Below are 104,727 nucleotides of genomic sequence, written 5' to 3'. Positions count from 1 at the left end.
TGGGATATGTGTCACTCTAAATAAAGTGCTTACACCGCTCAGATAACTAAAAGATAGAATGGCTTAATGATTTGTTTTTTTTTGTTGCAGAACTCAGTGGTATATTAGAAATATCTTCTAATATTGCTACCTGTGCTGGAAAACTGTGTAATGCAGCCACGTTCTAGTATTTATTTCAACAATAAATGAAATTAGTCCTTATTTACTCCTTAAATTATATCAACCAGAAGCCATCAGGTACTTTAGTGATTTTTGAAGCCTCTGCTCCACTGAGGAATAATAACAACTTAGGTCATTTAAATGTTATTACCTCACCAGAAACATAAAATCAAGTGTAATTTGGAGTATAATTTATGCTTTCTGTGCTCAATTTGCTGGTATTGACTGGAAAAAATGAGTTGCAAGATAAGAAAATAAAAACTGCCATTATATATCAATCAGATAGTCTCTAATGAGGACATGTTACTCTTAGTATTACAATGTTCTGCAGATGTCATATTACAATACAATTAAATATCACTATAGTCATTTATTAAATTCTATTGTTGTCACAGAGACAAAGAGTTATCAAATCAATCAAAGTGGAAACTATGTGACAAAGAATTTGGCAGCATTAAGTTGTGTTTTGTCTTCTAACAATGTTTGTTTATCATGAATATATTGGCAAAATCATAAGAAGTGAATGTTCATTTACAACACCACAGTAATTTACCCCAAAATCAAGCCAGGGAGGCATTTAGGTGTTCAGTTTTTCAAAGTAAAATCAGCATTGCAGATTACTCTGCCCACAGTATAATCAGTAAAAGTTGTTTTGAAATGAACAGTGAATAGCAGATGCAAACATGTGGGATTGCTGAGAGTACAAGCTTACAAAGATTTTATTTGAGCCAATTTTAGGATTGTGATTATGAGTAAATGTTGCTGTTGTCATTGCATATTATGCCTTTCATCAGTCTGAGTGTGTTATTGCAAACAGTGCACACTATCTAACTGTTCTGCATGTGTCTTCACTTCATTTGACATCATTCAGCTGCACAGGGAAGGTGTTTAAAGTCTAATCGATGTCATAGTCTGATGAGGGTGTGCAGAGACCGAAACATTAGATTCACTCATGTAATGTCTTCAATGCAGCAGCAGAGTGAATGCAAAGAAAAGGTATTGATATACCAGAAAAAAGTGCATTTTAGTGTAGGCCAAACCAACAAAAACAAAAACAATGTAGCACCAAATCATTTGAACTGCCTTTGAATCAACTGTCATCCGCTGTCAAATCCAGGCGACGAAGGATGAAAGCAGATAAGCTGTCCTTTCTCACTTCACTTATCTCACACTGTCACACCCCGACCTCTCTCATTTTTTTCTCCTCTCCCCATTAATATTTATCTGAAGTAGTTTCAGTCTAGACAAGCCTCTGACGGGTTGTTCTAAGGCCATTATGCCATAGGCCCCAACCAGAAATCTACAGAACAGTAGGCTGTAAGTGGTCTTTCTTTCTCTTTTCTTTGTCTTTCTCGCGCCGTCTCTCATTCTGCCTCCCTCGTCTTTACACCAAACAAGGCCGCCATTGACAGGACCATTGAGATGAGTTCCTTTCTTTCACGCCTCACAATCTTCAGCTGAGATTCTGATTCAGAATCTACTTTTTGAGCTAATTAGGACAAGGGCTGCTTCTTTCAGGTAGTAATGGTCCTACTCTGTATTAACAGAGCCCACCTACTCCCTCCCACTCCAGCTCACCAAACACCAGTGCTTCACTCTGCATTGATTAAAATGGGAATGTCAGATTTCCCCCCATGAGCTTTGCCAACACGGCATTGATGCAGCACAATGAGCCTTTTCTGGGTCCTCTTGCATGCTTTGTCATCAACCTGGACGGGGTGCAGACAGAACGCAGGATATTAAGAACTGAGTAAGACAGGGAGAGAATGTGCAGAGCAGAAGGGGAAAAACAAAAGATGGACAGAAGAAGGGAGGAAATGAAGGGTGCAAGAACATGTTAGCATCGACATTAACTGAACATTAGAGGCAGAGAGATACACTGTTTCATTTTCAGTGGGAAAATTCCTTCTCTGCTTCCTTTCTTGGCACTTACAAGCCATAAATGACTCAAGAGTTAGAAAATAGCACATTTAAATCAAGTAAAAGGTTGAATAATAATTTGCACTTATTACTCAGATTTGTGTTATCATTATGAAAAAAACTGTTAGATAATGTCCTTGAAAAGTGTCACATTTGGTTTCCTCTTTGTGCCAAAATGTCATTAAAATGAAATTTGTCAGTAAAAGTTGGAGGCTCACCACACACACACACACACACACACACACACACACACACACACACACACACACACACACACACACACACACACACACTTGCTCTTCTTGTTTCGTATTAAATGCATGAATACATTTTTTATTTATCTTCATCACTGAGTGTGTAAATGCACTTTAAATGAGGTAAAAATAAGTGTCTGTTGTTTGACATTCAATATCCCTGCTTGATGCTCTCAATTGCAGCGCAGCGCCAGTGCACCATAGTGTCATTGTCCTCCAAAAGAAAAACCATTTGCCCAGTCACCCTCTAAGCCCATGTGCCACCGTTGTCTTAGTTTCTATGGATACGCTTTCGTCCAGACCAAGCATGCAGAGGGCACCCCTCCAGCGGAAGGAGGTGGAATAACATTGTGGTAAGGCAATCATACACCAAGCTCATTTACATGTCCAAACATGAACCATGGACCGTAGCATACAGTGTTTGTTCACTAAACATTTCACAGTGGTTGAATAAACCCAGCTTGAAATGGAAGTCATAGGATGACTATTTTATAGCAACAGAAAACTTTAGCAGATTCTCAAATTGTGTGAATAAAAGCGAGCCGAAGAAAGCTGACAAGAGAAAGTTGCAGTGTAAAGCAATGCTGTTGTCTGACTGTAGAAATTCTTTTGCTCTACCTTCAACATCCTGACCAGCATTGTTCCCTTTGTAGTTTGTACAGTACAAGCATTAAAGTCTGAGGCGCTCATAACTCGGCACCTCCAGATGAGGGCACTGTTCTCTCTGTCTGTCAGTCAGTCTGTGGTGTTTTCTTACCTATTCAGGAGACGCTCCATGTGTCAGATGGAGTTGAGTGTCTCTGACCTTGAAGAAGATGAAAGACAGCCGCCTCTGAGGACACTGTACTGAACATTTAAATACACAAACCTCACACACTCACAACTGTAGTCCTTGTGGCCTACAAGGACACAGACAATGTTGGGGGAAAAGCAATGTCATCCCAGATTTTTCTTTTTATTTCGAGCCACACTGTAACTGCTGTGATTTCTATCCCACTTTCTTAATCTGCTCTGCTTAAACGACACTTTTTAGGTCGTTCTCCTGCAAAAACTGACACGGTTATATGAAGTCTAACAGAACAGTAAAACAGAAAACAAGACAGTTGTCTGACTCAAATAATCCTGAAATAGAATGGCTACTGATTGATAGGTCAAATGACAGACTGGTGACCTGTCCAGGGTGTCCCCTGCCTTCGCCCGAGTCAGCTGGGATAGGCTCCAGCACCCCCCGCGACCCTAGTGAGGATAAAGCGGTGTATAGAGAATGGATGGATGGATGGATGGATGATAGGTCAAATAATAACAGAGCCAGAGAAACGGAATTACATTAACATATTTTACTGGGGCAGTAATTGTGGCAGTGACTGACTGCCACACAGTCTCATTGATCGCTGAATATAATCCAACGATGAATCTCAAACAACAGGACCCACCAGTGTAGGGGTGACAGAAATGAAAATGAAATGCTATTTTCCAACTCTTTAACTTGGTCAAAAGAACATATAATCATAAACAAAGAGAGGCAAATGACACATAAAATACCTACTCGTGATGGCGCATGCATCATGCTGGCATATGAACACTTTGTCATCCTTGCACCACAGAGTGACTAATGAACCTTTTAATGAAATCATCAATATACATTTCTTTAAAATGCGCCACTCCTTAAAGAAAAACACACAATTTACTCTCATGTTCACTACTGACTAGCTACTTTTGCTTATAATGTCTAAGCAATAATTGTAATCTATCACTAAGGACTAAGTATTTGTTCCTAATGAATGGTGCTAATGAGTGATAAGTAGGTTATCATCATTAGGCAGCCCACATAAATGAGTCTTTAGCTCACAGAGAGAAGCCGGAGAGCCCCTGTTATTACATTTAAACTATTCATTTTACTTTTAGTTTGGTTCTGCTCGAGGTCTCTAATATTAATTTAGCCTCTTTTAGTGCCGTGAAATTGGTAAAATAAATGCGCATATACATTATGCAAAGCTAAACCAGATAATGTATCTTTACGTGAAATATTCAACTTGGGCTTTGTAATTAGGACCAATTGAATTTTATTTCATTTGTTGCACTTTCACTTTTTATTCAAGTCACATGCTTCATTAATTCTTTATCAACTGTGTATTTACAGTATAATTCAGAATATACTATACATATTTTTCTTCTTCTGCCTAATTGGCTATTAGTAATGGTGTCATTAAAATAAAGTCAACGTGCATGACAGTAATCACATTAAAAGCAGATTGCAGTTTTTTGTCATTTAATCTGAGAATAGTGTTGAGAGAATGTAGGTGCACTGGGGGGAAAAAACACATTTAATGTTATTATGTGCAGACATTTTCTGGAGTGCAGAGTTGCTCAGCTCCTCAATAACTAATTACAATATTGTTTGTAGTAGAAAAAATTGAATTTGTCTTCAAAGAAAAACAGCAAAGACAAACTACATCGTACAGCCAAGTGAAACTACTAAAAATCTCTTGCCTGACTCAAGCCAGACAAGTTTACTCTCCTAATTGGTCTCAGTGGGCAAAGCATCAAATGCGCAAATAATTTTCGCAGCAATTGGCCTGCTCTGTCTTTGACTGTTTTGTCTCCTTTTATTGTGAAGAGAAAGTTGTGCCTGTTGGACAAAAAAAATGTTCTGTAATAATTGTTGTCATCTTGTACAGAACTACTGAAATATGTTAATCAGAGGACAATGTTCAATCACAGAGCCACCAGCCTCATAATAGAAATGAGCCACAGTGCATGGCCAGCAATGTCTGTCAAAAGTAACAAATAGCTGATGGTGCTTCAACTGTTGCTGCAGCATTTCAGTTGGTTTGTGGGAGCCAAGTTACTAATAATGAAAAACATGACTTGAAGCAGGTCTGTACATAAAACTTAGCATCATCTAATTATGTTCTGCTGTGCACAGGTGCACTGCTTTTATTTCTTAAGACTTCCAATAGAGCACATGCAGCACACATACTACCACAGTATGACAGATGGAGGCACACAGCCAAAAACTACCCAAAAATGTGCGAGCAGTTGTTAGTTTGTGTTCATTATTTTACGGCAGCTGGGGAGGAAAAAGGAGAGGCAGGGAAATTGCAGCTTGACCACAATCACGGAGGACACAGCCGTGCTATTAGTTTTCCAATGCAATCACATAATCTGATGGCCCAGGCATTTGCTTTAATCAGACACCTGGGAAATGCATCCATCCCATTTCATTTCATCAGCTCAAATCAATCTCCCATCAGTATTAAATGAATACACTGAGACCAGAATTCTGGCTAGACAAGATATTATTACCACAGGGAACTCCTCCATTACAGCCTTTTATGATTGCTTGTCTTCTTCTCACTATTATATGTAATAAAAACCCTTTCTCCCCCTGCGTGCTGTAGATTCATTTAAAAAAAAAAGTCTCACTTTAAAAGCATACATTGTGGACGAGAGGCGAGATGACCTCATAATAATCTGCAGTGGGCTTTCTTTTATCTCAATAAGTAAATCCATGAGTAGTGTGGGTGTCACATGAAAAGGTCTACGTGGCTCTGTGGAACTTCAAAGAAACAATGCCTTGCTCGTTACGGTGTAACAAGTAGCAGCTCTGATGTGCATGCAGACTGCTGCAGCATCAATCAGGTGAAAGTCTCTGGCTTTCATGTGTGCTTTTCCCCCCTTCTCCATCCTGCACGTCTCTGGTGAATGTGGGGATGCTGCTGGTATCAGTGATGCTGAGAGCGCTGCACGAGGCGAGTCTTTGTCTGCTCTGGGAAGGCTGGGCTCCAGCTGGCTCCTTCTGTGTGTTTGCATGCAAAAGTCAGTGGGTCCCTCAGCACTCAGGAGCAGGAGGCGAGCTGGTTGATTGATTGGGATGCACACCACCAATGCCCCACTACCCCACCCACCCATGCCCACCTCCTCCTCCTCTTGCCTGTTCTTGCTCAGGGACCACATGTGCCTCTGCTGCTCTCCATTTTTTTCCCTTTCACTCAGACTTGCACACAGGCATCCATATAGCCACTAACAAAGGTGCATGCTCACTCAAACAAACAAGATCTACAAAGACACACTGAGTTAATTGCATGAATTGCTGAGGCTGCTGCATGATTCAAAAGATCATGTCTGATGTGTGCATGTGTTAGCGCTCATAAACAGCAGCAGCGTCTCCAACATTGGGTTCATTCAGGGCAACGCATTAGCAGTCATTACAGATAACCACTTAGCAGGACCATTCTCCACACTTCGTTTTGCTCGAGCAGAGACTGAAGCGTCGCCCTAACGAATTCATCATTCCAGACAGACAGAGAGGGCGCCTGAGGTAAAAAAGAAAAAGAAAAAAGGAAGAAAAGAAAAACATAAATATTTGGACACATTTTTGTTGCTTTCTGCGTAAACCGATCCTCCCAAGTGCTGGTGGAAAGCGTAGAGTTCAACACACAGAAAAGGAAGAAGGGGTGTGTTAGAATCACCGACAGCTTTTCAGTACTCCAGCGACGACCAGCCAGCCAGTGTCTAATGAACGGGCGTGTGCGCGCATGTGTATGTGCGCGCGCGTGTTTCGGTGTGTGTGGACCAGCAGCCAACACACACTTAACATTCGTTCGCAACATGGCGTTGAAGCGCCGAGAGACACGACGGCTCTCCCCCAAATAATGCGAGCGCATTGTTAGGAGCAGCCAGGGGAGAGTGAACCAAAGAGGGGCGAAACATTCACGGAGACTCCTTTACGCACCGCCGGAGACAATAGCGGATTCCAACATATGCATGTCGCTATAACGGTATAGCGGGTTGTATAGACGCACGCTGCTACCCCACTGGTGGAAATCAAAGGCTGTACATGGCGGTGGAGAGTACTATTTTGCTGTTCTGTCTTCTTTCGCTGTCCTGTGGTCCATCCAAGCAAGGTAAAACAGAGGGGAAAGCGCTCACTTTAACCCTCTTGCATGTTCTTTCTTTCTTTCTTTCTTTCGGTGGGGTGCATGCGTGAGGCTCCGGAGCGCTCAGATTACACTGAAGTGCAGTTGCTCCGAACATAAGTAGGCTGTGATAACAGATAGGAGAAGAGCTACCGGCTGGATTTGCACCTTGCACGATCCGTGCCGCGTCTCCTCCAGTGTTCACCTCATGTGGCCTCTCCTCCGGTGCTCTGGATTTTCGGGGCATATTGCTACTTCCATGGGTGCCTCTTCAGGACAGCCCTGGGGAAAGGCTTGTGGCGTTGTGAAGTTGCAGCACATTTGCCCCCCTAAAGGAGCAGTTCCCCCCCTTTGAATGTTGCCACAGGAACGGCCAGAGGGCTGCGGGCCGGCCGGGTGGAAGATTAGACATCCAGACTGGGGAAATGCGGCTCACAATGAAGACATGTGGGCTCGACTTTGCTGTTCAGGAAGCGGAGAGCGACCTAGAAGGAGCCCAGTCTGAGATGTGTTGTATTTGTTGTCCAATTTAGGAAATAAAATGCCAACTTTTCCTCTCACAGTTTACAAACGAATGTGAGCGCGCACGGGACTTCTGCTTTCAGCCACCGGTTTGTGTCATCAAAGCCACGTTTATAAACTTGCATGTGTTATGGAGCTGAGAGTGAAAGATGCTCAGCACACAGCACACTTCTTTTAATTGCTCCTGAGAGTGGAAGCTTGGTTTGAGGGAAAAGTCTGCCCACACAGGCGACGACGAGTCGGCGTTAAGATTTACATGACAAAAGACCTGTGCAGAATATCAGAGGCAGGTTACACAGTTAAGTGCTCTTCTGGGGCAGAGAACCACGACGCAACACGGAACAAGGGAACCTGCCAGGCTTGTCTTATCTTTTTTTAAAAGTTCTCATTAAGGAGCCTGATGTCTAGTCTCATGGAATGACGTGTGGGAAACAGTGAGGCAGGCTACAGGTGAGGAGGGGACTGAAGGAACTGTGATGGAGTGAAGCAAAACAGTCAAAATGTGTATAATCCATCCATTATTATCCATGAAGTATTATTTTTGTGCAGAGATAGGTTGACATAGAACCAGATGCAAAGTCCCATCCAGTAGCTGCAGATTAGTGTTTATTAACCACCTGTCATGGCCAGAAAAGTGAGACTATGTGTAGCTGTGTGCCTGCTGGATCAATGGTTTGTTTGATTCTATTATAAAATGACTCCACTATCATTTTTTTTATAACCGGTCAGTTATTTCAGGCATTTTTCAAGTGAAAATGAACAAAAACATCAGCTTCCAGCCCCTAGGATGTAAAAATATTTTGTTTTTTGTTTGTTTTTTTTACTTCAGTTCAATTCTTTGCATGTCCTGAGGAATCTTCAACTTGTTGTGCTGAATACCTCTGAAGTCCACAATCAACTGACTGCTTGATCAGCCCACGAGCTGCACTACACAAAGCTATCATTTTGCACTGGAAACTCATGTGGATGCCCCGCTCGATTTCAGAAAACCACATCCCTTCCATCATCTTAGTCTCATTCAACTGCCAGTGTAGTTTTATCCTCCTCTTGTGACAAGAGGTACTGTAGCTATGCTGCCGCTGCTGCCGCTCTAGTGTATCAGGCTCTGCAGTGATTATTACCAACAGTGATGAGAAATAAAGCAATACTGAGCACAAGGACCGGAGTGGAAAGTCAGGCCTGATGGAATGAATGTATCAGAGACATACGCATGTCCACATAGACATCACCTCCATCTGAGATGCTGTAACTTTAACACATAAGTTCTATTATTCATTGTTCATTACGCATATAAAAGCCTTAAACGGGAGGCGATGAGAAGTGCACCTCCTTGACTTCCATCTGATATAGTGGTGGAAGGTCAGAGGATGCAATTTATATAGAGTTAGATTACCATGCCCCGCAGACTCCAGCAGAGACAGATTAAGGAATTACTCTCCTTGAGATCTTCCTGACAGGAGAATGAGTGCCACACTGAGGGCGATCACATCCACATGATGAAATCTCTTGCAAGTTAATGCTGATTGGTGTGGAGGTTGTCTGTGATGAGTGTGAGGAGGAGTTGATGCATTTGCATTTGCATCGTGGGATTTATCATTGAAAGGTTTCCGTTTTGACATTTGCTCGCTATCTTGAAAGCTTTTTTGGTATGGTAAAATATCACATTGGTAAAAGATTTGAAGATATGCTGGGATGTTTCGGATTTGTCAACAAAAACTGTTTTGCATCAGGGCAAAATAAAACCCCGCATTTTTATTCATGAGCTCAGGTTGCAGTAGCACCATGCTTTATGAGCAAATGAGCAGATTAGTTTGCATCATGTATTATCACTAAATAACTTCACTGTATCATCATCAAGGCCAGTAAACAATACAGGCATGTGTCTGCGTGTGTGTGTGTGTGTGTGTGTGGGTTCAGAAAGTAGAGCAAGCATGAATGTGGTGGGTGTTGGTGGTTGTGGGAAACAGACAGTGGATGGTGAGAGGGGGCTGGGGGTGATTGTGGGATGGGGATGAATTGGTGTTTGCTGGTGGGGCAAATTTGAGGGCAAGGGCCATTACTACATGCACAAAGACCTTGTTTTGTGAGTTCTGAAGATCAAATGAAACTATTTCAGCCTCACTTAGCACATCACAGGCAAATACATCAAACAAAATGCCTGAGTGTCTTTGTGTTCACAGTCATGCAATACTGTAAAGTCATTTTATTTATAACAGCATCCACTGCAAAATATCTATTGCCTTTGATCTTCTTATATGTTTTATATGCACATGAAAAATGTAAAGATAGCATAATGAAGCATCAATACTGCTTGAAGACGTCGTTGGAGTTGATTTGAAGGGACAACGTCATTTATTGATTCGTATTAAATGTCTCCTCCAAATCGTCATTCTTTCTATGAGCAAGAGTTCTGCTGCTTTTCTGTTCTTTCCACCTCATAACTCTCACAGTAAACATAGCTGGGAGATACCCAGTGGGATTGCAGCTTCCTGCAATTCCACAGGAGCTGCAGAACGTGATGGGGCTCGGTTAGGCTTAGAAGTACTCTGTGTTAATTTCTTACTCTGTACTTGGTATCATCCATTCTCAGAACTGCTTATCCTGCACGTCTGTGGGAGGAAACAAGTGTTCCTGCAGGAAAAAAGCCAGCAGTCGGAGCGAGAACATGCTAACAACACAGAAAAGGCACTGAATGCATGCACATTCATTCAAACTAATTGGTATCCTACATTAAACACCTTCAAACCGAGATTTGTTCAGAGCAGTTTGTCTACCCAATGTTTCCAAGCTGCTGGATTCAAAGGTGGACTCCTTGAGCGTTTCACATGCATTGATTGTGAGTTAGACTCATTCAAAGAGAAAACAATAGACAAAACATAGGGCTTTTATTTACAAGTGCTTGCTTGCATGTAGCTTTCATGAAAATGAAAACTAAAACCAGAATGACTAACCTGAAGAAGCTGTGAACACACCAGATTAATATATTGTCACCTAATGTTTTGAAATCGTTAATACACATCTAGTAATTATGGAGCAACGTTATCATTCATTTGAAGCAGTGTTTCTGACCATCTGGTGTATTTAAGTACAATACTCACTCTCATAGCCTGGGCTTTAGTCTCCACCGAGTCCTAAGGGAAATATCCTGTTCTCTATACACTAAAAGCACTGCTACACACACCAGCGATTCAGGAAAGGTGTGTGTATGCTGTTTGGTGCCGAGCAGGTTGTGGAATTTTAGTGCTTTCTTGCTGAAAAGAGCTGCCTTCTGCAGCCGAAAACGACACTATGAGAGCAGCGAGGTCGAACCGAAACAATACATTTGTGGACTGGACGCTGCAACTCACCATAAAGAAACATAAATCTGAGCAGCAGAATCTGGTGAACATTTACATTCTCTTTAATCAACGCTTTTGTTATTGTTACACTGCTGAGATTTTACATTGTTAAAATATGGATGTATGTGTGTTTCTATCAAACACATTGTATCAAGCTACAATGACATTACGAAGTAATTAGTGTTTTGAGTCCATGATTGCAGTTTTTGATTTGGTTTGTTCTCATTTTATGTAGTTAAACTGAGTGAACTCAAAGAGCCTTTGTCATTTAGGACTCAGTAAATTAGAAGAAATATGTACCCCGATGCCAGGTAGCCACTGATTTGAAGTTTACACTAAAACCCTGCAGAGTTTTGGCCTTGTTGTGCTCGCCTGCTTCTCTTCTCTTCTCAGCGTCTGCCAGAAGCGACACTAATTAATGTGTCTCTGATTGCGTCAAGTGTTTATGACACCTTCATTAATGTTATCTATACAGACAAACCTGTACCCATGTAGAACAGGAAATATGCTGCTCTGGACACTTTGCATTACTTTATAAATAAAAGGCAGTCAAATAATTTAGAATCTCTGGTTCACTTCCCAGTTTAGAGAATCTCTTTCAAATTAAAGGTATTCAAATGAGCAGCAGTTGCGCAGATACTCATGACCTGCTTGAAGGCTGTGAGCCCTCAACATCACTGCATTGTTGATATTTTTAGCATGCTTTAATATCACCTGTGTGTGATCAGTCCTAGCAAGGATCTTTTATTGTGCAACAGAGGCTGGATAGCTGGATATGTGTAGGATTTAGCATGCAAACTCTTGAGTTTCAGTTCTAGGCAAAGAGCCCCCACTTCTATTCCTCCAATATTCACAGGTCAGACGGGGTCATCTCAGCAGCTGGTTTCATACTGAAATATTTTCACGGACCACCCGAGGAAAATTTGAGTGTAAAAGTCTTATTGTTGAAGTGACCCTGTGCAATGTTAGACATGGTGGTGGGAGGGAGATGTTTTTTTGAGTCAACCATTTATTCCACACATTGCACCAGGGAGCAGAGTCCATTCTCTAGCTTAAATATCACGTCGATGTAAAGTTACACAGAAGGGAAACATTTTCGGCTTGGCAATGTGTCAAATTAGCGGCTTTTGAAGCTGGCCGAGCACAGGCGTATACGTTTTTCATGAAATCTCAACAGGGTTATTTTTTGAAATCTAAAGTTCAAGTTGTACTCTAAAATGCTCGTATCACAAATTTCGCTTTGCAGCGCACAGAAGCCATAGTTTTCACTGTCACAAAAGTTGCACCAGTGACTGTGATAGAGTTGAATGACATTCTGCATGTTAATCCTACTAGCGTGAGATGTCACAATAGTTTCTTCTCGACTCTCGTTTTAAAATGTAAGAATGTTTTTCATAAATTTTCCTCTGCTCTCGTGTTTGCTGGCATTATGTTGTCTCTCAGCTTGAGGTGTCAAAACACCAGAGCAATGTCAGGGAATCAGACCTCAGTTGTTCATAAATAATAAAAAAAAGTAAACACAAACCTTGGAGAGGAAACTCTCACATTTGTGCAATAGACATTTTGTGCTTTTGTAGTAGAAACTTGGTGAAAAATGCAACAATCAGTCTTTGTGTAGATAAAGTACCATAGATCTCTTGCTCGATCGCTTTTGCGTTTACTTTTCACATTGCATTTTGAATGTCATGTTCTCGTATCTGGTTGACCGTGGTTTGAGTGTAAGGGTCTTTGTCTTGGTAGATTTTTCGTTCTCTTCTCCAGCATTCATGTCATCACTCATCACACCAGGCTGGTAGCAAACAAACAGATTGTGTTGGGCGCAAAGAGTGACACACAGAGCCAGGAGGGCTTTGAAAGTCTGAAGGAGGTTTCCTTTAAAGCACGGGTTTCTTTCTGACACTGATTTCCTACCAGCTGAATGCTTCTGTACGATAATCTGATTCTGTTAGTGCATTGGCACACAAGTATTCCAGAGATGCAGTGACATTTTTGGAGGTTATTCTTTATTCTGCAGTTTTATAGTGGTATCAGACCTGGAAGTAGAACAAATTTCAGTTGGACTTGTGGTTCACATACAACAAACGCTAACAGCTTTTGGAAAGCCTCTCCGCTTTCTGTCCATCCACCTTCAGGTCTCGTAAGAGTTGTCAACCGTGACTCCTCCTGAACTCTGCCATCATCTTTAATGCTTGGAGTGTGTTCAGCCCCAGTTTGTTGGGTCTACATCAGAGGGACAGCTGTTCAACGTACCGTATAGTGGCAACTACAGAATATTAAACATTGCTTTTGTAAAGGGATTCATGTAGAACGACTTGCTTTGGCCTTTTTGTTTCTCCTTGTGAGTGTGGAACCGCTCCTCTGACATCAGAAAAAAGTATTTGTGTGAGTATTGTGTTTATACTTTTTACTCTGCGTAGACGCAAAATTGTAAAAAAGAAAGAAAAAAGAGAAAGAAAAATAAATTCTATGTATTTTCTGCCCTCACCTTTCCTTCTTCTCCTCTTTCTGAACACATCAAACATGGCTTCATGTACATGCATTCCTAATTTAATTTTAAATGATGCAATTCCTACTTTTAATTACTTATTGTCCCTTTGCCGGTGCCGATTGAACTTTGGGACCCAAACTTATTGAGCTCTGTCCGTATATCTGTGAACATACATACACAGATCTCTTGAGGCTTACAAACCGGAGCCTGTTGGACAGCAGTGCCTGTTGAGACTAGCTAATTACATATTAGCGGTAAATTAGGTGTCTGCATGTGTGTGTTTGCAGAGGTACATACAGTACACCCGGTGTGTCTGCTTGCTTGTGTGTAAGCGTGGGTGTGCCAGCTGCGATTTGTGAGTGCATCTTGATCCCCTCCCCAGAGAGTCCATGCTAAATTAGGATGCATATTATTTAAAGATGCCCTGGGCTGGGTTTCAGCTGGGTATATTTGCGCAGTGAATATGTTGATTTTTATGGTGCCCTGTGTGTGCCTATTCACACTGCCAGGGAAGCAATCTTAAGCACAGAAGTGTTTGCATGAAAGGAGAGGAAGCCTTGAGCTCGATTTTTGTCTGCTATGAATTCAAATGATTTGCTCTCTTGAGCTGTTCAAAGTGTTGTGGTGAATGTATTTTGTGCTGTTTCTCAGATGTAAATAGCCATGGTCCCTTAAAAATATCTGAAAACACAGTCAGACCTTGTGAGCTAATGAGAGTTTAATTTCAGGAAGCATATGTGTATTTCTGTTTAGCCTGGGTCAAATCCTTGAAAAAAGAACCATTTATATACCAAATAAAACTCTTGTTTTCTCCATCCTACACTGGCATCAAACATCATAATACAGTTATAAAATATTTGTGTTTTTTTCAAATGACAAATCATTAATGTCTATTTTTTTCATTTTCACTCATATATTGTCTTACAATATAGTATAATTTATATAGATGTGACATTGGTTTATGGAATATTTCTGGGCTTTTGTCTCACCATTTGAATGAAAACAATTTTTTCAAACTCTAGTCACGTTGAAAATACTGAAATGTTACAACATGGTCCTTTTTAGATGATGCCAAAATGTAAGATATACCTCAAAGGGCCAAAAGTAATTTTCTGCTATACCAGGTTTTGCACTGAGTTGCACCTCAATTGCATACAGAGATCAAATATAAGTGAGTGAGGCTGTTTCCAAGTTGCGTTTTGGTAATGCTGCTATCTGTTAATACTTTGATCCCTGGAGCACAAAGAGATATTACTACTGCAATGATGCAACTCCGATGGATTGTATTAATTCATCCCGTTGGCTTACTAGGTCACCGAGGTTTTCCACATAGTGTAATAGATACACATGATGGGATTTCAGCTGTTGCCGGGCTGCACTGAAAGTGGTGTACAGTATAAAGTTGGAGCCATGACCAGCACTAACCTCAGTCCATGGCCAAATCATAACCACATCGTAATGAAAGCCTTTTTCAGACATGTGATCTGTAACATTGCTGGCTTCCTTCATCTGTCAAACTGATGGCATTGTGTCATTCAGACATAGGTCACTTTAACGTTAGGCCACAGTTTCTCAATGCTTCCTTTAGACCTAACTTCAGCAGTGAAGCAGATAGCAAGATATGGTTTGGGCAGTATATATGTTATATGTTAAATAAGAGCAAATCCTGCCTCCATGTTGCAGATTATTTGAGTAGATTAGAGACAGAGTGGTCTAATCCACAAAAAACCCAAACTGAGTTCTGGATATTTTCTTTAATATTTTAAGGCTTAGATTTTAGTGGCAAAGTGATCTAACCTACAGCCCAAATATAGTGTAGTAGTGGAGCTTTGAATGTTGTTCTTGAAAACACAAAACTTTGAACCCATTTTCTCAAAAACTACAGACAGTGGGTTAGACCACTCTGCTTCCAAGCCCATCATTTATAATTCCAAATGATAAAGTTATTGTGTCGTGCATAAATGTGTTGGAGAGTTGGAGACAATTATATGGCTGCTGTTTGATGCTGCAGGAGTTTTATGAACTCAGAGGAAACACTCCTACAAACAGCTGGGAGCAACAAACTGAACTTCAGCTGCTCTTTTAATGTTCGGTTAAAAACCTGGGTTGTATTCATAATTGGCGAGTCTCATTAATCTGAACTGTTCATCTCTGTCTGCACAGCAGTAATGTCTAATGGACGGTTCAGTTTGTAATAGATGTGAAATTGTAGGGCAAACTCAGTGAGAAAGGTGTTTTGTGATTTTGGCACACAAACAGTGTCTTCTGCACTCTCCGTGTGCCAGTATTTGAGGTGGAATGTGGAAAAATTGTTCCTCAAATTGCTTCACACAACTCAGAGACGCTTCCGTGTGTCTATCTGTTATTGTGACAGCATGCAGTTCAGACATGTGCCGTGTTAAAAGTGCCCGACCTAGTCATATTGCTGTCACGACTTTCACAGAAAAGAACCATGTGACAGGGTGTTCATTCAGACATGAATCCGACACGTTCAGATGCCATCAGATTCACAAAAAGGAGTGCTTGTCTGAAAGGGACTTATGGCTGTAGGCAAATGTATCACACTGGTTTACTTTGCTTTTATTATACCAGTGTAGTACCATTTGCTTATGTATGTATGTATGTGCATGCTTTTGTGAGAGTATCAGTGGAATGCCTGCACTCATTTGGTCAACCAACCTGCGTACACATTCCTTCCATTCCTCTCACTGTCTGCTTTGGCCACATGAGAGTGGAGGAGTTACACCAAGAGTGGCTGTGTAGGTGGGAAGATGTGGATTATCTATACGATTTTATTGACGGGTACATGCTGCAGTGTGAAATGCAGGTCTAGCAATTCAAGTGAAAGTAGGGCTGCAGTTTCATTCCTACATCACTGATACTAATGTTCTGCGATCCCACAATAGCGAGCACACATTTCTGAATCTCTCTAACAACCATCTGTGCATTCATACTGAATACACACTTTAGTTCTCATTCAAATGCACTATATTATTCAAAGATCACAGCACATCTCTCACATCTGTGATGGAAAATTCATTACTTAGAATCCTGGTGTGAGCATAATATGTGAAGCTTGCTCAGTGCCCTTCCTCAGTGCTTGTACCAGGTAGTGTCACATATCAGTCTCATTCATCATCCCTACATTGTGCGAGATGATCAACCCTGATCCTTGTGCACGAACATTATAATGTACATGTGCCTCACTTTCAAAAGCAGCCATGCGGAAAAGGGGAGTGTGTTATCTTCTGTCTTTTTTTTTATATATATTTATAAAATCAGCCTGTTTCCTACCATCCAGTTATTCAAAAAATGTCATTTCATACACTGGTGTCACTGGCACTTTCCTGTAAATTCATTGTGCTGCTGTGCGAAGAAACAGATTCTGATTTGGATCTCCCCTGTTACTCCCATGTTGGTTTTATTGCTAGCTTTGTTGACTCATGCAAGTGGGTCTGGCACTTGACATGGCCATGTGGAGGCCCCATGCTGCTGGGAGGCCCTGCATGGAGGAAAGCTCAGCTGTGATTGGAGGAGGCCAAACTGGGATGAATGAGCACTGTACATAGAGCAGGAGGCATGAGGGACTGCACTGATACGCCCCCTCTCTCACTCTCTATCCCTTCTTCTCTTTTCTGCTCCCATGTTTGTCTCACCACATCCCCTCATTTTTGTTCTTTTTTTCTTCCACTGTTCACTTTCGAGCCATTTGTTACACTGGCTGTGAGAAGAGGGTCCCTGTTTTGTCTTGTGGAAAAAGTGCAAGTTTGTAGTACATTATTTTAAGACAAAACGTCAACTTTAAGCCTCTGTTTTGCACGTAAAAGTACAGCATGTCAAGTGCAAAGGCTGGTTGACAAATGCAGAAAGATGGACTTTTACAAGTTTGGGAACTAAAACAATTAGGGTTTATTTCATTTAGTCAGTTGACAAAACATAGTAAACAGCAAAAAGGGTTGCAGGATCGTGGAAAACATTTTGATATTTAGTTTTTCTGCAAAATATATTACAATATGACAAAAATGATAGGGTCTTTCACCAGATGACTTCAATAATTTTTGAGAAAGAATGAATCATTCGACATTGACTTGGATGATTTTGTAGCGTTTTTCTTGAAATTAAAGCTGTGTGAAATTTTTCTGATATGGTGCAACACTGTCAAAGGAATCTGAATAGTTTCTTGCTTTGAAAGGCATTCAGATCTGTGTTTGCACTCACATTACAAAGTTCTGTGGTGCTGATATAGATGGTCAGAAAAATTAGCAGCCTCGTGTAGCGACAATAATTGCAAGACGCTACTGACAAAGTCTTTGTTTTTGATCAACATAATCCTTTGTGCAGCGGAAATATTTACATACAAATGATCTGCTGTTTCTTTTTGCAGCTAAATCTCCCTGTCCTGTGTTTCTCTCCTGTTCTTTGCTCATTTTGCTGTTTGCATGTGGGGCCTGCATGTCAACAAAGGAATAAATATGGAGTAAATTATGTCATTATAGACAGCGTTTTCTTGTAGATTAGTCTCGGGAAATTAGTCTTCTTTCTATGTTAAGCAGCAGAAAATATTGTGGGATGATGTGTTTGAGTTAATTTGCCTTCCTTCATGTTGCTGCTATGATGTGACTATTGTGAACATGGCAGTGATGATGCTGAAATGATATATTGTGCTCGACTAGCTCTGCTATTCACATTTTTCCAAGCAAAAATTCTTTTGTTTCAGATTTTCAATTGTGATGTTTTGCTTTTATTTTTCTTTTCGTTATCTGTGGTAATGAATTTAACATGCTGCGATTTTTTTCAGGATATTTTCTTTTCTTTTTTTTTTGCAGAGCAAACAACTAATTGATTACTTACTAAGATAATAATGAAAGATTAGTGAAAATAATGACTTTCTTGCTTCTTGAAATGTCAGTCATGTGCTTCTGGGAGATAATTAGATGGTAATTGGTTTTGAGATAAAGTAAATAATTATACAATGCAAATTACTGTGGAATCCAGGCGTTCACAGAGCAGTGACAAAATAAACTTAAGTCAGAAAGATGTGCAAACTTTTACTGAAATGTTTGAATCATTGTATTAGCTTTCTGACAGCGAATGCGACCATGAGCACATGAGTGAGTGTGAGAAGAGCCGTGGTGTATCGTTGTGGGAGGACGCACAGCTGGAATGTTTAACACTTGACACGGCAGCTGTTCACATTGTTGAGTGACTCGTAGCCTCACTGTGGGTTCAGTGAATTGTGGAGCCCTCTGTATGTACCACTACTTAACCAGTAAACACTTTTAATTTGCCACCCAGGTAATGTAACACTCTCAAACAGGGGTGAATATATAGGCGAGCATGCCGGAATCCTGACAGTGCTTTATTTTTTCACAGAGAGAATTTCAGCGCAATATTTGAGATGACACTGCGCAAGATGGAAACCTAAATATTTGGACAGTAGTAAGGTGCACCTGTCAGTGAGATTTCGTGTTTCTTGTTGTTGCACAGGCATTTCCACTTGCATAGTGAAACCTGAGAATCTCAGCCTGCTGCTTGTCTGCTCAGACGATCACAATTGTGGCTTCAAAATATTGATTTATTCACATGCTGGGTAGTTTTTGGCCACAAGTATATGCAAGCGGTGGGGCTATTTTATTTTTTACCTTGTTGCTATTGATGTGAGGTAATTGAATTGGCAAAAAAAGGCACCACTGAAACAAAACAGTTGCAGAAGAGAAAGTGAGCTATTTGAGCTTGGTTTGAGGTTTGGCATCCAGACCTACCACACAATCACACACATATGCACAGTTTTCCTGTTGTAAGCTCCTCAGTGTTATCAGTTAGGCCGTTTTTCCTCGTCTACTCAGTCTGTATTTGTGTTTCAGTGCATGGCAATGGCTTACAACCCAGGTTTTCCAAGACAAGTGCTACCTACATGCATAATACAATATGCTGCTAACATCATTCAGGGACAAATCATAGCAATTATCTACTGCTGCCGTGTCAATTTAGCAGATAAGGCAATCTGGTTATCACTGCTTTTGTTTTCGTTAGAGGTCCCTCTCCACAAAAGCATCTTTAATCACATTTCGCAGCTCTCTTTCAGTTGAGTCTCAAGGCTGCCCTAATCTTATCAGCACTGCTTCAGTCGTCTTATTTCTTTCTGAAATTCTCTGTCTCTTTCTTTGTCTCACATTCTCTCATTCCATGTCTTCCCTCCAAAAATAATAGTGAAATTTCAATTGTGTGTAACTTTTGCTCACAGCTATAGCTCAGATAATGTAGATTATGTAGAAAGTTGAAATAATTTTAGAAAGTTAATGCCCTTATTAAAAGTCGCATGTTTGAGCATCCATCCATCCATCCATTCTCGATACGCCGCTTTATCCTCACTAGGGTCGCGGGGGGTGCTGGAGCCTATCTCAGCTGACTCGGGCGAAGGCAGGGGACACCCTGGACAGGTCGCCAGTCTGTCGCAGGGCTGTTTGAGCATACATTAACAAAAATATTAACAATACAGAAATCAGCAAGTGTTTTTTTTCTAACCCATATGTAGTTGTGTGTCAAAATACAAACAAAACTTTTAGAATAATTTTTATTATGAAATACTTCAACATAAAATGTTATTTTTTTGAAGTGATTTTTGTTTAAGTTTCGTAGCTGCAGGTAAGACAAGTTGGACTTGTCTTCCCTCGTCTTCTCAACCTTTTTAAATGCGTGACCTTTTTTTAGCCGGCTTGGCACTTCAGTATGTGAATATTGCACTATAGCAGAGATGTTATAAGGGAGTGACTCGGATATTGAACAGAGATCTTCAGGGAAAACTACCGTAATGCTAAAGATGTCCACTTCTCCCCACAAAAAGTCAATCATCAAACATCCAGCCAATTGCTGTTGTACTGAGTCAAGTGCTGTGTCACAAAATCTTTGGACATACATTGTAGAAGCATAACCTATGAAGAAAGCATACTTTAAATCTTAGTTTGGAGCAAAATCACCAAACATTTTGAATGTGTTACTTTAGTGATGATTCTATTGGTGCAGTTTTCATGTACTGGTCAACATTTAGAGCTGTTATGGCTCTCTTTCCATTTATTTAGATAGAGGCATGGTTTTGATAGCCCAAAATAACTGCCCCGGAGTGTTACATGATGCCTGCCAAATCCCAAGACTTGCCCATGAAGACTTTGATCATATACCAACTATTAGTTATGCTAGCAGTACAGCATTATGGATGGCAGTCTAATGTGTTGCTCTATCCACCACTTTGGTACTGACTGAAATATCTGAAATACTGTGCGATAGATTGCCAAGAAATTACTGCAATGTTCCAACATCCATACTTCCATACTGTATAGTATGCCATTAAAAGATTTAATATGCCCCATTATACAGGATTTCAATAGCAGATTCTCCTACTACATCTGGTTGGATTTAACAGCATAAAAGCCAGCATGCTCATCTTCTTGTGAAGATTGTGAAGTTGCTACTCCATTAATAATCTGTGAGTCCGTATAGTTTCTCTTAGGTTCTCAGTCCACACTTTGTTCATCTCTTCCGGTTCCAAAAGATTAAGAGAGCGACATCCAAAATGCGAAACTTGAGGCTTGAAAACGGCAGCCCAAAAAACCATTGAGGAATGTCACCATCAGTTTATGTTTTACATACGGTCTATGAGCACAGCTGAGTTTTAAACCTGTTCACTTATTGTCTCTCAATAGTGCTTAAAGTCAGTATTTTCTGTTGTGTTACTGTCTTGATTAATGCAGTTAAACACATCATGTCTAATATCATATGACATAATGTGTGGTAGTACAGCTGCAACAACTGTTAAATCACAATCTAATCTCTAATAACGTCTAGGTATTATAGCAGCAACTACACGACAACTATTCCGTAACAACAGCAACAAACTTCAGCATATTATTCTGGATTGTCAGCATTCTGAATTTATTATGTGAAGCACTCGTTTTTGGACTCTGGTTTCTTTGTTGGTATCTCCAGGTTCTGAAAGGCCTGGGGTATTGTGTAGCTTCACTTTAGAAGCTGTGGAAACCTGAGCTGTGGCCTCAGGGTCATTGGGTGTCCAGTCTCTGTTGACATTGAGCTGGACTGGGTGAAATATTCCCTGTGTTGGGTCACTCTCCTCCTCCCACTCCTCCTCTTTCTCCTTCCGTTCTCCCAAACATTTTGTGAATAGGTAAACCATTAACAGAAGCGGACGAGTGGCATAAGTGTTGATGGTATCGAGAGCACTGCCCTCCTAACGTCTCCATTTCCCCTGCCTTCTATCTCCTCTTGTCTCACTGAATCACAGAAACAGTCTGTTTCTTTGTCAGTACGAATTTTGTTTCCTCTCTGTCTCTTTCCTGTGCATTTGATTTTGAATTGCATAACAAATCAGCCTTTAGTCTATTCATTTGTCTCCTTTCACCCATGGCAGAAGTATAGAAGCAGCAGTAAGTATAGTTCAAACCATTGTTACTGTTTTACCATTACTATTATTAGTGCAATTAGAAAGCTTTTATAAATCTAGACAATGTGTCTAAAATGTCAAAGGGGCACTGTATTTATGGGTGATATGTTTGCTTTTTTATTTCTTTTTTCAGTGTTTGATTGTCTCTCGGTGACTGTCGGTCTCCGTTTCATCCTCTCTCCCTTTTGTAAACCACTGTTCTCTCTCTACTTAGAGTAAGCTATGAACCTCTTGGCTGAGTGCCATCACAATCCATTCACTACAGCTCAGCGAGATCGCACAGCCGCTACTATATCCCAGAGTGCACCCTGTCCTTTCCAGCAGCTCCCACTTGTACAGTAAAATAGCAAAATGGCCACTTCACAGATTCCCCCTCTTCACCGCATTGTGTCCTCATGAGATACTGACAGTTACTGTGTGGGCATGCATCTGTCTGCGCGCGCGTGTGTGCGTGTGTGTGGGGGATGGATGTGCTAGAGTGTGAATATATGTTTGTATATTTGTGTGCGTGTGTGTGTGTGTGTGTGTGTGTGTGTGCTACACGTGGCCAGAAATCTAGGGCATGTCCAGGTTTCTGGCGCAAATGTGTGTGTGAATATCAAGTGTTTTATTCCCGGATGAAATATCCACTACTGAAATATGCAATATACACTCACCCTACCTACTATTAGATAAGAAGCCATGCTAAACATTAGTTCTGAAAATGTTAGGAGTTTTTCAAGGTTGCACACCTCTGCTTTTATTTCTTCATATTATATAATTAGTTTTACACGGGTTAACCTTTCGAAAAGGAAATGTTTGTCTTCACGCTTTTTTTGTGTTTTTTTTTCTGTTTTGCTTGTTTCTCATCACATCTCTGCTCCAGGTTTGTGAGGGGGTAATGGGTTCCATATCCAGCACAGAATCATGCCCACCTCTCATCAAGTGAAACCATTGGCAGTGAGCTGGGAAATGGCTGCTAACGTTTTAATGACTTAATGAGACCTAATTAGTTGAAATGGGAGATGGGGAAGCGAGGAGCCGTGGAGGTGATTTGTGTCTGTGTGTGTTGACTCGCACTTACAATTGTGTTCATGTTTTTAGTGTTCGTAACATGCGGTGCCTGTTTGCATGAGTTTCGGGTGCTTGTGTGTGCGTGCATGTTTATGTTGTCTCCATGGCAGATGTGTGTGTGTGTGTGTGTGTGTGTGTGTGTGTGTGTGTGTGTGTGTGTGTGTGTGTGTGTGTGTGTGTGCCAGTGTGTTGTGCAGCAGCCTTTCTCAGCATTACCCAGCCTCTTCATCAGGAAGTGATGGTGGGGGGTCAGGCCTCATTTAATCAAGGAAAAAATTCCATCTCCCATTAACTTAATTAATCCAACGGCAGAGAAAGACAAGCTGAAAGAAACCTGCCTGTGTGTGTGTGTGTGTGTGTGTGTGTGTGTGTGTGTGTGTGTGTGTGTGTGTGTGTGTGTGTGTGTGTGTGTGTGTGGGTCTCTGTGAGAAGCGTTTTTTAAGCTGAATTCACAAAGAAGCCTGTCAAGTGAACTGTAGAAGGGAAATCTAAATTATATGACTTGCACAGGTACACATGAGATCATGTGCTGACTTTATGAGAAAGACATTTGAAGTGACATGACCTTCATTTATAGTATTTAAACTAGGAGAGATTCCAATGCGAGGAACGTTTATAAAGTAATTAAATGCCTTGATTTGACAAAATGTGGAGTCTTGACACTGGTAATGGTGAAGATCTTAATGGATGTGATGTGAGGCAGGACTGACTGAGGGCAAGGACTTGTGGAAGGAGGTGGAGGTGGAAATGACAGCTGACAGTGTCACAGGTTTTACGGTTTGACAGCAGCAAAATCACTGGCTTACAGAGGTTGTCGCAAAATCTGACTGATGTACCAGCACAAGGGAGAGCATGGAGACAGTGTTCTTGATTGAACTGTTCCTATCATTTAGCTCTGTTTGTCACCTATAGACAAATCTGGGTTGTAGGGAGAAAAGAATCTGCCAAGGAGCTAATTGTGCACAACCTATCACACCTGTTTCTTGCTACTTCATACATGTCTTGGCCAATATTCTAATCTTGAGTGATTCTCTTTTATTTTTATTGTTCAATGCAAGAAACTATAGAGTAAATTCTAAAGCACAAACTAGCTGTTTTGCTCTTATAAGTTACTCCATATAGTGGTTTTACATGAAGGGTAGACATAAGTGGCGCTTTAATGTTTTTTTCCTCCAAAGACTTTGTCAAAACTAGTTCCAAACTTGCACTCGCATGCACACACATATACCTCAGTCTGTCAGAGGGGGTGACTGCCGACAACCAAAGCCTTTCACTGTTACTGAATGTGCTCAGTAGTAATAGCCACTGAGCTGGAGAGCACTACACATAAATCAACTGTCAGGTTAGTCGATAGTGGAGGTCAGACAGTCTTAGCGCTTTCAGGAAAACAAACCAAAAATGAAAAAAAGCATTTGCCAAGCACTTAGACTGTATGTTACTTCATGCACCTGCGAGCTTTGTGACACTTGTGTGAAATTGCGTCTGTCAAGTGATGTTAAACGTGAAAAATGGTATTGAAGTAATATGAGCAGTGGCGTATCCAGGACTTTTTTACCAGGGTGGCCTTGATGGGACACAAAGCTAGTGTGGGGTGGCTATGGCATAGCGGAGTTTAATGCCATGTACGCAGCCGACCACAGTTCAAATCCCAGTACTTTGCTGCATGTGACATCCCCTCTTTCTCCCATGTTTTCCTGTCTCATAAGTGTTAAATAAAGGTGTCTATTCTAGTTTATTTTTAAATTCCATTTCCCATTATTACATGGGCGTAACCACCATCTCAGAAGTGAGGGGGACAAATTTTTCAGAGCGATTTAATTACATTTAATTGCACCGTCCTCAGTGGCTAAAGAACCACATAATCCCTAACAGCCACAGTACAATACCAGGGGACCAACTAGGCTAGTTCTTTAAACTATAAAGTATAAAACTTTAAACTATAAAATCTAAAGTTTTAGTGGCCAAACTCTAGTTGAGTTGATAACAATGTCCCTTGAACATCTACTGGACGAGTAGCCAAAGGTGCCAAACACTGAACATGAAATGATCAGTACTGCCTGGTTTCTCCCTGCAATAGATATCTTATTTTCAGGAAGTTATAATCTCTCCTTACCTGTAAAGACCCTACATCCTTGTCCCTGCTGCTGGCCTCTGATCCATCTCCTCCCTGACTCTGCTCTTTCTGTTATGGCAATAAACATAAAAAATGTGGTAAGAAAAATTCTGAAATAGCATTAGGAAGAGTAAAAATTGCAGTAGAATTTAACCTCAAAATCACTTTAACCCATGGATACATATTTTTTTCTCAGCCACTTATATATTTTTTCATCTCTGCAGACCCTGCATGGTCAACATTACTGCTGGCCGCAGCCTCTGGTCCATCTCCTGCCTGACTCTGCTCTTTGTTATGGAAATAATCATTAAAAAATCTGAAAATCAAAATTCTGAGATAGAATTTGAAAGAGAAGCAGTAAAAATAGTGGTAAATTTAACCACTTTTATACCATAGATAGCCTATTTTTTTTTCTCCTCCCTGACTCTCCTCTTTTGGGACCAAAAGACTTAAATACATGGAGAGCAATTGTGAGCACATCTTCTGCCCAGAAATTAAAGAGGACTGGGTTTATTCCAAGAATAAACTAATTAGCAGTAATGTAACAGAGGCAACCACATTTAAATTATTGTTGACTAGCTTAACATATTGATATATTGCCACGTTTTACCTTGTCATCATTTAGCTAACAAGTCTAACATTGTTTGCATCCAACAAGGTCACACAACTTACATGGTTTGTTTGGAAAGAACTGTGTAAAGTTTTTTGCTTCTTGCTGGCTCTGGCTGGTTTGCTAAACATTACTCCAGACGCACGTTCAGCACTGCTCAGCACAGCAGCACGTCTCCTGTGGAACACCTGCGTTAGCATGCGCTCATGGTGCATTCAAAGACGGCTCGGGAAAACACGTTACTGGATGCTAATAACGGGTTTAGCTGTTGTAACGGCTGAAAAAAGTGCGGGGGACAGAGGGGACAGATGTGGAAAGTGCGGGGGACATGTCCCACGCGTACCCCGCGTCCGTTACGCCCATGTGATCAACTACCTATCAGATCTGGGGTGGCTGCAGGGGTGGCCAATAAGATTTCAGGGGTGGCCCCGGCCACCCCAGGCCACCCCCTAAAATCGCCATTGAATATGAGGCTTCTCATTCCAAAGCTCCAATGCTGCCAAATTGCCTATGCCAATGTGAAAGTCCTTCAGGCAACAAGCTAAATCTAAATAATTTATTTTTTTCCCAAGGAAAGAATCGTGACTGTGTCTGATACAGGAGCACCTACGAGTATCAATTACCCAACACAGATGCAGCAGTGTTTACAGTGTGTGTGTGTGTTCCCTTTCTGACTTCCTTTTGTAGTTTAGAGATGGTCAGGACAAGCAAAAACCAAAACTTAGAACATGTTGTTGAAATTGGAGAATTTTTCTTATGAGTCCCACTGCGAAAGTTTCAGTTACTTCAATGAATGTTCTGCATTTCTGCCTTGAAGATATATTGTGCACTTAGCTGCTTCATGTATCTGACCTCCTGAGCCTCATTCCTTGATTTGCCCTTCTTCTGTTCTAAAATGCAAGCACAAAATACTTTTTCACATCCATTAAGTTCTGTTTTACACTTCTTTTCTACTACTTTGCTCTGATATACAGTAGTGGCTAGTGAAGCTTTACTGTCCACTTACAAGGAAAAGAATTTTCCCTGGTCTCATATTACAGAGCAGATGTTAATGCATAATGTATGAAGAAATACCTACACATTAGAAGCACTAACAATAGATCATGCATAGGATAATTTGTGCAGTCTAATGGAAGCAGTACAATGGAGCCGCTATTGACCCTCACTTTCTCGAGTTGTGTCTGTATGTTTCTAATGCTGTTCAGCTTCCTCATGAATGATAATTGACATGTCATTTATGGTCTGAAGTCTTCAGTTCTTTTTATCTCCCATCTCCAATTTTCTCTTGATCTCCCCCTCTTCAGATTTCATTAAAATTCTTTTCTCTTAAGATCTCGAGTATTTTCCTCCCTTTCTGTCTCCATGTTGTAAGTCATTAAAATTCCTTTCCAAACCAACTTACTGTGGTAAAATAGAAGAGGGAAATGTACAAATGCTACCTCATAATAACTGTGTCGGTGAGATACAGTAAAATGAAGATACCCAATAAAGTAAACCAGTTGGATGCTCTTTGCAGGAGGAAAAACACATTCTACTCTTCTCACCGCAGCAAGTGTATTCATTTACAATTATCTGCAGCTTTCTTTTAGTAATATTTAACATTACACATTGAATCATTGAAAATAAGCCTTGAGTAAAATTTGGCATCGTACAACTGCCATCACTGAACAATGACCGCTCCCTTGACTTATTGAGCGTTCTGCAGCTCACCTCACACCAGCTCATCAGTCTCTCACTCCAGGACTTCCCTTCTCTCACTGACTTTAATGTCCTGCTGCTGACATACAAATCCCTTCATGCCTCTGCACCCATTTCATTTACAGAACTCCTCCTCCTCCTCTTCTGGCCTCCTCTCTGTCCCCGAAACACCCTACCCCTGGAATGCACTACCCCCATCCATCTGCGCTGCCAGTGCTATTGACATTATGCTGTGAAATGACAAATTGGCTGAAACTGATAAAGTATACAAAAATAGCAAATGTGACAAATGACACACACATACGAAAGTGACAATGCTCAGATCAATGTGGGGAAGAAGGTGCGATATTTATTTTATAGTTGCACTGTGTTCACAGAGTAAGAAGAGGTTGCTGCAGCGGGTTGCAGCAAAAACACAGGGACACGGCTCAGTCTTGTGGGTACAGAGCGTAGTTAACCAGCATTTTTTCTTCTGTTCTACACAGAAAAGCCTGTTTCGGTGGAGCTGAGCTGTGGTGCTGGGCCCAGCCATGTAGTGTTGGAGCCAGGTTTGCCCCTCTTGCTGGACTGCAACCTGGGGGCCAGCGACATACCTTTTAACATCACCTGGCACAAGGATGGCCAGCCGCTGCCTCTGGAGGGGGGTGACTACCTGCAGTATTTGGCCAATGGATCCCTCCTGCTGTTGCCCACCTCTAAGGACGGCGAGGCTGCTCCGGGCGTGGAGGGCGGATACAGCTGTGTGAGTGCCAGCGCCCTCGGAGCACTGACCAGCCGGACTGTAAACGTGCTCCTAGCAAGTAGGTGTCCAGCAACACCCAGAACACTGGTTTGTTTGGAGAGCGCTGATGAAGTGCATGTGCATTCAGGCTCAGAGTTCTCTGTAGGGATAATGTAAGTGAAGCTATTTATCTGCATCTGCTAGCTTTGTGGAAAGTTCATGGATAGTTAAAGAATGCTGTTTGAGAAACAGAAATATATAAAAAGAATGAATGAATAGCTCAATAATTGATCAGTTGTTTACCTGAAAATGTAGTTGTCTGAATTTATTGTTTAAATAAAAAAATGTGACAATTATCAATAGTTTCAGAAGTAACATGTGAATATACAAAAGTAATAGTCATGTTCCTAATTTTTGACTGAACCAAACAGTTTATATTATCCTAAAGAAAAAATTGACGTTTTGGAAAATGCTGCAGTTGCTCTCATCTTGAGAAAACTAGTACAACCCTCATTTATTTAAAGTAATTGCAAATGTACTAAATATGTAGTTGTCATTTGTGCAGGTAAGTTTTTGTTTGGGATAATTAAATAACATTATATATCAATCAGTGAACTTTAGTGGCACCATTAAGGAGAGCCTGCCTTAACGCTATGTTAAGTTAGTCTGTTGCCTGCTGCAGCTTCATTTTTCAGCATTAATTTTATAAAACATAATTATTTATTTATTATTTATAATTTTGAGACGGTTATAATTATCTGTTAAGTTTATTGTTAGAAACATTCCATACGATGGTGTGTGTCTGTAAGGGTCTGGGTGGTTAAGAGTACTGGTTTGATAAATTCTTCCATTTAAAGCAGTCCCTCGGTTTTGTCGGGGGAATTTCCTTGCATAGATGGAGATGAACATTTTCTGCCTCAAATAGGACCAAACAAGTATCCTGGGATCAGGTCCACTCTTAAACAACACAGAAAGAATGAGGGCGAATGGATGAAAATGAAAAAATGAACAGGAGGATGGGTTTATGAAGGATGAGAGGACAGGCTGTAGTTTTTAATCGCCCCTCCGAGGAGGCCTCTTTTCTCTCACACTCCTAAGTGGTAGTCTTTATTTAGTCATTAGCTTTGTGTAAAATGAGACAGTATCCTCTGTGGATGCCCCTTCTTTTGTCAGCTGTCACATGCCTATTTATGAGGATCTCTTGTTTGAGGGACAATAAGGACTAAAGGGTAGGGAGGGGGGATGTTGAATGAATGGTGGGAAGGCGGAAGAGGCAGAAGAGAGTTTGTGGTGATGGTGAAAAGGAAAGGCTTCCAAGACCATTAAGAATGACCTTCAGTTTGCGTGTGTGTATAGGTGCATGTGTGTGTGTGTTTTTTGAATTAAATAGGTGGTGGGAGGCTATGAGATAGCCGTGACCAGTGTGAACGAGGCCGAAGCCGAACTGCCTCAACACTGACATTGAGCGGACATTCTCATTTCCCACTGTGTCTTCACGAGACTGAAGAGGGAACGTAGCAGAGATCACATCTGTGAAAACACATTACGAAAGCCACCTGCTCTAGTTTCCCTGTCGCAATATATGATGCATGTGGCCTCGTCAAAAAAACATGTGCATGTGTTGGAGAGGCAGAGAGACGGTGTAGCACATTCTCTCTCTCTCTTTAAATACAGATACAAATAGAAGAACTGCTCTACAGTCTGCCAGTCTCCAGCTCACTGCTCTATTTGAGAGCGCACATTACATTTTTCAAATGCATTCACTGGTAAATGAGGATGATGGTTAAAAAAAACAGCTTTTAATGTTAATTACACTAATTAACCTTTCTCATTATGAGGCAGCTGAGGTGAATGTCAATATTTCCTAACTACTACTAGCTTTCACAAAGCATTTCAATCAAACAGCTGATGTCATAAACCACTCTCCTCCACACAAACTGTTCCAGCTTGCATTTTTTATTTCAAGCTTTAGAAATGAATATTTTTCATTATTTTTTTGCTGTTTATTTCTTCTGCTTAACATGAGAGCTGCATGATTGTTAGTCTGTATCTTGAAGCAACCTAACAATAATGCATACAAACAATATCATCTTTTCTCCTTACAAATTTGTGGCTAATAAAGAGATCTGACGACAGCGAGGAGAAATTCAAGATTTAAAAAATGCTAATTTAAGTACATCTAACATTATAGAAAAAATTCCCTCACAGAAACCTTTTTACATAGTGAAAAGGCATTGCAGAATTATCATAAATGGCTTCCTTTTGTCAGCGTTGTGAAGGGCATTCACACATGCATGTCTAAACTGATGGAAGTGCACATATTTTTCAGTCGCTATTACACATATCAGACTGGGGGCATGCTTGATGAGTTTCCACAGTGTTGCTCAGCCTGAGAAATGGGTAGCAAAGAGGTCATGGATAGAATTATCTGCTTGCAAAAGGGGAGGGGAAAAACCCTGCAATCTGATAGCTGTGGGGCCAAAGAGTGGGGCATAGATCCAGGGACAGACAAAGACAGAAAGAGTTGGGGTAAAGTCAAGGGCAGGGAAGAAAGAGAGAAGCACTAAAAAAATAGACACGGGGCAACGAAAAAAACAAGATGGACACTTTCCATGCTGCATGCTGAAGAGGTAAAGTTTGCATATAGAAGTGCCCAAGGAGCTTCCTGAAAATGCTCCTTACATATGAAGACCTGTGTTGCTAGGAAACAATTTTGACCCTGTGGCTTGGTATGCCACCTTTAGCTGGGAGTGTTGCAATGAAAAATTGCCCAGGGTATCATCACAAGCCCGGGCAGAACAGTGTCAGTTCTGCAACATCTGAATGTGTGATCTGCATGGTGCCGGATGGATCTGCCATGGAATTTCATCACGGGCCCGGGGACACTCACAGAGTCCTGGGAAAAGACTAATATGATTATGCTTTGATAGAGCGGAGGTGGAAGCCCGGCCAGTTGCCATTGTTCCATCACAGCATGGGTAAAGTGTCTTTCGCTAAACGCCCGCCGCCCCCCTTTGCATTAACGTCTGCTAATGTGCACTCTCGCTTATCAGCTGTTATTCATCACTCACATGCAGACCCCCCCCCCCCCCCAGTGCACATAGATGCACACGGTGATCCAGCAATGTCATCACAAGCAGTCCATGTTCTGGCATCGAGGCACACTCTTGAGTAAACACTAAGGTACAAATAACTTGGTACACATGCACTCACAGATTTACACTTGTGCACACACACACACACACACACACACACACACACACACACACACACACACACACACACACACTGAGGGAGCCTGGCACCCTGTCAGGCAGTCTGGCAGCGTTACAGGTCATGTGTTTACATGAGGGTATCATGCTGTGTAATGGCTGGAAGTGGCAGGGGTTAATCATCAACGGCTCCTGTAAAACTCGCTGTGCAACAGTCAGCACAAGTTTTAACTAAAATGAATTAAACACCTTCTGCTACTATGACCAAGCATTTGTGTGTCAGCCCCTGTGTGCTCATTGAGAAACTTTGTTCCCTCAACGCAGCAGGAAAACGCAGATGGCCAGTTTGTTGCCATAACTAACAGTTGGTGTGATAGAGGTTAGGGTGTTCTCAGAGAGTCCGCCCAGTGCCTCCTCGAGCTTGCAGTGGTTTGGGGAAAATCTTGAGGCTTGAGTTATGGAAATCTTAAGGCGGTCATGTGATTGGCTGCATTTTTGAAAACACCCACCTCTGAAAGGGCTCTTCTTGTTAGTTTTATGTCAAAGCAGAGAAAAGTTTGGTTGCCAGCATCAGTCCCTCCACTCAGAATGTCCTTCCATAGTTCTCATTCTCTGAAGTCTGTTGGTATCCCACTGAGACTCCCATCTTATACAGTTTTGTGGCCATTCTGTGGTGTGGATGAATGGATGGAAATGTCAGTCTGTTGGGCAGCTGAATGGTTCGCTGTGATTCACTGTGATCCTGACTGAAATATCTTATCGGCTGTTGAGTGCATTTACTGGACAGTTTGTAAAGCCTATTGACTTTGGTTATTTCCTTCAATTTATCTCTTGTGACACCATCAAATTAATACTACTGTTTTTTTTTTTTGTTTGTTTGTTTTTGTGAAATGTCTTGACAGGTTTTGTTTCATTTTCCCAGAGGATGAATCCTGACAACTTCAGGGTACATAGGGTCCGCCGGTGGCTATACACAGCACCGCATTTGGCTTCAGTTAATTTACAGTCTTTAGCTTAATTTAATTCATTTCAGTAGCCATCACTACACAAGTGATGCCCTCACTTGTCCTCTATTCCTATCATGAAGTTAACACCTGTAACTTTGTGCTCAACAGTCATTGGACAACATATAATGAAACCAGGTGCATACATTCACGTACCTTACAAAAAAAGTATTAACTTGTGTGTTGTCTGAACTCTTCAGCTGGTGCTATTATCAGGTCACAGTTTTACTTTTGTCTTCATTTGGTGTTAACGTGAGGTTATTCCTACTAACTACTCTGTATGTTATGCCACAATCAATAAAAGGGTGGAGATGCAATATTATTTAAATATGAGGATGCAAGACACTCTCTCCTTGGAATCATTTATAGTGTTGCATTTGGCTACATTTGCAAGTGACAGAAATACTTTTGTAAAAATGGAGTGGAGAGTTGTTCAGAGAGAGATGTTTAAACCCTCTTTTTGACTTTCACACCGAACAAAGCGGGTGAATGTCCACTTTTAGAATATTACAGAAAACTGCAGAAGTGATCAGAAAGATTTGTTCACACTTAATCAAGGAGGATTTATGTGTGGAGCATTGCTAGTATATCTTTACATTTACATTTGCAGTGTCAAATCACAACATCGGGGCACACTTTAAATAGCTTGGTCAAGTCCTCACAATATTTTAGAAAGAAACCAAACAATTTCCCTTTGAGCAAGCGCCTGGTGACAGTGGGGAAGAAAAACTCCCTTTAACAGGATGGAACCTCCGGCAGAGTGAGACTCTGCTTCAACTTCCCTGGGTGAGGGAAGAGAGGAGACACAAAAGATGAGCAGTGAGGAACAACAATAACTGGACAGGTTTGTGGATCCGGTAGCTGCAGATCAAAACATTCAAGTCCACAGCCAGAGATAATAATAATAAATAATGGATTAGATTTATATAGCGCTTTTCTAGGCACTCAAAGCGCTTCACAATGAATCCATTATTCATTCACTCACACATTTTCACTCTGGTGGTGGTAAGCTACATTTGTCACCACAGCTGCCCTGGGGCAGACTGACGGAAGCGTGCCTGCCAATCCGTGCCTACGGCCCCTCCGACCACCACCAACATTCACACACCAGTGTGAGAGCAGCACTGGAGGCAAGGCGGGAATCGAACCGCCAACCCTTCAATCATTGGACAACCCGCTCTACCACCAGATCCACAGCCACCCCAAAATACCTGCAGGAAGGCACAGGAAGAGAGAGGACAGAGAGGACAAAGCACAAACTATGAAAGAGGGATGACATAAAGTTAATGACATGCAATAGTAGCATATAAATGCATGAGGAGTGAAATAGAGGAGAGGAGAGAAGAGGTGCTCGGTGCATCATGGAAAGTCCTCCAGCACCAGAGGCATATAGCAGCATAATTAAGAGATGATGCATGGTCACCTGAGTTCTGACAAACTGGGAGCTGGTTCCACTGGAGAGCAGCCTGATAGATGAAGGCTCTGCTGCCCATTCACTTTTGGAGACTCAAGGAACCACAAATAGGTCTTTACTCTGAGAACAAAATGTTCTTTTGGAATATTGGGATACCATGATAGAGCTTTGCCATTAAGGACATTGTATATGAGGACAAGGATTTTAAACTTTATTCTGGATGCAGAAAAGCTAATATGGGTGAAATATGAATTCCCTTGCTTATTTCTGTCAGAACTCTGGCTGTAGCCTTTTGGATCAAAAAGAAGCTTATCAGAGTTATTGTGACACCCTGATAATGAGGAATGACAATAGTCCAGCCTAGAAGTAGAAAAATGCATGGACTAGCTTTCTAGCGTAAGTTTGTGTAGGTGAAAGAAAGCCGTTCTACAGACTTGATTAAGCTTTAGTATATATGGCTGTAGTCTAAATGTTTTGCAGTCTACAATTTGGCTAAAGTAACTACATATTCTTTTCATTTTCAGACCTAGTTATGTCATTTGGGACTTGAAGTCTCCTTGTTCTCGGTTATCTTCCTGCTTTTTTCCTGCCTTTGGTTGCCTTCCCCGTCTTCTTTCTCTGCTCTCTCCTTTGATCCACCCCCACTCTCTAGTTCTCAGTAAGGGCTACAGGCGAAGTGGCTGGGACATCCAGCCTGTTTTGTTCTCTCCTCCAACAGCCTGTTGGGGTCAGAGGTCAGAGGCCCTCAGACGGGACTCCCTGCTGCCCCCTGGTGCTCAGCGTTACCTACAGAAGGAAGCTTTCCCTTGTGTGTGAATGTTTGGAGGCTGTGAAAATTGGAGACCTGCCAAGAGTCGACCTGGAGAGAGAAATAATCAAGCCAAGCCTGATTAAATCCCCAAATTTATCCTAATCAGGACATTCAAGGGTATTTAAATGCTGTAAATGAGTCTTTAATTAAATTACAAAAATTAAAAAGGCACCTTTAAAGCCATGAAATGGCTTTAACACAAAAACCTGAAGTCTGTGAAATACAGATTGCAAAAGTGTCATTTACATATGATTCTGGACTCACCCAAGCTGGTCTTTAAAGTGAACCAAATTACATTAAAAAAAAAACTCAGATTAATTAGGTTCTTTAAATAAACGCTGTAAGTGGTGTAATTGGTGGGGTTGTTTATGTTTGTGTTGTATTATGGCTTGAGCTGGCAATTAGTGTTCAGACTCCCTTTTGCCTCGACCATGCTGGTTTTGCCACACATGTAATTAAGTGTACTTGGTATGTTTAGTGCAGTGTATGGGGAGGCCAATGGAAAGGGAACTGTGGGGCTTGAGGTCTCAAAATAATTGAACAGTCTGTGACATCAGGTATGACAGCCATCAAACAAACTGCCTCCTATTTGCCCTGTTAGAGTTAGAGATGCAGACATCGGATCATTAAGGAAAGGTTAACTGCACAAGTGTTCGTTTAGAAATGGGTCATTGTATGTGTCCATCCACTAGTATATAACCTATTCTGTTTTGATAAATAACCCGTTTATCTTTATTATTTCTGGGTCCCTAGGTCTGTCTAAGTTCCATCAGGAGCCATCACGACAAACTGTGCCCACTGGGGCAGTTGCTCGCTTTGAGTGTCAGATTGATGGAGTACCTACACCTGTTATTACCTGGGAAAAGGACAAAGAGGCTGTGCCGGAGGAGACAAGGTAACCCCACTGTGTTTTGTTGTGATCCTTTGTCTTCTCTTTGTATCTTAAATACTCTTGTGAAGTGTATTGATGAATGAGAAATTCATGAATGTGAACATGCCTTAATATTGCTGATTATTTACTTGGAGTTCAGTTGAAGCACACCTTAGTGAATATGATGTAAATTCAAAAGTTAAAATCCTACATAAGTGTTAGCACTGCTGTAGTCACCCAATTCATCTGACAAAAACAGATATTGTGTCCCTCTCTGTTTGAAGTTCATCTGGAGAATCTCATTGTGCATTTGGTTTTCCACTGAAATCCGCTGCTTCATGTTTTTGACAAATAATTGTAACCAAAATCTTTTATAAATCCTCTGAATGCTGTTGTCGGCAGAAGTTTGAACTTTTTTACTACTCATAAAGGGTCAATAGTAGTCCTCATTTAGAAACTATAGACATCAAAATGGGCCGAGGACTTTTACTTGGTTGTGTAACCTTACAGTAATTGTGTCTGTTTGGTGTGGAGTAGATAAAAAGTCTAAGAGCAGAGCTATGTTCAAAGTAGAATTTCAGGATTTCAATAACTGTAAGAAAAGCACTGAAGAGTCACCTTGAGTTTAAAACAAACAACTCAGGAACTCATTTCAAAGCATTCGCCTGTGGCCACGTCCTCAACAGCTCTCTCTCTGTCAGTTCTCTCTCACAAATATTCTCATTTACTGGGCCACTTAACAATATTGACATTTCACTGTGGCTCTACTGGCCCTGGAATATGTTTCCAGCCTTATTGCACCGGGCTAAGTGTTAATGGCTGCTGCAGCCCTGCATGACCTGCAAACAGCTTGCTGCTTATAAGGTCTTATTGGTGGGATGTGGTTCCCCTACCTCAGGCGCCGTTAATGGCCTCTCGCAAAAATCAGCCAAAGGATAGCTGATATGTCACAGGCTTTTCTCTCTCTCCATCCTGTCCTGCCTTAATGTGCCTTTTTCTCTCTATCAAACCCTCTGCCATCTCTTGCCTTTTTCTGTTTGCTATTATCTCCGATCCACTTCTATTTCTGTTACTCTTTTATCCCCGTCTTCTCCTCATTCACTGCCTCCTGTTTTCCTCTCATTATCTCTTTTCATTCTTTGTTTCTCCTGTCCACTGCCTATGATTATAATGCCCGTCTCTTATTTAACTCACATTCACTCCTATTCTTTACCCCCGTCTTGCCTCCTGAACAGGCTACCACAGGCCACATTTTGGTCGGATTAATAGGCCATGATAAAAGCGATAAGAGGTGGGATGGTATTACATTGCCAGGGCCCTAGGGGTCTGGCTTGTAGACCAGGAGGAATATGTGTGAAATCTGACCCCCATAGCAGAGGGAAAAGTAGTGATATGGAAGATTAAAGCACACATTGTTAATATCAACAATAGAAGCAGACCTTGCATTCAAAAAAAAAAATAGACATAAAATTCACAAATGTGTCACTGCTTTTGTGTACTGCTTTTGGGGATTCTGCGAATCTCAAGGTCCTGCCTTTGTCAAGAAAACAACTGTAAAATGTATAAAGAAGGATGCCTTGTGGTGGTTGTACACAAAATCCACTCTCCTGAATAAAGAAGGATGCCTTTTGAGGACTCTGCAGGATCCCTGCAGAGTTGATCAGCTGGATACTTGATGCTGCAGGGCACTAAGCCATTTTTTCAGTTGTCTTTTTTCACTGTCATTCTCCTTCGTAATCTTTCTCTCTCTGCTACCTCTTGTCTGTATTGCCTGGTCTGCAACAGGTTCATTTCCCTTCCTAATGGGGTGCTCCAGATTCTGGAGGTGACCAAGGAGGATGAGGGCGCCTACCGCTGCGTTGCGTCCAATTCTGCCCGGAAGCACATCAGTCATGAAGCCAGGCTCACTGTCTCTGCAGGTGAGGTCCCTTGTGGTTCTTTACAGTTTTTGAATACACAGTCAGGCACCACTGGGAGCTGCTTGCTCAATTTCTAATGGAAGCTTTAGGACAACATACTCGACATTCATCTACCCATTGCTACAAAACTGACAGTTTGTTAAATTGCGTATTGTCTGTGTTGTTTGTGGATTTGTAATTGTATATGTTTATTTTAAATTTTAAAAAAAATAATATTTTCAACAGATATTTTCAGATTAAGACTAGTAAACTACCATCAAAGTAACAGGTTGCTATAACACTTAAACATTCCTTTAAATGTATGTTTTAAGACATGTTTTTAATAATGATTTGCTTTAGATGCAGTTTTCCACATCTGCTCGACGTCGTTTATTAAAAAATCCAGAAACTGTTCTGTTGAAATGTGTAACTACTAGACATATTTCAATGCTTTTATAGGTTGTATATGCACACGGGGACACGATTGACTTCTATATTTTATGTGTTGTCACAAGTTCATGATGGTACATGTCTCAAGGTGAACGCAAAGAAGCTTTCCACGTTCAGCAGATGAATTACAAAACAGCCTTCTGGTGTCAAACTGCACCTACATCATTCTGCTCAGTGAAGGTCAGACATCCAAGCGAAGCACGTTTGAGTGGCATGGGCTTTACAAATACATTTTAATTGAATACATTATATATACGGTGGTGCTTGAAAGTTTGTGAAGCCTTTAGGGTTTTCTGTATTTCTGCATAAATATAATATAGCAAATCAGTAGATTTTCATGCAAGTTCTGAAAGTTTATATAGAGAACCCAATTAAGCAAATGAGATAAAAGTATCATGTTTCATCATTTATTTATTGAAGAAAATGATCCATTCATTGTCATTCTACTCTTGTAATTTTAGTCTTTTACTCTTTACTCTTTCTGTGGTAGAATGTCTTGTGTGCTACGCGTCATCTTTCTGCATGTCTCTACTGAGAGTCAGTGATGGCATGCCACCCTGGACCAGATGCAGCAAAAACGACTCAAACCATGATGCTAGCACCATCACGTTTCGCTGATGCACTAATGCCTCTATGCTGGAATGTACTGTTTTTCTTTCTCCTAACATAATCCATCCATCAGCTAAATGCTTTGCCAATAGCCCTGTGGCATTTCTGCATGAGTCTCAGCAAACTGCATATCGGCAGCAAACTCTTTTTGGAGAACAGTTGCTTTCTGCTTGCAACTCTTGACATGTGTACCATTGTTGTTGAGTGTCTGCTCATAGTGGACTTACAAACATAAACATCAGTCAGTTAGAGGGAGGTTTTTAGGTTCTTGGAAGTTATCATTGGTTCCTTTTTGAACTCATGGATTATTACACTCTTTTTTTTTTAATCAGTGGTCTTAAATTTCCTTCATTTGCACATACGTTGTCCTACTGTGGATTGCTGAAGCTCTTTAGAGTTGGTTTTGTAATCTTTTCCAGTCTCATGAGCATCATCAACTATTTTTATGAGCTTAATGGACCCTTGTTCTTTAAATAAAACCCACTCGTGCCTGATTGTCAACCCACTGATTGAAAATACTCAACTCTAATTTCAAATTTTCAAATTAACTGATAATTGTGGATGCTCACATAGTTTTTCCACTCACAGATAATGACATACTGGATAATTTTCTTCAACAAATAAAGCATAAGGTTTTCTGCATCATAAGTTTAACTGGGTTCTCTAATCTACCTTTTGGACATATACAGGGATTTGGTGATATTTGAGGTCATATTTATGCAGAGATATAGGAATTTCTGAAGGAATCGCACACTTCCAACCACGGCTACATTAGAAAGTGGATGTGTCTTTGTCGAGAATCCATGTATGAATATATTTTTTACTCTTATTTATCAGGACTGTTGTCACTTCACCTCACCAATCTTCGTCTAAACTCTTTATAATACAACCAGAAAGAAGGGAACATGATGTGTGGCGTGCTTGTTTGTTTGTCTTAACCCTAAGTCAGCAGATAAAAACTTGTTTTGATATAGATTCATGTTCGTCACAGTGTTGAATATTTTTTTTTATATAAATCACTGTTTATTGGTTTATAGGGGGGGAAATGCAGGTTTGAATCAATGTCTGATACTCAGAATGTCTCATTAAAAGCATTTTCATTATGTAAAGCACTTTAATAAATAAATTGCAGTATACTTGCTTTGCATGTCCTTCAGCACTAAGTGTTACATGCAGTATCAGGAAACTTTTCTTTTCTGAGTGTTTACTGACAATATTCGCTTTTTATATAGCTGCTGACATTGACCTGAAAATTTTAATGTACTCTGCCATACATCTCTGGTGCTGAGTTTTGTTCATCTTATCAGTCACTGATAAAAGCTTATCTTCCCCATTCTGTAAGAGAAATGCAAATTATGCAGGGTTTGAGCTCACTGACTAAATACGTGTATGACAAATTTATTATGCAATTTAGATATGAACCTGTAAGCCACAACTAAACTGAGGGAAACTAATTAATTTGTATAAATGACCTAATTTACCTTAATCTATTATGACACAAATGATACATTTCTTGATACAACAGGTAAGAAGAAATCAAATACAATTTATACTATTCATTAAACACAATTTAAATATTATTTTCCAAACAATGAAACAGTAGGCTAAACAATTAATTTAAGAAGAAATGCTGTTACATAAGAAGAAGGAGCATATACTTCAATATACTGTGTGTACAGTATTTGATTACTCTATTATCAGTATAAACCTCAAAATCTCAGGATCACTGCAAAATACTTGAATTAGTGGATTGCATGGTGCAGTGAGCCAGTGAATAGCATCGTGAGGTGTGTTTCGACCATTAGGAAGCCCACTTTGAAACCATGCTGTATTGTCTGTCTTGCCACTATCTAGCTAGAGACCGGTCAGCTTTAATTGGCTGCTCTGTGGAAACCTTTGTGGTCCTTTTATAGTCACAGCCAGTGTTCTTTTTACAAGAAAAACAAAAGGACGGGGAGAAACAGACAGATAAGGCCAAAGCAAGTGAATTAGAAACAGAACATTCACTTCTAAATGTTCATGAAGTAGTTACAGAACAATTTCAGTTCTATTTTCTGCTATTATTACCATGATAGATAGATGGATGGATAGATGGATAGATGGATGAATGGATAGATGGATGATGGATGGATAGATGGATAGATGGATGGATAGATGATGGATAGATGGATGGATGGATAGATGGATGGATGGATGGATAGATGGATGGATGGATGGATGGATACATGGATAGATGGATGGACATACAGACACAATTTTCTCACCTGCAATGACAGGAATAAAGTTTTTTTTCCTCCAGTGGCCTTGCTGTTGTCATGAAACTCAAGAAGGACACTATTTAAGACTCTATTAGGAGTAGGCATCAGATCTAATGCCATCACTTCACTTGCTTTCACTTCTATGAATAGAATATCTCAACAGCCTCAGCCAAGCTTTGACAGGTTGATCTCAGAGTCATCAAATCACATTCTTAACTTCAGAGGGAGTAGAAAAATGGGAGACATCCAGCGTCGTCAAACCTACAGTTTCTTGCATTTTTTCTTTACTTAACCCACTTTCTTCTTTTATTCGTATTTTTTTACTTTACACTGCACACAAGACCCTTATGAAGGCGCACCCTGCAGTGCAGTCCTGGCAAACACAGACTGACCCACTTAAAAGCTTATGCATAACCAAGGTTTTCTGTATGTAATCTCGATGATTAATTTATAATGTGTTTACAGAATGCCAGGCCTCTTTCCTGAGATCATTAGCATAATAAGCGGCTGTGGGCTGAGCAGAATTGCAGGGAAGTCAGGCCCACTCACACCAGTTGTACCATAGGGACGTATACACTCTCATGAAATGAGTGTCCCTTTCACTCATAAACAGTACACCATGAATAACTGCTTTGTCGCCAGAGAGAAGAGGTGTTCCTCAGTTCAATGATTGAGGCCGTTCTATTAACTGACTTAATGGTTTACCTTTTTCGATCTCACAGAAGCATTTATTCTTTGTGCGGTCTCTTTTTCTCTGTTTTGTTCTTGTGCCAATGTCCATCTTGTACTTTTAGGTGTCTATCATTTAGAAGCATCCCATCCTTTCTCTGTTTAACTGTTTTCCCTCAGTCAGCCATTTGGTTCATGGTTAATTTTTGGATTTGTACAGTGTGTCTGCTGCCTGTTGGGGAATGTACACAGCCATCATTTAGTAATAGTTTAACAATCCTAAACCAGATTTCATGAGCTGCCACCTCTACATTCACTGTATTGGTGTTGAAATCATCTACTTCTGAGTCACAGGCAATTCCTTTGAAGACATCCTCAGAAGCTTCAGAAATCCTGTTCTTTCTTTCTTCCAGCTAAATTGCAAATAGGATACATTGCAGGGTTTTTGCAATACATGACAATTAGAATTTTACATTTGAAGTTTTTGCATGAAATGCGTACTGCAAGTTTGCTCGCAAAATGCTCGGACAGAATATTTTTGCTGTCACTGTGTAACTAATTGTGAGTCTAAAACCAGTGTTTCCTCTTCTTGTTTCACTTCATTATTGAATAATAAAGTATCTGTATCGCTGCAAAATCTGCAAACCTCTGCAATCTGAAGTCCAGGATCTGGATAGCAGCACTGCTCATTCAGTCAGTGGGTTCAGCTCTTACCTCATATTTACTGATCCATGACTCCAAAGCATATACTTCTTTTGTTATAACAGGCTCCACTGAAGCCCTGAACACAGTTGTGATTGTGGCTCCACCTCAGAATGCCACAGTTGTGCTTGGCCATCCTGCCGTGATGGAGTGTATGGCTCAAGGCCAGCCAAAACCACTGGTATCCTGGAGCAGACAAGGTAATACTCATAAATGTTCTTCCTCATTGTTTTCTCTCTCTGCTTCCCAGCCTATTTGTTTTTCTCTTATATTGCATCTGTCACATTTTCATTATCTGTACCTCTCTCTCTCTCTCTCTGTCTGTCTGCCTCTCACACACAAAGAACAAACATCAGCACGTCAGGATCAGATTTGCAGTACCTGTAGTGGTAAAGTTGTTGTTTCACTGACAGCTGCTGTCTCTTTTCAGCTGTTCTATTGTGCACTGAGCTGTGCTTTACGTAAGATGATTTGACGCATTGATTCATTCACACCTCCACAGCTTTGACACGTAAACACACGCACACACCCACACACACTTGTGAAGTCTTGGTGGAAATTATGTCAAGAAAAAAATGTTTCTCACCATGTGATTTGGCAGCCGCTCTGCAGTTTTGTGGAGTATAATATTCTAGTACTTTTGAAATTATGCACTCATTCACAAATAACCTTTTGTTATACAAGGAATTCATTAGAAGAAAACTGCACTCAGCTATTCAGATTGTAAGAACTGTAGTGGTAGCGGGTGCTTTCTTGTACATATCTTGCTCATTGTTTGGCAGTATGTTTTTCAGTGAGATTTGTAGGTGATAAAAAAATTTTTATGGAAAATACTCACCCCTCAAAATGGCGGACAAACTAAATAGGGGTCTATATAGTGAATGGTGAGTGATTTCACCCACGGCTTAGGAGTGTGCCAATGCAGACGCCTCAGTGAACTCGGTCTGAAAAGTCACAGAGCCACCTGTTGGTCAGTCGGTGTGATTACAGGTCAAATCCCCTGCTGTTTCAAGTGCTTTCTCTTTTCTGCTGTGGCTTAGGCATCTGAAACTCTGGCAAATCATCTCCACTTTTCTCAAGGCCAGTCTCCTTTTTTTTCGATCTGTATGATCTGGGACCGCCCTCTGATGTCCTCTGTTGTTTTCTCTTTTGATCAGATGGAAAGCCCATTTCCACTGATGTGGTTGTCCTCGCAACAAACCTGGTGATTAGGGACACGAGGCGTCACCATGCCGGCGTCTACGTCTGCCGGGCCAACAAGCCCAAGACCAGAGAGTTTGTCATCGCTGCTGCTGAGCTGCACGTTCCTGGTAAGAGTCATGTCATGTTTGGTATTTAATGACAGATTAGACATTTGTTAGAGCTGTTTCATCGAGAGTCGTCTCAGTCACAAGCTTAAAAGAAATTAAACGTCTAATGCAATGGAAAATTTGGAATGAATCTACTATGTTGTACAGGTTACTCCTATCTAGACATAAACCTTTGATTTTTTTTATAATACAATGAGCCATTTGTTTGTAGTAAATCCAGAGTTTAATGCATATTGGCTGCTTTGGGGTTAAAAGCTGACAATGAACTGAAACATTACTTGTTGAGTCCATTTGCTTTTCTCTCTCTTTGGGGTCCTGTCATCCCTTTGCTAATGTGATGGGAGACAAATTAGTACAATTAAACACTCAACATTGAACTCAGCTCTGTGGCCTGTTTAAGAATGCAGAATTGTTGATTCTGATTTTATATCAAGATGGTAAGAGGAAACAACTGACTTCAAAGACTGTCCATTGTTGAAGTACAGCTGGCAGGAGCGTCAGTCGCATTCTTTGAAAATGACAATGTTTCTTCCAAGTGACATTCAAACGTACACCTGATAATATGGGAGCAGCAACCCACAAACTAACATCTAAGGATAGTTTTATATAATTGATTCAGTTTGCTGGTGGCCCCAATCAGGCTGGATCAGGAAGAATGAAATTTTTGGGTTTGAGTATAAAAATTAATTTGATTCTTTGACTTATTTCTCTTTTAGCCGATGAGAATGTATTCAAGGAAACAAGAATAAAAAATAAAAAAAATCACTGTGTCCTAAAACAGTCACAGTCGCCACTCAGTGACAGAATACTAAACTTAAGATACTGAACTGTTTAAGCACTACCTTTTTGAAAGGATTCAGATTTAAAAATGCAATATTTTCTTCTCTAAGGGAACGATTCTACGTATCAGTCACTTTATGAGTCAGTGCTACTCAGCTTTAAAATGTCTTCTGTGTCTCCTGAGGAACTTCAAGTGACATTCCTGTAGTTATCTGAATTTGTGCTGAAACCATTTAACACAAACTCTTTGTTAAAAACTCGCAGGTGTGAACTTTACAAGGTATGGTATTTACCAGGGAAGTAAGGTCGAAAGAAGGATAGTATTGTGTTGTGTACTGGAAAGTGGAGAATTGAACTGAAAGTCAGGATGAATTTTTTAACAGTACATCAGTTTTGACCTACTTACTTTCTATCATTCATCTCACACAAAATATTTCAAATACTCCTTTCAAATAAAAGTGAAATTAATGCTGAAATTAGGTGTGTTGGAGGCAGAGTGAAGATGTTATACTGGCATTGCTTTGTTCACATTTCTGTTATATTTCTGAAAATCATGCATAACAATTTTCATTTATCCTTTAATTTTATAAGCCACAACTCAAACTTTTGCTTCCCACTCCCAACAGCCCCTCCAGTGATTCTTCAGCCCCCAGAGACGGTGTCGCTCTATCGGGGATACACAGCCCGGTTTCTGTGCAACAGCTCTGGGGAGCCTCCTCCAGTGTTGCACTGGCTGAAGAATGGCCAGCCGATCAAGTCATTCAGACGAGTGAAGACCCAAAACCCTGGAGTCTTGCTCATCAACCAGCCGGCTCTGGAGGATGCGGGCTACTACCAGTGCATAGCAGACAATGGTCTTGGCACAGCCTGTGCCACTGCCAAGCTGACGGTCATTGTTAGGGAGGGTCTGCCCAGCCCGCCTCGCCACCTGTCTGCTACACCCTACTCCAGCACAACTGCCCTGCTCACCTGGGAGAAACCTGAGTACAACTCGGACCAAATTATTGGCTACTCTGTGCACTGCCAACGCGCTGCAGGTGTGTCCCTTTTATTAGTGTGCATGTGTCATATGGTAAGTGTGCCCACATTATCAAGAAAAGTATTTGATTTTAATATTTTCATTCTTTTCAGGCTCCAATAATGTGGAGTATCAATTTGCGATTGACAATGACACCACAGAGTATCTCGTCAAAGAGCTTCTCCCTCATACTGCCTACATATTCTTTGTGGTGGCTTACTCTCCCATGGGTGCCAGCCGCCCATCCCTGCCTGTTACTGTAGAAATGCTGGAGGATGGTGAGTGATCAAACTAGTGCACAGGTAAAATAAGGCTACAGAGATAAAATAAGGCCACTCAGGTAAAATAAGGCCAGCCTGGGATTTATCACTCGCACACAGAGAATACATTTTTACCTCATAGCTTTTTGTCACTTTTAAGAGCTTTTGAGTTGTCAGTATCAGTGTAGTCATTTAAAAAGGAGTTGAAGTAGCTCACTGGAGACTTAACTGAGCATTTTTGCTTGCAAGTTCAAAATCTGATTGTGAGTTCACATTTTATTATATTATATTTTAGAATCACATATAACTTCTGCAACCATTGGATAAATCTTTCAGAAAGCACAGATTTCGTGCTTGCCTTTAAAGTTTTGCTAAAGATGAAATAGTGAAAGAAACGTAGAATTTTATTTCTGTTCAGTAACTGTGAGGTCTATAGGAAAGGCCTGAATGTGCATCATCAGACAGCTCAGTGTGTTCTTTTATTTATTCCTCTAGTGCCGAGTGCACCGCCTCAGCTGTCTATAGCCAGCACTTCCCCCACAGACATCAGGCTGATGTGGCATCCGCTATCCTCTCAGCACAGTCGAGGTGCTGTTACCCGCTACCGCATTGAGTACAGCACTTTGGATCAGGGTGAGTAACCCTTGCTGGCCATGATTGACAACAAGTGAAAACATTGTTATGACATGCTGAGACTACTTCAGGAAATGTTAGCCTTGGCTTGAGTGGATATAAAAGGACGAGTATCAACGGTCTATTTTACTTTACTGAACACGACATTGTATGTGAGTGTCATGGTGACACTGTTTAGTTTACTGTTTAGAGTTTTGATAATGTTTTATCTCAGTTTTTCTATAATGAGTTATTTCCTAAGTATTCAAATTTATACATTAAAGAGGTGAGTTAGGTGTGTTGGAGGCAGAGTGAAGGATGTTATACTGCCAGTGTTTTGTTCACATTTCTGCTATATTCCTGGAAAAAAATGCATAACAATTTAAGAGTGCAGAGTTCAGAAACAGGTACAGAAGGGTTCATTTAATTTACTGCAGACGTCGCTTTGTATGAGCCAACTTGACAAAAACTAAAACTAAAACCAGTGGGACCACAAGGTGATTTTGTTTTAGCTTACTTTGTCAACTTAGGCTAGGGATGTCGAACATACGGCCCGTGGAACAAAACCTGTCAGCCAGAGGGTCCAGTCCGGCCCGTGGGATGACTTTGCAAAGTGTAAAAATTATAGAGAAGAAATTATCTGCAAATCATAATTTCATAAAACCATTTAAAATTTTAAATTATTTCTAGACCATGACAAATTGTTTTGATCACGAAGTAAATTAATACATTGTTCAGTTCCAGATACCTGTGACTGAATGTCCTGTGTCTTTGTAGATACATTGTTATCTCTAAGTTGTTGTGCACATGTGTAAATGATAAACTGAGGCATAATGCTATTGAAATTGAACTTAATTATCTTAAGAAATTTCAGGCTGTTCTTAGTGTTTTGCAAAAACATAGTTCCTTAAATGTGAGCATTTTCAGAGTGTACTTTTTGCACTTAAAAAAAGGGAAAAATTAGGAATTGTCTTTATGCTTAGGTTATTGTGCTCTGATTTTACTAGTTCAGCCCACTTGGGATCAAGTTGGGCTTTATGTGGCCCCTGAACTAAAATCTTTAAACTTGTCCACACAAAAAGGAGATGTTTAACTCATCTTGTGATTCTTCTTCTGCACAAAATGAACTGATTGTGTGCAGCTGCTTCAGGAAGTTGTTCTAATGGAGAACAATGAGGAATATAAAAATATATGATGGTAAAGAGCTGCTGCTGGAAATGATGCAGGACAGGAATACTGGTAGAAAACTGTTAAACGTGCATAATATATTTATTGTTCCGATCAGTGGCGTTGATTATTTCTAATTTACAACTGTACAATTAAACTGTGAAACTTTAACTCAGTATATTTAAACAAGATATTGCACTGAAGTGCATGTAGGTCTGACACTGTCCCATAATGTAGGACATCACTTTAATTTGTGGGCAAATCAGCATGAAATTAATGCTACTGATTGAACATTCTCTGTAATAATGACAGTAAATAATTAGTGTTCTAATCAGTCATCTGTGAGCTTCAGTGTAAAACAGGCCAAACATTCAAAACATATTCATACAATTTCTGTGTCACCAACCATATATGTTGTGTTTCCATGGCAATGCAGTGCATATAGTGTACAATAGTGTAATTAAATGGCTTCATTCAGTGGTTTTAGTAACATACAGCTCAATGTGTTTACAGATAAAACTTTTTCCCTCAGCTGAGAATCTGTATCGCTCATAAATAACCATCAGGAAGTTATATGGTTAAAGAGGAATGCATCTTACAATCGATTTAAATCTACACTCTGCACATAACCGGCTTTTGACCAGGTTAGTTCTGCAGCATTAGTTACCATCTCACTCATGTGGGGCCATGTGTGCCATCCATAGATGGCTTGAGGATTCACTGACCCTTCTACATATATGTTGAAAACAAAAACATGAATCTATGAATTACTTTGATTGGTCAAGGTTGTATGCAAGATGTACGTTCAGAAATCGCAGTGGCACAGCCACAGTGTACCTTGCACATGTTTGAAATAAAAACATGAATATGTGAACCTGTGTATTATTTGAGTAGTGTAGTAGTGAATGCACAATCACAGGGCAGCTTTGCTTATACATGGCACTAGACCCTGTTTAACATAAAACATACAATTTTTTACAATATACAGTCATGGAAAATTTTTTAGACCACATTGTTTTCTTCATTTGCCTGTTCATTTCAATACTTGGTACAACTAGAGATGCATTGTTTGGACAGTTATACTGATAACAAAAATAGCTCATAAGAGTTTCTTTTTAGATCAGATATCTAGCCATTTTCTATGGTTTCCCTGATAATAACCCAAATCACTGAAGTTCTTACATCAACAGCTATGGCATTGTACTGCCAAAAACCATACTTTTAGGTATTCCATGTTTTCTTTTCTGTCTGTTTTAGTCACATGATTCACACAGGAGTTAGTACTTGATTGCATAATTATTAGTTTTGATGACTGCAGCCATGCATCTTGGCATGGTCTCCACCAGCTTCTGACATTGTTCTGCCATTACAACAGCCCACTCTTTATGCACAAATTCAAACACATTTGCTTTGTTTTTGGGCTTGTGGTTCTCCATTTTACGTCTGATGATTTTCCACAGGTTTTCAATTGTATTTAGATCTGGTGATTGAGCAGGCCAAGGCATGGTTCCAGTGTTCTGGTTCTCCATCCAGGCTTTCACTGACCTTGCCATGTGGCAAGGGCACTGTCTTGTTTTAAAATCCAGTCATTGGAGGCAGGAGTTTTCCAGCTGATGAAAGAAGACTATTTACATGACCTGGTTCATTCGCCCTTCACACAGTTGCATTTGCCCTGTTCCACCCATATCGAAACAACCCCAGATCGTCACTAATCCAGCCCCATATTTTAGTGTAGGGGAAAGACAGTCTGTTTTGTAGCCTTATCCAGGCTTCCTCCTAACCAGTACGTTGACTGGAGTGGGCATCAACTGAAAATGTGATTCATCACTGAAGAGAACCTCAGAACGATCATCGGCAGTTCAACCCTTGTGATCCCCAGCAAAGAGTAACTGGGCTTTCCTCTGTCTTTCCTTGATGAAGGGCTTCTTCTGTGCCCTGTGTGACTTCAGACCAGCTTCAAGAAGTCGGTTTCGAACTGTCCTTTCCGAACAAGTCCCATTTCTTGACAGTGCCCACTCATTTTTAAGCTCCCTGGAGTTCTGACGACGGTTCCAGACAGAGGAACAGATGACTGTACAGTCATCTCATGGGGTAGAAAGACGTTTCCTGCCATGACCAGCTAGCGATTTGGTACTACCATGTTCAGCTTGTTTTTTCTTGGTTTAATGAATGACTGTCTTGGAGATCTTCAGTTTTTTTCGTTACCTGTCTCTCACTCATGTCAATTTCTAGCAGTGCCAAAATGGCTGCCTTTGTGGCTTCTCATAATTCTTTTGTTTTAGGCATTATGTGAGAGCTGACAACTTGTGAGTTGTGCTACGACTTGAATGCAAGCAGGAAACCACTCTAGGCCTTTGCATGTGCAGTGCTGCTTATGACATGGAATGTCCTCCTGTATACCCTGGGAATACAATTAAGCTTCAGCATGTCAAATAGGACATGAAGTGTTATGTAATCAGCTGCATTTTTTCTCGCGTTCATTGTACTCTTCAGGTAATATACCTTTAGTGGTACCAGGCATTAAAATGAATAAGAAATTGAAGAAAACTAAGGTGGTCTAATAATTTTTTTAGATGACTATGTATAGTCGGGTTCCCTACTCCATCTTTCCATCGGTTTGGGAATCTGTGGCCTGAAAAACATTGAAGACTCCTGATTTACAGAATGCACAAGTGTACCTGCACAGCAGAACTGTTTATTCTGAGTCCTTCCATCCACAGAATGCACAGGGATTTCAAGCTCTGGCTCAATTGAGCTTTTATCATAACAGGATATCCCTGAGAGACAGCATTACACATGAATTACCAGAGAAACAGAACATTTGTAATACAGCTTATATGTTGAATCATTATTTCCAAAAATGAATACAGCTGTGTGTTTTCTCTTAAAAAAACATTTAGAATTTTAGAAAAATGAGATACCTCGTTCATAGGTGTGCGTACATGGATGTGTGTGTTGTGTGTTGCCACAGTGGACGTTGTGTTCTCAGTGGAGGTGGGGGGAAATGAGACACAGTTTACACTGAGAGAGCTGCAGCCCAACCAGGCTTACCGACTGAGGATAGCAGCTGGGACCGGCATTGGCTTTGGGGTTTTCTCTGAGTGGGCCCAGCACCAAACATTGGCCCACTACAGCCACAGCGACCACAGCATGGGTAAGGAAGACACTACACAGGACTCACTTTGCATTTGTTTATTCCTGAGAACCTCTGTTTTGGGTTAGCACTGCTGCCTCACAGCTTAAAGGTCTTGGGTTTGAATCTCAGCCTGGAGTCTTTCTCTGGACTGGTGATATGTTCATGGTGTCTCCTGCTTCTGGCCTAAGTGAGCTGGAATAGGCTCCAGCCCTCCTACGACCCTACAGAGGATGAAGCGGTGCGCAGAAAATGGATAGATATGGACTTCTGTTTTGTTTTATTCAGGGCTCCCATTGATCATGTAGTACTGACATGGAATTTCAAAAACTAAAACCCAGGCAGTGAACATAACATCTTTTGTATGTTAAAGCTTTTGAGATGTTAATTTCTGTCTTTTTTATATTACCATTTAGCCACCTAGTAGACATGGAATATTTAGTCATATATATATATTTAGTCCCAACAACATTACTAAAACGATCTGTTCTATATTGTGTAGTTGCCACTTTTGGTGCCAGACAGTATTCATTTAGCAGGTCATGGATATGGGACCTCTGGTCCTGTGGTGCCTGGCACTAGGATGTTGGCAGTGGTTCCTTTGTGTCATGTATGCTGAGAGGTGGAGGTGAATCAGGGTTGTTGCAGTGAGTGTGGAGACTGCATTAACACCGTGGACTCTTTGTCATGTTCCTCAATCCATTCATGAGCAGTTTTTGCATTGTAGCAGGACAAGTTTTCCTGCTAGGGGAAATGGCTTCAGTTAGCACCAATGTTTAGGTGTGTGGAACATGTCAAAGCAGCTTCCATGTACATGCCAGAACCCCAGGTTTCACAGCAAGACATTGCAACGCTGATCAAAAGATGATCAACGTTATACACTTAAGTGCTTTGCTAATAAGTGTAGAATTCAAAGTAGTGGTGGTTGTTGTTAAAATGGAAAATGCGGGTTACACTTTACAGTGTGATCCAAAAGACACAAGTCTCTACAATTGTAGAACAATGCACAGTAAATATGATGACAATAACTTTTTTCACTCCTTTTCTAAGTCCTTTTTTTTGCTTTCTAAATGGATACTACTCACCTGTATAGTGATGTCCTCTCTGTTATCACAGCTCTTTGATTTCTTCATTGTTCCAAAATATATAAAACTCATAGACCTTTTTATTTACTTCAGACATTTTTATTTGAAGCACATGTGAAACTTACCACATTAATGACCTACTGCAGAAATGATTGCAATGCAGTGCTGCAGCAAAGTAAAGCCATTAGATACATACATGTGTGCATGACAGAGCAGCATGTCTATGAAAAATGTACCTTTTATTTTACCTTTTATACAACCAGTCTTCAGCGTTTCTGCTCCCTCCTTTGGGAGCCACTCATTTAATGTAACACTTGCACACTTAAATACAGACAAAATGAATGTGGTCTGATTACTTCACACTTGTAATATGACATTTCGATTGTACTGTGTGGATTTAGTCAGTGATCTTTGCCATTGGGTCAGTGTATAGCTTGACTAAATGTACACACGTGGACAAAATTGTTGGTACCCCTCAGTTAAAGAAGGAAAAACCCACAATTCTCACTGAAATCACTTGAAACTCACAAAAGTAACAATAAATAAAAATTTATTGAAAATTAAATAATCAAAATCAGCCATCACTTTTGAATTGTTGATTAACATAATTATTTAAAAAAACAAACTAATGAAATAGGGCTGGACAAAAATGATGGTACCCATAACTTAATATTTTGTTGCACAACCTTTTGAGGCAATCACTGCAATTAAATGATTTCTGTATTTGTCAATGAGCGTTCTGCAGCTGTCAACAGGTATTTTGGCCCACTCCTCATGAGCAAACAGCTCCAGTTGTCTCAGGTTTGATGGGTGTCTTCTCCAAATGGCATGTTTCAGCTCCTTCCACATATGTTCAATGGGATTCAGATCTGGGCTCATAGAAGGCCACTTTAGAATAGTCCAACGCTTTTCTCTCAGCCATTCTTGGGTGTTTTTGGCTGTGTGTTTTGGATCGTTGTCCTGTTGGAAGACCCATGACCTGCGACTGAGACCAAGCTTTCTGACACTAGGCAGCACATTTCTCTCCAGAATGCCTTGATAGTCTTCAGATTTCATCGTACCTTGCACACTTTCAAGACACCCTGTGCCAGATGCAGCAAAGCAGCCCCAAAACATTACTGAGCCTCCTCCATGTTTCACCGTAGGGACAGTGTTCTTTTCTTCGTATGCTTGGTTTTTGAGTCTATGAACATAGAGTTGATGTGCCTTACCAAAAAGCTCCAGTTTGGTCTCATCTGTCCAAAGGACATTCTCCCAGAAGCTTTGTGGCTTGTCAACATGCATTTTTGCAAATTCCAGTCTGGCTTTTTTATGAGTTTTTTTCAGCAGTGGTGTCCTCCTTGGTCGTCTCCCATGAAGTCCACTTTGGCTCAAACAACGACGAATGGTGCGATCTGACACTGATGTACCTTGGCCTTGGAGTTCACCTTTAATTTCTTTGGAGGTTGCTCTGGGCTCTTTGGATACAATTCCAACGATCCGTCTCTTCAATTTGTCATCAATTTTCCTCTTGCGGCCACGTCCAGGGAGGTTGGCTACTGTCCCGTGGGTCTTGAACTTCTGAATAATATGAGCCACTGTTGTCACAGGAACTTCAAGCTGTTTAGAGATGGTCTTATAGCCTTTACCTTTAAGATGTTTGTCTATCATTTTTTTTCGGATGTCCTGGGACAATTCTCTCCTTCGCTTTCTGTTGTCCATGTTCAGTGTGGTACACACCTTTTCACCAAACAGCAGGGTGACTACTTGTCTCCCTTTAAATAGGCAGACTGACTGATTATGAGTTTGGAAACACCTGTGATGTCAATTAAATGACACACCTGAGTTAATCATGTCACTCTGGTCAAATAGTTTTCAATCTTTTATAGAGGTACCATCATTTTTGTCCAGGCCTGTTTCATTAGTTTGTTTTTTTAAAATAATTATGTTAATCAACAATTCAAAAGTGATGGCTGTTTTTGATTATTTAATTTTCAATAAATTTTTTTTATTGTTACTTTTGTGAGTTTCAAGTGATTTCAGTGAGAATTGTGGGTTTTTCCTTCTTTAACTGAGGGGTACCAACAATTTTGTCCACGTGTGTATAGCTGGCGGTTAGAATAAATTTTCCTTTCACAATCTTTTCCAGTGATCTTTGCTCCTACTGAGCTGAAAGTCAGAGCCAGAGTGAGCACACTCAATGTGACATGGTATCCCTCACCCAATCACACACTGGTCTCTGGTTACAAGCTGTCCTGTCGAGAGGTAGAGGTTGACGAATCTGCCAACGGGGAAAGGACAACACAGACCCACACCATTAGGCTGCGTAAGAAAGCAAGATATCATCTACTCACTGGACTGGGTAAGTTGTTGACGAGAGAAATTTCCAAATGTAATGACAACACACCCTGTAAATGCTTTTTAACCTTGCTTTTATCTGCATTTTTAAAAGATGCCCACTGTGCCTTTTTTGACACAGTCTAACTGTCCTTGGTAGATAGTGTATTACAGCTATTTTGAAAAATAAAGATGAAAAACTTGTCAGCAAAATAAAAATGAATGGTTCAACATTTCATTCAAAAGCATTTTCTCAAGTTGAAGCATTTGGTTGCAGGTAGTACATTTGCTATTTGTGGTTTTCAGGACACAAGTGCAGCATCTAAAGAGGGCTCTAACTGACTGCGGTCAGAAAGTCATTCTGTCTCCCACCGCGTCTGTTTGTTTGTGTTTGTGTCAGCCCCTGACCGGCAGTATGAGGTGAAGGTTTGGGGATTCAACAAGCAGATAGATGGAGCAGCTGCAGTGTGGAAAGGAAGGACAGACAAGGCTCATAACAGAAGTAAGACTTCTTTGTGCATGTATGAATGCATAAATGATTGAATAAATGAGTGAATGAAACACATGCTTAGAGTGAGACATAAAAATAAAGATGTTTATATTTACTAAGATTCGCAGGAAGTAACGTGTGCTTGTGTGTTATAGCTTTGCAGCCGACCTTTCGTCCCCCTCCGTTGCCACCAAGTAGCATCCAAGCCACGGCTAATAGCTCCACATCTATCTGGTTGCGCTGGGAGAAACCGCGGTTCAGCAATGTGCGCATCATCAACTACACGGTGCGCTGCAGCCCGGCAGGAACTACCAATGCATCACTGGTCTCCTATCACACCAGGTTAGAACCTCAGGCAAAATACCTGAAACTTAATCATGCCTGTAGTATATAAGAGATAGTGTCCCTGGATGGCACAAAATTTAATAAAGTTCATAGTCAACATTTGTACAACACTGCATCCTGCATGCCTTCTTTTCTATCAGTGCTTTCATTGCAAAGCCCTTTTCAGAGTGTTCTCTTATGATACACTCTAAGCTCAAGAAACATCTTTTGGATGTTATATCATACTGCTTCCATAGATGTGAGGTTATTCCTATAAAAACTGGTCACTTTAAAGAATTATTTTCGTGTTTCCTTCACTGTTTTGTTGTGTTTATTCAGTGAGTTGCCACCAGAACTCAATCAACAGCTCCATTAGAAATGACTGAATATATATTATATTGCTTCCTTTCATCTTGAAAAGCCTCTTGGTCTCTCTCTTTTTTCTTTTTTTTAACACGAAAATAGTTTTCTGTAAAATACCAAATAAAGTAGTCTTGTATTTTGAATAGTGTGAGTAGCTCCATTATTTACCATAATGAAATGTCTTAAGAGTCATCAATTACCAGCAGGCAATATTGCTGCTGTACTGATCTCAATTTCTACACTCATATTGGAAGTGCTGCTTTATTTAATGAAATATGCTCTGCATTCCTCCTGTCTTCACTATTCTGAGATGAAAATATCTTAGTGTATCATATATAAAAAATACCCTGGTAGCTAATAGAGCACTAGCATCAGTGTAAGAAGAGGTGCAAATAGAAATATAATGTATGTTGTAGCAGAGCAGGTTATATAAGCCAAAAATATTTACAGTGTACAACACAAAATATTTATTTTTTTGCCCCGTGCAGAAATTAAAACCTACACCGCACACTAAGTCCTTTCCTATGCTTGTATGTTGCAGTTCTGTGCAGGAGATACTGCTCGGAGCACTGAGACCCTTCACCCGCTATGAGCTAGCAGTGCAGTCTAATGGAGTGGACGTGGTAGGACCCTTCAGCGGCACTGTTGAGGAGTCCACTCTGTCTGACCGTGAGTCTCCACCAAGATTTCTGTGCAGTTTTTAGGTATTCTGTTGATTCCAAGTTATCAGCAGTATATCCACTGTAGGTGTGAGTGTTGTGACTCACACAGGGTTTGAGAATTCTCGTGAAGTGTGCACTTCAAGTCTATTATTATTATGAACCTGGTGCTAATAAAAAAGAAAAGGAAACTCACTCCTTTCCTTGACAACCGTTGCATTTCCCTCGAGCAAGTCACTTAACCTTAACAGATCAGGAAGAACTACACTGTGCCAAAAAATAGAGAAGTGCAGTTCTATTGGACTGCTACCAGGTGTAGGTATGTGCCTCTTGAAGACAAGAAGAATTCAGGGTCAGTGCATGTTTTCTTTTTGAACGGTGGTTAAAGGAAATAGTAAGAGCTAATATTTCAGGTCCTTTCATATTCATTCAACTCAAAATGTAGTTTTGAGTCTGTCCCCTGAGTAGTCTTAAAATCTGTCACACGTATTTTTTTTTATTGTGTCTCCTCAAATGCATCAAACACCTTGTAAATATTCTATTTCACTTTGTTCTTCAAGTGCACATTCGTGTTTCTAGAGCCTCTTGGTTGATTAGCTGCACCCAAAGGGCGGATTATGCTGGTTTTATTTAATTATTTCAATCTTGTTTTCCAGCTAGCGAAGCACAGGTGTTCTGTTTTTGTTTCCTCAAGTGGTGCAGCATATGCATAAGATGGAGTGCTTGAGTGCGTCTGTGCATGCAAGCGAATCTGTGCTCACTCATGCTGATATTAGTGTGTTGGCTGGCCAGTGGCCAGTGAACATGGGAATTAGCGGTTGGCAACAATGGCTGATAACTAGCTGGAATGAAACCCCCAGGCGTAGTAGTGGCTCTCGTGTTGACCAACAGCTCCATCTTGTCACTGAGGTGAGGGTGGTGGGTGCTGAGTGGGCTGCTCTTAATGACATTATTACCACCAATCACCCTGTCACGCTCTCCACTGCCATGTGTCATCACCTGAGAGCCAGCCCATTCCCCCAATGCCCTACATGTCTCCTTTCTTCTGTACCCAGGTGGCAGGGACATGAGGACACAGATGGTTGTCACACAACATGTCAAATCCCCTACCAAGACAATATACATTCCCCAGCTGTGAGGCCTCATTTCTGGGCTCTAATTACTGACCCGCTCTTCCTTTCCCCTCCAGGGCCCTCTTCACCTCCGGAGGAGCTGCAGCTGAGTGCTCTGGACTCTTCCTCTGTGCTGGTTAGCTGGCGCCCTCCGCTGGAGCCAAACGGTATCATCATCGGTTACAGGATTTTGTACAGTGGCAACCTTAGCGAGCCTGAGCATTTGTGGAAAAATCTCTCTCAGGATGGTGGGTGTTTCCTGGCATGACACTACATGAAAAACCTTGACTGATGTTATGCATTCACCTTTGTTTCAAAAATTTTGCGAATGCCTGACATTAAATTAAATATAGCTCTTGACACAACTGAAACTATGCAACTGATGGATCTTGAGAAAGTTTCTCCCTCTTACTGCGTTTCTCAGGGAGCATTACCAGTGTGGAGGTCCAGGGTTTGTCCAGTGGCACGCGTTATTTTTTTAAGCTGGGAGCATCTACTGAGGTGGGGCCTGGGCCTTATTCACCTATAAAGGATGTCCACACTCCTCTTCAGAAATATGGTATGTGGCATGTAGAACTTATGTGTCAGTAATCATAGGCAATAAATTGTAGTTTTAGGGACACTGACATTAAGACACTGGTAGTAGTAATACACAATATTTTCAATTAAATGTTACAATGAAATATTGCATCAAATAGTTGACAGAAAGAAACTAGATGAGCCCTCAGTAGAGGGCAGAACCACGCCCTCTGCTGGTGAAAACCCTGTCCTCCCTATACAACTGATGCAATATGTATCAATTTTTGATCATCGTACGTATCTCCCTCCCTACTTGATCTGCTGACCTGTAACTCCACAACTGAGCAGGGGACCTTAGACTGATCTTCAGTGCCAAGTTTGATTATCCTGAATTCAGCGGTTGCAGAGATATCGGACCGGACATAGCCACATACATACATACATACATACATACTTACCCAGCCAGATACCGCACCGAATGCAATAACCCCGCCGACGTACCCGTCGGGCGTGGTTAATTAATGTAAATGTTAAATATTACCAAATCTATCAGACAGAGACATGGTATTTAAAGATCAACATTCACCAGCAATCACTTTGCATAACAGGGAAACATAGTCACAGTCCAAAATTAGTGAACGGAAATGAGCAACACTAGCAGTGAGGAAGAGGATGATTGCACTCTCAATGTTAGGAGGATGTAAGGATTTGAGATGATAAATTAGAAAGGGACAAAATACGGAGGCATTTCTGTGGCTGAAGGCTATGATAGTAGAAATACACTAGGACAAGCAAATTATCATTATTTACATTCATAGTAAGATTAAAACTGTGTATTTCTTCTGTCTGTTAATGAAATGCTCTTATTAATGTCATTTTAAAAAAAATTTGCTTCCCATATTAAGTACTGTGACTTCTATAGTAATTGTTATTTAAACTACCAATTCTATGTCCTTGTTTCAACATTTTTTATTGTACAAGACATTCTTGTTTTTGTCACGAGCACACACAGTAAGTGTGAGTAAGTAACCGTACATATATTCAACTAATCAGATGCACACACATAAATGCACATAGTCCTTCCAATTAAAGTGTGCAATTTGTGTCTGCAAGCAGAGAAAGTGTACCTCTGCATGATGTTATTTCTTTTAGCCTAATCCGTATTTTGAGGATGATATTATAGTGTGGATATGAAAGGGGGTGGCTTCATCAGCTGCCCCCACGGGAGACCTTTGAAATACTGTTCTGTGTACATAGTAGAATTTGCTGTAAAAAGCAGTTTCTTTACTCTTATGCCACTTTTTGTTCAAGCTTGCAATTTCGTACCACTTTTCTTTACATTCAGTCAGTCAGCGTTTTTAGTTACACCTGTAATTACTAAATACCCTATTTGTCTTTAAACACAGCAGGGCCTTTAACTCCCCTGTGAAGTATGAAGCATTTAGTCATTTTATTTCTCTGTCACTTTGTACCTAAGAGGCATGTTTTGTACTTTGTTAATATTATAATTACATGTTGAAGTATTTTTTTCCAGTGCAAGGAGCAGTGTTGTTTGCTTCTCTTTTTGGACAAAAAACAAAAGTCCTAATAAAAAGGCAGAGTAACAGGTTTATTTTGTTCACATGGGCTGTAATAGTGTTGCCAGTATTCGGTGTGAATGGGACTGGGGTGGCTGGTGGGTGGGTGAGATCTCCTGCCATCTGTTTCCTCTCCTCTCCTAATCCAGACTGCCAAAGATACCCAGCATAAATGAATATCAATGAAGGCCTGATTCTTCCTTGTTCAATGCCGCCTTGTATCTCTTTGCTACTATAACCTTACTTTATATGAAGAACTCATTCAGTTCTTGCGTTCCATTTGCATCAAATGTGTGCCAAATAGTATTTTAGTTTGGATATGTTTTTATAATTCCTCTTTTTTTTTAGGATGCACTTCTGGTATGAGTATTAGATTAAATATCAAAATCAATATGTTATATATATCTGGGATTGGCTGAATTTCTGCCAGTTGTACATTATTGGCCTGCCTGTTGTTTATGTTTATTACATTTTCTTCTCTCTCTCTCTCTCTTTTTCCATTTTAACAGAGCTGGACATCCATGCAGTGACAGGCATCATAGTTGGTGTGTGTCTCGGACTGATATGCATCCTCCTCTGCATGTGTTTCAGCTTTCGGAACAGCAAATCCAGGTATGGTCACTGTAGAGCATCAGTACTTCTACAGTACCTTTGCACATCTTAACTATTTAAGCCACCTGTGTAATATTCAATCTTCTGTAGTGCCAATCTCCTTTACTACTCCTCTCATCTCTGCTTTAAATAGGGACATATCTAGAGGTTTGGACTCCACAGCTGTGATGCCCCAGTACAGGAGAGGTGGTTGCCCCGTTCCCTCCACCATACCAGAATGCAGTGATAGTCATGAGTTGGAAACATTAATGCCCCCCGGCAACCAAGAGTCTGGTCAGCCGCCAGCAGAGGGCCCAGAGGAACAGAGTCTGATGGCAAGTGCTAATCCAAGGGAAGGGGAAAATGCCCTTGCACCTGAACCCAAGGTCGAAACCTGCAAGGGGAAAGCTCATTTCCAGATGGGCCTTGGATGTTCTGTGTGTTTTTTCGGTTGTTATTTTCACATGTTGATAAAGGGATAACAGTGCTAATTTTGATGCTTTCACTGTGTTGTTCATGTTGCAGGCTGCTTGGAATGGCTCTGTGAGCCATAACTGGGCCAACAGAATCACTAGATACAGAGACACCATAACAGAAGACTCTCCAGCACTCATTAATGGAGCTTTCAACATGCTAATTACAGATAATGGCACGGTAATGACAAAGAAACATAACACAGCAACTTACTTGAAACTGTTGCAGCTGTCAGCCAGTCCCTGACAAACAGCTTTAGTTTTAGCATCCCTGGCTAAAATCACATTTCTTATCGACAATTTGGTAAATCCTACACTCAACAAAAATACAAACGCAACACTTTTGTTTTTGCTCCCAATTTTTATGAGATGAACTCAAAGATCTAAAACTTTTTCCACATACACAATATCACTATTTCTCTCAAATATTGTTTACAAATCTGTGATAGTAGCACTTCTCCTTTGCTGAGATAATCCATCCCACCTCACAGGTGTGCCATATCAAGATGCTGATCAGACACCATGATTAGTGCACAGGTGTGCCTTAGACTGCCCACAATAAAAGGCCACTCTGAAAGGTGCAGTTGTGTTTTATTGGTGGGGGTGTCCACTCCTCTTCAATGACTGTGCGAAGTTTTCAGCTTCCAAGAATTGTGTACAGATCCTTGCAACATGGGGCCGTGCATTATCCTGCTGCAACATGAGGTGATGTTGTTGGATGTATGGCACAACAATGGGCCTCAGGAACTCGTCACAGTATCTCTGTGCATTCAAAATGCCATCAATAAAATGCACCTGTGTTCTTCGTTCATAACAGACGCCTGCCCATACCATAACCCCACCGCCACCATGGGCCACTCCATCCACAACATTGACATCAGAAAACCGCTCACCCACACGAAGCCACATACGCTGTCTGCCATCTGCCCTGAACACTGTAAACCGGGATTCATCCGTGAAGAGAACACCTCTCCAACATGCCAGACACCATCCAATGTGAGCATTTGCCCACTCAAGTTGGTTACGACGACGAAATGGAGTCAGGTCGAGATCCCAATGAGGGCGACGAGCATGCAGATGAGCTTCCCTGAGAGGTTTCTGACAGTTTGTGCAGAAATTCTTTGGTTATGCAAACCCATTGTTTCAGCAGCTGTCTGAGTGGCTGGTCTGAGACGATCTTGGAGGTGAACATGCTGGATGTGGAGGTCCTGGTCTGGTGTGGTTACACGTGGTCTGCAGTTGTGAGGCTGGTTGGATGTACTGCCAAATTCTCTGAAACGCCTTTGGAGACGGCTTATGGTAGAGAAATGAACATTCAATACACGAGCAACAGCTCTGGTTGACATTCCTGCTGTCAGCATGCCAATTGCACGCTCCCTCAAATCTTGCCACATCTGTAGCATTGTGCTGTGTGATAAAACTGCACATTTCAGAGTGGCCTTTTATTGTGGGCAGTCTAAGGCACACCTGTGCACTAATCATGGTGTCTAATCAGCATCTTGATATGGCACACCTGTGAGGTGGGATGGATTATCTCAGCAAAGGAGAAGTGCTCACTATCACAGATTTAGACAGATTTGTGAACAGTATTTGAGAGAAATGGTGATATTGTGTATGTGGAAAAAGTTTTAGATCTTTGAGTTCATCTCATAAAAATGGGAGCAAAAACAAAAGTGTTGATTTATATTTTTGTTGAGTGTAGTTTCACATAGTCAGTGCAATTTAGAACTAATAACATTTCAGAAAGAAACAAACATCGATTCTGCTACCTGATGTGACAGGTGTTGCTTGCAGACATCAGCTAATGCTAGATTAAATTTACCTCCCAGAACTGACTTTTTAATGACTGCAGCTAACTGGCTTATAGCATAAATACCATAAATGTGGCATTAAATATGTATCGGATGCCTACATACAGTATATGATATTGTTCTACACTAAGGCTAAATTTACGTCACATGCAATGCAAAAAACTTTCACACAAAAGTAAATATTGTTCTTGTATGAAAGGGCAGAGCTGGCTGGTTTTAGTATTAATACATAATGCAGTTAGTGAAGTATATGCTCCTTGGTCCTAGAAGTAACACTTGCTACTGCAGCCAAAAACTAGTTAAGTGAACACACTAACAGTTGAGGTTTACGCAAAAGTAGATAGAACATTCATTCCCTGCACCTGCACATGCCCTTAGGATCTGTACAGAGGAACTTTAATAGACTCAGAGTTGTTCAGCAAGATAAACTAATAGAAAAACAACTAACAGTGACACTGTTTTGTTGCAGGGCTTACAAGATCGCCTCTGTACGTCCCTGTGCAGTAACCAGGTCGAGGCAGAAGTCATTGTTCACTCTGAGCTGTCAGATCCTGGGAGGGAGAAAGAGGAGGAGGAGGGCAGTGAGCGGGAGAAGGATTCTAACACCACCAGGGGACCCTCATTATCAGAGGACACATACTCCCCTCCTCTTCTGGCAAGTCCGCCACCAGAGGAGGAAGCTTTTGAAAAACTATCACTGACCCAAAGCCCCTCGAGTCTTCCCTCAATAAAGTTGGTGGCTAATCACAACGGGGAGATAGAAGGTATAGGACACCAGCCGGCTGCAGACATGGAGCCACAGCAGGACATTGGGCTAACCAATGGATTCCACTCACCTAAGACTGTGAGGTCTGTGCTGAGGTCAGAGCATCTGGAAAACGGGGACTCCAGACACTGCCCTTCGGCACCAGGGAAGACCATCTCTGCTGGACTTTCACCTGCCCCCTTTGTCAGCTCTGGCCTTGTCCACTCTACCTCAGCAGCACACAGTTATCTGTGCCCATAGCCTCTGCATGTAGGCCATCAGCCACACATAGACTGACTTTCTTTTATGTACCCAGGAAGAATCCCTAAGGATTATTTTATGCACCTCATTATTGGATTTCTTTCTCTTCTTTGCAAAGTTTTATAGGTACTTTGAATCCATTGTTTCATATGTATGTATATACATATACAGTATATTTTTAGTGGTAGAGTACTGTATATGGGTATGCATTCTCTTGCATTGCAACCATACTTTCCTCTGGGTATCTTTCCTGTCCACAGGAAACAAAAGAAAATTTTAACTTAACCAAGCAGATGAAAGTGGATTGGAGGAGGCTATTCCCACTGTGTCGCACATGGCTCTGCTCCACTCAGGAATGAGAAAAAGCCAGGAATGTTCCCTGAGTGAGTGAGCATTTAAACAGGCTATCATCATCGATAGGAGGAATGGAAGCGGAGGGTCTCCCTGGGCTTGTATGTGTGGATGCTACTTCACTGTGGCACAGGAATAAGCCTTAAAGAGTACCTGCACACTCTGAAAGTGCAGACCACCTGTGTGTCTCTCCAGCCTCCTGCTGTCTCAGGGTCCACACACACACACACACACACACACACACACACACACACACACACACACACACACACACACACACACACACACACACATACACTGAAACACAAAGAAAACTAAAATCATAGCAAATTCCTCGACATCTCACACAGATTCAAACAGTCATGCATAAACACGCATTCACACACTTTTCCTGACTGGAGTGTGGGGGTCTCAGGTGCCTAATTATTCGAGTTGCGTTTATAACCTCTGTATATTTCTATATATGATTATATTCACTACAGTTACAAAACATGTCAATGTGAAGGATAAAAAAACAGAAAATGTAAAAAGATATGGAGTATACAGATCTGGTACATGTGAAGTATTCTTTTCCAAAATGCCATATATCCAGGTGGTGAGATTTTGTAAACCAGGGATATTCAATTGAACAGTAAACAGTGTTTGTTTCTTCTGATTTTATAGATGGTGGATATCTCATTTTGGAATCAAAATATTCACGTGTAGATTTTCGTATTGGTTTCATTATGCTGGTGGGAGAACCAGAGGAGATGTTACCACAATTCATCTGTAGACACCACTCTCCTTTTTCCGCTCCCCGTTAGGGATGCACCAATGTCCATACTTTCATCATAATACTGTGCCATTAGTTGGATCAAATTTTTAACCTAGTACTGCAGTTTTTGCAAAATGCTTGCCAAGTTGTAATTCAAGGGAAATTTAACTTTCAAGCCGATCTGATCCCAGCTGTATGAGAAAATATTCACAATTCTTTACTCTGCTACCAGAGCAATGGTAGAAACCAAAACCTTTGAATTGGATTTTTTTTTCAGTAATATTCTTAAAATATATTAGATTACTTCTCATAGGTAATAAATAATACATGAAACAGAGTGAATCAGTTGTTGGTTGAAGCAGTGCAAAGGGGGACTGGTGCATCCCTACTCCTTATCAACAGCACTACCTCGTTTCTTTTCAGGATGGTTTCCAGTGTGGTTTTATTAGTTTTATGTAACTAGCACCTTTTAAAGATCTTTTTCTGAACCTGTCTAATTTTAGAGCCTTTTTGAATTTTCAGAAATAATCGTCCGACACTGACTGTACGTTCTTGTATTATGTCAAAACAGGAAGTGACATCTCTTCAGTGCATTGTTCATTATAACATTCTGCACCCTACCAAAAGCATGAACACCCAGTGGCTTTGATGTGAATCACCCAGTATCACCCATTTGCAGTTTTGAAGTTCGAGTCAAAGTCGCATTAACCTTAAGAATGGAAAGCTTTGCCACCTTTGTCGCCTGCAAGATGAGTGTTACCGCAACAGTTTTTCTTGCTTGAAACTCACATGCTCACTGGTACCCACACTCATGCACTGCATACTGTAAATTTTAAGAAGATGAAAAAAAAAATCTAGTACTGACCAATTTCATGTCAATCCTGATTGTGCAGACTCTTAAGAGAGTCCAAAATGGAGGTAGTTATTTTAGCTCATTAGTTGTTTTCACTACTCACCAGTATTCAGCCTCTTCTGTTTTAGTGAAAACAAACTATTGTGTCCAAAAAGTTATGAAAAACTATGAACCAAATATATATAAATCTTTAAAATAATTTATCATCCTGTTTCCGTCAAAGCTAAGCTCCTGCTAACAGCTAGCTCGTTAGTTTGGAAAGCATTGTTATCTCCGTCATTCATTTTTGACAGCTTTTTACCAAATTTGTGTGCAACAGTGAGCAAAATGCTAGGTTGAAAGAAACTAAACAGTAGAAACAAATTAGAGCTTTTGTGACTCCCTCGTAATAGTACAGCTAGGTCAGCTAACAAGTTAGCAGTTAGCTTGCTGTCTGACTACAGCATGTGACCCTCTGATTAGTCTCTAAGCTTCCTACCTTGTCTCCTATCTAATGTGGACGAGCGCTTGACTTTGTGGCAAGATTCCAGCTTAACTTACTACCAGCAGGTGGTGAAAGTGTTCTTTTGACACTTAGTTGTGTTTTCACTGGGTGCTTCACATCAAAAAGACAACTTTAAGTCTGTTAACACTTGAAGTCACTTAAGTTATGGTGGGGAAAAGGGCAAGCCTTGTTTTGTTTGAGCGTGACATAAACTGACTGACAGAGCATTTGCAATTTTGCAGAGGTTAAGCTCAGTTAATAATAACAACAACGACAATATTAATAATAATGAAATCAACTTCAAAAATTAAGCAGAGCAATGAGTCCAGCCTTGTTGTTTATTATGTGTCATCTTCTCTCAGGTGGTTTTCTTTCAGTCATCCAGCAGTGAAACTATAGTGGACAAACCCATTCTATTGTTCCCATATTTGTACTCATCAACATGAAACTGTAAAAATCTCACCAGCTCAACTCAAATACATCAGCAGTAGAAATGTAAATGTTCTTATATGAAACATCCTCAACCTGTTTGTTACCAACATATTTGTATTTGATCTAAAACTTTCATTGTCCCTGATTTTCTGAAAAAAATGCATGGTTGGTACCTCAAAGAGACTTATTTTTTTAGCCTTGCCATGCATTTGTTTAATATCAAAACAAGACTGACTAACTGGATTTTTTGTTTGTTTGTTTGTTTGTTTTACTGCAGTAGCAGTCATTTATGGACAGAAGTGAATGTGTTCTTAGTAAACCTGGGTCAGAAGGTAATTGGAGTTTTTGGGGGGTAAATGAGTGGAAAATTCACATTTTTCCAACTGTGAGAGAAATATTTATGTCCCTAAATATAGTAATTATTTTTTAAAAAAAGAAAAGATGTATGGCACTCACTGGTTTTTGCTGTTTGGCAAACCACTGTTAAATGGTATATTAAAAGCAAATCAAGAGCAAGCTCACAAGGGAAGAAAACTGCTGCTGCTCTACTCAACTCATCAATCTCCAACGACAAGCACGTTTTGTTTGTGGTCATGTATCAATCAGAGCAGGTTTACATCACTACTGGGGGTAAAACACCTGCTGTGACCTCATCGATCTGGGTGATAATTTAATATATACTAGAGTAATGCAGCCAAAGCTTCCTGACTTGTGATTTGATGATCATTTGACCTTTAAAGCAAACTGCCAAAACTCGGTGTTGTTTACCAATACTGTTCTTTACTGATATTAATCCTCCATCAAAAGCGTGTATGTGCTGAGTCCCGTAAAGAAGTATTCTTGAAAGCATTCCAGTTTGATATCTTTAACATACCTCACTCAGTCCAGGTCAGCCATGACTAGCCATGCTACCTTAAGAAGAGAAGTGCTGAAAGCCTAGACTGTGTTCCTGACAGGTTCAGTTCCTCCAGCCACTACAGCATTTGCAGATTCTAAAGTCCAAGCTGCAGTGTTTTTTCAAAACTGCTCGGACTGTGACCAAGTGAAAGGAGGACAGTGAATCAAGTAGTGTTTTGAGTACATTGTCAATCACTTAATCCATTAGAAATCTTCTGAGTACTGAGTTTATGAAGTTGTCTCTCACCCAACATGGCCATTTTCACTATCAGCCTTTATTGTCAATGCATATAAAGTGCAAATTATTTGCTGATGCTCCCCTTCCCAGTAATAGAGAAGGCAAATTCTCAACACCACTGCAGGTTTTGCTTCTCATGGACATTTAACGCATTGGAAAATTTCTTGATTTATGTCTGAAGGTTGCTGTTTTGGGTGTTATTCAGTAAAAAAAAAACAGACACTATCACATCTGTGATGAAGGAGTTAGATGTCATAATATTGTAGCTGCCAAAATCTAATTAAAACCTTAGCTGGACATAGTTTTGTATTCTTTTTTCCACAAATAATTAATTTAAAGCAGGTTATGTTGCCTTTGTTTTAAGTCTTGATGCAGTAGTGGATTATTATGGTGTGTGGAGCAAACAGAGGATCTGAAATGGGGATCAGCAGAAAGCCTGCCTCCAGTGTAAAGTATGTATCCTCTCCTTATAGGAGCTCTATTAACCACTGTCTCTTTAACAAATGTAACTGTCTTTTTTTCCTTTTGTTCACCTTTTTGTTGGCTAGAACAATCAGACTTTTTGGGAAGGAAATTACTCATGCCCTTATTTTGTAGAGATGATATTTACTTTGATAATTGTGTTTATTTCATCCTCTTTTTGTAAGGGTTTTATTAAAACAGTATACCTCATGTTGGTAACTTGTTGAATTGATTCTGATCAGTTTCTTGATACTGCACACTTTGTAACAAGTAGAGCATGGAAACGCAAGCATCCTGTTTTGTGAGCGAAGTTTTTCATAGAACGTGGGACTGATGTTTCGTTTTACCTCAGTGTGAGTTTTTACTCATTACAGTGACTTGGGTGGTCTTGTCTTGCACGGGGGGGTGTTAAACAAATGAGGGGAAGCGGGGAGAATAGAAGTAATCAAAATATAAATTGTTATTCTGCAGTAGTAGGTATTAACAAGCTTTTTTTTAAAAAAAACAAAACAAAAAGGAGTTTAGGGCAAAAATCAAAGGAAAAAAATGTAGGGGTAGGACTCAGTTTTTTGATTTCTTTGGGAGAAGGGCTAAAGGGACACCCTCCCCTGGTAGGTCAGAGCTCTCAGTGCAGACAGCCATTTCTAAAAATAATGGTCTCTTCTCTACTCAGGTACCCCATCTTTGCATAAAGTTGTAGAGGATCATGCCAGCATATCCAACTCAGATACATGTCATTTGTTGTCAAGAAAAGCCTCATTTTGTCCTTCTGGAAAGTAAATCTAGGAAACTTATGCACAGATATCTTGTTTTTGTACAAATTGCTGTCTCTCTGGTTTCTCTCTGTACATTCTGGTGCTTTATGGTGAGCTGCTTTGTCCAGTGATGTCACATTGTTGTGCTATTTTTTTTTTCTTTTTTGGTACATCTCTAGTTTTGTGTGTACCAACTCAGTTCTGCTTCTCAGAATGTGTAAGCACAGACTCCAACTCTGTGGTCATGTGCCACCAGCGACGCTCTGCAGCTACTCAGACACCTTTGTAAATTTGTGTGCCGACCAAGACCTCATCCATCATAGACGCTACTGTCGGAGCAAATCATAGGAGCATTTGATAGATTAGCACTTCTTCTTAGGCCATGGGCAACTTTGGACTGTCATCTTTACATTTCTAGAAGTGCAATTTTCTTAGTCTGTAAAACGGCAGATGAGTTACTCAGTGTTAGTCATGGCGACTGTGGCCATGATTTGTGATAGAAACATTGCTTGTTCAGAGGAATCGGTCACAGAATAGGTAGTACTTGTGGTTTGTAGAAATATTTCCACTGTGTTACCATACGTGAAAATGTCAAAGCTCACAGCAACTGTGAAAACTTCTCTTCTGTAAATAAACATCAAAGAAAGATAAAAGTAACACTCAGTGTGGTTCTTGGTGTCTCAGCCAAACTGTGCATGCATGAGTTGAATTTCTTTTCATTTTCACTTTCGCCTCCAAAGACAATTTCACTTCTTTTTCTGGCATTTACATTTCCCAAAATGATTTCAGTAATGTCACTGAGCTTGCCTGTGTGGGTTATTTCCTGTCATATTCCAATCAGTTTGACCTTTATGTTAGAATACAGGGCTGTGCTTGTTTGCATACCAAGATTAAAATTTAATCTTCTTCAATCTTCTTAACTGAGAGATGGAAAAGGGAGCTCTGCAGATGATTTGATAAATAATGATGCAAGAATAATGAAGGTAATTAACAAAAATATGAAAATATCTGCTTAAGATGTTTTATAATCATGGACATAATGCATCAAGCATATAAGATCTGTTTAGATAAAGAGTCATTCAAATTAGATGTAAGACAGACAAGTTCCAACTTTTCATAGCTTTGTGTTAGTTGTGTTTAGACGTGTCATTAAACATTAAATAATTATACTATAGTAAAAAATACACATATTATAAAATCATGAACAATCTGGTTGATACTCTAACATAGGAGCATTCCTCAGTACTATTAGCTATGGTTACAGCCTTTTATTCGTCTCCCTACACTCATATTTTAATCGTCATTAGGTGCCGGAAAAACAGTAAAACCACAATGAACAAAGCCAAAGATGATTTGAATTATAGCATTAATATTTTTTCTTTTCAAAATGTATCCAGCTGCAATAACATTGTTTTTGCCAATCCTTTGGGCCACAGTAATTCAGGGCTGCCAACTCTCACGCTTTGCCCGTGAGACACACGCAACTCAGTCCCTTCACACGCTCTCATGCCTCACTCCAAATATCACACAGGCAAAAAAAAAAAAAGTTCCACTTTGCTGTGATGGTAATATGTAACCTTCGTGAAAATCCGGTCCGCATTTTCCGCCCTACACGTTCCCCAGTCATTGTGCAGCTGTCAGGCTGGCTGTCTCTGAGTGACCACTTGTGCTGTCTGGGCAGTGGCGGATCTTCTGTGGCGGCACAGGTGGGGACGAGTCAACGGAGGCCGATGGACGAAGGCATGCAGCTGAGTACAATCCAGAAAACAACAGAAGAGGAGTGCAGCGGCCCAGGGCCAGAACAAACAGAGTAGCATAGTATGTCTCTTAGAAAACATCATAGTATAGCCTTTGGGATGAAAAAACGCCATCATATACATTGTATATTGTACAAATAACAAGTCAAAGGAAAGAGACATATGTAGTAGAATTGTAGTAATTGTGGCTGATTGATTTACTGCTTATCAGTATTTTATTTTTTACTGATTTACATTAATAAATCTATTTAAAAATGGCGCTACTTTGGCTCTGAACCTTTATCTACCTGTGGTCCCTCTGTCTTCTGGAGTGATTTGATTGGTTATATATCACAAATAAAACTCCTTTAACTTAACATCTGTACACAAAACAAAAACATATCAACAAAGTTTTCTGTTAGAGTTTGTGTTCTTCTAAGTTTAACTCCAAGATTTTAAATACTTTCATTTACTGCAAATTAATATCTGCTCCAAATGTCTCGTTAACAATCATTATCAGCCTTAAAAACCCACAAAACACCCCTCTATGCTTGACCACACTTAGTACAGTCCGGTTCCCCCTTCTATAAATCTGCTTGGAATCTTCCACTTCCTGTTTGTCAAAGTGGCCTTCTACCTGGACAGGTTTTGTTGGAGCTCATGCAACAAACATTTTGGGTAACTGCACTTTAATATGGATGGATGGCACTGAATTAGAGTCTGTTTTTACGAGACTGAGTTCAGATCTGTAGCTCTGTGATTAAATAGGAAACTAGAAAAGCACTCAGAGAGTGCAGACCTCTGCCAAGGATAGAGAGGAAAACAGGAAACCCATGCAGTACAGGATCATGAGCTGGAATGGAACCTGCGTCTCTGACACAGTTCTGTTTAAAAATCACCTTCTTAACCAGTTGAGCTATCTGGACACCTTGCTCCAATTTGTTGGACGACATCCTAACCTATGATGTTTTTGTCCTATTTTGGACCACATACTAAAACATACTAAAAAATTCAAAGTGATCCAGAATCCAGGATCCTTTCCGAATTGCCACCAAAATTCAATCAGCTCTTCCTCTTTCCATAGTCTACATCCCCTCAAAATTTCATGTGAATCTGCTCAGGCGTTTTTGAGTTATCTTGCTAACAGACAGACAGACAGACAGACAGACACACAAATGCCGGGTGTCACATAACCTCCTTGGTGAAGGTAATTATTTCTCAGAATTCACAGAGAAAAGTCTGAAATGTTTGCTAGGTTAGCATCCCACATGTTCTTTGGATCAGCTAAAGCTAACTCTCTCCAACTTCTGGATCTCTTGAGTTGCTTGTTGTTAAAATATCTTGCTAGAGGTGCTGAAGCTCAGAAAAGTCTGAGATGTTTGTTCAAAATAAGCTCATTCTCAAGTCTTATCTGAACTGTCCTCTTGTTTGAACTTTCCCTAAACTTAGCAGTTAATGACAGAGCAGCACATCAGTCTCATTTATGTATAGATTAAACTTCAGTGTCATTCATTGATGTTAAAGTGCAGTTTTTCAAATGTTTGTTGCACATGCTCCCAATCAAACCAGTCCAGGTGGAAGACGATGTGAAGAGAAACTCCAGAGGATGAATATCACACATTTACATGAGAAATAAATGTCCTTTAATTAGACATTGTCATGAAAAAGTTGAATTTCCCTTTAATGATGTTCAAATCTTTGTTGAGTGTTTTGTTTATGTTGTTTTCTGACACTCGGCTCCCAAGATTAAAACCTTCTACAGCTCACAAGCTGCAACAATTCAAACATTATCAACTATCTTACTGACTAAACTAAGATAAAAGGTGAAAAACTGCCTGATTCCTGCATCATGAATGTAAATCTTTTTTGGTTTTTATGACAGTAAACTGAATATATTTGAGTTTGACATTTTATAAACCAAAACAAGAAATTAATTACTGGAGAAAACAATCAATAGATTAATGGACAAAGAAAATGTTTTCCAACATATATGGCTGAATTCCTCCAACATTATAAGATACATACAATTTAAATTCAATTTTATTTATATAACGCCAGTTACAGGTCAAATTGTCTCAAGACGCTATATTTTAATATTTTTTTGTCATATTTAAAATATGACAAAGTAAGAAATTTAAACCTCTTGACTAATCCAATTTATTATTTGGTTTATTAGAGTCTAATCGACAATTAAAATAACTTTCTCCACTAAAACTATTAAACATGAGGTCAAATAGAAGGAACAATTTTAAATACTGCAGTCCCACGATGACAAGAATAATGTTTGTCAACAAAAACTAAATCTGCTGGTGGATTCCATTAAATTCCTAATAAATGATAATAAAGTGTGATACTAAAGATTTATGGTTCTTCGTCTTTTCCTTTCGACTTTTCCCTTCAGGGGTCGCCACAGCGAATCAATTGCCTCCATCTAACCCTGTCTGCTGCATCCTCTTCTCTCACACCAACTACCTTCATGTCCTCTTTAACCACATCCATAAACCTCCTCTTTGTCTTCCTCTAGGCCTCCTGCCTGGCAGTGGGAAACTCAGCATCCTTCTACCGATATACACACGTGGACAAAATTGTTGGTACCCCTCAGTTAAAGAAGGAGAAACCCACAATTCTCACTGAAATCACTTGAAACTCACAAAAGTAACAAATAAAAATTTATTGAAAATTAAATAATCAAAATCAGCCATTACTTTTGAATTGTTGATTAACATAATTATTTAAAAAAACAAACTAATGAAATAGGGCTGGACAAAAATGATGGTACCCATAACTTAATATTTTGTTGCACAACCTTTTGAGGCAATCACTGCAATTAAACCATTTCTGTATTTGTCAATGAGCGTTCTGCAGCTGTCAACAGGTATTTTGGCCCACTCCTCATGAGCAAACAGCTCCAGTTGTCTCAGGTTTGATGGGTGTCTTCTCCAAATGGCATGTTTCAGCTCCTTCCACATATGTTCAATGGGATTCAGATCTGGGCTCATAGAAGGCCACTTTAGAATAGTCCAACGCTTTTCTCTCAGCCATTCTTGGGTGTTTTTGACTGTGTGTTTTGGATCGTTGTCCTGTTGGAAGACCCATGACCTGCGACTGAGACCAAGCTTTCTGACACTAGGCAGCACATTTCTCTCCAGAATGCCTTGATAGTCTTCAGATTTCATCGTACCTTGCACACTTTCAAGACACCCTGTGCCAGATGCAGCAAAGCAGCCCCAAAACATTACTGAGCCTCCTCCATGTTTCACCGTAGGGACAGTGTTCTTTTCTTCGTATGCTTGGTTTTTGAGTCTATGAACATAGAGTTGATGTGCCTTACCAAAAAGCTCCAGTTTGGTCTCATCTGTCCAAAGGACATTCTCCCAGAAGCTTTGTGGCTTGTCAACATGCATTTTTGCAAATTCCAGTCTGGCTTTTTTATGAGTTTTTTTCAGCAGTGGTGTCCTCCTTGGTCGTCTCCCATGAAGTCCACTTTGGCTCAAACAACGACGAATGGTGCGATCTGACACTGATGTACCTGGGCCTTGGAGTTCACCTTTAATTTCTTTGGAGGTTGCTCTGGGCTCTTTGGATACAATTCCAACGATCCGTCTCTTCAATTTGTCATCAATTTTCCTCTTGCGGCCACGTCCAGGGAGGTTGGCTACTGTCCCGTGGGTCTTGAACTTCTGAATAATATGAGCCACTGTTGTCACAGGAACTTCAAGCTGTTTAGAGATGGTCTTATAGCCTTTACCTTTAAGATGTTTGTCTATCATTTTTTTTCGGATGTCCTGGGACAATTCTCTCCTTCGCTTTCTGTTGTCCATGTTCAGTGTGGTACACACCTTTTCACCAAACAGCAGGGTGACTACTTGTCTCCCTTTAAATAGGCAGGCTGACTGATTATGAGTTTGGAAACACCTGTGATGTCAATTAAATGACACACCTGAGTTAATCATGTCACTCTGGTCAAATAGTTTTCAATCTTTTATAGAGGTACCATCATTTTTGTCCAGGCCTGTTTCATTAGTTTGTTTTTTTAAATAATTATGTTAATCAACAATTCAAAAGTAATGGCTGTTTTTGGTTATTTAATTTTCAATAAATTTTTATTTATTGTTACTTTTGTGAGTTTCAAGTGATTTCAGTGAGAATTGTGGGTTTTTCCTTCTTTAACTGAGGGGTACCAACAATTTTGTCCACGTGTGTATTCACTCTCTCTCCTCTGGACATGTCCGAACCATGTCAGTCTGGCCTGTCTGACTTTATCTCCAAAGCCTCTAACATGTGTTGTCCCTCTGATGTACTCATTCCTGATCCTATCCATCCTGGTCACTCCCAAAGAGAACCTCAGCATCTTCAGTTCTGCTACCTCCAGCTCTGCCTCCTGTCTTTTCCTCAGCGACACTGTCTCCAGACCAAACAACATGGGTGGTCTCACCACAGTTTTGTAAAGCTTTCCTTTCATTTTAGCTGAAACTCTTCTATCACACATCACACCTGACACTTTTCTCCAGCCGTTCCAGCCTGCCTGTACACGATTCTTCACCTCTTTTCCACACTCTCCATTGCTCTGGACTGTTGACCCTAAGTACTTAAAATCCTCCACCTTCTTGATCTCTTCTCCCTGTAACCTCACTCTTCCACTTGGGTCCCTCTCATTCACACACAGATACTCCATCTTGCTGCGGCTAACCTTCATTCCTCTCCTTTCCAGGGCAAACCTCCATGCCTCTAGCTTCTCCTCCACCTGTTCCCTGCTCTCACTACAGATCACAATGTCATCTGCAAACATCATAGTCCATGGAGACTCCTGTCTAACCTCATCTGTCATCCTGTCCATCACCATAGGAAACAAGAAGGGGCTCAGAGCTGATCCCTGATGTAGTCCCACCTCCACCTTGAACTCCTCTGTCACACCTACAGCACACCTCACCACTGTCTTACAGTCCTCATACATGTCCTGCACCACTCTAACATACTTCTCTGCCACTCTAGACTTCCTCATACAAAACCACAGTTCCTCTCTGGGCACCCTGTCATAAGCTTTCTCCAGATCTACAAAGACACAATGCAGCTCCTTCTGACCTTCTCTGGACTTCTCTATCAACATCCTCAAAGCAAATATTGCATCTGTTGTACTCTTTCTTGGCATGAAACCATACTGCTGCTCACAGATGTTCACCTCTGTCCTTAATCTAGCTTCAACTACTCTTTCCCATAGCTTCATCGTGTGGCTCATCAGCTTTATTCCTCTGTAGTTGCCACAACTCTGCACATCTCCCTTGTTCTTAAAGATGGGCACCAGCACACTTCTCCTCCATTCCTCGGGCATCTTCTCACTATCTAAGATCCTGTTGAACAACCCAGTCAGAAACTCTACTGCTACCTCTCCGAGACACTTCCATACCTCCACAGGTATATCATCAGGACCAAGTGCCTTTCCACTCTTCATCCTCTTCAATGCCCTCCTCACTTCATCCTTACTAATCTTTGCTACTTCCTGGTCCACAACAGTCACCTCTTCTACTCTTCGTTCTCTCTCATTTTCCTCGTTCATCAACTCTTCAAAGTACCCTTTCCATCTTCCCATCACACTATTGGCACCTGTCAACACACTTCCTTCCTTATCCTTTATCACCCTAACCTGCTGCACGTCCTTCCCATCTCCGTCTCTCTGCCTTGCCAACCTGTACAGATCAGTCTCTCCCTCCTTACTGTCCAACCTAGCATACAAGTCATCGTAAGACCCTTGTTTGGCCTTTGCCACCTCTACTTTCACCTTATGCTGCATCTCCCTGTACTCCTGTCTACTCTCTTCAGTCCTCTCAGTGTCCCACTTCTTCTTAGCTAACCTCTTTCTCTGGATCCACTCCTGCACCTCTTCATTCCACCACCAAGTCTCCTTATCTCCTTTCCTTCCAGATGACACACCAAGTACTCTCCGACCTGTCTCCCTGATCACATTTGCTGTAGTTCTCTAGTCATCTGGAAGCACCTCCTGACCATCCAAAGCCTGTCTCAACTCTTTCCTGAAAGTCATACGACACTCTTCCTTTTTCAGCTTCCACCATTTGGTCCTCTGCTCTGCATTTGCCCTCTTCATCTTCTTCACCACCAGGGTCATCCTACACACCACCATCCTATGCTGTCTGGCTACACTCTCATCTACCACTACTTTGCAGTCACTGATCTCCTTCAGATTACACCGTCTACCTGTGTGCTCATACTGTATCTCCACTCTTATAGGTCACCCTATGTTCCTGCCTCTTCTAGAAGAAAGTATTCACTACAGCCATTTCCATCCTTTTTGCAAAGTCAACCACCATCTGTCCTTCTGCGTTCCTCTCCTGGATACCAAACCTACCCATGACCTCCTCATCATCTCTGTTTCCTGCACCAACATGTCCATTGAAGTCTGCACCAATGACAACTCTCTCACTTCTCGGGATGCTCTGCATCACTTCATCAAGGTCCAACCAGAATTTCTCCTTCTCCTCCAGCTCACAACCTACCTGTGGAGCATACCCACTAACAACATTGAACATCACACCTTCGATTTCTAGCTTCAGGCTCATCACTCGATCTGACACTCTTTTTACCTCCAGGACATTCCTAACAAACTCCTCCTTCAAGATAACTCCTACTCCATTTCTCTTCCTATCTACACCATGATAGAACAACTTGAACCCTGCTCCTAAACTTCTAGCTTTACTACCTTTCCACCTGGTTTCCTGGACACACAGTATGTCCACCTTCCTCCTCTGCATCATGTCAACCAGCTCTCTATCTTTTCCTGTCATAGTTCCAACATTCAAAGTCCCTACTCTCAGTCCTAGACTCTTGGTGTTCCTCTTCCCTCTCTCTTCCTACGAACACACCTTCCTCCCCTCCTTCGACCAACAGTAGTCCATTTTCCACTGGCACCCTGTAGGTCGACAGCACCGATGGCGGTCGTTGTTAACCCAGGCCTCAACCGATCCGGTATGGAAGTCATACATTTGATTTGCATGATTGATTTGGCCAAAGTTTTACATCTGATGCCCTTCCTGACACAACCCTCTGTATTTATCCGGGCTTGGGACCGGCACAATAAGACACTGGCTTGTGTCCCCTTGCGGCTACATTATTTGTGGTTCTAAAAATCTCAAAGTAAAGATATCAAGTTGAACATCTGGATGGAGGTTGATAAAAGTTGACCTTCCTTCATTTCTCTGGAGCCGACTCCATGGATTTTATTGATGGTGGTTAAAGACCTGCTCTTCTATTTGTCTTTCTTCTAGTCACTGATAAAAGTCACTCCATCCTCACCGACTTCAACACCTCTTCATGACAAGTTCTTCTGCCTCCGACCTGGTGGAAACTCCAGAAACTCGGGAAACCCGTCGAGACTCGGATTTTCAAAAAAACTCGTCGGGCGGGGGAAGGTGTGGTGGGCGGTGGGGGAGTAGAGGGGGGCAGTGGGGGGAGGTGAGGGGTAGAGGGGGGAGGCTGCCACCCATGTCCCCTCCTACTCTCTGCCCTGACTCCACTCTGACTCCGCCTTGGCTCCACCCATGTGGTCACTTGGAAACTACAAAGGAACGACGAAATTATGTTTTTTTATCTGATCTGTAGCTCAGTGAGTTAAGGGTTTGCCTATGGAGCTGCAGGTTGCCAGTTCAAGACCATGGGCCTCATTTATAAAGCTTGTGTATGCACAAAACAGGGCTAGAAAGTGGCGTACCGTACGCAAAGGTTGTGATTTCTAAAAATAAACTTGGCGTGAGAATGTGCGTACCGGTGTGCCAACTTTGATGCTTGCTTAAGCACATTTTGGAGACAGAGGGAACAGCAGTGCCGGAGGGTGAAGTGGTGAATTGAAACCAGATTGATCTCAAACTTTAATTTTCATCACATATTAGACTTGTAGAGCCGGATAATCATAAACCCTCATTGTTGTAGATGTTCATATAGTGCGCCATTCGGCCTACGACTGTATTTGCAGAACTATGTTCATATATCAAACTTCCATCTTCAAATGATATAGAGCGGTGAGTGGCACTGATTGATTACTAATTTGGAAAAGGCATGTGACAATCAGTGAAATCGCTGATCAGGCGGATAAATAGCGAGTGACAGCCGTGCGTAATGTGGCACAATGGATGCGCTGGCATTGCTGGAAGATCACGTTAAGAATGGAGAGAGATTTTAAGGTTCACGGGGATTTGCCCATGATGATGACTGGCTAACAAGCCGATTCAGATTCCCTAGAGCAGTACTCTTGGATCTATGTGCTGAACTGGGCCGTCTTAGACAGACCCACCCGCCCAAACCACGCCAACCCGGTATAGACACAGGAGCTGACGACTCGGGGGTTTCTGGCGACACCGGCTCCTTCCACCGTTAAGTGGCCGACAGGTATGTGTTTTATATGAAGAATATATGAGGTTACATTTATTGTCTAAATCCTGTCTGGGTCTGATATACAGTTAAATGATGTCCTTTAGGTCTAGCATATCACAACCATCCCTCAGCGCAATTATGCCAGCTGTTTTGGATGACATTATAAACATGACCAGTCAATACATCAGGTTTCCTTACACTGTGGATGAACAGGCCAACATTAAACGGCAATTTGCAGCAATGTTCGGTTTCCCAAATGTAATCGGCGTAACTGACTGCACTCATGTTGCTGTAAGGGCTCCGAGTGAAAATGAATTTGTCTATGTGAACCGAAAAAATGTACATTCAGTCATTGTACAAATTATTTGTACATCGGACATGATCATAACAAATTTAGTGGCAGGCTGGCCTGGGTCAACACATGATTCATTCACACGTTTTTGATTTTGGCAAATGGCTGCAGTGACACAGAGAGTGAAAAATTTCAAGGGGTCTGAATACTTTCCTTACCCACTGTATGTTTTGTTTTTGCTTAAACACTTTTTATTGTTTTGTTGGGCTGATGTGGTCAACTTGAAGCTGTTGAGTGTGTGCATTAAAATTCTCCAAGACAAATTTTACAAAGTGGTTGCTGGAGTTATTTCAATTATGCATATACCGTATTTATGGAAAATACTGAAATATGTTGTGCACATCCAGCCACAGAACTTTATCCATATTTTATATGAAGGACCATTTTCAATACTGCCTGTCCTTCCTCTGTTTTTTCTGCTTTTTTTAAGCTCAATGTTTTTTTGTTTTTTTTTTTATCATCCCTTAATGTTATCTCTATAATAAGGTTATAACAGGCAAAATGCTCTTAAATTACACCAGAATACAGGAAATGGGATCAACAATTTTCAAAATTTTCTGGGAGAGGGCCCCCAGACCCCATCTGCATCCTGCAAAAACCAAATGTCACTGTCATAAGTTGGCAGCACTGTCTATATCTGTCTATCTATATTTCTGCAATGTTAACACAGGCAACAGCTTGACATTTTTGGGATATGTTGCTGCTAGAAGCCAGTTTGCTTACAAGACACCAAGAAGTCACTGCTCCTCTTCAAGAAACAGTCTGGCCCTTAAAATCAAAATTTGTTTTTTTTATAGACTGCTTCAGGCTGCTGGTAGATTGATTTGCTATTATTACTGTTAGTTTGTTTAATTTTTGTACAGAGTGGGATAGCTGCTCCCACTGTCCCCAGTCTCCATGCTAAGCTATTAAGCTAACTAGCAGCTGTAGCATCTTACAACTCTCCTAAAGGTGAGTAAACAATGCTTGGTGTGCCAGACTGGAGTTAGACAAATATTTTGCTATGTGCTGTTACTTGCAGGGCTTTTCTGTGCTTAGTAAATCAGGAAATCATACAAAATTTATATTTCACACAGACTACATACAGTTGCAGGGAATGCAGAAGCCACTCTAGAGGTTATTGCTCCAGCACCACTGAAGGATACCTGGTTACACACAAAATAAGATGTCTCTGGGCCATAGGCTACAGTTAAATAAATCCTACATAGTAATAACTGGACTGCCAGCGTCCCTTTGGACACACATTTTAGCCAGTTAACAGCAGCCCTCAGCTGCTTTGTACCCAACCCTTTTCACTCCAGCATAGCCTCAGGACAATAATCAGTCATACTTAACGTTGCAATTCTGATGTAATCCACTGGGGGGCAGTGTGGCCATTCCCAATGCTTATGAAAAAGGCACATACTAAACTGGTGCCACTCCCATTAGGAGAGACTGCTGCCTCATGTGCTCATGTACTCTGACCTCATACCTGGTGTGGCCATGCGATGCATGAGTGCTTATATCTATAAATCATCCTGCATTCCTACAATGGAATGTTACCTTTACAAATGGAGAAAGTGAAGAACAGAAAAGAAAAAGATTTCAGATTAGCAAAAGGTAGTCAATTAAAATACTCAATGTGCGAGAACTGCGTGTGACCATGTATGCAGTGATCTGTGTGTCGTGGGTGAATGAGTAATTCTGAGGGTCTGTGGGTGCACATGGGAGAGCGACAGACAGTCATTAAAAGAAAGCCTGAGAGAGAGGAGGTGATGGAGATAATAAGGTGAGATGAGGCCATGGGACTTAAGACAGGAGCACTGAGGCGACATCACATGGCTGAATCTCCTGAGGAGTTAGATAAAAGCTTTCGCTGAGCGACAGAGAGGTCGACCTCACTATCTTCAGCCACTCATCACTGTTAATCAGAGGGCGAGGCTCTTTTGCATATAGGTCCAGGATGGGACAAATATACACACAAACAAAAACACAATACAACTCACTCATGCACAAGCATATCAGCAAATACAGGCATGCATCTTGCTGCTTTACTGTACTCATCAGTGCACCTGTCTGAATATGTAACGTGTATTGTTACTGTGTGTGTTGTGCTTCTGTCCTCCAGCAGTGGCATGGTCTCCAGTTCAGCGAGCCTCATATTTCACCAGAGAGGCAGGCGAGTGGAGCGCAGAGTCAGGTGAGGGCTGTACTAATGAGGTAGAGCTTGCTGCCTGTGGGGAAATAACTGTGTGAAGTTCTTGAATCAGCCCATTCATTCTGACTCTTCCTGCTCCTGCTACTACACTACTACGATTTCCACTTTTCAGAGACAGCCCTGCTCGGTTCACCGCTGAACTGTATGGGCTCTGTGATCAAAGCATACAACAGAAGACCCTCTGGGTTGGCAAGTATTTGCAAATTGATGTTTGTGTTTGGAGAAAGTGGGGATTTTAGTAACAGGTGGCCACTGTAAATAAAAGAAAGAATGGCTCGGATACCAGGACCAGATTAGAAACCACAAAATAGCTTTGTATGAAGACACAATGAGTAGATGTTCATTTATTAATAACGTGAGACTTCAACCAGTGTTTTTAAAATCTTTGCCAGACAAATGAACACCAAGACCAACCAGTTTGTATATGTTTAATATGTCTAAGCCTTTATAAGCATTACAAGCATTAGGTTTATGTTACAGTTTATTTGTTTGGATATTGGTTCATTTACTTGTAGCCTCTTACACTAAAAGCATTACATTGTCTGCATCCCCTTTATTTTCTGCTTTATAACCCAATATAAAAGCACCCAGTGTCTTAGTGGGATGTACGACATGTGGTGGTGACATCATGGGCACAGGTCTGGTGCATGACCTTACCTGAATGTCATTCCATGTCTGCTGAATTTGTTACTGCTTACCATTAAATAAAACAGGAAAACAAGAAAGAAAAATCTTAAAATTAATACATAAGATCACCCCCTTTGTAGAATGTATATCTGGATACATATTCTGAAGTGTGTGTTCACTTGAAATTTAATCTGTTTCCTTCTCGTTGTGAAAAAAATAAGGTACATGTACAGTATGGCCCAGTTTTGGTGTGCATCATCGTCTACATTTGCCTCCGCTCTTTCCCTGCAATCGTGTAGCTATTCTCTGAAATTACTGTAAGAATTAACGCTACTTACAGATAAGACATTTTCTCAATGTCAGCCCCACCGCGGGTTATAACCTGCCAATCAAATATTCCCCAAACTAAACAGAGACAGCCCGAGGAGAAAGAGAATGAGGAAGGATGAGGTGGAAGATAAATGAATGAAGTAGGGGAGAGGGGGGTTGAGAGAAGGATGAATGTGGAGGAAGTCATCTGCTTTATTTGAACTACATATACCTGAAATTATATTCAATCCTGTGTGCTTTGCAATAAGCTTTAATATATCCTATAAAGTAGTTGTTAAAGGTGAACTCACTGGGGCATGGCTTTCAGAAAAAACAGGGAGCAGTCAGTAATGGCTCTGGACTGTTTGCCCTAGCTTCTTCACTCCCCTGAGATCTGTGTGCTGCTCTCCATTCACTGTTGGCTGGCCACAATTAGACCCCAGAGGGGGAACGGCTTTAAAATGCACTGTATACCCTGTTTTACACTACAGCTAGGGGAAAGATGCTGTCCTCTTATTTGAAGTGTAAAAATGGTGCATCCTTGACTCCCACCTGAAGACTGGATTGAATGGAAGAATTTTATTATATTGCTAAAATGATGAAGTGCCAGTACAGGAGTATTATGATTGAGATTATGTTGCTCTTTGAAATTTTGTTTTTTCTTTTTCCAGTCTTCTCATTTATTTTCCCATTTTGTTCAGTTCAAACCATTCCGTTCCATGTCCTTATAAGATGCCCTTGTAGGTGAATGTCTTGAATCTGGTAATGGACTGACAGTAAGCCCGTCTCACTGGCTTTACATTGGGCCAACAGTGAGCAGATCCAGCTACAGTTGTGAGCCAACCGTGGCAATGAAAACTTCTGGCTTTCGGCGGTGCATGTGGATTGAAGCCTGCATGTTGCCTGCCAGTGAGGTTTGCTGAGAGTAGCGCTGGCTCCTGGCCATCAGTCGTCCGACAAGGGTTTTACTTGCCCTTACATTATATCCAACTCTGACCCGATGTCATAGCTGCAGGAGCTCAAATATCTGCATACATTACACCGGGTCTGACAGACTTATATAAACACACAGGTTTCCTAAACTCGAGGGATTCATTCTTCCAGTGTTTATGCCTGCTAGCAATACAAAGTTGACATTCTGCAAGACTGTCAGCAGCAGTGACAGCCAAGTCTATCCGAACTATGTGAGTTATATGTGAGTCTACGAGGTAAATTACTCTGTGTGCATAACTGTCATGAAGACACAGGAAATATGATAGAATATGACAGAAATAACTCACATTTGCTGAGAGAGTAAAGATAAAAAGTCATACAGGCATTTCTTGGACAAAGAACACAATTTATGGCCATGTGGTGTTTCTTGTGGCAAAAACCTCAAGGCTAAATAATCACATTAAAAACAGGCACAGCCTGGTGCACAGATTTCACTTATCATCCAGTACAAGTGAAATGTCTCCAGAGCATGTTGACTAAATCACATATTATGGTCAGTTTCTTTAAATAGTGATGATAATGTGCCGGTTTATACATTTTTTAGGCTTTAGTTGCATAATAATGTCTGGTTCTGCCTTAAAAGCATAAATGTGGACCTTTGTGTAGTACAAAGCTGGGTGCTGACTGTGGCAGCGTTTGGTAGTGCAGCCTTGCTAGCTGGGCCTGATGCAGGAGACTTATTTCCACATCAGTGAATGGTACAGGCTGAATCTCAGTGGGCTGGGTGACCCACTTTTTACAGCTCTCCAAGTATGTGTTAGCATTATGCGTTGCACATCACGTAGCACTCGGCCGTTATCTAGATTCACTCACAAGCCAGCTTCTCGTGGCAGAAGACAAGGACGGCAGTGAGGCAAGCCCGCTATTGACGTCACATCCCAAATAGCATCAAGAACATCATTAAAAATAATTTTCTGTACATCTTACACAGGCTGTCACTGTAGTTCAACCATTACCGCCCTGTGGTGACTAGGCTTGGTTAGTGTAGTGGATGTAGCTGCATTAAAGTTACAAATTAAAGAACTGCTATAAATGTTGGCTCCTTTGTGCTCTAATGTTTTCCTACTATTGCTGTGCCACATACAGTGCAGTATCAGATGTATCTCCAGTTGAGTGAACCTAACTGTCCTTCTGATAACCGTTTTAGTGATTACTGATGACAAACTAAAGCTGGGCTATAGTTAAAATGAAATAATATAATATAATATAATATGAATTAATAAGTGACATCAGCTCTGTGACATCAAAACATTGTGGAACTCAGTTCATATAGTACATAGACTAACACTCTACAGTGAAAAGCACAATTTTCTAGGTGACTTACAGATAAAGTCCCAAAGTTTGTATCCGTATGGACTGAGAAGTGTGATGAAGTGACACTCCTCTCACTACCTGCTGACAGCCCTGAGTTTTCACAGCAGTATTGGTTGGAGCTGATCAGCCTTCGAAACTCTTCCCCTGAAGCTGACCTCAAGGTTGTTTTCTTCCACTACTAGGAGCTGTGGGGTGAGCTGATGTTTAAATATATCACATACAGTATTTTAAAGGAATAAGTAGTTGGATCCAGAGCTAATCTAATCAAAGCTTTATCCAAAACAACAGCTGAGGAATGTTAGTTTTGGCTTTTTAAGATTAATACAGACATACAAACAAGTGCTTAATTGACAGTAGGACAGTAAGTTTTAAAGCAGTGGATGAAATCAGTCAATTTTTTGTAATATTATTAACTAACTAGAAGCATATTAAGTTATTTTAACTAATCTGGGTGTCATTTTAGAATTCTGTGTGTAAATGTTGTGAAGATTTTGTAATTTTTTATAATTAATTCCTGAAAAACATTGTAAATATTTTTTCAACTACATGTCATATCATAATAAAGGTAAACAACAACAAAAAAAATCCAGCCTACACCATTTAACTGTCACACATAGCAAAAATGCTTTATAACAGCTTAAATCTAAGACTACATCACACTAAGTTTTGGCTCAAATCTGCAATAAAGGTAAAACAAGAACATCACTCAAAATAATGAAAGATCAATAATTCCATTACTCATGATATAAAAACATAGTATGTAGTAATGTCGTGATTTCCTCTGTGGTCTTTTCCAGAGGCTAAGTTCTTGAGGAAAATAAAGGGGATTATAGAGATTCTAACAATGGATGAATCTGCAGCATCAGAAGCTATAAAGACAAAGTTGGCAGTTTGGCATCTCCCACTGAAGTAAAAGTGGTCCCAGAAAGTCAAAAGGAGTGTATGGACAAAGAAAGCGCCATCAGAAGGGAAGATGCCCAAGGCCACTCTCATGTATCCAACACCACCTCCTTATGTTAAAAGATGATTTTGGAGGATTGTGCCACCACCTTTTCTCACTGTTATTGGAGAAGGGAAGCCTGCACAACATCACTGTGATGTCAGCATGAAGACACACAGAGAGCCTTCAATGAGGGTTTCGATTTAGCAACAGAGCAATACACTGATGACTAAAAGAAAAAGCCAGAAATACATTGACCCATACTGACACCAGTTCCATCAAAAGATCATATAGATGTGATCAAAAGACCCAACGAACTTCCTCATATCACAGTCCTTACATACAAGCTTGTTCTCCAGTTCAACAGAAGAAAACCAACCAGAGGAGGTGCATCTTCTAAACTCAAGAAAAGTTCACCAATGAACTGGGAGGTGGTGCAAGACAAGACCAACTGCAGGGCTCCAGTCTCCAACAGATAGAACATTAAGCAAGAGCAAAACCTAAAGCACCCAATGGCCAGAAAGCAATAAGAACAAATGCAAGACCTAATAGCACTAAGAAAAGATCTTCAACATGAAGAGAACAGGAGACAAAGAAGAGCAAGATTCGGCCTAAGACCTCACCAGACAGGTTAAGGTCAAAGAGTTCTGTAAAGTAAGACAAGAAGAGGAAAGCAAATGCAACAAAAGGTCAGTTTTTATTTTGAAGTCTTTCTCATAGTCTTTAAAACAGTGTAGTGCAGAGTGGGGTAAGATGAACCTGTAGGTGAGTTGAGCCATCCTTTGTTTAAAAAAAGTCACAGAGGAAATTGGTCATGTGACCAAATATTTTTGAAGATATATCCGTTATACTCTCCCAGTGAAGAGAAGGAGCACATAGAGTAAAGAGGGACTCACATTTTAGTTAACAAAACAGGTTTTTGCTTTTCAGAGTACATTTTTCATGTTTATGGTTGTATGAGTGTTGTGTGAACAATTATTGACACATCTGAAATAATTGCACGTGTTAGTGCATTAGTATGCTACAATGTGAGGATAAACTGTTGGCATGAAGTTAGCTCTAAACTACCTGGATGATGCACTTTGGTTGAAATAGTGACGGTGGGTTTACTTGAGCCAGAAGGCCGGCGTATTTTCTCCGGGGGCTGCACAGTGGTGTGGTAGTTAGTGCTTTCGCCTTGCGGCCAGAAGATCCCCGGTTCGTGTCCAGGTCTTCCCGGGATCTTTCTGCATAGAGTTTGCATGTTCTCCCTCTGCATGTGTGAGTTTTCTCCGGGTACTCCGCCTTCCTCCCACAGTCTAAAAATATGCTGAGATTAATTTATTATTCTAAATTGTGTGATTGTTTGTCTGTATAGCCCTGCGATAGACTAATATAGATAGTATATATAATGGATGGATGGATATTTTCTCAAAAGGCTCAATTTATCCCTTGCCAGGGGCAGGTTGAGACAAGAAAACACTATTTTTGGAAAACTGTATTTTAAAAACTATTTATTTATACGGGGCGGCATGGATCAGTGGGTAGAGTGGCCGTCTTGCAACCGGAGGGTTGCTGGTTCGATCCTTGGCCTGTTGTGTTCATGTCAAGGTGTCCCTGAGCAAGACACCAAACACCTAATTGCTCCTGATGGGTCGTGGTTAGCGTCTTGCATGGCAGCTTCCGCCATCAGTGTGTGAATGTGATGTATTGTGTAAAGCGCTTTGGGTACCTTGCAGGTATAGTAAAGCGTGATAGAAATACAGACCATTTACCATTATTTTATATCCAAACCAATTATTCCCAGGGATGCCCCACGTTCCTAAGTATATGTACATGTTTTATTTTTAGACGTGACTGTCATACCTCCACTGCTAAGACATCTCAAATAAAAACGAGGCCATTTGACCCCATTCTCCCCTAGTACATTCTATAAACTTGACCAGTCGAAAAATGACAATTTCTTAATTGTTTAAACCAGTGTATGGGAGAAACTGCCAGGTAAAACTAAAACTGAAAAACTCTCAGCTAAATCGCTGGTGAGACCTATTGAAAAGGCTTAGCTTCCTATTAAAGTAATGCATTGAACTTAAATTTTCAAAAATAGTGTTTTACTCCAAGTATTACATAACAAACTAGAAAAACACTCAGAGAGTGCAGTACTCAGCCAATGCTGCTCAATTCACGAAAAAGTCATAGCTTAGACATACTGGACTATGACTTCTAAGTGATATTTTGGTCAACATATTAAACTATGACGTTTTAGTGATATTTTGGACGACATACAAAATTATGACGCTTTTTCCACATTTTGAATGACATACTAAACTAGAAAAGCACTCAGAGAGCGCAGATCTCCGCCAAGGATATTGACATTCCCATGGAACATTGTATTCACATACATTTATGTACGATTTAGAACATTTTGGATGACATACAAAACTATGAAGTTTTTGTCACATTTTGGACAACATATGAAAATATGACATTTTACTGAAATTTTGGACGACATACTAAACTCTGACATTTTTCTCACATTTTAGACCACATAGTAAACTATGACGATTATGTCACATTTTGGACGACATACCAAACTATGACAGTTTTTGTCTCATTTTGGACGACATACTAATCTATGACGTTTTTGTCATTTGTTGGATGACATACTAAACTATGATGTTTTGTTGGCATTTTGGATGACATACTAAACTATGACGTTCTTGTCACATTTTGAACGAAATACTAAACTATGACATTCTTGTCACATTTTGAACGACATACTAATCTATGACGTTTTTGTCATTTGTTGGACGACATACTGAACTATGATGTTTTTGTCACATTTTGAACGACATACTAAACTATGATGTTTTGTCATTTTTTGGACAACAAACTAAACTATGACGTTTATGTCACATTTTGGATGAAATACGAAACTATGATGTTTTTGTCACATTTTGAACGACATACTAAACTATGACATTTTTGTTACATTTTGCATGACCTACTAAACTATGATGTTTTTGTCATTTTTTGGACGACATACTAATCTATGACGTTTTTGTCATTTGTTGGACGACATACTAAACTATGACGTTTTTGTCACATTTTGAACGACATACTAAACTATGATGTTTTTGTCATTTGTTGGACGACAAACTAAACTATGACGTTTTTGTCACATTTTGGATGAAATACTAAACTATGACGTTTTTGTCACATTTTGAACGACATACTAAACTATGACATTTTTGTTACATTTTGCATGACCTACTAAACTATGATGTTTTTGTCATTTTTTGGACGACAAACTAAACTATGACATTTTTGTTACATTTTGAACGACATACCAAACTATGACATTTTTGTTACATTTTGCATGACTGACTAAACTATTATGTTTTTGTCATTTTTTGGACGACAAACTAAACTATGACGTTTTTGTCACATTTTGGATGAAATACTAAACTATGATGTTTTTGTCACATTTTGAACGAAAGACTAAACTATGACGTTTTTGTCATTTTTTGCACGACATACTAAACTATGATGTTTTTGTCACATTTTGGACGACATACTAAACTGACGTTTTTCTCACATTTTGAACGACATACTAAACTATGACGTTTTTGTCACATTTTGAACGACATACTAAACTATGACTTTTTTGTCATTTTTTGGACGATATATTAAACTACGATGTTTTTGTCACATTTTGGACGACATACTAAACTGACGTTTTTGTCACATTTTGAACGACATACTAAACTATGACATTTTTGTCACATTTTGCATGACTTACTAAACTATGATGTTTTTGTCATTTTTTGGACGACAAACTAAACTATGACGTTTTTGTCACATTTTGGATGAAACACTAAACTATGATGTTTTTGTCACATTTTGAACGAAATACTAAACTATGACATTTTTGTCACATTTTGAACGACATACTAAACTATGACGTTTTTGTCACATTTTGGATGACATACTAACCTATGACGTTTTAGTAACATTTTGGACGACAAACTAAACTATGACTCAGAGAGCGCAGACCTCCGCCAGGAATATTGACATTCACATGGAACATTGTATTCACATACATTGATATACGATTTAGAAATTGAAGTATTGTATTGTGTTTTCATAGAAACATAAGCAATATATTTTCATTAACAATTTTATTCCTTTCTAAATTAATCATCAGGGAGATAGGAAAACAGGACACCCATGCAGTAAAGGATCATGAGCTGGATTTGAACCTGCATCTCTGACATAGTTCTGTTTGCAAATCACCTTCTTAACCAGTTGAGCTATCTGGACACCTTGTTCCAACGTGTTGGACGACATACTAAACTACGATGTTTTTGTCACATTTTGGACGACATACTAAACTGACGTTTTTGTCACATTTTGAACGACATACTAAACTATGACATTTTTGTCACATTTTGAACGACATACTAAACTATGACATTTTTGTTACATTTTGAACGACATACCAAACTATGACATTTTTGTTACATTTTGCATGACTTACTAAACTATGATGTTTTTGTCATTTTCTGGACGACAAACTAAACTATGACGTTTTTGTCACATTTTGGATGAAATACTAAACTATGACGTTTTTGTCACATTTTGAACGAAATACTAAACTATGACGTTTTTGTCATTTTTTGCACGACATACTAAACTATGATGTTTTTGTCACATTGTGGACGACATACTAAACTGACGTTTTTCTCACATTTTGAACGACATACTAAACTATGACATTTTTGTCACATTTTGAACGACATACTAATCTATGACTTTTTTGTCATTTTTTGGACGACATACTAAACTACGATGTTTTTGTCACATTTTGGACGACATACGAAACTGACGTTTTTGTCACATTTTGAACGACACACTAAACTATGACATTTTTGTTACATTTTGAACGACATACTAAACTATGACATTTTTGTTACATTTTGCATGACTTACTAAACTATGATGTTTTTGTCATTTTTTGGACGACAAACTAAACTATGACGTTTTTGTCACATTTTGGACGACATACTAAACTATGACGTTTTTGTCATTTTTTGGACGACATACCAAACTATGATGTTTCTGTCATTTTTTGGACGACATACTAAACTATGACGTTTTTTCTCTCATTTTGGACATCATACTAAACTATGACGTTTTTTTCCACATTTTGGATGACATACTAAACTATGACGTTTTAGTTACATTTTGGACAACATACCAAACTATGACTCACAGAGCGCAGACCTCCGCTAAGAATATTGACATACCCATGGAACATTGTATTCACATACATTTATGTACGATTAAGAAAATGAAGTATTGTATTGTGTTTTCATAGAAACATAAATATATTTTCTTTAACAATTTTATTCCTTTCTGAATTAATCAACAGGGAGAGAGGAAAACAGGAAACCCATGCAGTAAAGGATCATGAGCTGGAATTGAACCTGCATCTCTGACTAAGTTCTGTTTATAAATCACCTTCTTAACCAGTTGAGCTATCTGGACACCTTGTTCCAACATGTTGGACGACATACAAAACTATGATGTTTTTGTCATTTTTTTGGACGACAAACTAAACTATGCCGTTTTTGTCACATTTTGGATGACATACGAAACTGACGTTTTTCTCACATTTTGAACGACATACTAAACTATGACGTTTTTCTCACATTTTGGGTGACATACTAAACTATGACGTTTTTGTCATTTTTTGGACGACATACGAAACTATGACATTTTTGTCACATTTTGAACAACATACTAAACTATGACGTTTTTGTCACATTTTGGATGAAATACTAAACTATGACGTTTTAGTAACATTTTGGACAACATACCAAACTATGACTCAGAGAGCGCAGACCTCCGCCAGGAATATTGACATTCACATGGAACATTGTATTCACATACATTGATATACGATTTAGAAATTGAAGTATTGTATTGTGTTTTCATAGAAACATAAGCAATATATTTTCATTAACAATTTTATTCCTTTCTAAATTAATCATCAGGGAGATAGGAAAACAGGACACCCATGCAGTAAAGGATCATCAGCTGGATTTGAACCTGCATCCCTGACATAGTTCTGTTTGCAAATCACCTTCTTAACCAGTTGAGCTATCTGGACACCTTGTTCCAACGTGTTGGACGACATACTAAACTACGATGTTTTTGTCACATTGTGGACGACATACTAAACTGACGTTTTTCTCACATTTTGAACGACATACTAAACTATGACATTTTTGTCACATTTTGAACGACATACTAAACTATGACATTTTTGTTACATTTTGAACGACATACCAAACTATGACATTTTTGTTACATTTTGCATGACTTACTAAACTATGACGTTTTTGTCATTTTTTGGACGACAAACCAAACTATGATGTTTTTGTCATTTTTTGGACGACATACTAAACTATGACGTTTTTTCTCTCATTTTGGACATCATACTAAACTATGACGTTTTTTTCCACATTTTGGATGACATACTAAACTATGACGTTTTAGTTACATTTTGGACAACATACCAAACTATGACTCACAGAGCGCAGACCTCCGCTAAGAATATTGACATACCCATGGAACATTGTATTCACATACATTTATGTACGATTAAGAAAATGATGTATTGTATTGTGTTTTCATAGAAACATAAATATATTTTCTTTAACAATTTTATTCCTTTCTAAATTAATCAACAGGGAGAGAGGAAAACAGGAAACCCATGCAGTAAAGGATCAGGAGCTGGAATTGAACCTGCATCTCTGACGAAGTTCTGTTTACAAATCACCTTCTTAACCAGTTGAGCTATCTGGACACCTTGTTCCAACATGTTGGACGACATACAAAACTATGATGTTTTTGTCATTTTTTTGGACGACAAACTAAACTATGACGTTTTTGTCACATTTTGGGTGACATACTAAACTATGACGTTTTTGTCATTTTTTGGACGACATACGAAACTATGACATTTTTGTCACATTTTGAACAACATACTAAACTATGACGTTTTTGTCACATTTTGGATGACATACTAAACTATGACGTTTTTGTCACATTTTGAACGACATAATAAACTATGATGTTTTTGTCATTTTTTGGACGACATACCAAACTATGACGTTTTCATCACATTTTGGACGACATACTAAACTGACGTTTTTGTCACATTTTGAACGACATACTAAACTATGACATTTTTGTCACATTTTGAACGACATACTAAACTATGACATTTTTGTTACATTTTGAACGACATACCAAACTATGACATTTTTGTTACATTTTGCATGACTTACTAAACTATGATGTTTTTGTCATTTTTTGGACGACAAACTAAACTATGACGTTTTTGTCACATTTTGGATGAAATACTAAACTATGACGTTTTTGTCACATTTTGAACGAAATACTAAACTATGACGTTTTTGTCATTTTTTGCACGACATACTAAACTATGATGTTTTTGTCACATTGTGGACGACATACTAAACTGACGTTTTTCTCACATTTTGAACGACATACTAAACTATGACATTTTTGTCACATTTTGAACGACATACTAATCTATGACTTTTTTTGTCATTTTTTGGACGACATACTAAACTACGATGTTTTTGTCACATTTTGGACGACATACTAAACTGACGTTTTTGTCACATTTTGAACGACACACTAAACTATGACATTTTTGTTACATTTTGAACGACATACTAAACTATGATGTTTTTGTCATTTGTTGGACGACAAACTAAACTATGATGTTTTTGTCACATTTTGGATGAAATACTAAACTATGACGTTTTTTTCACATTTTGAACGACATACTAAACTATGATGTTTTTGTCATTTGTTGGACGACAAACTAAACTATGACGTTTTTTTCACATTTTGAACGACATACTAAACTATGATGTTTTTGTCATTTGTTGGACGACAAACTAAACTATGACGTTTTTGTCACATTTTGGATGAAATACTAAACTATGACGTTTTTTTCACATTTTGAACGACATACTAAACTATGACATTTTTGTTACATTTTGCATGACCTACTAAACTATGATGTTTTTGTCATTTTTTGGACGACAAACTAAACTATGACATTTTTGTTACATTTTGAACGACATACCAAACTATGACATTTTTGTTACATTTTGCATGACTTACTAAACTATGACGTTTTTGTCATTTTTTTGGACGACAAACTAAACTATGACGTTTTTGTCACATTTTGGATGAAATACTAAACTATGATGTTTTTGTCACATTTTGAACGACATACTAAACTATGACGTTTTTGTCATTTTTTGCACGACATACTAAACTATGATGTTTTTGTCACATTTTGGACGACATACTAAACTGACGTTTTTCTCACATTTTGAACGACATACTAAACTATGACATTTTTGTCACATTTTGAACGACATACTAATCGATGACTTTTTTGTCATTTTTTGGACGACATACTGAACTACGATGTTTTTGTCACATTTTGAACGACATACTAAACTATGACATTTTTGTTACATTTTGCATGACTTACTAAACTATGATGTTTTTGTCATTTTTTGGACGACAAACTAAACTATGACGTTTTTGTCACATTTTGGACGACATACTAAACTATGATGTTTTTGTCATTTTTTTGGACGACAAACTAAACTATGACGTTTTGTCACATTTTGGACGACATACTAAACTATGATGTTTTTGTCATTTTTTTGGACGACAAACTAAACTATGACGTTTTGTCACATTTTGGATGACATACTAAACTATGACGTTTTTGTCACATTTTGAACGACATACTAAACTATGACGTTTTTGTCATTTTTTGGACGACATACTAAGCTATGATGTTTTTGTCATTTTTTGGACGACATACTAAACTATGACGTTTTTTCTCTCATTTTGGACATCATACTAAACTATGACGTTTTAGTTACATTTTGGACAACATACCAAACTATGACTCACAGAGCGCAGACCTCCACTAAGAATATTGACATACCCATGGAACATTGTATTCACATACATTTATGTACGATTAAGAAAATGAAGTATTGTATTGTGTTTTCATAGAAACATAAGAAATATATTTTCTTTAACAATTTTATTCCTTTCTAAATTAATCAACAGGGAGAGAGGAAAACAGGAAACCCATGCAGTAAAGGATCAGGAGCTGGAATTGAACCTGCATCTCTGACGTAGTTCTGTTTACAAATCACCTTCTTAACCAGTTGAGCTATCTGGACACCTTGTTCCAACATTTTGAACGACATACTAAACTATGACATTTTTGTCATTTTTTGGACGACATACTACATGAATATTAATGAGCCGGCTGATGAACGCGCTTTGTGATTGGCTGGTAATCCGACGCACATAAATATTAATGACCCGGTTTGGTAATCCGAGTGATGAAGGCGCTTCCGTGATTCGAGGTGAATCTGCGTGCCGAGCCTGTCATGTCAGTCATCTGCTGTTCTCTTTTCTATCATGTATAATGTCTTATAAATATCATTATCTGACTTTTTCACGGACAGCGATTTGGGGGTTGAAATCAGCACTACTATTAAAAATAGCAAAATTTTTTATTCACGTGACCCTGTTCTAATAAAGCACAAACAGCAAACAAAACAAATGGCGGAACTAACAACCAGCAAACTACAAGTATTTTTTTTACCTTCAAAAGTAGCGACAGACTATTACATATTAACAACCTAAACAAAACCCTGACGTATTTTCTACGTCTGGCAACACAGACACTGCACGTCAGTCACTTTAATGTTAGCGGACTCTGTTGAATGGCTAAGTTACATAACCACAAACAAATCTCACAATATCACAGTAAATCGAGTTTGTGGGTTTTTTTAATTCATGCCGAATTAAAGAGCTGCTCCTCACCATTCACGAGTGTTTGTTTCATATTCGACATCCTTAACTTTATCTTGTAAATTAGCGTCCGAAATTAAATGGGAACATTTGCAATGGAGTTCGTCAGCCGCTTCCACCACTAAACGCGGTAAACTACTTAATAGGAACTGGACTTCAAACAATTTATACACAGCGTCTAAAAGCGTAAAAACTGCAATGTCTAAAGTGTGAGAGGAGACGGTGTATTTTTGGTTAAATTATACAATGTTCGCCGTCAAAGTCATTCATATAAACTGCCTGTAATGTGCAGCAAATAGTAGTTAACCGGCGCCAGCTCTTCAGTGACCTTAACGGGTCCGTACCTGTAGCATCAACCAAACAGGAAACCAATGCAGTAAAGGATCATGAGCTGGAATTGAACCTGCATCTCTGACATAGTTCTGTTTACAAATCACCTTCTTAACCAGTTGAGCTATCTGGACACCTTGTTCCAACATGTTGGACAACATACAAAACTATGATGTTTTTGTCATTTTTTTGGACGACAAACTAAACTTTGGCGTATTTGTCACATTTTGGGTGAAATACTAAACTATGACGTTTTTGTCACATTTTGAACGACATACTAAACTATGACGTTTTTGTCACATCTTGAACTACATACTAAACTATGAAGTTTTTGTCACATTTTGGATGAAATACGAAACCATGACGTTTTTCTCACATTTTGAACGACATACTAAACTATGACGTTTTTGTCGCATTTTGAACGATATACTAAACTATGACATTTTTGTCACATTTTGAACGACATACTAAACTATGACATTTTTGTCACATTTTGAACGACATACTAAACTATGACGTTTTTGTCACATTTTGAACGACATACTAAACTATGACATTTTTGTTACATTTTGCATTACTTACTAAACTATGACATTTTTGTCAGTTTTTGGACAACAAACTAAACTATGATGTTTTTGTCACATTTTGGACGACATACTAAACTATGACATTTTTGTCACATTTTGAATGACATACTAAACTATGACGTTTTTGTCACATTTTGGATGAAATACTAAACTATGACGTTTTTGTCACATTTTGAACGACATACTAATCTATGACGTTTTTGTCATTTTTTGGACGACATACGACACTATGATGTTTTTGTCACATTTTGGACGACATACGAAACTGACGTTTTTGTCACATTTTGAACGACAGACTAAACTATGACGTTTTTGTCACATTTTGTGAGAAATACTAAACTATGATATTTTTGTCACATTTTGAATGACATACTAAGCTATGATGTTTTTGTCACATTTTGGATGAAATACTAAACTATGACGTTTTTGTCGCATTTTGAACGACACACTAAACTATGACGTTTTTGTCACATTTTGAACGACATACTAAACTATGACATTTTTGTCACATTTTGCATGACTTACTAAACTATGATGTTTCTGTCATTTTTTGGACGACATACTCAACTATGACGTTTTTGTCACATTTTGAACGACATACTAAACTATGACGTTTTTGTCATTTTTTGGACGACATACTAAACTATGACGTTTTTTCTCTCATTTTGGACATCATACTAAACTATGACGTTTTTTTCCACATTTTGGATGACATACTAAACTATGACGTTTTAGTTACATTTGGAAAACATACCAAACTATGACTCACAGAGTGCAGACCTCCGCCAAGAATATTGACATACCCATGGAACATTGTATTCACATACATTTATGTACGATTTAGAAAATGAAGTATTGTATTGTGTTTTCATAGAAACATAAGAAATATATTTTCTTTAACAATTTTATTCCTTTCTAAATTAATCGACAGGGAGAGAGGAAAACAGGAAACCCATGCAGTAAAGGATCATGAGCTGAAATTGAACCTGCATCTCTGACATTCAATTCAATTCAATTCAATTCAATTTTATTTATATAGCGTCAATTACAGTCAAATCGTCTCAAGACGCTTTACAGAACCCATATGCCTGACCCCCAGAGCAAGCCCAAAGGCGACAGTGGCAAGGAAAAACACCCTTTTAACAGGGAAGAAACCTCGAGCAGAACCGGCTCTATATAGGGGGGACCCATCTGCCTGATGGCCGGGCGGGTTGAGAAGGACAGAGGAGGGCAAGGGGGAGGGATGGGAGAAGAGGGAGGGGTGGGAAAGCAAGGAAAACACAACACACATTTCGATACATGCATGACAGGATATGTGACACAGACAAAGTATAAGCTAACATTGAAAACTGACTCATAGTTTACTCTGATGATGTATGGCTCTGACATTAAACATACTCCATATATAACTAGCAGTAAAATTCAAACAGTATGTAAGTTAGCATAACAAGTATAGTGAAGGCAATGCAGAGTTGACTGGTGGAAAAGGGGAGCTGGAAGCAGAGGGCTGGAGGAAGGTCAGCAGCAGCATCCCACAGTGGACATGATGGAGACTGGACCAGCTGGTGGAACATCAACCGCAGGTCTGAAGCATCCAGCTCTGGGACCAGGGACACTCGGAGAAATAGCACAGGGGGAAACAGAGTGAATGTACTGCAATAACGGTATACATATTAAATGTAAAGGTAGATAGAGAAGGGCTCAGTGCATCAAGAAAAGTCCCCCTGCAGCCTAGGCCTATAGCAGCATGACTAGAGGCAGAACGAAGGGACGTCCAAGAGGAAGTCAGCTCTGCAATGAAGACACAAGCCGAACCCCTGTGGGTCACCCAGTCAGCCCCAACTATAAGATTTGTCAAAAAGGAACGTTTTAAGCCTGGTCTTAAAAATAGAGAGGGTGTCTGCCTCCCGAACCCAAACTGGGAGCAGGTTCCACAGGAGAGGCGCCTGATAACTGAAGGCTCTGCCTCCCATTCTACTTTTAGAAATTCTAGGAACAACAAGTAAGCCTGCAGTTTGAGAGCGAAGAGTTCTACTAGGATAATAAGGTACTATCAGATCTTTAAGATATGATGGAGATTGGTTATTAAGAGCTTTATGTGTCAGAAGAAGGATTTTAAATTCTATTCTGGATTTAACAGGAAGCCAGTGAAGAGAAGCAAGTATAGGGGAAATATGATCTCTTTTGCTAACTCCTGTCAGTACTCTCGCAGCAGCGTTTTGGATCAACTGTAGATGTTTGAGAGAGCTATTTGGACAACCCGAAAATAAGGAATTGCAATAGTCAAGCCTGGAAGTAACAAAAGCATGAACTAATTTTTCTGCATCACTCTGAGACAGAATGTTCCTGATTTTTACAATATTACGCAGGTGAAAAAAGGAAGTCCTACAGACTTGCTTTATGTGCGAGTTAAAGGACATGTCCTGGTCAAAAATAACTCCAAGATTCCTCACAGTAGTACTGGAGGCCAATGTGATGCCATCCAGAGTAACTATTTGCTTTAAAAGCGAGTTTCTAAGATGTTTGGGGCCAAATACAATGACTTCAGTTTTGTCTGAATTTAGCAGTAGGAAGTTAAAAGTCATCCAGGTTTTAATGTCCTTAAGACAATCTTGTAGTCTAGCTAACAGATCAGTTTCATCTGGCTTCATAGATAAATACAATTGTGTGTCATCTGCATAACATACTAAACATAGTTCTGTTTACAAATCACCTTCTTAACCAGTTGAGCTATCTGGACACCTTGTTCCAATATGTTGGACGACATACAAAACTATGATGTTTTTGTCACATTTTGAACGACATACTAAACTATGACGTTTTTGTCAGTTTTTGGACGACATACTAAGCTATGATGTTTTTGTCATTTTTTGGACGACATACTAAACTATGACGTTTTTGTCATTTTTTGGACGACAGACTAAGCTATGATGTTTTTGTCACATTTTGGATGAAATACGAAACCATGACGTTTTTGTCACATTTTGAACGACATACTAAACTATGACGTTTTTGTCACATTTTGAACGACATACTAAACTATGACATTTTTGTTACATTTTGCATGACTTACTAAACTATGATGTTTTTGTCATTTTTTGGACGACAAACTAAACTATGATGTTTTTGTCACATTTTGGATGAAATACGTAACCATGACATTTTTGTTACATTTTGAACGACATACTAAACTATGACATTTTTGTTACATTTTGCATGACTTACTAAACTATGATGTTTTTGTCATTTTTTGGATGACAAACTAAACTATGATGTTTTTGTCACATTTTGAACGACATACAAAACTATGACGTTTTTGTCCCATTTTTAACGACATACTAAACTATGTTTTTTTCACATTTGGACGACATACTAAACTATGACTTGTTTATGATATTTTAGAAGTATGATGTTTTTTTTCCACATTTTGAACGACATAAACTAAACTATAATGTTTTAATGACATTTTAGATGACATACTAATTTATGACGTTTTTTATACAATTTGGACGACATACTAAATTATGACGTTTTGTAATATTTTGGATGACATACAGTACTAAACTATGATGTTTTAGTGATATTTTAGATGACATACTAAACTATGATGTTTTAGTGATATTTTAGACGACATACTAAACTATGACGTTTTTTTCCACATTTCGGACGACATATGACGTTTTAATGACATTTTGGACGACATATTAAATTGACTTATTGATACAATTTGGACGACATACTAAGCTGTGACATTTTTTCCACATTTTGGATGTCATACTAAACTATAATGTTTTTGTATTCATTTTGGACGACATACTAAACTATGATGTTTTGTCCACATTTTGGACGGCGTACTAAACTATGTTTTCTTCATATTTTGAATGACATACTTGTCGTCTAAACTAAATTAAAAAATTCATTGTTTATTATGTCGTTCAAAATGTGGAAAAAATGTCATCGTTTAGTATGTCATCAAAAATATGAAGAAAACATCACAATTCAGGCTGTCATCGAAAAATGTCATAGTTTAGTATGTTGTCCAAAATGAATAAAAAAACATCATAGTTTAGTATATTGTCCCAAATGTATTTAAAAAATCGCAGTTTAGTATTTCGTCCAAAATGTGAAGAAAACATCATAGTTTAGTATGTCATCCAAATTGTATAAAAAAAGTCATAGTTTAGTATGTCGTCCAAAATGTAGAAAAAATGTCATATTCTAGTATTTTGTCCAAAATGTCATTAAAAAGTCATAGTTTTGCATGTCATCAAAACTGTATAAAAAAAGTCATACTTTAGTATGGCCTCCAAAATATGAAGAAAACATCATAGTTTAGTATGTCATCCAAAATGTGGAAAAAACATCATAATTTAGTATGTCATCGAAAATGTCATTAAAATGTCATAGTTTAGTATGTCGTCCAAACTGAACAAAAAAAGTCATAGTTTAGTATGTCGTCCAAAATGTGGAAAAAACATCATAGTTTAGTATGTCATCGAAAATGTCATTAAAATGTCATAGTTGAGTATATAGTCCAAACTGAACAAAAAAAGTCATAGTTTCGTATGTCGTTCAAAATGTCAGTATAAAACGTTATAGTTTTTTATGTCATTTAAACTGTATGAAAAAACATCACAGTTTAGTTTGTCGTCCAAAATATGACAAAAACGTCATAGTTTAGTATGTTGTCCAAAATGTGGAAAAACGTCATTGTTTAGTATGTTGTCTAAAACGAGGAGGTCCTTGAACGCGCAGACATCACAAGTGTGGAATCCATGCTGATGATCAGACAGCTTCGTTGGGCGGGGTACATCTCACGCATGGACGACTCCAGGATCCCTAAAGCCGTCTTCTACGGTGAACTACGACAAGGCAAACGTGATCGTGGGGCCCCTCGAAAACGTTTCAAGGATCAACTGAAGCGGCAGCTCACCCAAGCAAACATCAACCCTAGCGAGTGGGAGCAACTAGCTGAAAACAGAACAGAATAGAGAGCAACCATCAAGTCAGCGGCAGAAAATTTTGAGGAGGACAGAAAAGCAGCGGAGAAACGTCAAGGACAAAAAGACTCAGCAAGCCAGCCGCCATCTGACACCACATACGTGTGCCCACAGTGCTCGAGGGTCTGCAAGTCTAGAATAGGCCTCTACAGCCACCGCCGAGCCTGTCGCTGGATATCCACCCCACCTTCCCAGTGATCTTCACACGCGAAGAAACCGCCATCAAAATATCACTAAAGCATCATAGTTTGGTATGTCGTCCAAAATGTCATTAAAATGTCATAGTTTTGTATGTCGTCCGAATTGTATAAAAAAAAGTCATAGTTTAGTATGTCGTCAAAAATATGAAGAAAACATCATAATTTAGGATGTCGTCCAAAATGTGCAAAAAACGTCATAGTTTAGTATGTCGTCCAAAATGTGGAAAAAGCATCATAGTTTAGTATGTCATCCAAAATGTGGAAAAAAACATCATACTTTAGTATGTCATCTAAAATATAACAAACAAGTCATAGTTTAGTATGTTGTCTAAAATATCACTAAAACGTCATAGTGTGGTGTGTCATCCAAAATGTCATTACAATGTCACAGTTTCGTATGTTGTCCAAAATATGACAAAAAACGTCATAGTGTAGTATGTGGTCCAAAATATGGCAAAAACATCATAGTTTAGTATGTCTTCCAACAACTGCAGCAAAGGTGCACAGGTAGCTCATCTGGTTGAGAGGGTGACTTCCAAACAAAACTGCTTCAGAGACACAGGTTCAATTTCAGCTTGTGGCCCTTAATTGGAGGTATTCTCTACTTACCTACTGAATAAAACCAACAAAAGGGCCCAAAACACAGCTTTGACGTTTTTTCACATTTTGGACGACATATTTAACTATGAGTTTTTTTTATACAATTTGGACGACATACTAAACTATGATGTTTTTTCCACATTTTTGATGACATACTAAACTATGATGTTTTCTGCATATTTTTGGAGGCCATACTAAAGTAAGACTTTTTTATACAGTTTTTATGACATACAAAACTATAACTTTTTAATGACATTTTGGACCACATACTAGAATATGACATTTTTTCTACATTTTGGATGACATACCAAACTATGGCTTTTTTATACAATTTGGACGACATACTAAACTATGACGTTTTTGTCAAATTTTGGATGACATACTAAACTCTGACTTTTTTTATACAGTGTGGACGACATACTAAACTATTACATTTTAGTGATATTTTAGACAACATACAAAATTATGACGTTTTTTCCACAATTTGAACAACATACTAAACTATGATGTTTTTTCCACATTTTTGACAGCATACTAAACTTTCACTTTTTTATACAATTTGGATGACATACTAAACTATGACGTTTTAATGACATTTTGGACGACATACTAAACTATGATGTTTTAATGACATTTTGGACGACATACTAAACTATGATGTTTTCTTCACATTCTGGACAGCATACTAAACTGTGACGTTTTAATGGCATTTTGGACGACATACTAAACTATGACGTTTTCTTCATATTTTGGAGGCCATACTAAAGTATGACTTTTTTATACAGTTTTGATGACATACAAAACTATGACTTTTTAATGACATTTTGGACAAAATACTAGAATGACATTTTTTCCACATTTTGGACACCATACTAAAGTATGACGTTTTAATGACATTTTGGGCGATCTACTAAACTATGATGTTTTTTCCACATTTTGGATGACATACTAAACTATGATGTTTTTTATATACATATAATTTGGACGCCATACTAAACTATGACTTTTGTTTTTTTAATACAATTTGGACCTCATACTAAACTATGATGTTTTTCCACATTTTTGACCACATAATGAACTATGATATTTTTTGCCACATTTTGGAAGACAAACTACAATATGACTTTTTTGTCACTATTTGGATGACAGTCTAAACTAAACTATGACGTTCTAGTAATATTTTAGACAAAGGTGTATCTTTAATAGGGCGACATGGCTCAGTGGGTAGAGTGGCCATCTTATAACTGGAAGGTTGCCTGTTCGATCCTTGGCCCCTCATGCTCATGTTGAGGTGTCCCTGAGCAAGACACTGAACCCCTAATTACTCCTGATTTGTTGTGGTTAGTGCCTTGCATGGCTGCTTCTGCCATCAGTGTGTGAATGTGATGTATCATGTAAAGTGCTTTGGATAAAAGCACTATATAAATACAACCATTTAATGTTATGGGCTTTCATTTTGTCACCATTCCAGCAGCACAGGAAGTGTTTATCTAAAAGCGGTTTCTTGATATGACAATGACCCTAGTCTAAAAGTCTAAAATTAATGTAAAGATGAAAGAAAACGGTTCCACGCTGTTGCTAGCAAAGGATGTGTCTAAACTTATAAGCAGCTAGCTGCAATGGGGTCAAACTCTTAAGGTGTTTCCTGGACAGGAAGGACAGAAAGGTGAATTTGTGTTCAAAGTCAGGCTGATGGCTGACCGTCAATAAAGGCTTTGTGAAACATCAGGAGCTTCACCTTTGTCTGGCTGGGGTTACATTGGCTACATTGTGTGACATAAATATGTAGCGGGCGACAGGAATTGATGGGACTCGGAACCACCTCACAGTTTAATCAATTGTTCCTTGTATGATTTCCAACTAATAAATTACAGTCAGTTTGTAGTAGGATCACAATCATGTGATCGTCAGCAGGTAGCTGACACAGTGTTCACTTGTTGTCATAGTTACAGAAATCCTGAACAAGACTGTGGGTCCAGACTATAAGCTGCATCACTGAGAATTTAATGAGGTGGTCTGTGTGTCATTTCTGACTTCCTCTGAAAATTTCATCCAAATCCATTAGTACGTTTTTGAGTAATGTTTCACACTGACAGACAGACAGAGAGATTCACAGACAAACGTACGCGATCGCCACATAAATCCGCCGTTCCTTGGCGGAGTAACTATTTAGGGCAGTAAGGGCATATGAAACATGAACAAGCAAAATTATCATTAAAATAGAGAGCAACATGAAAGTGGTACAAATGATTCAAGATTTCTAAATTCCAAGGATAAATATTAGGATCACAATGCAGCAATGGAAAAAAAGCTTTTAATTGGAGACCAAACCTTGATAAATAGCCTTTACTTATTGTTTAGATAATATCTCAGTTCTTCCAAATATAGTATGTTTCTCAGCTCCCTCAGGCACGAGTCAGAGAATTGGCAGGCTACTCTTCCCAATGTTATCGTATAGCTTTTTCTGCTGCAACCATACACAAGGATCTGGAGTCATAGTGGAAGAATAGGCATCTAAAATTCAAATATATCCTTCCAAACTGACTGGATCTTTGGGCATGCTCACAGAGCGTGGAAGAAGGTGCCCTATCTGTGTTACACTTATTACAGGTAGGAGATACCTCAAGGTATTTCTTGTGTAATCTTGCTTTTGCATAATAAAGTCCATGAATGACCTTGAATTGGATTAATATATGTCAAGTATTAATAATGGCACGCAGAGGAGCAAAGGCCTGGAACTCACTTCCTTTGAACATCAGATACATTAATAACAAATTACTGTATAAAAGGAAGATTACGCAACTCCTTTTTCAGCAATAATTGTTAGATGTTGTGTTTTATAGCATACTCTGTTAGATTTGTTTTATTTTTATTTTTTAATAGGACACTATTGTGTTGTAATGTATTATGTACGTTTTAATGTTTGGAAAATTTTGATTTTTATGTGTGGACCCCAGGAAGACTAGCAACCACTTGTGGGAGCTAATGGGGATCTAATAAACAATAAACAATAAACATGCTGTCCGTAAGTTCAGTAAGTTCTCATCATTGCTATGGACTATAGTTGGGACTCAACATACTAGTAATAGCAATGACGTTAGGGGGACCATAGTGGTTTTGAGAGAATGTAAAAATTCAGACATGAGCTAAAAAATATTTTCACTCTTTAATATGGTTTCCTCTTTTGTGTAAATTTACCAAAATATTCATAATAATATGATCATAATAAAATAAACTGCTTGAA

General features: G+C 39.7%; 1 protein-coding gene across 2 annotated transcripts; it reads left to right on the top strand.

The window, feature by feature from the left end:
- The first annotated feature begins 6,682 nt into the window (after positions 1-6,682).
- igdcc4 (immunoglobulin superfamily, DCC subclass, member 4) lies at positions 6,683-68,637 on the top strand. Of its 2 annotated transcripts, none has more exons than XM_022200453.2 (20): positions 6,683-7,240; positions 28,015-28,329; positions 35,445-35,586; positions 37,348-37,481; positions 42,214-42,348; positions 43,306-43,458; positions 44,865-45,275; positions 45,370-45,534; positions 46,012-46,149; positions 50,267-50,449; positions 53,642-53,854; positions 54,230-54,331; positions 54,475-54,661; positions 55,548-55,675; positions 56,855-57,025; positions 57,202-57,336; positions 59,383-59,485; positions 59,619-59,799; positions 59,990-60,118; positions 62,218-68,637. In XM_022200453.2, exons 1-20 carry the CDS (start codon positions 7,174-7,176, stop codon positions 62,752-62,754), a joined length of 3,729 nt encoding a protein of 1,242 aa, XP_022056145.2. In that variant the 5' UTR covers positions 6,683-7,173; the 3' UTR covers positions 62,755-68,637. The 2 variants fall into 2 exon arrangements, with proteins under 2 accessions (XP_022056145.2, XP_022056144.2); XM_022200452.2 differs by having other exon boundaries at positions 59,619-59,850.
- Positions 68,638-104,727: the final 36,090 nt, after the last annotated feature.

The sequence above is a fragment of the Acanthochromis polyacanthus genome, chromosome 2 (genome assembly GCF_021347895.1).
Source record: "Acanthochromis polyacanthus isolate Apoly-LR-REF ecotype Palm Island chromosome 2, KAUST_Apoly_ChrSc, whole genome shotgun sequence".
Classification (NCBI taxonomy): Eukaryota; Metazoa; Chordata; class Actinopteri; family Pomacentridae; genus Acanthochromis; species Acanthochromis polyacanthus.
The sequence above is the reverse complement of the archived record's forward strand: the minus strand, read 5'-3'. Positions and strand labels throughout refer to the sequence as shown.

What these genes read in the sequence shown, in the direction of transcription:
- igdcc4 (XM_022200452.2), top strand. Translation starts at nt 7,174, where the DNA reads ATGGCGGTGGAGAGTACTATTTTGCTGTTCTGTCTTCTTTCGCTGTCC. An exon ending in TGTAAACGTGCTCCTAGCAA is followed by an intron (nt 28,330 to 35,444) that starts GTAGGTGTCCAG and finishes CTGGGTCCCTAG; the next exon opens with GTCTGTCTAAGTTCCATCAG. An exon ending in TTTCGGAACAGCAAATCCAG is followed by an intron (nt 59,486 to 59,618) that starts GTATGGTCACTG and finishes TGCTTTAAATAG; the next exon opens with GGACATATCTAGAGGTTTGG.